The sequence below is a fragment of the Leopardus geoffroyi genome, chromosome B4 (genome assembly GCF_018350155.1).
Source record: "Leopardus geoffroyi isolate Oge1 chromosome B4, O.geoffroyi_Oge1_pat1.0, whole genome shotgun sequence".
NCBI lineage: Eukaryota > Metazoa > Chordata > Mammalia > Carnivora > Felidae > Leopardus > Leopardus geoffroyi.
In genome coordinates, this window is record NC_059341.1 from 131678026 (window position 1) to 131816560 (window position 138535).

At 58.4% G+C, this 138535-nt stretch overlaps 4 protein-coding genes across 11 annotated transcripts; 1 reads left to right on the forward strand and 3 right to left on the reverse strand.

Annotated features, from left to right (window-relative positions):
• Positions 1 to 10457: 10457 nt before the first annotated feature.
• C1QTNF6 (C1q and TNF related 6) lies at positions 10458 to 17822 on the reverse strand. Its single transcript, XM_045462879.1, is given in 5 exon segments — positions 10458 to 11681; positions 11683 to 11792; positions 11795 to 12154; positions 14549 to 14807; positions 17522 to 17822. Coding segments are annotated over 4 exon segments (801 nt in total). The 5' UTR covers positions 14802 to 14807; positions 17522 to 17822; the 3' UTR covers positions 10458 to 11603.
• Positions 17823 to 25584: 7762 nt separating this feature from the next.
• On the reverse strand, positions 25585 to 34635 carry SSTR3 (somatostatin receptor 3). Of its 4 annotated transcripts, XM_045463468.1 has the most exons (4): positions 33983 to 34635; positions 33614 to 33778; positions 31974 to 32053; positions 25585 to 29035 (listed from the first exon to the last, which is right to left on the reverse strand). In XM_045463468.1, exon 4 carries the CDS (start codon positions 28983 to 28985, stop codon positions 27726 to 27728), a length of 1260 nt encoding a protein of 419 aa, XP_045319424.1. In that variant the 5' UTR covers positions 28986 to 29035; positions 31974 to 32053; positions 33614 to 33778; positions 33983 to 34635; the 3' UTR covers positions 25585 to 27725. The 4 variants fall into 4 exon arrangements, with proteins under 4 accessions (XP_045319424.1, XP_045319422.1, XP_045319423.1 ...); XM_045463466.1 differs by lacking the exon at positions 31974 to 32053 and having other exon boundaries at positions 33983 to 34634; XM_045463467.1 differs by lacking the exons at positions 31974 to 32053; positions 33614 to 33778 and having other exon boundaries at positions 33983 to 34634.
• Positions 34636 to 42268: 7633 nt separating this feature from the next.
• RAC2 (Rac family small GTPase 2) lies at positions 42269 to 57714 on the reverse strand. Of its 3 annotated transcripts, XR_006708728.1 has the most exons (8): positions 57535 to 57713; positions 55600 to 55671; positions 49878 to 49995; positions 49210 to 49272; positions 48719 to 48878; positions 45279 to 45410; positions 43337 to 44612; positions 42269 to 43134 (listed from the first exon to the last, which is right to left on the reverse strand). XR_006708728.1 is itself a non-coding variant. In XM_045463471.1 (7 exons), exons 1-6 carry the CDS (start codon positions 57567 to 57569, stop codon positions 45280 to 45282), a joined length of 558 nt encoding a protein of 185 aa, XP_045319427.1. In that variant the 5' UTR covers positions 57570 to 57714; the 3' UTR covers positions 42269 to 43134; position 45279. The 3 variants fall into 3 exon arrangements, 2 of the variants coding, with proteins under 2 accessions (XP_045319427.1, XP_045319426.1); XM_045463471.1 differs by lacking the exon at positions 43337 to 44612 and having other exon boundaries at positions 57556 to 57714; XM_045463470.1 differs by lacking the exon at positions 43337 to 44612 and having other exon boundaries at positions 57535 to 57712.
• A 25784-nt stretch (positions 57715 to 83498) lies between these two features.
• CYTH4 (cytohesin 4) lies at positions 83499 to 111677 on the forward strand. Of its 3 annotated transcripts, none has more exons than XM_045463575.1 (13): positions 83499 to 83652; positions 91128 to 91210; positions 93853 to 93917; positions 95033 to 95099; positions 96623 to 96741; positions 98001 to 98081; positions 99517 to 99629; positions 101497 to 101645; positions 107400 to 107511; positions 108869 to 108945; positions 109355 to 109426; positions 109985 to 110139; positions 111347 to 111677. In XM_045463575.1, exons 1-13 carry the CDS (start codon positions 83634 to 83636, stop codon positions 111417 to 111419), a joined length of 1185 nt encoding a protein of 394 aa, XP_045319531.1. In that variant the 5' UTR covers positions 83499 to 83633; the 3' UTR covers positions 111420 to 111677. The 3 variants fall into 3 exon arrangements, with proteins under 3 accessions (XP_045319531.1, XP_045319532.1, XP_045319530.1); XM_045463574.1 differs by lacking the exon at positions 83499 to 83652 and adding an exon at positions 88910 to 89757; XM_045463576.1 differs by lacking the exons at positions 83499 to 83652; positions 109985 to 110139; positions 111347 to 111677 and adding exons at positions 88900 to 89757; positions 109612 to 109692.
• The last annotated feature ends 26858 nt before the right edge of the window (positions 111678 to 138535 follow it).

The window sequence follows — 138535 nt, forward strand, 5'->3', positions numbered from 1 at the left end:
TCCCTCCATCCCGCTCAGTCCTGGGACAGAGCAGGGAACTTAACCCAGGAGAGTCCTCATCTTTCTTTACTTGGTACAGATCAGAAACAGAGTCACCTCCTTCTCCAGGCCCTGACTGTCAGGGTTCCTGACACAGCTCTCTTCCTCTTGTATCTCTTTCCCTTAGCCCTGGTGATGGCGTCGCCCCCCACCTCTGGCCCTGACTGCCCCTGAGTGCCAAGGATTCACAGTTCTGCCCCTGCAGCCCTGACCCACATCCTCAGCCCTCCTTCCTCCTCCCTCCCTCCCAAGTACCACCGTCATGCCCCTCAGCCCCAGCTGCTTCTGAAGACAAAAATCTTAAGACTCTTTCTCGTCCTTACCACCACACCCCTGGGCGCCTGTCGTTCCTGGAAGGCTCAGAGCTCTTTCCTGCCTTGGGCTCTTACCACCTCGGGCTTCAGCCGGTGGTCACTCTCCAAGGGACGCCCTCCCTGGCCAGCCCCACCCCAGCTAAGGCAGACGCTGGCCTATTCTGTCCAGGCTCTTGCCCTCCTTTCCCAAGCATTTGCTCTCATTTAACTGTTGGGCATCGGTGGAAGATTTGCTTGGTGGCTGTCTTCCTGGCTGGACTGTGGCACCTCAAGGTCTCAGGGATTCTCTGGCCCCTAAAGCCATATGTGACTCAGGAAGACACTCAAACTGTATTTGTTGAAAGGATGGATGGATGGATGGATGGATGGAAGGATGGATGGATGGAAGGATGGATGGACAGATGGACAGATGGATGGATGGAAGGATGGATGGATGGATGGAAGGATGGATGGATGGAAGGATAGATGGATGGATGGATGGATGGATGAATGAATGGGTGGATGGATGGAAGGATGGATGGATGGAAGGATAGATGGATGGATGGATGGATGAATGAATGGGTGGATGGATGGAAGGATGGATGGATGGAAGGATAGATGGATGGATGGATGGATGGATGGATGGATGGATGGATGAATGAATGGGTGGATGGATGGAAGGATGGATGGATGGAAGGATAGATGGATGGATGGATGGATGGATGGATGGATGGATGGAAGGATGGATGGATGGAAGGATGGATGGACAGATGGACAGATGGATGGATGGAAGGATGGATGGATGGATGGATGGATGGATGGATGGAAGGATGGAAGGATAGATGGATGGATGGATGGATGGATGGATGAATGAATGGGTGGATGGATGGATGGATGGATGGATGGAAGGATAGATGGATGGATGGATGGATGGATGGATGGATGGAAGGATGGATGGATGGAAGGATGGATGGACAGATGGACAGATGGATGGATGGAAGGATGGATGGATGGATGGATGGATGGATGGATGGATGGATGGAAGGATGGATGGATGGATGGAAGGATGGATGGAAGGATAGATGGATGGATGGATGGATGGATGGATGAATGAATGGGTGGATGGATGGATGGATGGATGGAAGGATAGATGGATGGATGGATGGATGGATGGATGGATGGAAGGATGGATGGATGGAAGGATGGATGGATGGATGGATGGATGGATGGAAGGATGGAAGGATAGATGGATGGATGGATGGATGGATGGATGAATGAATGGGTGGATGGATGGATGGATGGATGGATGGAAGGATAGATGGATGGATGGATGGATGGATGGATGGATGGATGGAAGGATGGATGGATGGAAGGATGGATGGACAGATGGACAGATGGATGGATGGAAGGATGGATGGATGGATGGATGGATGGATGGATGGAAGGATGGATGGATGGAAGGATAGATGGATGGATGGATGGATGGATGGATGGATGAATGGGTGGATGGATGGATGGATGGATGGATGGAAGGATAGATGGATGGATGGATGGATGGATGGAAGGATAGATGCATGGATGGATGGATGGATGGATGGATGGATGGATGGGTGGATGGATGGACGGACAGATGGACAGATGGATGGATGGGAGGATGGATGGATGGAAGGATGGATGGATGGATGGATGGAAGGATGGATGGAAGGATAGATGGATGGATGGATGGATGGATGAATGAATGGGTGGATAGATGGATGGATGGATGGATGGAAGGATAGATGGATGGATGGATGGATGGATGGATGGATGGATGAATGGATGGATGGAAGGATAGATGGATGGATGGATGGATGGATGGATGGATGGATGAATGGATGGATGGAAGGATAGATGGATGGATGGATGGATGAATGAATGGGTGGATGGATGGATGGATGGATGGAAGGATAGATGGATGGATGGATGGATGGATGGATGAATGGGTGGATGGATGGATGGACGGACAGATGGATGGATGGAAGGGGAGTCTTGGTATCAGATTGAGGAGGTGTCTGTTCATGCTTTCTTTAATTCGACAGGGATTTACGGGGTTCCTGTTGACAGCCCCGTGCTGGCCACTACAGAGGTTACAAGAACACCTGGCACCTACCATCTGCATAATTCAAGGCACCTTCTCTCTGGATGGGGGCAGGACAATACACAAATAATTGTAACTAAGGGACCGTGTCAGTCCAATGACCACTGGCTTGAAATTTCAGGACAATCCCAGTATCGAGTGATAAGAATAAGCTCTTATTTGATTCTAAGCCTTTTAAGGTTTTATCTAAATCAGTTAGCAAGACAGAGAAAAGAACTGTTCAGTCTCGATAGGCAATTGTGCCTTTAAAAAGTGGTCCTGATGAGTGTGAGACACATAGAGTGTGCCCCGTTCTAACAAAACGCAGGCAGAAGACATTGGCTGGGGCAGACAGGGAGAGCTTCCCCACGCCCGCCCTTAACCTCGGCCAGTTCTAGAACTCATATTCATCCAGTAAACAAATATTTATCGAGTGCCTGCCATGTGCCAAGCTCTGTGCCACCAGCAGTGAACGAAACCGAGATCCCTGCTCTTACAGAAGTCACAGTCCAGCAATGGGGGAGGGGGAGACACCAACAATAAATAAAACAACAAAGCAAACGCCATAGGAATTCGAAGACAAGCGCTATGGGAAAAGAGAAAACAAGACACGGGGTGCAGGGGCACCATCTCAAATCAGGTGGTCAGAGGAGGTGATGTGAAAATCTGAAAGGAAAGGGGATCCGGGAGGAACTGGAGGAGGGATGACAAGCGGGGACTGTCTTCCGAATTTGCGGGACAACTGCCATGCTCCCCGAAATGTGCCCCGGGACCCCCGATCCGTGCCCTCGCCCCATGCCAGCCTGTAGGTCCTACATGGCATGAGGTGGCTTGACTCGCCCTCAAAAAGAATCTATGGGGTTTGTGGGCTGATTCGTACAGAATGGAATGCTCCCTGCAGCCTCCTTCTTTGCCTTCTTCCACGCGAACTCCTACTCATCCTTCAAGACCCAAACACAGAAGGATAGAGTTGGTTGCTCTCTCCTTGGAGCTACCCACCCTTATTCATGCAAGCTTTGCACCTTATACAAACTTCTTTCATAGCCCCCGATGCACTGTATTTCCCTTCTTTTCCTGAAGGTCCTTCCCTGCACTGGGAGCCCTCGAGGGGATCTGACTTCTGGACCCCTGGAACCTCCTGGAGATGCTTGGTTAATGGTGGCCGAGTTGAAATGACCTGCTGTCCCTTCAGCGCTCCCTCTCAGAGAAGTGGTTTGCATTTCTGGGGGCCTGGGGTGCCAGAGCTGAGCTCCTTTGGGATGTGAGCAAGATAATTCAACTTTTGCTAGTTTTAAATTGAAAAACAAACAAACAAAAAAAGTGATGTTGAAGATGAGGGCTCGAGCCCCAACCAAAGCTCAAGGTGGGAAAAACCCAGAGCCCCAGGACCTTGGCACGTGCCATGCCTGGGCTCCCTGACTGGAGCCCCGCCTGAATGTGCCCAGCTCCGTCAGCTCTGGCCGGGGCTTTGCTTCCCTCATCCCAGGAGCCGGACTCAGGCTGGCCCTGCTGGGGTGGAGGCCTCCCTTGGAGCCACCAACTACCCTGGCCACCAGGGGGCAGGGTGAAGTAGACAGCCTGGGCCCTGGGTGGGGTGGGGGCTGGTGGGGTGGTGAAGGGTCCCAGATAAAGAGCAGGTCACTGAGCCTGGGGACCAAACACCCAGAGAGCCTCCTTCCGGGGGCCCTGCCTCACTCAAGCCTGCCCTACGCTTCCTGTGTGAGAGGCCCGGGACTCTGGCCTTATTTGAAGGGTAGGGGTATTGGAGGCAAAAGCCCTGGGGACACCCTTTCCCTCCCAGGCGGCTGCATTTTTTTTTTTTTTAACAAAGGCTTTGTTTTCCCCAACTTACCATCGGAACATTTGCCAACTTCTGTCGCAAAAGGACTCCCACCGTGGCCAACTTCAAGCTAACATTGTGATGTCCCTGAACTCAGAGTTGGGAACAGATTCACACCATTGGCCCTGGCCAGCTGGTGCGAGCCGGCTCCAGCATGCCCCTGGCTGCGGGGGTCCAGGTTCAAGGGCACGAGCTCCCCCCAGAGACTCCCCGTGAGGAGCCCGGCCGGCCCTAGCTCGAGGAGGTGTTGCCCCGTCCAGACACCCTCTGAAAAATCCTAGCTCGGGTCCTAGATACTCATCAGCAAAGCCTGGGTTTGACTCCTTCAAGCTCCCCCTGGATAGGTTCAAAATCCCAGGACCCGCAAAGCCAGCTCCTTCCCTCCTCCTAGCTTTTTTCAGTTCCCGGGAAGGGCTGAGCAGTTTCCTACCCCCGGGGCCTTTGCTTATAGACTGTCAGCCACACGAGGGCAGGCCCCGTGTGGATTTTGTGTTCACGGCATCGTCCCCCGGGGCCTAGCACGGCGCAGAGCCTGGAAAAGGCAGTGACTCCGTAATTGTCGAACGGATGTGCACGTGGTACCCAAAGGCACTTGTCTGGTCTCTTTCTTCCTCCGTAAAAAAGTAGGGGCGCCCTGGTGGCTCAGCCAGTTAAGCCTCTGACTCTTGATCTCAGCTCAGGTCAAGATCGCACGGTTCGGGGGGCGCCTGGGTGGCGCAGTCGGTTAAGCGTCCGACTTCAGCCAGGTCACGATCTCGCGGTCCGTGAGTTCGAGCCCCGCGTCGGGCTCTGGGCTGATGGCTCAGAGCCTGGAGCCTGTTTCCGATTCTGTGTCTCCCTCTCTCTCTGCCCCTCCCCCGTTCATGCTCTGTCTCTCTCTGTCCCAAAAATAAATAAACGTTGAAAAAAAAAATTAAAAAAAAAAAAAAAAAAGATCGCACGGTTCGGGAGATCGAGCCCCGAGTCGTGCTCTGCGCTGACCGGGTGGAGCCTGCTTGAGATTCTCATAGTCTCCCTCTCTCTCTGCCCCTCCCCTGCTCACGCGTGCTCTCTCTCTCAAAATAAATAAATCAACTTAAAAAAAAAAAAAACACAGTATAACCCAACGTCCTACCTTACAATAATATTTAACATCTTGGGGCGCCTGGGTGAACCAGCAACCTCGACTGAGCTCAGGGAAGTGCGACTCTTCTTGGGAGGGTGGGGGCGGGGCTCCAAGACATGGTGACCTTGGTGCCCCGGGGATTTGAAGGCCAAGGGGCAGGGCTGACAACTGATAAGCGCTGGGGGACGCTCAGGGCCGATGCTGCCCCCCACCCAAGTCTGGGAAGGCTCCCTAGAACCAAGATACCTGGCTGAGTCAGATGGCCACATCTGACAATGTGGCCAGAGAGCTTTGGTGACGATGTGCCAGCTGTACTTTTGATCACGTCTCCCCCACAGCCCCTCTTATCCCGCTTGGGGGTTCGGCCCGGACTCTCAGGGCTCAGAGGTAAACCTTGCTTCCCACAGTTCTGTTCTTCCCAGAGGCTGGGTTGGGTGCGGTCATGTGACCGGCTCTGGCCAAGGAGAAGTAGGGAGAGGCTGCAGGAGGGAAGCCTGGTCATCTCACCCGCCCTCGTCATGCCCGATGTGACACGCCGGGGACCCGGGACAGCAAACGTGTGGCCACCAGCTTGTGGCTGCCGTCCTGTGGCCCTGAGGGAAGGTGGCCTGAGCACGAAGCTGTGGCGCTAAGAGCGCCCAGTGGCACCCTGGGACAACCCGTGATCCTTAGCGAAGCTGCTGGGCTGCTGAACGAACCAGCCCTGGGATTTTGGGTTATTTGTCCTTTCTGACGCCTTATGTTCTAGAAGCATTCTGTGCCCCCAAAAGCATCCTAACAGATACAGAAGGGGCATGCCACGAAAAGGAGAGGGAGGAAAGGATTCTTTTCTAGGTTCTTACGCGTTTTTTTTTTTTTTAATCTTTATTTTTAAGAGAGAGAGAGAGAGACACTCTGAGTGTGAGCAGGGAGGGGCAGAGAGAGAAGGAGACACAGAATCCAAAGCAGGCTCCAGGCTCTGAGCTGTCAGCCCAGAGCCCAACGCGGCGCTCGAACCCACGAACTGTGAGATCGTGACCTGAGCCGAAAGTCGGACGCTTAACCGCTGAGCCACCCAGGCGCCCCTAGGTTCTTATGTTTTAAAACGGGGAGGAAAGAGCCTGTCTGCCCCACCGAGAGCTTTGGGAGAGGGTGCCCTGAGCAGACACTGAGTAGATCTGAGCTCCCGGCTACCCCTGGGGGGAGGCGGGCAGAGGGGGAGGAAGGAACGTGTCGGTCTTGGGGTTCCTGGCTGAAGGGGACCGTCGCCCCTCCTCCCCAGCTGAGCCTGGACGTGGGGTACAGAGGAGATCCCCAACAGGTGTGGGGGCAGCTGAGACTCAGAGGGGCCATGGCGCCCTCCCAGGCCGAACCCTGGGGAGGCGGCTGAGAACCCGGACAAGAAACGGCCACGCGGTGTATTCAGGCACAGGATCCCGGGCTCAGACAGCTCCCGGAGCGATGCAGAATCTGTGAGACAAGCCCCCGTGCAGAGCGCCCCAAGAGGGACGAGAACCCAGGAGGGCTCTGCAGGCGTGAGCGCGCGGCTCAACGGGTATGTGGGGGGGACCCAGGAGCCCAGAGCGGTGGAAAGCAAGTTCTAGTTTCGCGCACCTCTGTGTTTGTGACACCAGTGCATCCCCCGCCCCCAGCGGGGAACAGCAGTTGGCCAGAGGAAGGACAGGGACGGCCGCCCACACTCACACTCTCACTGCGCTGCTGCCTTGCAGTGGGTCCCCTGTTTCCTCCGTGGGCCGGACCTCGGTTACTAGTTCCTCCCGCCCACACCCTCACCTCCAGGCAGCAACTTCACACCCCATTCACACCCCAGCCCGACCCTGCACGGCGCGCCCCCCCCCCCCACCTCCCTTCCTGCTGGGTGTGCAAGCCAGCTGCTCCCGGCCACAGGGGCTTAGCCTCGCACTCTTGACTCCTGTCCTGGAAATCCCTCCTTCCTTCCTCTCTGGCTCCCGCAGCCTGCCTTCTGGAAGCAGCTCTGCCCTGCCGGGCCCCACCCCGAGTGTTCTTGACATCTGTTTCTGGTCGTGTTGAGTCTCTGCCTATGTTTTTCCCTTCCTCCAGATGCACACGTGGCACCCTGTGGCTACCGGGCCCCGGGCCGCGGAGCGGGCGGGAGGAGGAAGAAACAGTGGAGGGCGCTGCACAGATTCCAACCCCCCACCCCCACCCCGCCACTCCCAGACCAGGACTCCTGGACCTTGCCGCCCGCAACTCCTCTCCCCTCCTGCTCAGTACACATCACCCATCCAGCAAAATGGCCTTGGAGCGCGGGCCGGGCGCCAACCCCCACGAATGCGCGAAACACCAGCACGTTCGGTCCTCATTTGAAACAGAACTGAGACTCACGGGGACGAGGTGACAGGCTCGGTTCGCGGGCACAGGAGAAACAGTGGTGTCGGCCCTGAGCCAGGAGCTGTTCTAAAGGAACAGGGACCCGGGATCAGAACCCCCCCTGGCCGGGCTCCAGAGCCCACACGCTCTGGAATGCGAGCGCTCACCGCTTCCCTGAAATTTCTCAAGCCCCGCCACTTGGCACTTTCTATTTTCTGGGACGATCAGCGCTGGTTTCACGTTCCTTCCCATCGTCAGTCCAGGGGTCCTGATCTGGAATTCTGAAAGTCACCCCGTATAGCCTTGGGCACCCGCAAAGGCCTCCGTGGGCCAAGAGAGGAGGGGCTTTGAACCCGACGTGACAGATAAGGACAATGGGGGGATCCAGAGAGACTAGATGCGTTACCCAGCGCCTTCTAGCCCTCAGCTGACTCAGGGGGCTCCCCCGGGGCAGAGCTGGCACGGGAGCCCAACTACTGCCACCCAGGCCTGCCCTCTTCTCGCTGTCATAGAAAAGTCTAGTAGGGGCAACAGAGCCTGGTGGACCCGTTGCCCAAGCCGAACCCGCCCCCCATCTGGCTGCCCTCCGCCCGCCCCCCTCTGCTGTTAAATCTCTTGCCTCCCTTGAAATCCAGTGGAATACGGCCCTCTCCCGCCGGATGGCGTCCTGGGTCCACACCGCGCCTTCCCGGGCCCATGGCACCGCTGACCGCCTCTGGTCCCACCCTGTACAATCCACACTCCACCCAGCCACGAGAGCGGTCTGCCCCTTTAGTTGGCTCTAACCAGTGACCACGCGGCTCAGAACCCTCCAGCAATGCCCCAGCATGTGGGGGGTCAAGTCCAGACAAAGGCAGACATTCGAGACCTCTTATGACTTGGCCCCTCCTCACCTTTCCAGCCTCCAATCTCATCCTGCCCTTGTCTCTTGCACTTTTCCAAACATTTCCATAGCGTGCTGCCCTCTCCAAGTGCCCAGAGCATAGACCGCACTGGCCCACGGCCACCCCTTGCACCCCACTGTCCCTCTTCCCCCAGATCATGGTGTCTTTCAAACTCCTATTCGTCCTCCGAGGCCCGGCTCGAATGCCCCCTCCACTAAGAAGCTTTCCTAGATCACCCTCTCGAGAATTCTCCACACTCTTCCCCATACTCCAGTGCAACAGAGGAAGGCCCTTCCTCCTGTGTGACTTCCGGGCACACCCTACCCAAGCCCATGGGATGGATCCAGCCCACCCGTCCGGGGAGCAGGCCCCCAGGGACACAGCTGGGCTCAGCTGCCTGCACCAGCTCTGTTCCTGGTTTCAACTCAGATCCCTGTCCGATCACCATTCTCCCCCGCCCCCCACACCACCCGACCAAGCAATGGCCAAGCTGAGGTGAGGTCCCCCGACTCCTCGTCCAGGCTGTTTTCCATTTCATGAGCCTCTTCGCCCCCTGGCCCTCCTCTCTCTTCCCTTCCTGGGTCACTAACTCTTCGGAGGGAAATATTCTTTTCAAAATATGTAACTGAAAGGGATTGCCCCCCGGGGTGGGGAGGTAACCACAGGCTCGCCAGAGTCACCAGGACTAAGCATTGCAGATCTCCGGGGGGACACTGCCCCCCCCCACATTCCTGGCAGCAGGTTTGGGGGCCTCCAGTTTTCCGGGCCCCTCACCCAGCCCCCGCCAAGACGTTGCCTTCCGGGAGAGCCCCCATCACAAAGATCCAGGGGCTCTTACCACCCATTGGAGAGAAGCCACCAAGCCAGGAACTGGGCTCCTGTGGGGACACCTGGCCCAGGCAGGTATCAGAGGCCACTCTGAACCACGGATAGAGGCGGCATCTGCCACAGGTCCGCTGAGACACTGGGGAGATGCTCTCTGGGAGCCCTGAGCTAACATGGCCCGGAAATGCCTGGGGACCTTTGACCTCAGTTTGCAAAGGACAAGCTTCAATCCTCCTGCGGTGCTTGGTGAGAAGTTTCAAAAGCTTTGCTGCCAGAAAAAAGAAAAAGGAAAAAATAAAGCTTTGCTGCCTTATCAATCAGCAAACCGGCTTGTCCTTGTGACGTGACCGTGACAAAAGGCTCCTGGTGGGGGGGGGGGGGTGGGGGGGAGCAACCTTTACCGCCGGGGGTGGGGAGATGCTGAGAGGGAGTGCTGGTGAGGCCAATGGCGGGGCGCATGAACAGAGCCTGGACGGAAAGCAGGCCCTGGGATCGCCTCCCCCTGAGTAGCCCCTGACCCGTTAGGAGCCCCTTGGGTGAGAGCCGCAGGAGTTCAGGTCCAGTGGGAAAACTTCCGTGGCCGTATAGGTTCCAAAGACTCGAAGACTTGTGTCTACCCCCTGCCTGGGTGGGCCACCAGGCTGGGTTAGGCTGAGTCCGGGGGGCCATTCCTCCTGCACAGCTCGTTCTCGCACACAGTACCCAGGAAGCCATCTCACACAGCAACAGGGAGGCCCAGGGGTGCAGGATGTCCCGTCGAGTCTGAGAGGGGAGCCTGCGCGGGTTACGTCAACTGTAACTACATTTACGTGAGTGGCCACCGCGCGCTAGCTTGGCCGCCCCCGGGGGCCCTGGCGGATGAGTGACAGAGGGGGCCGGTGTCTTGGTGGGGTGGGAAGCACATCGAGAGGAGCCCTGGGCTGCCTCCGTCTCTCGAGCCTTCCCCGGGGGGCACCGGCAGCACCGGGATGGGCCGCCCTCCCAAGGTGGGCAGAGGAAGCCGAGCGGAAAGAACCAGCCCGCATTGCCAAAGAGACACACGAACTTTAATCACTCTGGACAAGCAGGGCAGGGGCGGAAGTCAGGCTGGGGGGGGCGGCTGGGAGAGCGCCAGCCTCGACGGCACCTGCTCAGGTCCCGCTGCCAGCCCCCAGCCACGTAGCCATGGGTCCGTTGGCTATGAGTGAGCACCAGAAACCACCACTGGGGCCACCTCTGCCCCGGGGTCTGTGTAAGCACCAATGGGCGGAGGCCATCTCCCTCTGGAGAGAGGTTCAGGCCACCCGGGATGGGGGGAGGGGAAGGCTGGACGCGGCCATGCCGGCCCACCCTGGGAGGGGGAGAAAGGACAGAAGGCCTGATGTCCCCTTACTTGACCTTGGCCTCTCCCGGTGCCTGTCTTGGCTTCATGGCTCAGAGGAGCCGCCCCCTGATTGACCCGGAATGTTGGCCGCTTCAGTTCCCTAGACCTGCTGAGGGGTCCAAAGCCCGGCCCACTCCCCGGTGGCATTTGTAAAGGCGGCATCGGGCCAGAGGAGGCGCTGCTGGGCAGGAGACGCCCACCAGGGCTTTAGCACCTTAACCAAGCCTGGAAAGCCAGGGACGCTGGGCTGGCGAGAGGCCAAGGAGGGTCAGCGAGCACCTGGGAGCCAGGCACCTTCGGGAGGGTGGGCTGGGAGGGGCAAGAGAACAGAGGAGGGGGAGCCCCAGAGGGATGCGAGAATGGGAGGATGTTGGGAAGAGAATGTTCTAGAGGCTTCCAGAATGTTCCGAAAGTAGAAGCGTGTGAAAGTTCTAGAATCTGGTGGCTCAAGTGGGGTCCACGGCCCAGCCCCATCAGCACCACCCAGGAACATCTTAGAAATGCAGAATCACGGGCCCCCTCCAGAATCCGAATCGGAATCTGCATTTTGGCACAGCCCCCAAAGTCATTCAGATGCACGTTCAAGTCCGGGACATGCCGGTTTAAAAGGCTGGGAAAATTCTAGAACGTTTAGGTCAGAGGGCTTCTTAAGATAGGTCCAAGAGAGGAGAGAAAGGGGTGATGGAGGGGAGAAAAGAAGAGGAAGACCATCCAGAACGCCAGGTCCCGGGGGCCCACTTTACAGAGGTGCAAACTGAGGCCTTGCAGGGGACCGCCCTGCCCCCAGCCCACCCCCCGCTGGAGGCGCTAGTCCTCCTCGGGCTTGATGAGGTGGCCGCTGAAGGTGATGTAGGTGTCGACATCGTCGCTGTAGACGGCGTTCTCTCCCGCTCTCGCGCTTGAAGAGCCGCACCCAGACGCGGTCCCCGGGCCCCAGGGCCAGCATCACGCTCTGACTCTGCATGATGCTGCGGTCGCTGGGCTGCGCGTACAGATGACGGCCGCCTCCTCGTTGTGCACGACGTGCACGTATGTCTCCTTGAAGTTCCAGCTGTGCACGTTGAGGCTGAAGAAATAGAGGCCGCGCAGGGGGGCGACAAAGTGGCCGGCGGCCAGGTCGAAGTGGCCGTCCGGGTTCACGAAGACGGTGTCGAAGAGCAGCGGCTGGAACCCCTCGCTGCTGTGCAGGGCCGTCTTGCGGCCCACGGAAAAGGCGGAGAAGCGCGTCCGGCACGGGCCCCCGGGGCTGCCCGCCTGCCCCTTGGCGCCCTTGGTGCCCTGCGGGCCGCGCTCCCCCCGGGGACCCTCCCTGCCCAGCTTCCCGGGGGTGCCCAGCAGGCCTCGGTCCCCTTTGTCACCTGTGGGGACAAGAAGGGGAAAGTCAGGGCAGGCGCCCAGGCCTGCGCCAAGGGAGTCCCTCCGTGGGTTTGCGGAAGACGCGAGAAGGAGGCCAGAGGGGGGAGCCAGCGTTTACAGAGCCCCTTGGTGCGTGCCAGCCCTCACCTCCCTGAATGCCCGTCTAAGGAAGATACCACGACCGTCTCCAGTCCCAGGGAGGTTGAGGGAGTCACCCAGGGACACACAGCTCAGGGGAAGCAGGTAACACGAGACTCAGGAGGTCTGTCTTCCACCTGCCTGTTCCCCTCCCCCCTACAGCGAAGGCGTGGTGTGGCCCCTGGGAGGCCAGGCCCAAACCCCCAGCCAGACTGCAGTGGAGACGTGGGCTACGTGCACGATGCGCTTTGCGTTTCTGACCCAGAGAAGGAACCCAAGAAAAGTACCTCTGCCTCCCCGAAGGGAAAAGCCCTGGGTAGGAGCCAGGCGGCCCTGGGTGGGGATTATGTCCCACCGGGGCGTTTCCCGGTCAGGGTCTTGGTTACCTTGTCTATATCTTGAGAAGGATCGCGTCCACCTCGCAGGGGTGCTCCTGGGCCCTCAACAAAATGTCCTAGGGGACAGTGCGCCACAGCCCGCACTCGCGAGGTGGGATGGCCCACCCAGCGAGGCTCAGCCCGTCCCTGCCTGCCCTGGGGTCCCGCAGCGTCTAACCTGGTCCTCGGGCACGCACGCCTCTGCCCAGCCTTTGTTCCAGGCCGACCCTGAACTCAGGAGACGCAGGCGACCGCCTGTGTCTCCAGGTACCTGCTCCCACATATTTGATGACCGCACCATCAGCCCCTCCCCTTGGAGAGACCCGCAGGGCCCTGTGGTTTCCCAAGGTCTCCTAGGACCGTGGCCACACCCCTGGGAAGAGCAGAGGAGGGCCCAGCCCCTGGGAGGAGAGGCCTGGAGAGAAGCGGGGACAAAGGGGTCCGCAGCGCTCTGGCTCCACGGCCTCCACGGAGAACGGTCTCATCACGTGCCCAGCACTTTACAGTTTGCGGAGCACCTCTTTGCCCCGAGGGAGGAGGGGGTGAAGGGTGGTTTTAGGAGGGGGTCTCCTTCTCCGTTTTACAAGTGAGGCAGCAAGCCAGGGAGGGAGAGCCGAGCCTGACCCACAGGGCAGAGGTGCTCAGCAGCCGGGGCTGGGACCCGGGAGCCCTGACGCCAGCCAGGAGCCTTGCACCGCGGCCAAGGGTCCACCCCCCCCCCCATCCCCACCCCCTCCCGCAACTAAGTCTGGCCCGGGCGTGTCCTCCTCGACTCAGGGTTTTCGGAGGGCCGCGTGGAGGAAGGGAGGCGTCCTCACCCGTGAGATCTCAGGGCCGGAGGGTCTCAGAGGCCAGCCGAGCCCTGGCCCTCCGGAGACCTCGGGCCAGACCCTGGCTCTGCTCCTGACAGCTGTGTGCTCCTAGCACAGCTCCTCCCCTCTTGGGGGCTCAGTTTCCCCATCTGCAAAGTGGGGGGGGGGGGGAGGAATGACAAAATTCCGAGCTGTTGGGGTGGTTGTCAGCGCAGGCAGAGGTGACGGGGGTCTAGGGCCTGGCCCCAGCCCGGCTGCCCGCGGCCCCCGGCAGCAGAAGCCTCTTCCTGATTTTAGAGGACAGGGAGCCAGCTCCGACCTGGCCAGCCCCAGGGGCTGCCCACGGGTGTCCCTGCTTCCACCCTGGTCCCCTGCTGGCTATTCGCCGTGTGACACTAGAAGGATCCATTTGAAACCCAAGTGGGATCAGCTCCCTCCGCTTGAGCCCTCTCCTGCTCCCCATCTCACTCAGAGGGGAAGCCCAAGTCTGATCGGGTCCTTGCTTCGCCTCCAACTTCAGCTCCTCCTTTTGTCCCCTGCTCCTTAAACACACCAGACCCACTCCTGCCCCAGGGCCTTTGCACCTGCTGTTCACCTTGGACCACTCTTCCCCAGATATCCACATGGCTTCTCCCTCACCTTCTCATTGAAACTACACTGACCACCCCCATTTAATATGCAACCTTCCCCCCCTTTACCTGCACTCCTGATGCCCCTTGCCCTGCTCTACTCACCACTGCCATAGCATTTATCACCATCCAACGTTCTGTCTCCCTAACGCGGTAATATATTTATTGTTCACTGTCTGCCTCCCCGATTAGAACGGGAGCTCCGTGGCAGTGGGCTTCTCTGTCTGGTTTGTTCACGCTCTGTCCTCAGAATCCAGAACAGTCCTGGCACATAGCAGGTGCTCAATAAACGTGCGAATGAAAGAAAGGGTCTCGGACAGCCTTCCGTCCTGGTGTTTCCTGCTCCCTCCACCTCACTGACCCCAGCCCGGGAAGAGACCCCCAGGCCCTCCCCATCCCCAAGCGGACCCGTCTAGCCTGAGCCACGTGTGGGCACTCACCCTTCAGGATGGTGATGTTAATGTAGGGCCTGACCTCAGGCAGCACATACGGGAGGGCAGATGGGGAGGCTGAGGACACATCTGCTTCGTCGGCGGGGGTCAGGGAGTCCTCAGGGTCACAGCACCGGCGACAGTACCCAGGGGGACCGGAGGCCACAGCTTCCCCAGAGGTGGGCTCCTGGGTGGGGACCCCAAGCACCAAGAGAGGGAACAGAAGCACCGCGCAGAGGAGGCCCAGGGCAGCTATCCCCATGGCGACCTGGAGCAAGGAAGGAGGGGCAGGGACTATATTTAACTTAACATCTACACGGAGGCAATGCCCGGCCTGGAGGCTGCCAGCCCAGCGTCCGCCCACCTGACATAACTTGGGGAGGGAGGGATCGTGCCCCCATTTAACAGACGAGAAGACTGAGACCCACACAGAGAAGCAACTTCTCCAAGGTCACGAAGAGACTGGCGGCGATGCAGGGCCCGCAGGCCGAGGCCCCGGAAACCCAGGGCCTGGGAGGGAAACCCCTCTAGGGAGCCACGGGCCAGGAACAGACAAGGGTCCCTGGAGGCCTCTGCTGAGGAGGGTGAGGAAGATGTCCCAGCCACCCAAGAGTCATCACCCGGAAGACCGTGAAATGCTGTTTCTGCCCCCCCCCCCGACCCGCCTCCCCAGGGCTTGTTTTTCTTGTCACCCACTCCTCCGTGTCCAGCGAGCACATGCCCCCGGCAGCACGAGGGAGGTCGGTGGACCCTTGGGACAAACACAAAAGATTCTGCAGGCTTGTTCCCCGGGAGGGGGACGCGTGGCTGAGCCCACGGTCTGGCACAGGGGCTCCGTGGTCCGGCCAAAGGGGCCAGGAAAGTTCATTTACTCTAGCAGCCAGGCAGCGACATCCGTCAGAGAAAAACGCACGGGGCTGTGCCCCATGATGCTGCCCTTGTACCTTTGAGATACAATTGCCTGGGTGCCAGGCAAAAGGAGGTAACTCTCTGGCCGGACGCGTTAGAGACAAATACAGAGAAGACGTCATTTTGGGAGGAATGCGGCACTGAGGGCGCGTGGCTTGGCAAGGGCTGGCGTCAGCCCACCTTCCCTCTCAGCACCTTTGCACCGTCAACAACCCGCGCGACCTCACACAGAAGCCCTGCAGGGAGGGCTCCGGAGTGAATTCATTGGACGGCGGTTGCGTCAGTCATCACAGATCTGCCAATCCGCTGCCAAGGGGGTAAATTGGAATTAAGGAGCAGGCTGAGGAGGTCCGGAAAATTCAAAAGGCTCAGAGAAGCCCAAGGGGCTATGAAGACCGATCTCTGGCCTTGGCCAAGAGACGATCCAGGGTTCCAGGAGAGGGGCAGGAAGTGGCCGGGACAGCAGACACCGGGGACGGGCTGGCGCCGGGTGGGCAGGAAGCCAGGCAGAGAGCCTTTGAGGTGATAGCGGTGTTTGGGGGCTGGCACCTTATCGCAGGATCAGAAACTCAGCTCTTGAAACCAGATTGGCTTTGACACTTCTGGCGTTTCTTTGTTTATTTCCTCTTCGTTCTACTTTAACATTTAGTACGATTCAAAAATATTTTTTTGTGTGGTTAATACGTGTAGAGAAGGTAAAATTATTATTATTTTTAAATGCTACTCTGTCTCCACTGAGCACTGAGGTAAGAGAGAGGTTTTAAAAGAGCAGCTCTGGGGGCTGGGGGGGCAGCAGTGAGTGGGGGGGGGGGGCAGGCAGTCCCCGGAGACACCACCCCTCTCCTTAGAGGTGACCATTCCCAAGCTCCACCTGCTGTGGCTTCCTGGTTCTGCTCAATCAGGCAGATCAGTTTCTCAGAGATCAGCCTAATCTCTGTCCAAGATTATCACCCTCATCTTGTATTTGTAAATGTCACATCCCAGTGATTTTTGAGAAGAGCAAAAACCCCCTCCTTTCCCCCCGCCCCCCCCCCCCCCCCCCCCCCCCCGGTCATAGAGAGAGACGTGACTTTCTGGGGACAGGGGAGGCCTCGGGGTTGGACCTGAGATCCCGGGAGAGTTTACAAGTTGTGTGACCTCCGGGCTAGCGGCTTAACCTCTCTGGGCTTCCCACTCCTTGACACGTAAAAGCAGAAGAAACCACCACCCACCTCCCAGGTTGTTTGGAAGGATCCAAAGGCAGGGAAAGTGCCTGACTTGTAAAGGACTCCGACAAAAAGAAGGAAAAGAAGACAGCAGAGGGAAGACCGTTAATAACATTGCAATAACACCGAACGGTGACTATGCTAATCGCGGTGAGCACTGAGTAATGTACAGAATTGCCAAATGACTGGGATGTAGTCATCTACGCCTGAAACTAACACTGCATGTCAATTACCCTTCCATAATAAGCAAATAAAATAAAACAACGTGTTCCTTCTGCAACCGACAAGACGTCTTCCTAGGGCCTGCACAGGATGGGACGAGCAGAGTCTCTCCCAGAAGACTGGCACGATCAGGGATCTTTCTGTGGGCCCCGGGCCAGCCGGGAGTCAAAAGCTCCGAGACACAGAGAACTGTAACCTGGAAGCAGGAAGCAGGAAGCAAGGCAGCCTTGAACTAAAGTAATAATAACCACAGCGTGATCATTGACTGGCCCTGGGGGAGGGTGCCTGGCAGGGATCAAGGGTGAGGGACGTGTTGTGGTTGGGGGGGGGGGGCGGCGGGGGTGATCCGGGGGTCCCTGCTGCCTCCACTCAGGAGCTGGGAGCTCTCTGGGGAAGGAGGGAGCTGGGCCTGCGGAGTTGAGCCGGTGAGTGTCCAGGCAGGGGCAGCCCTTCTGGGGGTGAGGGGTGCTGAGATCTCAGTCAGCCGGAGAATGAGCATGAGCGAGAGGGGCTGGCCAGGGTCAGAGGGAGACAGCAGAACCCAAGATGTGCCTAGGAAGACAGGGGGGGAGGAAGGGAATTCTGGGCTCTGACCCCAGCCCCCTGGGCCCTGCTGGAGGGAGTTACAGGACCTTTCATCACTCACCCTGTGTCCAGCGGCCTCCACAGCGGCTCACAGACCCCCAGCCTCTGGGCAGCCTCTGGCTCCTTGGCCCATGTCTGCCTGTTGCTGGCCCGGACCCCCAGGCCAAGCAAGCAAGCAAGCTGAAGAGGGAGGGATGAAGGAAGGAGGAGGCGGAGGGAAGGCGGAGGGAGCGGGCTGAGCTGGCTTTCCACTTCCCCTCCTCCCTGCCTGCTCCTCTCCAGCTTCTGGGATCCGCATGGAGATAAAGGGAGCCTAGGGAGCTGGGGATTTCCTTCGCTTAACCCTTTGGTGATCCAGTGGGGTCTGGTTTGATTCAGAGGCCCGATAGAGCTTGAGCCGGAAGGGGCCTGAGTGAGGCCCCCTGATGTGCAGGCTGGAAAATCAAGGCCAGGGAAGGGACAGGGCAGGAGCCCCCCCCCCAAGTTGCTCAGGCAGGGGGAGGCAGCGCTAGAATCTGGGGTGGGCCTGGGCTTGGTGGGGGAGGGGGGCTGCGGAATATTTGCAAAGGCTGTAGCCTCTGGGGTCAGAGAACCCGCCAAAGGCAGCCTCAGATGTCCTCACCCTCCAGCACCCTCTGATTCTGCATTTGTTGAGGACTTACTGCCTGGGGCTGGACCTCATCTTTGCAGGGTGAACACCGAAAGGTGTTCCCATTTGTTATCTCAACAAGCCCCTCCCCCCCCCCCCCCCCCCCCGCCGCCAGCCTTGGGCTTTCCCAGGGTCACACGGCAAATGAAGAACCAGAACCCCACAGAAAGGAAGGGCTCCCCACCCCACTAGAGTTCCGTGAACACGCCTGGGCATCGCTGAGGGGCAAAGGCTGTCGTTCAGGGTCTGTGCCCCGGGAAGACAGAGGTGGTGACATTACTGCCCTCGGGAGGCACAGAAATGTAGAGACCCGAGGGTGACGGGATTTCAGTCTGGGGCTTCGGACCCCAAACCCCAGGCTCTGCTCAGCTGGGCAAGGTTGGAGGAGAGGATAGCCCCGGGGCTGTGTGTCCTTGACCGCCTCTCCTCTCTGGGCCTACCGTTTTGCTATCAGCTTGGGGGCTAATCAAACAGCAGAATATCAGGCCTGGGAGGACTCTTCGAGGTGACCTAACTCGATGACTTAATCTGACCAGCAGGGACTCTGTGACCCAGAATAGACCCAGGGCTTTGGCTCAAGGTCACAGCCAAACTGGAGTCCAAGCTGGAATGAGGTCAGACTCGCCCAGCTTCTAGCCTTGTGTTGCTTTCACCTCCCAAGCCCACGTGGAGCCCCCCCCCACCCCGCCAGGCCTATTTCGGGGTCCAAGGGGGCCCCATAGGAAGCAGACTGAAGGACTATGGCCGCTGAGAAAAACTCCAAGTCCACGTTGGCCATGCCCTCTCCGTGGCCCTGCCCCAGGCAGCATTCCCAGGGCACTGAGCCAAGGCTACAGAGGGAGGGAGCCAAGGGGAGCCACCCTCCCCACCCTCCCCCAGCTGCTGCCACCAGGAAAGGGCTGAGTCAGCAGCACCAGAGGGGGAGACAGCTCCTGGCTGTCTCTGAGCCCTCTGGCTTAGGAAAGGGGGAAGGAAGGGAAGACGGACCCGACGGATGGGAAGCTCAGCTCAGGGACACAGGAATAGTTTATCCTCTCGTGTGCCCGCAATGTACTCCGTGCAGCCCCCTGCCAAAGGCTGCTCATCCCCTTTAACAGATGAGAAGGCCGGGGCCAGGAAAGGGACTGGGCTTGCCAGGTTCTAAGGCCAGCTCCTTTGGCCCCCAGCCCGGCCAATGCCCCAGAAAAAAAAAAAGCCCCTCTTTTTATTCTGTCCAGAACAGCTGGAGGCAGGGCAGACAAGACGGCAAGACTCAGATGTATTATACTTCAATATTTTTCCTCTCGCTCTCTCCCACTGTGCCTAAAATGCCTTCATCTATGCAGCATCCCCGGGTCTCCCAGCCATTCGGAGGATCTCCCCAGCTGGCCAGATAGCTTAGGGACAGAGTTCCAGCTCTGGGGCAGAGAAAAGTGTTAGGTCTCCGCTCCTCCTAGCTGCGTGACCTTGGGCACGCTTCCCTACATCTGAGCCCGGGAGTCCCTGGGCCAGAGGGACACGACGAGGCCGAGGGCGTCTGAACAGCTTGTGGGACACCCAGTGGGTACCCTGTGTGGGCCACCCATCAGTGCTTCTCCATGGTTACACCGTGAATATGGCAAGGGCATGAGCCCATTCTCATGCACACCCAGGTCAGAAGCCCTGGGACCCAAGAGACCGCATGTCCAGAGAAGCTGGCTTGGGATACCTCTCGTCACTCTGCGACAACCCCCATCAGCAAGGGTGTGACCCCAAGGCAGAAAGCCAAAACCTTCGTCGCCAAGGCCAGAAACCCAGGACAGAGCTGTGTGTTCCCCAACCACCCTCTTTTCCCCCTGCTTACAAAAGATGGCTTTTATTCCCTACCTGGCTCTGTCCTAAGGTTTTTTTTTTTTTTTACGCGTATTAACTCATCGAATCCCTCGCAAATCTCTGAATATTATCCCCATTTTACAGATGAGGAAAATGAGGCACAGACTCACTCTCAGAACCAAGCTCCTAGCCACGCCTAGGTTATTGCCCAGGATTGGGGAACAGGTATAAAAATAGTGACATCTGGTCAGTGCTTACAAAGCGCCAGGAACCGTCTTGTAATTTAAAAAATAAGATGTGTGCCTCTCAAAAATGAGATCGAAGAGAACACATGATTCCTGGAGTCAGCTTTGCAAATTGCGAATGACAAGTCACCGATCTGACCGCTCAAGGTCAGTATAACCAATTAAGAAACTAAACAAAAGGAACCGGGAGCGCCGCCTGCCGAGCAGGGCCGGCGCGCCGGGTAGCTTGTGTGTGTCCCATCCCACCCGCGGCTTGTGACGCTCCCCACGCGTCCCGCCCCCTTCTTCAGGAGATAATGGGGTAGAGGAGGGGACGAGGAAGATGAAGGGCCCACTGCGACGCGCTAAGGGGTGGCCCTGGAGCCCATGCACTTTTCCCAAACCCCATTCTCCACAAAGTGGACGGAGGGTCCAACGGGACCCTCCCTCTCCCCAGCAGTTCGTCCAGCTTCCCCCCTGCGCGGAGACCCCAGACTTGGTTGTACCGAGCCCTTCCACTGGCTGGTCCTGGGGGAACGTCCACCTCTGGACTTAGTTTCCGTCCTGGACTCGCTGATCCCAAGGGTGTTAATCCGAGTTGGGCGCGTTCAATCCCATTTTAACCGAAGGGGAAACTGAACGCCCAAGAGGCCCAGCGAAGGAAAGGGCCCGCAGGTCTCAGGACGCCTGCCCGTCGCCCGCCCCCCTGCCCCGCCACACAAGAACCCCGTTCGTTAAGTGTTAGAGGGGGAAACTGAGGCTAAAGGAAACAGGTGCAGCAACGGTTCCCTCCCCACGGGGCGGCTGGCGGCAGAACGGGGATGAGGAGCCCGCCAAGGCCCGTGGGAGGGAATCCAGCAGCCAACCTTGGCCTCCTCTGGGTAGAAGTGGGGGTGGGGGCGACTCCCCGACCCAGGCCCACCCGCTTCGGCCTCGAGCACTGGGAAAAGCCTGCCACCGGCCGCGGGCACGCTTGCGGCACCCTCGGCACGGCCCAGGGCTCGGCCAAACCGGGCCCCACCGCGCCACCGCGGACCGGCTGCGGAGCCTCAGGGCCACTCTGCAGTGGCCTCGGGGCCTCCACCCCGGAAGCCCAACCCCAGGCGGCAGGGAGGAGACACCGCGGCGCCAGGGAGGGGACTTGGCAGTCTAGGGCCCGGCGTCGAGCGGGCGCGAGCCAGGCCGGACATAGCCGACTCTTGCCGACCGCTGCCGAGGACAACCGAGCAAGAGCCGAGTCCGGCCGGGCCTTAGCGGGTGCGGCCGAACACAGCCGAGTCTGAAAAAGCGGGTCCGAGCCGAAGAGAGCCGAGTCCAGCCGAGCGGAGCCGCGACCAGGCGGAGGTGCCGCGGCGCCCCCTGCCGGACACAGCGCACAGCGCTGGCCTGGACCGGAGCCCGTGGCGCAGCCCTCGGGTCCTGCGACAGTCCTGTGAGATGCGGGTAGGAGCCCGTTTTACGGATGAGGACACCGAGGCTCGAAGCCAGCCCGGAGTCCCTCAGCGCTAAGACGCGGTGGCGGCTGGGGTCGGAGCCCGATGGTGTGGCTGACCGCTCAGCTGACTGCCACCCGCATGAACAGGCATTGACGGTTCGCTTCGTTCTCTGTGTAACCGCTGCCATTTGATGGCCCGAGAGGAGAAACCCGCCCTGTCTGAGAAGCAGAGGGAAGGCGACGACCCCTCCTTACAGATGGAGAAACCGAGTCTGGGCCGTGTTGACCAAGTGCGGCAGCCGGCCACCAGTTCCCATGTGCAAATATTGACACATTTTCTGGCAATTAAAGCAGACAGCAGGCCCGAGAGGCCGCATCCCACCCTGGGCCTCTTCCCCCCTCCCCCCATCCTCCCCAGTCCTGCTGTCCTCCCCCCTCCCCCATCGTCCCCACTCCCCCCTGGTCCTCCCCACTTCCACGGTCGTCCCCACTTCCTCATCCTCCCCACTCCCCCCGCCTCGTCCTCCCCACTCCATCGTCCTCCCCACTCCCCCCCACCCTCCCCACTCCATCGTCCTCCCCACTCCCCCCCCCGTCCTCCCCACTTCCCCCAGGTCCCCCTCACTCCCCCCATCCTCCCTACTCCCCTGTCTTCCCCACTCCCCCCAGGTCCTCCCCACTACCCCTGTCCTCCCCACTCCCCCCATCCTTCCCACTCCCCCTGTCCTCCCCACTCCCCCCAGGTCCCTCTCCCCTCCCCCATCCTCCCCATTCCCCCCAGGTCCCCTTCACTCCTCCCCTTCGTCCTCCCCACTCCCCTCCAGCCTCCCCACTCCCTTCGTCCTCCCCACTCCCCCCATCCTCTCCACTCTCCCGTCCTCCCCACTCCCCCCATCCTCCCCACTCTCCCGTCCTCCCCACTCCCCTCCAGTCCTCCCCACTCCCCCCCATCCTCCCCACTCCCCTCCAGTCCTCCCCACTCCCCCCCACCCTCCCTACTCCCCTCCAGCCTCCTCACTCCCCCTAGGTCCTCCCCACTCCCCCTGGTCCCCCCCAACTCCCCTCCCTCGGTCCTCCCCACTCCCTTTCGTCCTCCCCACCCCTCTGCAGTCCTCCCCACTCCCCCCAGGTCCTCCCCACTACCCCTGTCCTCCCCACTCCCCCCCATCCTTCCCACTCCCCCTGTCCTCCCCACTCCCCCCACCCACCCCCGGTAGCAAGCCGACCATAGAGGACACGGGCTCCTGGCTGCCTACTGACCATGTTCCCGGGGTTGTGTGACCCAGGACTATGTTCCCGGGATGTGTGAACCGGGAGGTGTCCGGAACCCTGGAGATGCCAGCTGTGGCCTGGGCATTTTCTTTGAGCTTGTGAAAAAGTGAGGGCTGGCTTTGCCCTCCGCGCACACGCGCGCGCACACACACACACACACACACACACGCACAAGTGCATTCCCTTCACTCACCCTTGTGTGCACACCCCCCCCCCCCCCCCCCCCCCCCCCCCCCCCGTGACCTGCCAGCCAGGCCTGTGCTGAGGCCGCAGGGCTCACCGGAGGGGGGGCTGAGACTCTAGGAGGCGACGGAGGTCCCCTGTGGGGCCCCAGCTGGCCTCTTGCCTGTCGGGTCTTCCCTGAGGGCATCACCTGACTACCCAGGGGCCACCCGCGGCCTCAGGGCCCTCTCTCGACCGCCAGCGTTGCTCCTGCCACCCTGTCCCCCGTTTTCACAATTGTTAAAAACTAGAGACACTGGACTGGGGGACTGGGGACTCAGAAAACAGGGCTCTTGGTCCCTGCTTCTGGAGCTGTGACCCTGAGCAAGTTGCATGAGCATCCCAGGCCTCACCGTCCTCAGCTGGGAATGGGTATCGGAGCCCCGTTCTGGGTACCTGGGCCTCCTTCCCTGTGCCATAGACTCCAGTTTCCTCTTTCGGCTCAGCTGGGCCCTAACGCCTCCCGGGGAGAAGACATCCACCCTCCACCGGCAGAGGGACTCTTGCTTCTGTTAAAGCACTTCCCATGTCAACACAGCACCTAACGCATCAGGCACGAGGCTAAACTGTGTACAAATATTAACTCATTTAAACCTCCTAACGGTAGAGAAATCTGCCCTCCCTCCCCCGATCTCAGAGCGGAGGAAACAGAGGCACAGGAAGGTTAAGTTAAGCGGTTCAGGGCCCAACAGCTAGGGAAGGGAGGAGCCGGGACTCGAACCCAGGCAGCTCCAGAGTCCGCGTGCTTAAGAACTGGCTTATTTCTCTCTCATCTCTGCTGTGACTTCCTTTGCTCCTGAAAGACGGACCTTGCACTTCTCTGCCTTCAGCCTTTTGCAGCTGACAGTTGCCTAATAAACGCTCACTGAATGAAAGAGTGAACGGGTCGGTCCCACGGTTCCACACACACACACACACACACACACACACGCTCCCGGAGATCCCGGAGAAGAGGGACGATTATCTCTGTCTCGCGGGTGGGGATCTATTAGCCCATGCGCTGGGGCTGCCGTAACCGAGGGCCCCAAACTAGGTGGCTTCCAACAGAAATTAATTTTCTCCCGGTTCGGGAGTCTGGAAGTCTGAAATCAAAGAGCCAGCATGGTTGTTTCCTTCTGAGGGCTCTGAGAAGGGCCTCTCGCCCAGCTTCTGGCAGCGGGCTGGCAACCTTTGCTATTCCGTGGCTTGTAGAAGCATCACCGGGCATTCTTCCTGTGCCCCTGTCCGTCCAGATCTCCCCTTCCATTAAGAACACCAGTCACTGTAGGACTGGGGGGAGGGGCCGCCCCCCACCCGGCATGACCTCATCTTAACTCCTTGCATCTGAAAGGAGCTTACTTCCAAATAAGGTCGCATCCAGAGGCCCCTGACACCACTTCTGTCCCTCAGTTGGGCCTGACCCCCCCCCCCCCCCCCTTCCACCTCTCTTCCTTTTATTCCCTGCAGCTCTCCAGCCTCAGGGCCTTAGCACACCAGGTTCCCTCTGCTCCAGGCTCAGCCCCCACCCGCGGCCGGCCCCGCCCCCCCACGCTCCCCCCTCCCCCTCCCCCACCAGGTAGTGATTCGTGTGCTTCGGTGGTTCCGACAAAGAGCATGGAGACTGTGCGTCTTCCTCCCCTGTGCCTTCAGGCCAGCCTGCCAGCGGTGTCACTGAGAACGTCACCAGGGCCCGCCAGTGACACGGGGCACTGCAAGGCGTTGGCAGGACAGCGACCTCGCGCTACTCCGGGGAATGCCCCTCACACCCCAGCCTGGGGTTCTTGCCACCTTTAGAGTATTTCCTTCTGTGTTTAGAGTCCTGTGGAGCCCAGCTGTCACCTCCCCATGGGACAGTGACCTCCATCTTCCCCACCCCTTGTAGGCGAGGACACCTGCAGCCTTGGGCCCTCGGCTCCCCCTACTCCAGGCCCTGCAGACTCCCAGATCCTCACTGCCGATGCCGATGCCGATGGCGATGCTAATGCATGAAGTCCGGGTCCAGAGCCTGATGGCCATGGGCTGTTGCCTGGCAACCGCCTCTGAGAGAGAAGTTGAAGGTAAGGCCCTGGCTCTGAGCAACTTGACCGCCTGGAGAGGAGGAATCAGGCAGGGAGGGTCATCACCACTCTTTCCTTCCTGCTCAGGCTCACAACCCCAGGTCTCTCCTCACCCTGTGGCCCCCGCCTTTCCAATAACCCACAGATTCCAGGCCCAAACCCCTACACAAGCTCCTTCCAGCACCCCCCCCCCCCCCCCGCCCCGGCCCTCCCACATTTATTCAGGGACCCTTCGTGGCACAAATGCAAAAGAGGCTAGAGTCCCGGTGTGAAAATTGCCCCCCTGCAGCTTGGGAAATGGGATCTCCCTATTCATTCATTTATTCCAAGCATTCATATGTACGCGACCCCGGGAACACAGCCCATGCCCAGAGAGACACGGCTGGTGTGGCACACACACACGCACGCACACACACACACACACACACCCATCCATGCACACCAGTCTAGACGCACAGCATCTGGCAGAGGAATTGGCCCAGGTCACGGCTCTTGTCGGGGGTCACTGTCTTTATTGACAAGAACTAGGGGGAGGAGTCGCACAGGATTTCCCTAAAGGGCCTTCCAGCTGCCCTTGGAGAACAGGCGCACCTGTCCCAGGGCTCAGGAAGGCGGGGCCGGCCAGGGAATGCCGAGATGCCGGGCCCTTCTTCCCTCAGACCCCCAGATCCTCATCAGGGGAATCCCAGACTGGGGGCCGGGCCTCCAGCGCCAACACGCGTACGAAGTCTGTTTCGGTGACCTGAGGGGGCCGCGTTCCCCAAGCCCTGCCTGTCTTTGGCCTCTGACTCTCCAGAGCCTTCCTCCTGTCTTGGGCCCCGCAGTATTCTTACCTCCGAGAGCCAGAGCCAGAGAGGCCGCTGGCGGAAGGAGCAGGTGTCGGCCAAGCCTGGCATGGCCTGGGGGTCGCTTCCACTTTATAACGTGACACGCCCACCCCCACCGCCACCCATCGCGCTGTGCTTGGCGGCTTTTGCCCAGCATGACTCATTTTCTTCCCCAGATCTGAGCAGGTAGGCAAGCCGGGACAACCTCCATTTTATGCTGGAGACACTGAGGCCCAGAGAGGTCAAGGCTAGGCAGGATCCTGAGGTGGGGTGGAGACCTAGGTCTCCCCACATTGTGGTTTCGCGTACTTTCCCTGAGGAGCCCCCTGCCCTCCGTGGGGGGCGGGGGAGGGAGGATTGAGGGATTTAGCCTGAGTACCACCCTCCCCAGGGCCAGCCTCACTGTGGCTCTAAACGGTTATCTCCGGATAGAGAGTCCTTGCATGGCGGCCCCTCCCTGTGGTCCCTGTCCAGGCCCCGCTGGCTTGTCTTCCCTGGGCCTCCTCAAACTGTAGCCCCAGAGAATGAGGGGCTTCCATCAAGACACGGCCCCTCCTAACCAGCACAGACAGCCCCTCCGGGCAGCCAGCTCTGGGCCTTCCCGACCATTTGCTTTCCCGTCCTCACTGCATCGTTTTCTTGAGATTGATCAGGCCGGGCATCCACAGCCTGCCTTCGGGGACGCTGCACCTGAGCCCGGCCCAGAGGGGCCAAGGATCGCTCCGAGGTCACGGAGCAGATCTGTCTGTCCTCCACCCACCTCCTCCTCCTTCCCTCCCTTCTCTCTCCTCCTCTCCCTCCTTCTCTCCACCACGCTGTTGAGGCACTGTGCTTCCCTGCCAGTCTGCCTGGCCTGGATCCTGCCTTGGTCTCGGCGAGGGGAGGAACGCCAGGGGGTAGCTGCTAAGGGGAGGCTCCTGGAGCCTGCAGACGCCCAGAGACACCCCCACTCCAGCCACGGGACGCAGAGTGAGCCGCTTTGGGGATTGGTCAGCTGCCCTCAACGGGAGCTGAGCCAGGCTTTAGGTGGCCTAAATGTATGCAGTGTGGGGTCCCTCTTTATGAAAAAGAATACAAAATTACAAGTACAAAATAAGATACAGGGCCTTGGAAGGGCCCAAGCGGTAAGGGGCCCTGACGCTGAACTGCCTGACTGTCCTGGAAAATCCCGGACAATTCTCCTGTCCAGGAGCACGGGAGCCCCAGCACTGGCCGCCCGGGCCGAGAGGGCCTGGAGGTTCCTGGGTTGTGCAGCAAGGGAGGCCTGAGGCCCAGAGAGAAGAGCCCGCCCAGGCCTTGCAGCGAGTGGGGGAGAGCTGATGTGGGGCCTAAGCAGTGTGTACCCCTCCCTGCACTGGGTAAGACTTTCTTCTATTTGGGGTCCCAGGCCCTCTCCTGGGAGCCTAACTCTGAGCCCCAGGCGATCCAGACCTCGGTCCGTCCTTCCGAGGGCCAAGATCCGGGCCCATCTGCCAGGATGCTCTGCCTTTGAGGGGGAAGGCCGGTGCGCAGCTCTCTGGGCCCCACGCAGGCAGGTTGGCCCGCGGCAACGCCCCTCCGGACTTCTCGTCCAGCAGAGCCGGGCCAGGCTCAGTCCTCCCACCCCTGAGTCACAAAAGAGAACACCAGGCTCAGGGAAGGAAAGTGACCTACGCGAGGGTCACACCGCGAGTCTCAGCAGCCACAGGATGGGAGCCCAGGCCTCCACACATCCCGTCACGGGAACCCCGGGCACCGTGGGTGGCCCGCCCGAGGCGTCCCCACAGCTTCGGCCCCGTGCTTGGACCACGCCGGCCTCCCCGTGGGCCCCTACAGACAGCTGGCGTGCAGTGCGCCCGGCTTGCCCCCGGCTGTGGGCTCTCGGGGCAGGAACTGCCTCTGCTTGCTGGCCGTGCCGCTGGGCGGCCGCTCCTGCCCGCCGGTGCCAGGCCGCGCGATGAGGCTGACCCGGCCGCTCATCTCCTTCCCCCGCCCCCGCCCCCCTGCCGCCTCCTCGCCGTCCTCCTCCCCCTCGTCCTCCCCGGTCTTCTCCGGAGGCCCGGCAGAAGGCTCCTGACTGCGCACGCGGCGGGAAGGCCGCCGCAGGACCCTGCGGAAGCCCTGCTTGAAGCGGTAGGAGAGGAAGCCGTAGAGGATGGGGTTGGCACAGCTGTTGGCATAGGGCAGCGCCACCACCAGGAAGTAGAGGCCGAAGAAGGCGGGCTCCTCGGGCAGCGGGCGCACCACGTTGACGATGTTGAGCACGTAGAAGGGCATCCAGCAGAGGACGAAGAGCGCCACGACGGCCACCACCATGCGCGTGACCCTGCGCTCCGAGTGCCGCCGCCGCCGGCACGAGGGCGCCCGCACCCGCCGCCCGGCCGAGCGCACCTTGACCACGATGAGCAGGTAACAGAGGCAGATGACCAGCAGCGGCCCGAAGAAGCCGAGCGCGGCCGTGTAGATGATGAAGCCCGCGCGCCAGGCGGCCGCCGGCTCGGGCCACTGCATGTGGCAGGTGCTCATGCCGTGGGGCACACCCGAGAAGACCACCACGGGCAGCACCACCACGGCCGAGGCCACCCAGACGGCCACGCTCACCGTGCGGGCCACGGGCGCCGTGCGCCAGCGGGCGGAGCAGGCGGGACGGACCACGGCGAGGTAGCGATCGACGCTCATGACCGTGAGGCAGAAGATGCTGGTGAACTGGTTGACGGCGTCCACGGCCATGACCAGGCGGCACATGAGGGAGCCGAAGGGCCAGTAGGACAGGGCGTTCTGGGCCGCCAGGAAGGGCAGCCCCAGCATGAAGAGCTCGTCGGCCAGCGCCAGGTTGAGGATGTAGACGTTGGTGACCGACGGGCTGGCCGTGTGCCGCAGGACCACGTAGATGACCAGCGAGTTGCCCAGCAGGCCCACCACGCACACCACCAGGTAGACCAGAGGGATCAGAACACCGCTGACGGCCAGCCCCGCCACGCTCGGGGCCGCGGACACGTTCCCCAGGGCGACCTCCGGGGGCCAGGCCGAGGAGGCGTTCCCAGGCTCCCAGGCGGTGGGGGCCGATGAAGGAAAACCAGGGGTGTCCATGGCCGAGGAGGAGGGGGGGGGGTGGCGGTGGTCAGCGGGCAGCTATTGGCCTGGAGGGGGAAGGACACGGCCGGGTCACGATGGGTGATGGCGGTCCCTCCACCGCCCCGCCCCCCATCACTCCCATCACGCGGAGAGCGCCCGCCCGGCCAGAGCCGGACAGGCCCCAGCCATTTTACTGTGCACGGGCCGCCAAGGCATCCCCGCTTGTCAGACGAGGACACTGAGTCTCAGAGAGGTGACGTCTGTCACATGGCCAGGGTGTGGCCGGGGACGCGGGCTTGCCTGGCTGCAAAGGGCGGGGGCCTGCGCTGGCCTGTGCCTCGCAGGGTCCCCTTCCCCTTGGCACCCGTGCCCCTGTGGGTCCTCCACAGGTGTCTAACGGAGGAGTGAACGGATCAGTCCACTGGCCCATGACAACACAGGCCCTTCCTTCTAGACCAGAGTTTATCGGCCGTCTTTGACGCCAGTCTATTTTACATTGTGACTCAGCGAGGTCATACTGTTTCAGAAAGCAACACTTGCCCTTTCTACACAGGATGCCTCGGCTGGCAGAAGCCCAAGCCCAAGGGCATCACCCCCTGCGATAGACCGAACGTGTCCCCCTCTCCCAAATTCACGTGTTGAAACCCTCACCCCCCAGTAACGGTCTTAGGAGGTGTGGCCTTTGGGGCGTGAGTAGGTCTTCGGGGTGGAGCCCTCATGAATGGGGTCTGGGCCATAAAAGACCCCAGAGGGCCCCTCACTCCTTCTGCCATGTGAGGACACGGCAAGGAGAGGACTAACCACGAACCAGGAAGCAGGGGTCGCCAGACACGGAATTTGCCAGCACCTTGATCTTGCTTTTCCAGCCTCCAGAACTGGGAGAAGTAAATGTGGTTCGTAAGCCCGTTGTAGTCTGTTATGGACCGAGACAGCAACCCACAGGTCTCAGCCCTCACATTGGAAAAACAGTGCTGGGGGGGGTGGGGGGTGCCTGGGTGGCTCCGTCGTTGAGCGTCCGACATTCGGCTCAGGTCATGATCTCGCGGTTCGTGAGTTCGAGCCCCGCGTCGGGCTCGGTGCCGGCAGCTGGGAGCCCGGAACCTGCTTTGGATTCTGTGCCCCCCCCCTCTGCCCTTCTCTCTCTCTCCCTCTCTTTCTCCAAAATAAATAAACATTAAACAAAATGAAAAAAAAAAAACAGTGCCGTGTATCCCGGGTCTTTAACCTTGAACCCGAGTCTCTCTATGAACTTCAGAGGATCCGTGAGCCCCCCAAAACTCTGGCGAAAGTTCATGCGTCTATGTCTTGTCTGGGCAGAGCCCAGAGCTTGTATCAGATTCCTCAGATTCTGAGCGGAGTTAGGAACCACAGGCACAGTGATGTCCCCTGTCCTGGAACCAGAGTGCTCGGGGGCCCCCCCCAAGCCTAGCCCGTCCCGCTGCACTCCCACAGAGGCCCTGCCTGGGATGGCCAGCTGTGAACCTGGACAGGGGGGGTGGGCGTGTGGGGCCCCTTCTCCCCCCACGGTGAGAAATTCACACCGGAAAGGAGGTACAAGAACAGCCACACCTCTCTGCACCGGTGGGGCAGGTTTCCCAGGGAAGAGAAGGTTCCAGACGGGTCCTGAATCATGAATGAGAGTCTGCCCAGCGACACGGTGGGCTCCATGCCGCATGCCCGTTCACTAAGGTTAGTACCTTTCTTATCGTGCCTCCCGTGTGTTGCAAGGAGCTAGACTCTTCCCGGCTTCCCCGCTAGACTGACTCTCCCTAAGTGTGGAGACCCTCTCACTCCGCTTTGAAGCGTCTCCTCGTCCCTCATACAGCACAGGCTCTGCATCGGTGTTGGAGGCATCGGATGAATCAGAGGAACCCGGAGCGGACAATTCTTAATGCAAAGGGGGTGGGAATTGCCGACAGTGGAAATTCAAGACCCGCTAGGAAAGGCCGCCCACCTCGGAACTTGCTAGCCTACCTCTGGCTCCCAGGAGGCCCAGGTGGAGGCCAAGGCTCCCCACCCCTTCTTCCTAATGACCTCCCCCCGCCATCCCTTGGCTCCTGCCTGTCACTACAGAAAACCCTGAGAGAGAAGGAAAGCCTCTGATATCCCCCTTCTGACCCAACGCTGTGCCCGGATCCTTCCAGTGGAACCTGACACCTGCATTGCCCTATCTGGACACTATTTTTAAGATGCAAAGCTTCTGGGGGCGCCTGGGTGGCTCAGTCGGTTGAGCGTCCGACTTCGGCTCTGGCCATGATCCGACGGTTCGTGAATTCGAACCCTGCGTCGGGCTCTGTGCGGACGGCTCGGAGCCTGGAGCCTGCTTCTGGCTCTGTGTCTCCCTCTCTCTCTGCCCTTCCCCCACTCGCACTCTGTCTCTCTCTCTCTCTCTCTCAAAAATAAATAAACATTAAAAAAAAAAAAAAAGATGCAAAGCTTCTGGAAAAGGGAAGCACCCTAACTAGGAACAAACGTGTCGGTTTCTAAATTCTCTCTGAGCACCAGGCCGGGCACTGCCTAGAATAGCAAAGAACCCCTTGATCTTGGTTGCTCCTGATGATGCCCCAGGCTGGTTGGGCTCAGAGCACCCCTCCCTGCTCCTCCAACCCCAGGGGGTGCCCCATCATCACCCCGGGACCCCATCAACTCTCCTGACTCTGGGACGGCGGCATTAAGGGAGGGGCTATCTGGACACTGGGCTCATAGGATCCTAACAGCTCTTCTGGCTCCTTGTCACTGACCCCAGCTGCCAGGTTCCAGGCGAAGCTAGCGAAATGCAGCATCCTAGGGGTCTGATGGGGGAAGGACGAGTGTTGTCCCCACCATTGGACACATTAGCCCTGGTCACACAGCTAAGAAGGGGCAGACCTGGGAGGACCCTTAAGATCATCCTCCCCCCCCCCACCCCCAACACACACACGCAGGCGTGTCCATTTCACAGGCTGGCAGACTGAGGCTGGGCCTTGGGGAGGCACCCAGCCTGCATCCCACTCTCCCACCAACCTATTTAGAGCTTCCCTCGCTGTTCTTCGGGCTCTTGAACTCTTAGGCTCGTGGGCTCAAACCCCTGGAATCGTAAGATCCTAAAACCAGAATTTTAGATTCTTAGGCCTGAGTTGTAGAGTCACAGATTTTTAGATTCCACGTCCTTGAGTCCGAATGTCAGAATTCCTGAATGCCAGAATCGGCCCTTGTTCAACCTGGAAACATGGAATCTGAGACCTTGGAGTTCTGGCTTCCTCAGCCCCGGAGCCCTGCGTCACCCATCCATCCACCTTGCCGCCCTGCGCACATTCTCTTTACAGCATCCCCAGGGGGCAGCCAATCACGGCCCGGGGCTGCAGGAGGCAGGAAAGCGCCAGGCTCCTGAGACAGCCTGGGAGCTGGGCAAACCTAATTTCCAGGCTGCAGGGACAGATGCCCCCAGGGAAGCCTGGAGGTGAGCCCTGAGGACACCCCCCTCCCACCTCCTTCTCGGGAGCGCGCGCACACACACACACACACACACACACACACACATGCACACACGGGCGCGCGCGGCCGGCCAGGCCCTGTCTTTGTACCCGGGGGTGCAATAGCCCCTCCCGGAGCCCCTGCCCTCCCTGGAAGGCTCCCTGCCTCCACCCCCCATCTGGGCCCATCTTCCCTGTCAAAGTTTAAGCGGCTGGGTGCCAGGAGCAGGAAAATTACAGCTTTCTGCCCCTACAATTTAGGTGCCTCCTTTTCTTTAAGGAGCTGGGATCCTGTGCATGATCTGGTTCATCCTCAGGGAGGAGGGACTTTTCCTCCCTGTCTGGTTTATCTTTGGCACAAGCTCGCCTGAAAGCCGGGGGCGGACTCCTCACAGGACTGCTCTGGGAGGGCGGGGACAGAGGCCCAGAGAGGGCGAGGGGCTGCTCCGAGCCACACAGCAATTCAGGAGAGCCCCTCAGAGATGCCAGATACCCCCATCACCTTCCATTCGTCTGCCCCCATCCGCTTACCCGCAGGCTCTGGGTCGCAGGGACCTTGAGTTATTTGTTTCTTCAGCCCCAGCCCCTGACACAGCACCGAGCCCTGGGAAACGTGAACAGACCGAGCAGTTGAGCAACCAGAGCTCCGAGCAAAGTGGGGGCATTGCTCCTGGGCACAGACCCACATCGTGAAATCCTCACCAAGCCCAGGAGGGAGGATTTTTAAAGGGGAGCACGTTGAGGCTCAGAGAAGGTCAGTAATTTGCACAAGTTCGCCTAGCCGGTGAGCGGAAGACGGGAATTAAAACCCAGTTTGGTCTACTCCTGAATCACCAGTGCCTTCTGGCCCTGCTGGCTTCCCTGAAGGCCCCGGGCTGAGAGGAACCAAGAGCCAGGACGGCCTTGAATGCCGCAGGCTGATGCCCTTGGCCGACTGCCTCCTGCCCGCCCTCTGCAACACTGGGCCTTCCCTCAAAAGACCCGGACTGTGCTAATCACTGCCGACTCACTCACTCATCCCATTCCGGGCCCGGGGCCCGGCCCCCAGGAATACGCCCCGCAGGCCCCGGGTTGGGGGCTTGGTCTCTGCCACAGAATGATGGCACCAAGCTACTGTGTGAACTTGGGCAGGTCACTGCCTAGCTCCGGGCCTCAGTTTCCTCCCGTTCAAATGAAGACAGGTAGACGTACCTCCCGGGCTGGTTGTAAAGATTAAATGGGAGCGTGCCGTGAGCACAGCGCCCGGCGTGGAGGGGGAGCTCAGAGAAGCTGGCACGTGAGCCAAGGAGGCCAACCGACATGATGCATCTGCTTTCTTCCAGCTCTGACACTCTGCTGTTGTGCGATCCCAGTATTCTAGAACCATGGCACGAGAGTCCGAGATTAACCTGCCCCCACCCTCTGCAGCCCACCAGGAGGGCACAGGAAGGCCTCCTTCCTCCCTGGGCCTTCCCACCGTCTCCCAGCCCCCAGCCCCCAGCCTCTCAAGTTCACCCTGGGCAGAGGGTGGGCCCCGGCACCCCACCCTCTGGGACCCCACCCATGCCCCAGCCTCCTTACCTGCCCATGGGGTGAGGGCTCCCCTGCTTGCCGCCAGGCTGGTTATCATCCTGCTGCCCCCCTCCCTGCCCAGTCCCCAAGCTCCCAGAGCACCCTTAGCTGGGGTCCCCACGCGGTGCCCACTTCTACAGGGCTTACGGCCCGATCCCCCTCCTAGGCCCGCGGCGGCCACAGCTGCCCACAGAGCCTCTCCCATCTGGTCTGCGGCCCTGACTTCCCACGGGTCCCTTGTGCGTCACCCCCCCATCTCCAGGACACGTCCTGGAGGAGGGGGCGGGTAGGGGCACAGGGGGGGTTCTGCGGGCAGGAGCGCAGAGTGGGGGTGGACGGAGAAGCAAAGGGGAGCAGGGACTGTGGGAAGCCAATAGGAATAGAGGGGAAAGGGGGGTCGGTCGGAGGTGGAGAGAGAGGGAGAGGGAGAAGACAGTGAGTGGGTGGAAAGCCAGAATGAGGGAGAGTGATGTGAAATGCGTGGCAGGGAGGAGAGAAGGGGCGAGAGGAGATGCGGAGAGAGGCAGGGATGGAGAGCAAGGAAGGAGGAAGGAGAAGGAGGGGGTGGCAGGCAGAGCGACAGAGAAGGATTGTGCCACAGATGGTGACACGGAGAGCCGGGGAAGGAGGGGGCAGGAGTGGGGGGTGCGGGAGGGGCGGGAGAGCAGGTGCAGGAGAGGGGAGGGGCGGCAGGTTAGGAGAGGAGGCTGGGGCGGCGGTGGGGGGGGGGGCACAGACCCTGTTACCGGGGAGATTTGGCCACCCACGCTGGCCTTGGCTCCCGCAGAGGGGAGGAGAGAGGAGTGTGGTGCCCAGGGGAGCTGGACGTCCCCCGGGCCACTGTGGCACATGTCCCCCCGGGGACGACAGCTGGTTCCCGATCCCAGGCAGGTGAGGGGTTGGGCAGTGCTGCGAGGGCTGGCAGCTCGAGGGAGCACTGCGGTGGGAGTCCACAGTCCTGGCCACCGGCTGGACCCCAGCCAGAGGAAAGCCAGGTGGGGGCAGCCGTCCTGAGACCGACTGAGTCCGGAGGGCCCAGGGCAGGCTGACAGGGTTAAAGAATACATATTTCAGGCTTTGGTGGGGCGGGGGGGGGGGGGGGGGGGGGGTCAAGGGCAAAATCAAAGCTATTATACAGGAGAAAACAAATGCCCACGCCGGCTTCTGGAGCCCCCGGCCCCCTGATGCTGTCCTTGCACTTGCCGTGGGTCCTGGGCAAGCCCCTCCTTCCAGCCTCAGCCTCTCGTCTGTCTGGCCAAGTTCCTGAGGAGTAGATGGGCTCTAGGAAGCTCCCGGAGGTGAGGAAGGGGTCTCCCTGCCCTGCTCGGGGCCCTCGCCTGGCTTCTCATCACCCCCAGAATTAAGCCCACCCTCCGGAGCCCTCCAGACTTTACACCGCCCTAGTCTTTCCTCCCCCTGCCTCCCCCCTCCGGCTCTTCCGCTGCCGATTTCCTGCCTGCCTGTGCTCCAGACACACCCAGTCTCATCCATTCATTCATTCATTCATTCACTCATTCATTGGCTCTGACCAGCGAGCTCAGAAGGCCTCTGTGAGACAGTGAGAGGGATACAGCACCATCTAGGGAAGAAGCCTCCAGTGGGGAGCAGGGCCCTGCCGGGGTGCTCAGGTGGAGACAAGCTTGTGCGTTCGGGTGACCAGGAGGAGAGCAGGGTGGCTGGAGAGGAGGCAGGCAGGGGGAGGCCTCCGAGGCCAGACCACGCAGGGCCTCGGCTCAGTCTGGGTGGCTTGGGGGCTTCACAGGTGGGAGCAGAGGAGTCTCTTGACCTAATTTATGTTCTTCAAAGGCTCACCAGTCAGGCACCGGTGATGGCGCTGGTTTTCCTCAGGGCCTTTGCACAGGCTGTGCCTGCACCCTACCCGTACGTGTGAGAGGAAGTCCTCCCAGAGCCTTCCCTGGCCTGGATCGGTGAGGCCTCTCCTCTAGGCTTCCCGGAGACCCCAGCCTCACCGTGTCCCCAGGCCTGGAAGCGCCTAGCACGCAGTAAGTGTTTGCCACATGTTTACCGAAGACAAGAAGATAGATGGAGGGCGAGCGGGCGGCGGGGGGTGGTGAGGGGGGAGGATGGGAGACTATAATCTGCTGGAGGCCGAGTGGTGGTGACGGGTCCCGGGCGCCAGGCTGCGGGCAGGGGTGGCCTCAGTGGGACACCGAGGGGCCTTCCCCGAGCAGAAGTGACCCAGGGATCCCGGACCAGCCTCTCCCTCTGCCGGGAGGGCAGGGCAGAAAGAGGAAATGCAACTCCACCCCCACAAGCTCTGGGAAGCTAGGGATGCTGTGTCGGAGCCGTGAGGTGGCCCCGCCTTGCCTGGCACGGAGGTCCTGGGACATGAGAGCCTCTAGCCTCAGGCCCCCATCTGGTCCCTCGGTGCTGTCATACCCGCCTGGAATCCTGGCGGGGCTGCCCCGAGTGCCTGCCGAAAGAGGACAATGCTATGTGTCCCCCATCAGACCCTGACCTCCTCAGAACCAGGGCCGTGTCTCCACCCTCAGACTAGAGGGCTCCCTGAGACCAGGGGCTGTGCCTCTACCATCGGACCAGTGGTTTTCCAGAGAGGCTGGGGCCCAGGCTCCTCCCATTCCAGGCAGCCAGGAGCGTGCTGTCCCCTCCCTCCTCTCCCCCACAATGCCAACGCCAGAGCTGACCACAGTGTAGGGTGGAGGCCTCAGCTACTGACGCTGAGGTCCGTCCTTCAAACAAGATGAAGTGAGCCAAAATACCTCCCCAGCCTGGCCCCTGGGGCTGTCACGAGAGTGTGGACACCTATAAAGTGGCTCATCAGCCCTGCTGTTTGCTGCTGGGGTTGAACCTCAGCTTCTGTACTTACCGGCTGTGTGACCTCGGATATGTGACTTAGCCTCTCTGAGCCTCAGCCCCTCATCTTCAACACCTGCCGCGCTGGGTTGCCGCGACGATAGAATGCGTCAATCCCTGTACACATCTGCGGGTCCCAGGGACACCGAGAAGCTACACGTAGCGTGAGCCTCCCCTGTCCTCATCTGCGGCGGGGGCAGATGGCCCGGCAGCCTGGCTCTCTTTCTGCAGCGCTGAGGCCTTCAGTCTGAACCCCGTGCGGGCCCCAAGCCCTTTGCACAGGCTGTTCCCTGTCGCTCTCTTAATCCTTCAGCAGGTTGGGGTACCAGCCACCCTGAAGCCTTCCCATTCTCTGACGCTCCCTCTTCTGGCTTCTCTTTTATCCATCAGGCAATAATTTTATATTTGCTCTTTTTTTTTTTTTTTTTTTTTTTTATCAAAGCACTGCTTGCCGGTAAATTTTACAAACCAAAGTGATGAAAAGGACTTATAACAGCAGAAAATGGCAGTCCTCCCACAGCCCTGCCCCCACCCTTATGCCAGAGGCAATTTCTAGCTCTTTCTCCTTGTATTTGCCTCCGTCTTGCTAATTATCAGGTTTCTTTTTCCATCTTTTGAGCCTCCAATCTGACCCATTATCTACTGACTTCCTACTATGCTACGTGAGGATTCTAGATTTCTTACACACTCTGGCCCCTTCTCTCCACCCTCTCCACCGAACGGCATTTTCGGTTAAGTGCACGTTCAGTGTTTTCATTAGGAATGTACCATACATGTTATTTCCTGCCCAGCCTGGAGTTCATAACTGCTTCATTTTTTTTTTTTTCATTTGCTTGTTTTTTGTGTTTTTAATATCTGTTTTCTAGGACTCCGTATTTGCACAAGCTCCGACCTACAGCTCAGGAAAAACCTCACAGGGGAATGTAAGCCCGGTCAGGATTTCTATGTGGAGACGTCTCAACTCTGCCCATCTGTCCTGGCTGTCCTCTGTGCCTGCGCGTGGCTACCGCCCTGAGATGCTCTCTTCGCTGCTCTCTCAGCGATCCCTTTCAGCTTTTTCCCTGTTAGGTCCTGTTTCTTGAATCTCCCTCCATAATGGTTTACTCCCTTATTCTGCCGGTGCGAAACCTCTACTAACTCCCTGAGCCGGTGTGCACATGAGAAAATAGTTTATTCTCCTCTCATGCGCATGGATAGCCTGGCTGAGTATAGAATTCTAGGTTGAGAATTACTTTGACTCAGGGGTGGAAGGCATCTGTCCATGTCTCTAGCTCCCAGTACTGTTCTTATTCTCAGTCAATTGTGGGTAACCTTAGGTCATTTTTTTCTTTATAACGGAAGCTTCTAGGATGTTTGCTTTATCCCCAAATTTCAGAGATTTCCTGATGCGTGGGTCATGCCACCCACCCTACCCCAACAACAAGTGTTTGGGGCATTTAGCGCACTGTGGTAACCTAAAGATTTGTGTTCTTCAGTTCTGGGTAAGATTTCTCTATTATTTTCTTTTGGAACTCCCGTTATTTGACTATTGGCCTCCTGGATTAACCCTGTAATTTTCTTGTTGTTTACTTTTACCATCTTATTCTACCTTCTGAGAGTTGTTTCTATTATTGTTGTTGTTCCCTCTGCTTTTTCTTCCAAACCTTTTATTTAAAAACTATTTTATTTTATTTTTTTAAGTTTATTTATTTATTTTGAGAGACACAGTGATAGCACGAGTGGGGGAGGGACAGCGAGAGAGAGAGAGAGAGAGAAGGAGAGAGAGAACCCCAAGCCGGCTCTGAGCTGCCAGCACAGAGCCCCATGTGGGGCTCAAACCCACAAAACCTTGAGATCAGGACCTGAGCCGAAACCAAAAGCTGGACACTAAGCCACCCAGACACCGCCTAAAAAATGTATTTTTAAAGTTTATTTATTTATTTTGAGAAAGAGAGAGAGAGAGAGAGAACACAGGAGGGGCAGAGAGAGAGGGAGAGAGAGAGAGAATCTCAAGCAGGCTCCACACTGTCAGTGTAGATCCCGATGCAGGGCTTGAACAAACGAACTGTGAGATCACGACCTGAGCTGAAACCAAGAGTTGGACGCTTAACCGACTGGGCCACCCAGGTGCCCCGTACGTTTTTAAAATTTTAATAAACATAGTATTTTTCATTTCTAAGAGCGCCTCTTGATTTTCTGATTGTTCCTTTATTATGGTAATCTGGTTTTGTTTATGGCTATGCTATGTTTCCTTCTCTCTCCAAGGATAGCCGTGGTAGTTTCTTCAAAGTTTTCTTCTGATCTCTGCCTTGTCTCTATTTCTTGCTAATTCCTTTTTCTCTGTTTGTTTGATTGAGTTTTCTTCAATCGTCCATTCATCTTCTGTTACCCATTCATTTTTCAGAATGAAGCCTTAACACTCAGATTGGCAGCTCCATGTAGGAGGACAGGGCTTGCGAGGCAATGAACATCACTATAGGGACAGCTTGCTCTTTCGTCAAGCATACCTAGATGAGACCAGAGGTCAGCACCTGTGAGACTTCTCTCTGGGGTGGTCAGATCCTATCCACAGACTCCTATCTATATGCCTGGGTGCTAGCATTCCTGAACTAAGCCAGGGAGAGGAGGCGGGCTAGGATCGCCCTGTTCAGTATTCCGACTTCCACTGAATCCCCCTGTATCAGTCAGCTACTGCTGTGTAACAAACAACCACACACATGGCTTTGGTGCATGAGAATAAGCATTTATTGTACCTCACACCTGCAGGTCAGCTGGAGTGGGTTAATCTAGGCAGGTCGGCTCTGAGCTGCAGGCAGCTGGGTACCTCTGCCGTCCCATTCTTGGATCCACTGGGCTTACCAAGGCATGTTCTTTTGTCAGCACAAGAGAGCATGTCCAAGGGTGCAAGCACATCGAGTCTCTCCTTACGATGCATATGCTAACATCCCACTGGCAAAAGGCAAGGCCGAAGGCCAAAGCTAGTCAGTGGAGCAGGGAGGGGAAGTGTGCTCTTACCCTGGAGGGGGGCGTGGAGGGAGTAATCACCTGCCAAGCATAATCAGAGCTACTGCACCTCAAACAATCAGTCTGGGGGCTCACCCCCGCCTGCCCTGTAGCTGGTGTCCTTGGGTCCAGAAATGTCTGGTTGGATTTTCCTGCCCAGGCTAGGGAGGGATGGTTGCCTGGCTGCATCGTGCAGGGTGGGGGGGAGGGGGGAGGGGCTCTGGGGGTCTAATTGCCCCTTAAACAAACTTCTAAATAACCCGCCAGTTTTCAGCCTCCCTCCTGGCCATCTGCGGTGGCTGAATCCCCCACTTGGAAGCTGCCCTGGGATTCTGCAAGGCCCGGTGGGTTGCGTCTCTTCCACCTGTAAATCCTCCCTCCCGCGCCCCCCCTCCCTCCCCCCGCAGCACAGCAGGCGCTTGGGTTTGCCTTCCCCGGGCCTCTGTTAAATCATTTACCACCCCTCCATCTGCTCTCCGTACTTGTGTGCTGGGTGCTGGCTGGTCTGGGTTCACAGGTGTCTCCTGGTTTCCTTGAAGATGAGAGTTTGTGTTTCTGTTTCATGTTCTCCATATCGTCGTCGTCGTGGTGGCTGCTTTTCAGCAAGGGGGAGGGGCCAGAAGCAGCTGTGGCCCAGCACCCCGAGACAAGACCCTCCTCTTTGCTCTGTTGCAAACACTTCTGTGGTATGTGGATCGACCACACGGCAGGTGTTGTGTTGCTGGTCGGTCCGTCTCACCGGCCCCTGAGCCCCCTGGGGAGCGCGGGGCCGGGCGTCACCCTCGCGGCACCTCCAGCTCCCACGCAGCTTGGCATGGAGCCCCTGGCTCTACGTGAGAACTGAAGTGAACGAACTTCAAGTGACATGGATGACTGCTCATCGTTTCACCTAGCTTAGGGCCTTCAGAAGTCTTCTAGAACCATCCTAGATCTCCGTCGCCCTCCCCAGAGCCTAGCCTGCCCTGCCTCTTACATCCCATGAGGCCTGGATGGAGTCAGAGGTCCCCAGAGGCGACTCTTTCTCTGGTTGCCGGTTGGGGGCGGGGGGTGGGGGGGGGGTATTTAAGAGAGGAGGGCGGAGAGGCGAAAGAACAAAGGCAGAAACTTTTCTCGGCCCCAGAAAAGTCGCCGTTTTGGCATACCACGGTATTATTTCCCATGATTTTACGAGGTGGCCGGACTCAGTGGGATGCTCGTCTGCTCCACATGATTTTGGCCGGGGCTGCCGTCATCCGGGGACTCGACTGGGCTGGCACATCCAAGATGGCTGACCCACACGACTGGTGCCTTGGCCAGGATGGCTGGGAGGCTGGGCTCAGCTGGGTCACTGGAAGGGCTGGGTCTCTCTCTCTCTCCAGTAAAGTCTATTCTTCCGTCTGCTTGTTCGTCTACATCAACAACACGCACGTATCCAGCCTGGACTAGGTCCCAGACACCTGCTAAGGTCATGGTGAGCCATCCAAGCAGACGGGCCATTGCCCGGGGCTCCCTGCGGACTCAGCTGTCCCCACTGGGCTGCGAGCGAGCTCCTGAGAGCAGACCCACGCTTGACTCACCCTCAACCCCCGCGTTTGCCACACCGGCCCAATAAGCATTTGCTCAGTGATTGGGTGACTGAATGAATCAATAGCTGGGCGAGCATTTCTTTAGAGCAATGGGCGTATATCGTGCCATCTGGGTCGCACAGACCCCCTGAGGCTTCGCTCTCCTATCCAAGGACCTATCTGGTCCTCTGCCACTTTGCACAGCCATACAGGAGGAAGAGCACGGCCCTGGGAGACCCAAGACCTCAGTCACAAACGCGGTCAGCTAACATCAACAGAGGCCAGCCCAGCTGGGGCGTAACCAATAGGTGGTTTCATTTTCCTTTTGTTCCCCTAGCAAGGCAGCCGTTGGCGCCGGTTCTGCGGCCACCCGAAGTTGTCAAGGATCCGGCCTCTTTGCGTCCCTCTGCTCCTCCACTCTTAGCCTATCAGCTTGTGGCTGCGTGCTTGTGGTTTCATGTGTATAAGATGGCTGCTGCAGCTCCAGACATCTCATCATTATTCATCGGGGAAGAGGACAGGACACAGGGCAGTGGCCATTTTTGCGTTTTGTGGGGTTTTTTTTTGGGGGGGGGGGCGGAAGAAAACACAAACTTTCCCAGAAGCCACCTCTCCAGCTGACTTACACCTGCCTTGCTGGCCAGAACTGTGCCCCCCCCCCCCCGTGGGACCCCAGCGGCAAAGCAGGCCAAGAGAACAAGTATTTTGGTCTGGGGTGAGGGACCTCGCGGCTCTCCCCGAAAACTAGGTTTCTGTTAGCAGGAAGGATGCGAGCAGTGGGAGGAGATGGGAAAGGAGAGTGTCTGCTGTAGTGAGTTGAGCTCCAGCCCAACTCCCGTGCCCTCCTGTGCCCCTGTTTCCTTCTCCGCAAAACCAAGCTACTAACACCTACACCGGGCGACCCCGAGGGGGGATTAAATGAGATAATATCGGCTAGGTGAGAACGCACGGTGGTGAGAGAATTTATTTCCTGGCGTTGCTGTTGGCATAAAGCAAGGGCTGTGCCCACTGGGGCAGGCTCGGGGGAAGAGGCACGTGGCAGAGACACCCCCGCCCGCGCGCCCTTGGCATCTAGGGAAGTTAGAGGCGCAGAGGAAATTCTTCGAGGAAAGAGGGCCACACCAGGGTGTGCCAAAGGCTAAGACGAAAGAGAGGTCTTTGAGGAAATGAGAGTTCGGTCTGAGGCTGGAGGCGGGGTGTGGCCAGGCCTCGGGAGTCAAGGGAAGGGGTCCCAGATTTATCTGGAGGCCCCGGAAAAGCAGGGAGCAAATGAGGTTCGCTTCAGACTCTGGACGACTGGAGGGGGCGCCCCAGGGCTTCTAAACAACCAGCGTGTCCCATTATGGGGGGTGATGGGTCTGTGTTCGCCACATGCTAGCGAGAGCAGGCGTGGGGTTTTGGGGGAGGCGGCTTGTTTCCGTGGTGAAGTCACCTTAAAAACAGAAAGGCCTTGTCTGAGCGGAGGCTGAGAGGCGCCATGGGGTTTCCCCCCGCTAAACCCAGTTCCTTTCAAGGGGGTGGGGGTTCCTGGGAGGCCGGTGAGGTGGAGGGCCCTGCCTCTCCCAACATCAGGACTTATGGGGGCAGCTGGGGGGGGGGGGCGGGGGCGGTGAGCAGAGAATCGCAGAGAACAGAAACCCAAAGCATTTCGCGGGCTGGCAACCGGGGGGGACTTCTGTGCCGTGGGGGACGGGGTCTTAGACCTCTCTTTTTTTATTCCTGCCTTGTAGCTTCCTTGTAGCTTCTCCAGAGTGTCAGCCCCCGAGGGCAGGAGCTTCTGTGCAGCAGTGGACCCCGCACCTGAAACAGAGGGAGAAGGCGCGCCATAAACATGCATTGGATGCGTGCGTGAAGCTTGGACAGAGAGGAGCAACCATCCACAGGAGCGCAAAGGCTGGCACTTGTCAATTAGGAAACTCTAAGGTGGGAGCACAGTCCCCTCTCTCTCTTAAAGAAACTCACTCTTGTTTCGTGCCTCCAGGGACGGGCATTGCTTCCTTACCCCGTGGGGACCCTTTCGGTGACCCGCAATAAGGGTGGTTGGGGAGTTCTGGCTGCTCGACACCCATAATCCCGAACTCCAACAAGGTCTCAGTCCTCCTTGGGGAGATAACCCCTCCACCTTAAGTAGATAAGGTTCTAATCGGCTTGGAACCACCCCTCGCTCCAGCATGGGGTGTGGTCCAGGCCTGGCCAATCAGAGCTCAGCACCCTCCCCCCACCAAATAAGATTGGTTGAATATGACCCGCAAGTAAGTTGGTCCAATCAGAGTAAACCTTAATTAGAACTTGGCCTGGGGCAGATACTTGTTGTTGGTGTTTTTTGTTTTTTGTTTTTTGTTTTTTTTTTTGCCGAACTTGAACCCGGAAGAATGCTCTTGAGAGACACCTGCCAGAAAATGAACCAGACAGCAGAAGGCAGAGCAAAGAGGTACAGGAAAGCAAGCCCTGATGACATAATTTGAGCCCCCCCCCTCCTTGATCAAGCTGCACCTGAAGACACGATCTTTCCAAATTTGAATCAATAAATTTATTTTCTGCTTAAGCAGGTTGAATTAGGTTTTCCATTTGCAATAGCAAAAGTCCTGGCTGGCAGCGTCTGAAAGTTTTAAGACTCCTACGGGCAAATGTAGCTCAGGGTCCTGTGAGCGGTGGAGAAAGCCTCGAGGGGTGGCAGGAGTCCGCGGGACCCAGGGTTTTGACGGGCGGTTGCAGGTACCCGCCGACATTCAGAGAAGTTGGTTTATTTCATGTTGTCCCAAAGAAGAGCGCTCAGACCAGAGGAGCAAACTTCTGAGACACTCACTTTGGCTCAGGAGAAGGAGAACTTTCAGACAAGCAAGCCCACCAATATTGGAGTAGTAGCCGGCCTCAGGAGGGAGCGAGAGACCCGTCCTTGAAGGCATACTGGCAACAATCTGGCCCGAAATTTCCAGAGGGGATTCAGGCGTCCGGTGGGACTGGGGCAAAGGGGTAGACGCTGCCATTGTGTGGCAGCGGGCACGGACAGCACTAATGCAAAGGGGGCTCCCCTCTGGCCCCGGGGAGGGGCGGGGGAGGGCAGGAGCGGCAGGGGTTGGGAACAGAGCCTACGAATTCACACCCTTCCAGCCCCAGGGGGCCTCCGGCCCAGAGAAGCCCATCAACCAAGCTCTGCAGCCCTCTGCTAGGAAACACCACGGGCGGGGAGGGGACAGCGTGGCCAGCCGGGGTGCCATTGGGCTTTATGGGAGGGCCCTGGAGGTCAGAGCCATCTGGCTGGGAGGGCTGGGTGCAACCTGGAAGGCAGACATGCAGGGGGTGAGAATCTGATGGCAAGAAGAACCGCCTGCTCCCTCGCTGCTTTCCCAGCTCAAGGCTCACGGCCGCCTCCTGGCTTTGGCTCCAGGTTGGCCCTCCCACCAGTCCCCCGCCACCCCCCCCACCCCACCCCCCGCTTGCCCACCACACCAAGGCCTCTCCACCCTTCTAGTCCCACGTCTCCAGGCTGCCTCCAACCCACACTGGTCCCCCTTCTAACCCCACTGGAGTCTCAGCTCAGTCTGCCCTGCCTCCGCCCTTCTGTGCGGTGCTGGCTCCTCCCCGCTCTCCTGGGGGGTGGAGCCAACGCATCTTCCCATCCGGGTCCCCATCCCTGGCCTCCGGCAGGGTCGACGGCAGGGTGGGAGCCTAGCGACACCCATGCCTTGGCTCTGGCACCTTCCTGCTGGGAACTGGGCTCCACTGAGCTGGACCGGCTCAGGCAAATAGGGAAACTGAGGCCACTGCGATGCTCGCCCTTCTGTCTTGGCCTAAATGCCATTCCCGGTGAAACGCAAGGCCACTGAGCAGTGGCTAAACACCCCCCCCCCCACCCCACCACCACCACCCCGCCGCCCCCCAGCCGGAGCCTGCTGTGTTCAGGTGGAAGACGGGTCACGAAGCGGGGAAGGAGGCGCTCTTACCCTAAAGGATGCTGCAGGGGCGCTTCTGTGGCCGCGTGGGCTGGGGGCACAGGACGGCCCGGATCGCCTCATCGAAGACGGTTTTCAGGCCTCGCTGGGTGAGGGCTGAGCACTCCAGGTATTTGACCGAGTCTAGGGTGGGGTGGCAAGAGGGCAGGCCCAGGTCAGGGGCCGGCCCTGGGCAGAAACCTCTCCCAAGCCACACAACTGTGCCAGGCTGTGGGGGCCACCTGGGCTGTGCCGCTCAGAGGAGAGTATCCACAACCCTGTGCCTCGGTTTCCCCATGTCTGAAGTGGGGAGCTTGGTTTCCAAAAGAGAGGCTAAGACCCACAAGAGCGGGTCTGTATCTTCCTTAGACACGTAAGCCCTGAGGGAAGGCAGGCAGGAATTTTGACACATTCCGAAAGGAAACAAGGGCTCCAGCAACAGTGACTGAATCTCTCCACGTCTGTTTCTCCGAAAAACTAGCCGCACACCTGCCTCCACGCTTCCCCCCGGGAGGCTGAGGCGCTCACAGCCCGGTCACCAGGACCTTCCAAGTGCCATTTGACCATTCCTTAACATCGTCCCATTTGACAGATTCGGAAACTGAGGCTCGTAGGTGGGAAATCATTTGCCCAAAGTCACATGCTGGGTGTTTCTCGTCCACCTTGGGGCGACTGGGGACTGTCAGTGAGGGGAACGGGAGTAGAGAGTTTTCCCTCCCTGTTGAGGGGACCAGCCTTCTCCCACCTGACCGCTCAGGGCAGGAGCCCGGGGCACAGACAGTCAGGCCGAGCCCTTACTCCCAGGGGCCGCGTTCATGCCCTTCTGGAAGGAACCTACCTGAGTTCCCGCGTCTGCTACAACACAAATCGTTTCCCTGAAGTAAGGAACCACAAAACCCCTTCTTTGAGAGGGCTGGGGCTGACCTCAGGAACCAGAGGAAAGGCAGGGGCAGGAAGGGGAACTTTGTCCCCCTAGAGTCTGCCCTTCTAGGAGGAAGGAAGCAGACCAAGGCTGATAGCACTGAGCACTGAGCACTGAGCACCCCTGCCAAGCACTGAGCTGGGGGCTTCCAAAAACCCTGTGAAAAAATACTGTGATTCCCCACTTCCCAGATGAGGAAACAGGCCCAGAGAGGGGAAGCCTGGGGCCCAGAGACACACAGCTGGGGAGAGGAGAGCCAGGACCTCAAGAGGGACTGCCCCTGGAAGGAGGAAGCCCACAGATGCCCTGGGGTTGGGAAGAAAGAAAGGGCAGTGACAAGGAAACCGAGGTGCAGAGAGTATGTCACTTGCACCAAGTCACATGCTGGATGTGTCCCCTGTCCTCGGGAGCATATTCCCAGCAGGGAGCACACAGAGTGGTCCCAGCGCCTGGCTGGCAGAGGCCAGACTCCCTTGGTTCAGGTTCAGGTTCAGGTTCCGGAGCGTCATCATCTTATAACCCTTTTGTGCCTAGAAGGGTGTCGCCGGGCATTGGCCACTGTCTCCCTGCGAGGGACCACAGCCGGCGTCGACTTCTTCCGCGCCCACCAACTGCCTCCTCCCTGGCACCTGCCACCCCCTTGCTTCCTCTCGGCTCAGTGGCATCCAGAGCAACGGCCCTGAGTGGAGGTAGAGGGGGGTGGGGGGAGGGTGCTGGGCTCCCTTCAGCTCTGCCTCTGATCACCCTAGGACTCTGGCCAGTCCCCCTCTCTGTGCCTCAGTTTCCCATCTGTCTAGGACATGGTGACTCGGGACGCGCATCAAGCGGAGGCAGGCGGGGTAGAGGAGCGCCGAGGGCGTGGGGGCAGGTCAGGGGGGCCGCAGATGCCCTTGATCTCCATGACTAATGGAGCCAAGTTGCCAGCTTTGGATCTGAGCTCTGCCCTAGCCTGGCTGGGTGGCCTTGAGCCGGCGACTTCTCCCCAAGCTTCACTCTCCTCTTCTGTAAAGTGGGGTCAACAATAGAGCCTCCTTCATGGTCGCCGGGGGAACAAGGAGGGGAGGTATATGGCCCAGCGCCCAGGAGGTGCTCAGTCTCCATCAGCCAGCCACGATTATACCAGCCGGGACCTCAGCTGCCTCCCCAACTCGCCACCACAGGCTGGGGGCCGAGGCGGCCGCCGCCCTTCTCATCACACCAGCAAGTCCCCCTCTCCGGCCTCCCCTCTGGCCTAGGCTGGTCTGAGTCAAGTTCAAAGTCACTGCCCCTGCCCCTGCCCCACCCCCCACTGGGGATCAGCTCCAGGAGGGAGAGGCTAGAGACCAAGGCAGGATCCGGAGCCATCTCCCTATAGAGGAGGAAGGACCTTTGGGGCGTGTGCAGGCCGGCCCATGTGGACGGAGAGACTGAGGCCCAGAGAGGGGGGGCCGCTCTCCCGAGGTCACGCACACAGTCAGCGTTGGAGCCAGGACCCGAATCCAGGCTTTTAGCCCCCTTCTCCTCGTCCCAAAGCACAGGCTTTAGAAGGGAAGGGCTCACAGGCAGGCTGGGGAGTCAGCCCCGGGCAGGAGGAGGTGGGGGACAGGCTGGTCAGAAAACAAGCGAGGGCAAGGGGGTAGGCCCGGTATTTGCGAGGAAAGCCAGCAGGCCTAGGAGCCAAAGACCCCAGGATGGGGCCTGGGACCCAGGCTTAAGAGGCAGCCACAGGCCCCCCGAGAAAGATGGCCATGTCAGTGGACTAGTCACAGGAAGGGGGTGGGGGTGGGGGGGCAGCTGCGGTTTCTCTTCCTGTAGAGATGTGAGTCCCCGGAGCCCTCCCAGTTCCGGCGGAAGGAAGAGTGTGGGGCTGAGGCAGGGCCGGGGCGGGGGGTGGCGGGGAGGGGGGCCCCAGCCTCCTCAGGGACCAAACCCTGGGCCTTCAGGACCCTGTGTCGAGGCAGAGCGCCCCGGGCAGCTGGGTCACTGCTCGTAGTGGCCTAACTCGGCTGGGCACGCTTGGCTCTCGGGCAAGAGCCCCACCCCCAGGCCGCAGGCAGGTCAGGCCTTGACCAGGGACAGCAGACCCAGGTGCCAGGGGAGAGGCTGGACCCATCGGTTCTGGCCTCCCCGGTGCAGGCAGCCCTGAGCCGCCACGAGGAGGCTGCCGAGCCAGCAACGTGCTCTCTCTCTTGCATTCCACTCCCATTCCCGTCACCTGCTGGCCGTGTGACCTTGAGAGGTGACTTTACTTCTCTGGGCCAGTAATTGGGAGGCAAAGAGGAGTTGGCCTGAGGAGGGGGCCTGGGGAAAGGGGAGTGAGAAGGAGGCAGAAGGGAAATCACCCCTTCAGACCTGAGGCAAAGCACCTCCTCCGGGAAGCCTTCCTGGAAAACTCAAGCTCGATTTGGCTGCTCGTCCCCAGACAGCCAGCCCCCCCCCCCCCCCCCCGGCACAGCCTGGCCCTGGAGCCCCTTTAATCCCGCATGAGGCTGAGGCGGGCTCCCCCCTGCAGCTGGCTCCCCTCTCTGAGCCCGAGCCCCGAGCCCCGTACCGATCTCCTTGGCCAGTGCCAGGCCCTGCGGGTAGGTAATAGGTGCCAGCTTCTTCTCCTTCAGCCTCTCGATGGTGTCCTTGTCGTCCCGCAGATCCAGCTTGGTGCCCACCAGGATGATGGGCGTGCTGGGGCAGTGGTGCCGCACCTCAGGGAACCACTGGGCGGGGCGGTGAGAGGCGGTGCGGGCAGGAGGGGGCACGGGAACGGGGAGAGGAGGGACACCGAATGTGAGGAGAGAAGAGGGGCGGCGAGGCGGGGAGGAGGGGGTGTAGGGAGGAGAGGGGACGAGGTTACGGAGGGTGGGGAGTAAAGCTAACCACCCCAGCCCCCTCGGAGCCCCCTCTGAGTCTCACCCCCAGAGACTCACAGCCCTGGTTGGCACTGGGGACCCTCCACTGCCCCTGCCCCTGCCCTAAAGTCATCAGCAACCCCGCTCCCCCCCGGGTCACCCGCCCCAAGCCCCCAAGGCCCCACTTTGTCCTGCTCACCTTAGCACGGACATTCTCGTAGGAGGCAGGGCTCACAAGGGAGAAGCAGATGAGAAAGACGTCCTGGGGACAGAGCAGGCAACGGTCACCCGTGAGAGGCCTGGAGGCATCACCTGGGCCCTTCCCACACCTGGGCAGCCACCGAGCTGTTTGTTGATCCAGGCTTTTCTAAGGGCCTAATCCTCACACGACAGGCTGCCCCATTCTACAGGTGGGGAGAGTGAGGCTCACGGAAGCCCCGGGTTTGTCACCCGGGATTCCAGAACCCGTACTCCTCACCGGGCACTCACTACCTACCCTCTGGTCACCAGCCCTTTCCCGGCCAGCCTGGAGGGAGAGCCTGTAGGCTCGCCCCCATCTCTCCTCCCCTCCCCAGCACCCCTGGGACTCACAGTCCTGGGCTCCCTATTTGGGCCCCGTCCGGGGTCTTCCTGCCCCACCCTTGGGCAGCCCCGGGGGGTGCCAGAGCCCATGAGGCAGGGGGGCCGGGGAGATGGGCACAGTGAGAGCAGGGTAGCTGAAGGCAGGCGGGGAGGGGAGGAGGCCCCGCTCTGGCCAGAAGGGTCATTACTGACAGGGGCAGGGTTGCCGGGCCCTGGCCCCAGGGCATCGCCCCCAGAGGGAGCGGGACGAGCTCAGGCTGGGGACAGGAGGACAGGGAAGCACACCGTCTGTGGGTAGGAGAGCGGCCGGAGGCGGTCATAGTCCTCCTGCCCCGCGGTGTCCCACAGCCCCAGGTTCACGGGCTTGCTGTCCACCATCACATTGGCTGAATAGTTGTCGAACCTGCGGGAAGCAGGCAACACAGGAGGGTCAGTCTCCACGCCCCGGACCCCGGGCCCTCCTTCCGGCCTCCCGTTGCTTGGTGCGGAGGCCCAGGGAGGGGCGGCCGCCGTCAGACTCGCACGGCCCTATGCAGTCGGCTTTCCCTCTGGGTTTTGCTGTTTTTTTCCCCATTACTGATTCATTACCTTAAAAAAAGTGTTAAATGCAGGTAAACCTCCAGAGAAAGACATGGTCTCTCCGTCCCTTTTCTGCCCTTGGCCTATCTTTTGAAGAAGTGACTTTGGGGGCGGGGGGGGGGGGTGGGGGTCGCAGAGCATCCCCCCTAAGGCTCGACCCGCATCAAATTTAGCCACTTCCTGTGCCGCACTGATGTGGGTCACCCTGTCGCGGGTGGGGTCCTCCCCTGAAACAAACCCTGAGCGGAGGAGGTGGCAGCCTCGGGAGGGGAGCGAGGAAGAGGCAAAGAAGGGACACCAGCTGTTCCGGGGGGCGCTATTGAGGGGTCCCAGCAGAGGCAGCTGGGAGACAGGGCGCCCCCCTGACCCCTGAGGGGCAGGAAGCGAGGTATTTGTCCAGCATCCTTATCTTGCATTGGCAGAAGGACCTCCAGGGGCGCTAAATTCCTGGACTCCCAGGCTGGTGGCAGGGGGCTTGGAGTGGGGGGGGGGGGGTGACACTTTTGAGAAATGCCACCAGCACATACAGGAAAGACATGTGCCAAAGGGTTGGGTGGGGGGGGGGGGAGGTTGTTGCTAGGGGGATGCCAATAGCGACAGCTAAAATCTCCCACCAGCACCAGGGAGGCCTCCAGGGCCATCACACAAGCTTCCAGACTTTTCTTTTTTCTTTTTTCTTTTTTTGTTTTAATCCAACCCAACACTATTTCTCACTACACATACCCCTGAAAGGAAAGTGCTGGTTTTTCAGCCTATAGAAAAGAAAACGGATCAGAGAGGTATAGCCGTCTGCCCAAGGTCCCACAGCCAGCGAGGGACCGAACTAAGTTGGAAGCCAGTTGCGTGGGGTCCCAGCGCTCACGTCTGACGCTCACTGCCCTGTGCCCCAGCTGGGTTACCACAGATGCCCTCACCTCCCGCCCACGAGGGCTAGGGATCATCACCTTGTCCCTCCCCACGAAAGCCACCCGCTCCTTGTCCCCTGGCCTGGCCCACTGAGACCTCAGGATCCTCCTCCTTCTCTCCTCATACACCAGCCAAGCTCTTTCCCGGGCAAGGCTCACGCTGCCCACCTCCCTGAGCTTGATCATGGCCGTGCCTCCCACCCAGACGCCACCTCCCGTTCAAGAGTCAAATTCCTGCCCAGGCAGTTCCTCCACTGCGGTGGGGAAGGGGAGGGGGCCACCCCCTTCCCCCAGCCTCCACCTGGAAAGAGCTCACTGTGCCCTCCCCTAGGCAACCGCTTTATCTTGACCTTGAAGAGGCAATCCGTGTGTCTTTATCTTGCTGGGGGTCAGGGCTCCACAGGGCCCTGGCTGCTTCCCAGGCCTGGCACCCAATACATGCAGGTAGATGGGAACTAAAGCCGACTGAACTGAAGCCCTTGGAACGCCACCTCCTCCAGGAAGCCGCCCCAGAATGCTGCTTGGTGACCGGCTGCAGAAGCCCCAGTGCTTCAGGGTGCCTCCCAAAACAACTGTTCTGAGAAAGACCCACACACACACCCCCAAAAGTGGGCAGCCTGCTATTTTTAGCACCCCATACTTATTCATCCATGGAGTGTTCCGGTCACTTCTCGGTTCCTCAGAGAGCCCCGCTCCCTACTGCCTGGAAGCTGCCACAAACACTTCTCTGACTCTCCACTCTGCTTCCTCCCTCGCTCCGCCTCCCCAGTGCCCAGCTGACTCTTACTCAGCCACCTCTAGGCCCGTGTCAAGGTCATCTCCCCTCTAGCCCCATGTCAAGGTCATCTCCCACAGGAAGCCTTTCCTGCCCCCCAGCCCGCCCATCCAGGCCCCAACCCAGCAATCTTTGCCCAAACAACAGACACCACGCCTGGCTTGTTCCTCACTGCACCCTGAGGCCCCTGAGGCATTTGTCACATAGTAGGGGCTCTGTGTACCAACTCTAGCTACCAGCCATGCCCCGTGGGATTTCAGGAAGAAGGCGCCGTCCAGGGAGACACTGCGGGGCATCACGGGAAAAGACGCACCTCTGGTGTCTTCGGCTTCGGTCGGAAACATTCCTTTGGGACACGCTGAGGAAGGAGGGACACTCTCCTCTCTAATGTCCAGCCTGAAATTCTGGTGCCAGAAAGCCTCCCAAGATTCCTTGCACCATCCACACACACACACACACACACACACACACTTGTCCCTCCCCAGAGGCCCAGCTGCCAGAGCCGGAGGGATTATTGTAAGGATGCACCAGCGGTCTACACCCCCCGGGGGGGCCCCCTTCCTTGAGATCCACAGGCAGCCAGCACCAGAGGAACCGCTCTGGCCAGCCCTCACCCCCTTACCCAGATGAGGACACTGAGGCCCACAGACAGGAAGGCACTTGCCCAAGATCTCACAGTCAGTCGGCGGCAGAGCCAGGACTAAATTCAGAAAATCCCCACCTGGGAAACATTGAGGCCACTTCAGAGCTTGAGGCTCGGAGGTTTGAGCCCGGGCCTGGGGCATCCCTGAGCTGAGGGGAAGGCAGGGAACTCACGTCTGCTGAGCACCCAGAGCCGTCAACGACTGTTCCAGGCCCTTCATACTTGGGCCACTTCAGTGGGCCCAGGAAGCAGCTGCTACCATTGTCCCCATTTCACACATGAGGGACACACACTCAGGGAGGCTCGGAGGGACCTGCCCCAGGTGACAGGGGGCTTTGGTCCCAGCCCTACACCTGCAACGGAGTGGAGGAGGGGGTTGGGGGCAGGAGGAAGGGGGCTCAGCCCCCAGCATCACCTGACCCCCACCCAAGCCCACCTTCAGAAAGGAACGCAGAGACCAGGGGGCATGCGTGGCTGGTGATGTGGGGACCAGGGAGGATCGGCCAGGTCAGGCAGGGTGTGGACCACCGTTAGGACTCAGGTCTTGGTCCTGAGGACAATGGGGCACCGCTGAGGGGCTTCACCAGGCGGGGTGGGGGGAGGGGGGGGTGGACGTGATCATCTTGGCTAAGAGGAGCCACAGGGTGGAGAAGTCTGGAGAAGGGTAGCTGGGGCCAGTGAGGGAACCACACCCTCGGCGGCAGGAGGGTGGGCGGGGGCAGCGAGAGCCCAGAAGGGGCTGGACGCCATGCTGTGCACAGAATTCCACACTTGGCTTGCCAGGAGGTGAAATGCAAACGAAAACCGAGTCCTGGCCAATCTGACCGAAATTAACCGGGTGTTTTCTCCCACCAGCTGAGCCGCCCGGCGGTGGCTGAGTTCTGACACCTTCTCGAAGTAGCCAGAGCGGCCAGTCACTACAGAGCGCCAGTCCCCATCTGTTGGACCCTGAGCTGTCAACCCCCCACGCCTGGCAATGACTGTGCTCAGCTCACCTGCTCCTCTGACCACGTGCTGGCCGCACACGTGTCCCAGCCTCAGCAAACCTGACTGTCCCCAGAGGAGGGGGATCCCCCCCCCCAGGAAAATAGGGATCTCCTGTCTTCCCTAACCCCACTCTCCCCAGCTGTCAAGGGCTCGGCGTGACTCATCTCCCCCTCCCCATCACAGAGGAACAGGTATGTAGTAGGAGCCTCTCGGAGGGCTTGTCCAGAGCTGAGCGACTCTTGTCCCGGACGACAAACGAGCGTGGCATGCAGGACTGGCCACGTACTTTGCAGCGTCCGATGCAAAATGAAAACGCAAGACTCCTGGTTCAAAAGTTAAGAATTTCAAGATGGCCCCAGGGTCTGACCCAAACTCCCCAGAGTCCTGGGAAGGTAGACCTTGCCTGGTTCGTTCTTATCTGTCGGTCTGCAAGGGGCGTCCGGTGTCCCGAGCCCACCAAGGGCCACCAGGAGCCCGGGTTCTCCAAGTCGTTGGCAACCACTGGCCCTAGCCTGGCCTCTGCTGGTCCCACCGTCTTGCAGCAGAGAACATGCCTTTCGTCTCCCTGCCCAGGAGAGGTGCCCCGGCGGTGAGCCTGGGATTTCCCAGCCCAGCTCTGACCTTATAAAAAAGGGAAACGGAGGCTCAGAGAGGAGAAATGATTGGTCTAAGGTCCTTCAGCGAATGGGCCCCCCCAGCTGGGACAGGCAGAGAGGCAGGAAGGCAGGCCGGGCCAGGGCACCGCCGGTGACAAGGGCCTTTTGCGGGAGCTGCGCCCTCTCAGGCTTAGAGCCAGTCCTGCCTCCGCATTAGGAGATGCCTGATAAACACTTGATGATCCATGGCAAACTGACGGATACGGCAGGTGCAGAGAGGGTTGGACACTGGCACCAGGCCATCTGGGGACTCGGAAGCCAAGCTGGTGCTGAAGCCCGTTTTCCAGGGTCCCTACCCAGGCTTCTCTGCCCTGGCCTGGCCGGCTGCTCGGTGGCCCCTTGGGCGCCGTGAGGCTCGCAGCTTCCCCCGTGCGTGGCCTGGGTATAACGGCCACCTCTGCTGAGGACCGAGGGAGGGCACACATGTGTGACATTTCATGCAGGACACGGTAGGCCCGTGTTCTGACGGATCCTCCGAGGGCCTCTCCATGGAGTTCAATTCAGGCCAACACGGAACACGTCTATCAGGTATAAGACGATGTGCATGAGATAACGGGGTGACCGTAGAGTACAAGGCTCCCTGCCCTCCAGAGACACAGTCACAGGAAGGATCAGATACAGTCACTTGAGGGAGTGAGAGGTCCCTTCAGGCTGGATGAGAAAGATTCCTGGAAGTGGGGGGTGGGGGGCACCGGAGCTGGCCTGAGGGTCTTAGACGCCTGGGAAGGAAAGGCACTCCGGGCAGAAGGAACGGCTTGAGCAAAGGCCCCGAGGCCAGAATGCCCAGGGAGCGTTTGGTGGGCACAAGCAGGCAGAACACGAAGCAAAGTGATGGGCCAGGATGCCGGAAGGCGAGGTGGGGAGAAGGCCCCGCAGAGCCTTGAATGCAGTGCTAAGGGTTGGGGAGTTGTCCTGCGAGGGAGGGACCCGCTGAGGGTTGGTGGGGGCGGGGCAGGCGCTTTCCCACTTACCCTCCCCTCCCGAGGCTGCCACCCACGAACTCCTACATACCCGCCTCCACGTCCCACAACAGGGTAGGGCTCCCCACTGGCCTCCAGAGGGCACTGCCCTCCCCCCTAACAGCGTGCGTGCGTGCGTGCGTGTGTGCGTCTGCTGTCTGCTCCCCCGTGTCAAGGCCCCCGACTGCCCCTTCCTCCAACCACCCCATCCCAGCCCCTCTTCTGGGACCCAGCCCCACATCCCACCTCCTGCCGAAGCCCGGCTGGACAGCGGCCTGCTCCCCGGTCTCTCCCACCCTGGGGGCCCCGGCCCCCGCCCTCAATGCCCATCTCGACGCCGATCGCTGCTTCCTGGCTGGATCATGAGGCACCTCTGCCAGGCAGAGACCCCCAGGTGCCCACACGGGCCGCCACACAGGAAGTGCCTGAAAAGGGGGTGGGCTCGAGGATGCCACTGTCCCCAGCCTCCCAGCGCCCCGGCCCTCCCCGCCCCGGGGACTCACACGGTGGGGATGTACTCTCCAGGGAAGGCGTTGGTGGTATAGCTGATAAGAAGGCAGGTCTTGCCCACGGCTCTGAAAGGCAGAAAGTTCAAGAGGACAGCGGTCACGGGCCCTGCCCGAGACACGGAGGTTTCTGAGCACCTGCGCTATCCCCTGGCCCAGCCCTTGGTAGGGGGGGGGGGGGGGGAGACTGGGGCCCACCTCTCTGGGCCTCAGTCTCCCCGTCTAGAAAACGGCAATGCGTCCATCCTCCCAGGAGTGTGCTGAGGAGTAAATTAGGATGAAGCTTGTAAAAGAGGCCAGCACCGTGTGTGACACAGCGTAGCAGCTTGTCCGTGTTAGGGAAAGCCTGTCCCTCCCAACCTCACCGGAGAGAGTAACAGTTAAGAACACAGACGTGGGGGGTCAGAGAGGCCTGGCCTCAAACCCCATGAGGTCTGGGCCAAATTGCTTAACTTCTCTGAGCTTCAGCTTCCCCACCTGTAAAATGGGCCTAATGTTAGGTGGGTGGGAAGATTGGAGAGAGGGGAGAACCCGGCGCCTGACCCACAGTGAGCGGTGAAGAGTGATGGCCACGATTCGGGCCCTCTTCCCCGGGTCTGCGAGTCGGCTGGGCCGGGGGGGGGGGTACAGGTGGCGCCATGGAAAGCCCGGGGCCAAGGGGGCGGCCCCCGGGCCCTCGTTTCGTCACTTCCTGTTCTGAGAAGGCTGGCCGCCTTCTCCTCCCCCACCGCCGCCCTCCCCAGGGCCTGCCACCAAGGTAACTTTGAACGCCTGGAACGTTGCCCTTGGCTGCCCTCCCCGCCTCAGATTAGGTACAAAGCAGAAGTGAGCAGGGCTGGGCAGAGAGGCGGGCAGATAAGGCCGGCCAGCGCATCCGAATCAGCCGAGGGCCGTCTGATAAACCGACCCGCTCCCAGGAGACCCATCGGAGCCAAAGTCGGTCCGTCGTGTCAGGGCCACTGCGACCCAGGGCAGGAAAGAGCTGAGCCTCCCAAAGCCTCAGGCTGCCCCTCTGCAGAATGGGAGGGTGGGAACGGAGGGCTGCCCAGCCGGAAATGCTGGGGTAGGCTGGACTGCACCCAGGATGCCCCTGTGGGCTGGACCCTGAGACGCTGTTACGGCTGGCATCAGAGATCGGCATCTCGGACCAGTCGTTGTACAGATGAGGAGACTGAGGCCCACGGCTGAGAAGGCCCCTCGGCCCAGCCTACCTGGCACGGGCCCTTCCAATCACCCCCCCACCCCTCCTGTCCTCTCCCTTCCCTTCATGTTCCCCTCCCCCTTCTGCTCTTTGCCCACATCCCCCACGCGCGTCCTCCCCCACCAGGCAGGCTGAGGGGGAGGGGAGAGTCAGGGAGGGAGGAGGGAAAGGAGGGTAATATTTATTGAGCACCCTGAGCACAGGACAGCCCCTCGAAATATGTCAGGTGACCCCCCCCCCACATCAACCCCAGGGGCGTGGCCTCTCCCCGGATGGGCAAGCTGAGGTTCAGAGAGGCTCTGCAGCTTGCCTGAGGACACACAGCAGAGCAAGCCAGTGACCAGAGCCCAGGGCAGCCTGCGGACGAAAGGCCAGGTTCTTGGTTCTCCACCCCCACCCCATCTGCCTCCACAGAGTGGAAGACAGGTCCCATAAGAGACCTGTCCCAGCTCTCAGGGTGTAGGTGAGGGGCCCCGGGCACATCTACCCCCAGCCCCGCACCCTCCACCACCTCCCCCCAGGCAGCTTCCGGAGGGAAGTGGGCAAAGAGAGTGGAGCTGTCCTCTGCCCACCTGGGGGGGTGGGGGGCTCTCTCTGGGCCCCGGGGACAAGAAGGGAGCAGCCCCTCCCAGCTGCTTCCCAGGGACTCCTACATCTGCAGGGCGGGAGGGTCTCCGGGGTAACCCAGTCGGGCGGCTCCGGCCAGGTGAGACGTTCAGCCAGGTACCTACCCATCTCCCACCACCACGCACTTGATGGCCTGCATCGCGTCCGGGGCCTGGGAGGCGGCGCTGGTGACAGCTCGGGGCACGGAGCGTTTCTGCGGGCTCCAAGGGTTTGGAGAGCCTGGCGAGGTCCCCCCTGACGGAAGAGCAGCTCAGTAGGACGGGAGGCAGGAGGAAGCGGAAGGGGAACTTACCCAAGCTGCTGCCCCAACAGCCGATTGCAGAGGGCGGAGCATGCGGTCTGGCAGATCAGCCCGGGGCCCCTCAGGTGCCGGCTGGGGCACCGACAAGAGACCCGGGTACCCTCTGGGCTGGGGCCTGACTTGTTGCGCACGGCGCCGGGCTGGAGCAGTTCTCCAAAGGCTTAGGGCTTCCTGAGGAGCTCAGTCCACCTTGGGTCTAAGTGGTAAACACTCAATGAGCTGAAAGTGTGTGCCCTGCACGGTATTCAGGTGCGGTGAGTCCAGGGTGCAAAAGATATAGCCCATCCCTGGGGAAGATAAGACCTCGCACGTGTGTCTATAAAACAAGGCAGGAAGTGATGGGGCCAAGAGGGATCTCCAGGGAGGGGACCTCGGGGCTACACGAAGGGAGAACCGGGGCCGGGGAGGTGACATGTGAGGCAGCACTTGAAAGGCGGTGCCGGAGAGAGGACACTCCAGGCCGGGGGATTGCATGAGCGATACACAAGGCTCCCCCAAGCACGGGGATCCCAGAGTGTGGAAGGAGGGGAAGGGCGCGGGGGGTGGGCAGGAAGGGAGGTGGGGGGCCACTGATGGAGAAGGAGAAATAAAAAGGAAGTTACGGGCAGTGCTCCACACGAGCCAGTCCTGTGCTCGAGGCCACCCTGGGGGACCAGGCACCCTGGAACAAGGATCCGTGACCCGTTGTAACGAGGGGGAAAGGGAGGGTCTGAGAAGGCAGCGGACTCGCTAGGACCGCCCAGCCTGAAATCATACCCAGCGCCAGGCAACTCCAAGTTCACCTGGCTCTAACTGTTCATGGCCACTGCCCCCCCCCACCACCTGGCTCTAACTGTTCATGGCCACTGCGCCCCCCCCCCACCCGGCTCTAACTATTCATGGCCACTGCCCTCCCCCCCCCACACCTGGGGGAAGAAAGAGGCAGAGCCGCCAGTCACCCACCCTGGACTGTCACTTAGGACGAACGAGGAGACCCCAGGACAGTGGCCTGCTCCAAAACTTGGCCCGTCAGGGATTCAAACCAGCCAACAAACTTTGATTCTTTCCTCTGTCCTCGGCATTAGCTGAGCTGAGACGGTGGAAAATACTTCGCGGGGCTCAGACGGAGTCAGGAAGGCCCCCCGTGACCCACCCTGGGCTTCCTGCCTCACAAACCACCTAAGGCCTTTATTCTACACGCTCCCCCTGGACCCAGGTTCTTTTCCCACCCACCGCTAGCCCCTAGGGCAACCTCTGTGAATCTAAACAACAAACAAAAACCTAAATGCACTGCGGGGTCCTGGATTGGATCCTAGAACCGAAAAACAACGTTAGTGGGAAACGTAGGAAAATCCAAATCAAGTCTGAAACCGAGCGGACGGTATTGTGCCGATGTTAATTTCTTAGTTTTGACAAGCGTGTCCTGGTTATGATGTTCACGTAAGGCGAAACCGGGTGACGGGTATAGGTGAATTCTCTATGTTTGGAACTTTTCTGTAAAGCTAAACTCTGTTCCAGAATAAAAATGTTTATTTATTTATTTATTTATTTATTTTTAATTTTTTTTTTCAAGGTTTATTTATTTTTGGGACAGAGAGAGACAGAGCACGAACGGGGGAGGGGCAGAGAGAGAGGGAGACACAGAATCGGAAACAGGCTCCAGGCTCTGAGCCATCAGCCCAGAGCCTGACGCGGGGCTCGAACTCCCGGACCGCGAGATCGTGACCTGGCTGAAGTCGGACGCTTAACCGACTGCGCCACCCAGGCGCCCCAAAAATGTTTATTTAAAAAAAAAAAAAAAAAGAAAAGAAAAAGGAAGAATGCACTTCTCTGGGAAGACACAGCCAATGAGTGAGGCCACATGACTTGGAAAGGGTTATATGTACTGGATTTTATCTCCCATTTGCCCCTCTAGGGAGGAGCTTCCTTACACAGTGAACAGCCTACCCAACCATACATGGCCCGCACGGCCCTCAGATGGCCCCTGCCCTCCATCCTGAGAAAGCCACTTCTCCAAGACAATCCAAGCAAAAGTCACCCTGACTTAGGGCCACCCAACTCCCTCCTTCGTGCTGCATGTATTCGATTACACACCACCTGAATACCCAGCACTGGGCTCAGCTCTGCAAGGAATATAAAACACAGATTAGAACACTGGCCGCAAGGGGCACCTGGGTGGCTCAGTCATTTAAGCGTCCGACTCTTGATTTCGGCTCAGGTCACAATCTCACAGTTGGTGAGTTCGAGCCCCGCATCCGGCTCCCACGCTGACCTTGCAGAGCCTGCTTTGGGATTCTCTCTCTCTCCCTCTATCTCTGCCCCTCCCGCTCTCCCTCCCTCTGTCTCAAAACAAATAAATAAACTTCTAAAAAAAGAAAGAGAGGAAGCTGGCCCTGAATAACTTGTGATCTGTACTGAGAGGGACCCGGGGATCCTGAAACCCCTCTCTTGGGTTGTCCCGATCTGCAGGTGGCCCTGAGGCTATGTGGACAGGCCAGGGTTGGGAGAGAAACAAGATGGGAGGGGAGCAGCCCGGTGGACGCAGGGCTGGGAGGACAGTGGGAAGGGCTGTGTGCTTCCAACGTGAGTTCACTGCTCTGACACGACTGGCGGGGCCTCTCCTGCTCCCCCACTTTACAGATGAGAAAACCAAGGCACAGAGAGGCTCGCTGGCTTGCCAGGGATAATACACTTGTAGCCGCTACATTGGAAGCGAATTTAGGTTCTCCTTATAGGTTCTCCCTCCTTCCCTCTGTGAAGACACAGAGTCCGAAGCCGGCTCCAGGCTCCCAGCTGTCAGCACAGAGCCCGACGCGGGGCTCGAACTCACAGACCGCGAGATCATGACCTGAGCTGAAGTCGGACGCTCGACGGACTGAGCCACCCGGGCGCCCCTAAGAGGATCCACTTAAAGTGCGCCGTTCCGTTCATTTTGACAGATATATACACCCATGAGACCTTCCCCCAGATCAAGATACGGAACATTCCAGAATGCTCCCATCACTGCGGGACCTTCCTGCCCTCCCCCCACCACACGCAGAAGCTCCGATCTGCTTTCTGTCTTCCTAGATTACTTTGCCTTTCCTAGAATTCCACATAAATGGAATCACACAGTACGTGACCTTTTGCAAAAGGCTTCTCTCACTCGGCGTGTTTCGCAGAGACATCCGGGTCGCTGCGTGTGCTGTGGTCCGTCCCCTCTCATCAGCGAGCAGGTCCCTCACGGGGATGTGTCACCGTCTGGTTACTCATTCCGTCCTGTACTCTTTTAACCACACTTCGCAGACTCACTGAATCACAGATACGCGGGGCCTCCGGGCATGCGTAGAGGGATCGCCCCTGCTCACATACCTCCGATGACGGGGAACTCATTTCATTAGAAGACCGTCTCTTCCACCCTCGGGCAACCGGGCCTGTTACAAAAGCCTTCCTCATTTCAGCCCAATCCACCTCCCTAGATTGTCCCCACAGAGGTCCTAACTCTTATTCTGAGGCCACTCAGATCAGTTCCCAGCCTCCTTCTCACCACAAGCCTGAGGATTTGGGAATCGCAGCCTCCACCCAGCAATGTTCTGGTAAATGGTTGACTTCTTCCTCTAGTTCAGTTATTTGTGCTGGTATGCAATCTCCCATGATATGAATGTCTCAAAATGTATTTCTCCAATCTCCTGTTAGTGGATATATATGAGTTTGCAAAGCCTGCTTTACAAACAGCTCTGCTATGATCATGTGCGGACTCCTGGAGCTGGCGTGTGAGATTTCTCTAGAAGTGGGGCCGCAGAACTGGAGGCCATGTCCATATTTTCCCTCAATCGAGAGAGAAGTCATGCTTCAGGGGCACCCATGGTCCACACCCTTGCCTACACTTGCCCTTGTGGCCTTTATACTTTGGTCAACCTTGTGGATGTGAACTGACATCTCATTGCGGTTTTAATTTATATTAACTTACTTTTGGTGCCGTTGAGCATCTTTGCAAGCATTGATCGGGCATTCATGTTTCGTGTTCCCTAAATTGCCTCTTTGTATTTTTTTTTTTTTTTTTTTTTGTCCATTCCTCTATTCTTCTGTGTTTATTTGGAGAAGTTCTTTGTATAATCTGATTTCCAAACTTAAATTGCCTATCTTTTTTCAGACCTTTGGGTTTGGGTTGTCTTTTAATCGGTTGTGACTTTGAACAACCAGGTGTTATTTGAATGTAGTCTCCTGTAAACTTCTTCCCTGATGGCGTTGCTTTTGGAGTGAGTTTTAAGAAATCCTTCCCAAAGGAAGAAAGAAGGAAAGAAAGAAAAGAAAGAAAGAAAGAAAGAAAGAAAGAAAGAAAGAGAGAAGGAAAGGAAGAAAGAAAGAAAGAAAGTGAGAGAGAGGGAAAGAAAGAAAAAGAAAGAGGGGGAGAAAGAAAGAAAGAAAAAAAGAAGGAAGGAAGGAAGGAAGGAAGGAAGGAAGGAAGGAAGGAAGAAGAGAAGGAAGGAGGGAAGGGAAGGGAAGGAAGACAGACACTCAGGGGCACCCAGGTGGCTCAGTCGGTTGAATGTCCCACCCTTGATTTTGACTCAGGTTATGATCCCACAGTCATGGGATCCACGCTGAACGTAGAGCCTGCTTGGGGTTCTCTCTCTCCTTCTGCCCCTTCCCCCTACTCCCTCTCTTTTTCTCTAAAGTAATTTTTTTTTTTAAAAAGAAGAAAAAGAAAAAAGAAATCCTCTCCTATGCCCCATTTCATAAACGATGTTCTCCTACGTTTTCTTCTAAAGCTTTTAAGGTGTTGCTTTTATATTCAGGCCTTTATACAGCTGGGACGGGTTTTAGGGTATGATGACATACGGGTTTAATTTCATCCTTTCCATGACCAACTTCTCCGGCACAATTTGCTGAGGCGCCCTGCCTGCCTTTACCCCAGTGAGCTGCAGCCCAGCGTCCCCTGGCAGGTGTCTGTACTGCGCGAGTCTTCCCAGCCCCTCTGGCTGTTGGTCTGTCTGTCCCCCCCGAAACCAGCACAGCGCTGCCTTAAATGCCAAAACCCCATGCCAGCTTTTTATAGCTGGCAGGACAAATTCCCCCCTCTTGAATTTTTTTCAAAATGGTTAGCACTGACCTCGTATCAATTTGAGAATAAGCTTGTCAAGTTCCGAGAAAAACTGTGTCAGGATTCTAATTAGAATTCGGTTCAATTTATGGAAGAATTTGGGGAGAATGGACATCTTGGTAATATTCAGTCTTCCTACCCATTAACCTGTTATATTTCTCCTTTATAGCTTTCAATAAAGTTTTATAATTTCCCCCCAGAAAGGTCATGCATGTTTTTCCATCAGATTTGTTCCTTGATACGTTATTACTTTTAGTGCCCTCGGAACTAACACCTTTTAAAATTGCATTTTCTGTTTGTCGCTTATATGCAGGGAAAATGTCAAATTTTGCATATTGGACTTACATATATATATATATTATATTTATATATATGGCCACATGGATGGAAATTCTTATTATAATCTATCGAGAGATTTTGCTACTAACAAGTCTGTCTTTGTAGACAGCCTTCATTGGTGGCAAATGACAGTTTTACTTCCTCCTTCCCAATTTTTATAATATTAATTTCTTGGATAGTCTGGAGCGCTTCCCGCTGTATCGAATAGAATCGGTGATGGTGGGCACCTTTGTTTTATCTCCGATTTTATTTTTTTGAATGTCTATTTATTTTTGAAAGAGAGAAAGACAGAGCACAAGCAGAGAGAGGGAGACACGGAATCCGAAGCAGGCTCCAGGCCCGGAGCTGTCAGCACGGAGCCCGACGCGGGGCTCGAACTCACAAACCGCGAGATCATGACCTGAGCCCAAGTCAGACGCTTAACGGACTGGGCCATCCGGGTGCCCCTTACTTCTGAATTTTAAAAGGGTTCTTCTAGGGTTTCACCATTAAAGATGATGTAGGCTCTTGGCAGATACTCTTATCAGTTAAAGAAGGTTCCCTGTTATTGTTAGTAACGGCCCGTCTTGTTCTGTTTTTATCGTGTTTAATTTAATTGAATGCTTTTTTTTCCCCTGTGGCTGTGGAGACGTGAATAACACTAATACAGTTCCTAGTGCTCAGTCACCCATGCATTCCTGCATAAACCTAACCTAGTCACTCTGGGGAACGCAGCTGATGGTCCCTCAGTGGCTACTGTCCCCTTCTTCTTTTTAGTAACAAGCCTCCAGGACTTACAGCCAGCCACATGCTCGCCCCCGCTCAAGATCAAACTTTTCAGCGTCCCGCTGCAGCGAGGTGTGGCCTTGTGATTAAGTGGAGGGATAGGTTGGGGGTTGGGGAGGAAGGGTGTGCGTGGAATTCATGTGTGCAACTTATGAGTCATCATCTCCTTGAAGGCTTAAACCATTTGTCCTGTCCATCTTTTTTGCTCCTCTCCCCACCGCCTAGAAAATAGAAATGCTGGCACAATCCTGGACATGCAGGGGATGGTAAATCAGGATGAGTCACCCCGGAGGGACGTGAGAGAGAAATACACTGTGTCTTCTTTAAGGCACTGTGCTTTGCGGGGTTTCTGTTGTCACAACTTAAACTATACCCTATGGAATGTGGTCGCAATGATTGTCTTGTGTATATAGCGGGCTTCAAATCGTCAATATCAGGGGGGAGGTCCCTCCTTCACCAGTGCAATTGGCCAGTCGTGTTCCTTGCTCATGTTGCCTTTGGGGGGGCGGTAACCAAGGTTATGCTAATTTCACTAGCTGAGTGAGTGACATTATCTCTTTTTCTATTTTTAGAGACGTTTGGATTATACGAAATTATCTCTACCTTGAATACTCTGTAACATTTACAAAGCCATCTGGGCCTGGTTTTGCAATTCATGTGAGAGAAAAAAGTGGTAGCTCTTCAATGACTAATTCAGTTTATTTAGTGGATGGATATGGGACTCCTTGGAATTTCTACTACTCCTGGAACCATCTTTTCTATATGTTTCTAGAAACAGTTTAGATAGTTTTCTATTTTGTTTGGGTTCTCAAAGTTATTGATAGAAAGCTATTCATAGCATCATCTTATAAACGTTCAACGTCTCCTTTTCAATCTGCTACATCCCTTCTTTTCATCCTATATTATTTCGTTTCCATCCGTTGTTCTGAATTGCTCCCCAAATTAGTTAGTTTTATTATGCTTTCCAAAGAACCAACTTTTGGCCTTTTTAATCCTTTCTATTATGCAATTTTTTTTCCACCTAACTAATATCTGGTCTTTTCTTTATTTTTTCCTTTATTTTTTCTTTGGGTTTATTGCATTATTCTTTTTTTACTTCCCAGTTTTGAATGCTTCGTTCATGAATTTTCAGCCTTGTTTTGTTCAGAATAGAAGCTTTAAAGGCTATAAATTTTCCTCAAATACTACGTTAGCTGCAACCTACAATTCTTTCTTAATCACGGTAAAATAGACATAAAATTTGTCACAACCTATGACTTTGGTATACAAAACTTTCTTATGTTTTAGTTCTACATATCTGAAGATTTTCATTATGATTTTCTTTTTTGATCAATGAGTTATTTGACACTGTTAATTTTCAGATGCTAGGGGAAAGGATCATTCTCTTTTTGGCTACTGTGTTCTTAGTGGTCTTGTGGTCAAAGAACGTGGACTGCATCACACTGGTTCTTTTAAATTAGTTGAGGCTTGCTTTATGTATGAGCTAATATGAGGCTCATTTTTCCATAAATGTGCAGGTAGTCAGCGTTCTGTATGTGTCTAATAAAACAAAGGTGTTAACTGTACTGCTCAAATCTTTTCTATTATTACAAGTTGTTTTCATTTGTTTTGCTTGATCTATCAGCTACTAGAAAGGTATGTCAACTCTTCCACCATGACGGTCAATTTGTCAATTCTCCTTGTAATCCTGTCACCTTTTACTTTTGCTTTATAAATGTTTAGGCTGTGTCATCAAATGCATACAACTTTCGAATTATTTTATCTGACAAAAATTTTGTTAACCTTTTATTAAAATAGCAGCCAGCATTTTCAAAGTCTTCATTATATTTATTATGCTGTATTTTAAGCCAGTACTTACAAATTATTATAGAAATAAAAGCCCCATTTGGGGCACCTGGGTGGCTCAGTCTGTTGGGCATCCAGCTTCGGCTCAGCTCACAGTCTTGCGGTCCGTGGGTTCAAGCCCTGCGTCGGGCTCTGTGCTGACAGCTCGGAGCCTGTTGCCCGCTTCAGATTGTGTGTCTCCCTCTCTCTCTCTCTCTCTGCCCCTCCCCTGCTCGTTCTCTCTGTCTCTCTCTCTCAAAAATAAATAACACATTAAAATAATAAATAAATAAATAAATAAATAAATAAATAAATAAATAAAAGCTTCAAAAAAAAAAACAAGGAAATTCCTGAGGGGTGGGGGTGCCCTGAGTGTCCCTGGCACGCCCCTTGGAGGGGTGTTGGGAGCCCATTTGGATGGAGGTCTGCTCTACCTTGGATCAGCTGCATGTTCAGTGTCACAACCAAAAGAGGTGGCAGAAGAGGGGGGGGCAGTTCTAACAGCCCCCAGTGGCTGGAGTCTGGTCCCCAGCCTGGCAGGGTCCTCCCAGAGTCCCTGGGCTCTGGGATCAAATTACTAGAAGGTGGATTCAGACAGAAGCAGATGATCGTTTCCCATCCCCTCTTTCCCTCCATGCCCACCCCCAACCCAGCTTCCCGGACTGACCACCTCGGGCCACTCCCCGTTTCCGGTCATCTCTCTCCTTCCTGGTGGAGGAGCCATATTTGGGCCCAAGGGCTCCGTGGGACAAATTTGGGGTCTGAGAAGGGGATTTTCTCCTCGGAGATGCTCACCAAGCCCTAGATGCAGGGTGCAGCCCCCTCTCTTCATCAGGGGCTTTCCTTCTGCCCCCAGTTCAGGTTCTGTGCCCCGGACACACCCAGAGACAGCCAGGCTCCCACGGCCCCCTGCCCCAGACCTCAGGGAGCACCCCTAGGCCACCCTCCTGCAACTCCTAGGTAGACAGTGCAGCTCCTTCTGGTGCCTTGCAGGTCCCTTCTGGTCTACTTCATACACCTGCACCTAGGACGCTGTCTTGGCCTTTCTCTTCACACCCTCGGGGGCATCCCAGACCCTCCATGGCTCCCATCGCCATCCCGGAGATCTGCTGGAGACGCCCTCACCCGACCTCGGAAGCCCACTGACCCCTCCAACTCCACGTCTCCCCCCCGGTCCCCCTCCCAGGACAACACAACCATCCCACTCTCCTAACCTGGGACCTGGACACAAACATTTGTTTAAGTTGTTTTGTTGTTGTGGTGGTGGTTGTGGTTATTGTCACGTTTTAGTGTTTTCACATTACCTTTGAATGAGTAATACATTCACAAACCAGAATTCACAAATTCAAAAGATATGAAAGATCGGACTATGAGAAGTCAGCCTTCTGGCCCACCACCCGGCCACCCCGTCCCTCCTAGGGAGCCACCTCCGTTGCCGGTTTCTTGCGTGTCCTTCCGGGGATCTTCCAGGGGAAACAAGCATTCCCCCCCCCAAAAAAAGGACCCCACGATTGCTGGCGGGTTGCCCCTTGCTGGTTTGCATTCACTACTTCCCTTGAAGCTTGTTCCATATTCGTGGAGAAAGAGCTGCCTCCTTCATTTTTGCAGATGAACAGAATTCCGTTGTGCAGGCGTCCCAGAACTCATCTGATCAGTTCTCATTAAAGGACTGTTCGGTCCCCACCCACCGCAACTTTTGCGTCCCCCCCCCCCCTCCAAACCACGTACAACAGTGCGCATGCGCAGCTTCGCCAGGGTTCAGTATCCGAAGGACCCTCTGGGGGGGGGGGGGGTTGGTGTAGGATCAGCGGGTTGTTTGTGTCAAATCCCGTCCCTGGGGGCTGTGCCCAGTCACCCTCCCACCAGCATCGCGGGAAAGCTCATCCCCCACGGTCTCCCCCCCCCCCCCCCAGCAGACTTGCAGACTCTCTTATCTCTGACCCTCCAGGAGGCAAAAAATGATACTTCAGGGGAGCGTTCATTTGCATTTCTTTTCCATTTGCATTTCTCTTCGTGTGAATGAGCCTAGGAGGGTTAAAAGCCCTTCGTACTTCCCTTTTCTGTGAACTGAGTTTCCAGAACCCTTTGCCCAGGTTCTTAGCCGGTGCTGGTGTCTTTCATCCATTTCCATAGTAGGGAAATGAGCTGTTGGTCACACAAGGGACCACGTTTTCCCAGTTTGTCGCCGGCGTTCCCAACGGCGGCTTGAGACCCGAAGTTTTTTTTTTGTTTTTTGTGGTTTTTTTTTTTTTTTTTTTTTTTTTTTTTCAGATTTATCCCGTTCGGCCCATCAGCCTTTTCTCTTACGGCTCCCCCGTTCTTTGTGAGTCTTAGAAAGGCCTCGGCCACTCTGAAATCACATTTTTTTTCATTTTTTAATTTTTTTTTTTAAGTTGCTTTAATGGTTATTTATTTTGAGAGAGAGAGAGAGAGAGGAGGGGAGAGAGAACACTAGCAGGGGAGGGGCAGAGAGAGGGAGAGAGAGAATCCTGAGCAGGCTCCCCAGCTGTCAGCGCAGAGCCCGATGTGGGGCCCGATGAGCCGGACCCACCCAGGCACCTCCGAAATCCCATTTTTCGAACATTCTTCTATGGCTTCTGCTTGGAGTGTTATGGTTTAGCTTCTTACATGTGGTTTTTGGCTGCATCTCACATGGCAGATGCTACTTTATTTATTTTTTTTTTTCCAGGTTCGAGCCCCGCATCGTGCTCTGCATTGCCGGTGCGGAGCCTGCTCGGGGTTGATTTCAGCTCGGGTCGTGATGGCACCATTCATGAGTTCGAGTCCCCCATCGGTCTCTGTGCTGGCGGCACAGAGCTGCTGGGGATTCTCTCTCTCCCTCTCGCTCCCTGTCTCTGCCCCGCCCCTGCTCACATTTTCTCTCTCTCTCTCTGAAAATAAATAAATAAAGTTAAAAAAAAAATGCAGATAGGTGAGTGTAGGCGCTGCGGGCCAGGAGACCTCCCAACTGTTAATGGGATCCTGTTTGCCCTCAGTGAGGCTCGCTGTCATTCAGGGAGGGAGGGTCCCATGCTTGTCCCCACCCCCACTCTTGTCCCTCTCCCACGCCCAAGCCTGACCCCTGGGAGGTCTCCATAGCCACACTCAGGGTGGCCCTGCCCCCGCCATCCCCCCCTTCCCACCCCAAATCCCCGCCCTCCCTCTTCTGCCCAGCCAGGTCCCATCTCTTCTCCAAGACTGGGTCTCCTAGCGCCCTCTGCTCCCCTCCCCAACTCCTTAGCCTTCTCAGGGAAGGGAAGTAGCAGGGACCCCACCTCCACCCCGCCTGGCAGCCTTCAGGCAAGCACAAGCCAAGGTCTGGCCACACCTCTGCTCTGACCAGACAGAGACAAGGGGTCTTGGGGCAACCTCACTCCATGCGATGCCTCCTCCGCATCTTGTCCAATGGGCACATCTTGGGTTTTGACCCTCAAAGTCCCCTTCCTCCTCCATGGACCCCCAGGCCATTTAACCCCTTCCCCCCTGCCTTTCTCCTTGTGTCCTGGCCTTGGGACGCCAACCCTCTGGGTCCACTGGCTCCACTGTTGGGGGGGGGGAGGGGAACCAGGGGATTCTGATGCTGAGCAGGGAGGGGAGACACCTTCAACCCCAGGGTGGGTGGGGAGGACGGCCTCCTGCCTGCACGTCCCCTGGGGCCGTGTTAGGTTGAGTCACATCATGCTCATCATGCAACGCCTATTTAACAAGCTCGTCCTGGGTGCTAGGCCCTGGGGAAACAGCAGTGGGCAAAGCAAACGTCCCTGCCCCGCCCCCCACGGGGGGGTTCACATGCTGGTAGGGACATAGTGTAATGATAATAAAGGTGGCGAAAAGTGTCACAAAGAGAAGAGAAAGACAGAGAGGGGAAGAAGACAGCTTCATTAGAAGCCAGACTGAGCTGGGCAAAGATGAGGGGCAGGGCCCTGGGGGCAGGAGGGCCAGCCAAGGGCAAAGGTGGGAAGGAGCACGGAACATTCCAGAAGGCCAGAAGGCCGGTGGGGCTCAGTGACGCCTACGAGCACAGCGGGCGGGAGGCCAGGCCTCCAGACCGCTTTGCCTTCCGTCCTCAAGCAGGGAAACCCCATCTACATCGAGAAGTCGTCCCCTGGCGGCCGTGTGAGGAAGAGACCCAAGGGGGACTTCAGTTCAGAGGCTGGGACACCCGCCCTCACTGAGGTGTCCAGGCCAGAGCGACAGAGGCTGGGACCAGGGAGATGATGGTGGAGGATGGGAGAAGGGGCCGGACCCAGGACCTATGCTGCGGGGTCCACAGGATTTGCTGACGCAGTCAAGGATGGGACCAGCTTCGTTCTTAGCGATCTCGCAGACCGAAGTGCCATTTAACCAGGAGGGGTGACCTGGAGGGGAGGGTTTGCCGGACCAGGAATCCAGGCTTCCGTTCTGGACCTTTCGGTCGAGAAGCCTGTCAGACAGGGGCATGCCAAGTGTGCGGTTGCACGATGAGTCTGGAACGAGGGGAAAGATCCAGGGCAGACACAGTGAGCAGGCCCCGTTCTCCCTGTATCTCTGGCCTGGTGGCTTCTGGTCCCCTTTTAAGTACTTTTCAAACCCTCAGCCTGCATTGCCTTGGGCTCCTTTTCCTGGCTCTGTGTCTCAGGGGACCCTCTCCATTGCGGGCGACGGCAAGATGTCAGGAAGAGGCAGCCCAGGCCTGGAGCCACACCCCTGCGGCGTCCGGGCTCCGGGCAGTGGCGGATCCAGAAGCTCAAAGCGTATCATCCAGACTTCATCTCTTGCCCTCCGTCTGCGCGCTCGCTTCCCGCCAGGGTCCTTCTGGTGGCACCAACAGCTCCAGATCGGCGTCATCCTCCCGGCTAGAACTCACAGCTGAAAGCGGGTTTCGTTCTCCTGGTTGTCCTGGCAAAAATCCCACGGCTGAACCCCGTTGGCCCTACTTTGGTCACAGGCTCACTCTTGAACCAGTCACCGCGGCCGGGAGACGGAATGTCGTGAGCCGGTCGTCGGTCTTGCCTTCTCCACCCCCTTCCTGGATCTGGGGATGGCGTCGACCTCGTAAATCACACGGTGGGGGTATCCCCAGAAGTTGGAGGAGCCGTTTTCCACGGCTGTTTTCCACGGCCGCCCCACCATGTTCACCTTCCCCCCAACAGTGCCCGTGGGTTCCGATCGCTCCACGTCCTCGCCAACGTTTATTTTTTGGTTTTTTGTGTGTGAGAGAAAAGTTATCCTGACGGGTGTGAGGTGCTGTCTCATTGCAGTTCGGACTGGCCTCTCCCCAGTGGCGAGGGAGGCTGAGCGTCCCCGCGTGTGCCCATCGGCCTTTAGTACGTCTTCCCTGGAGAGGTGTCTGTTCAAGTCCTTTGCCCGTTTTTGAATCAGGTTGTTTGCTTTTTTTTTTTTTTTTTTTGGTGTCTGTTTATTTATTTGTCTGTTTGTTTATTTATTTATTTAGAGAACACGAGCAGGGGAGGGGCAGAGAGAGGGAGAGACAGAATCCCAAGCGGCTCTGGGCTGTCAGCACAGACCTTGAACTCACGAACCGTGAGCTCATGACCTGAGCCGAAATCAAGAGTCAGACCCTCAGCCGGCTGAGCCATGCAGGCCCCCCTGCTTTTTTATTGAGGCCGTTCGGGGAGTTCTCTGTAGGTTCTGGGCGTTCATTCCTTATCAGATATAAAGACTTAAAGTAAATATTTCCTCCCATTCTGTGGGGTTTTTACTGTGTTGATGGTGGGGTTTGACGCACATTTTTAATTGTCATGGCTCGCCCAGGATGGGCGGCGAGGAGGCGAACTCGGACCATCTAGACGCAAATGCTGGTTCTTAGCTACAGACAGCCGGACAGATGGACAGGTGATGAAGGGATGGATGGAAAGTGGATGGCGGGAGGTGGAGGGAGGCCGAGGGGGGGACAAATGAACAGTCGGGGGGGGATTCCATGGGAGGGCAGCCCAGCCCCTCCCCACCTGTCCCCCCAACAGGGCCGGGCTAGGGGGAGGCAAGTAGGACATCACCTCGGGCACAGAATCTGACGGAACCCAAAAATTCACCAATCGGCGTAAATACTACTTTGTGCCATCTTCCTAAATCAAAATCCGGGCAATAAATCATGGTGAACAAAACATCAACAACTCACATAAAGATAGGACCTGGGCCAGCCCTTGTACGACCCCAGCCCCCTCACCTTGGTCCAGGCCCTACCTACCTGTCCTCCTGGCACCTCCTGGCACCTCCTCGTCCCCCTCCGCCACCTGAGGCCAGCAATGGAGGGTCAGGAGCGACAGAGCCGGGAGGGAACGGGAGGACAGAGTTTCCAAGTTTCCAGGCCCGGCTCAGCCTGCAGTCAATGCCCAAGACCCCTGGGAAGCCCCAGGCTGTGGCTTCTCTGAGTGGCATCCCTGCGGCCACCACAGGGCGGAGCCCGCGGGCCGGCTTTGGTCTCCGGGGAAACCCAGGAAGAGGGAACCAAGGGGCCAGACCCTCCAGTGCCCCCCTGTCTGGTTCCTCCTCGCAACCCAGGCTCCCAGGAGCTGATGACCCCGGCCGGGCCCTCTCACTGCCCCAAGGCCGCAGTGCCCAGCGCTAGCTGCCTTTTGTGGCCCCTTCCAGGCAAACCCCCACGCCTTCCTTCATGGGAGGTGCTGTCATTATCCCTGCTTTTATGGAAAAGGAAACCGAGGCCCAGAGAGGGAGGATATATGCCTTCTGGGCATGTCTAAGGGTGAAGTGAGCACACAGTCCCATCTTGTGGAGTTGGAGACCAAGGCTGAGCACGGCTGAGTGACTCAGCTCCCGTCGCACGGCCAGGAGGGACAGAGCCAGCAGGCGAAGCCCGGGTTGGCCTCGGTGCGGGCCCCGTGCTGTTTCTGTGCCCTCCTGTACCCTCGCGCCACCCCGTGTGACCCCCACCTGTCGGGGGTCCCGGCCTGCAGACTCGGGTCCAGATAGAAAGTTCTAGAAGGTGGGAGTCAGGAGCCCTTTGTCCCTCCCACCCTGGTGCTGACTTCGGCCAAGACGCATCCCCCATCTGTGCCAGGGTTGTCTCAGGACCCCGTGGATCCAAGGCCACGCGGAGAATCCAGACGCGGCCCTCTCCCCGGCACACTCCCCGGTGTGGGCTGAGCCACAGAGCCTGGGCGGCAGCTGAGGGAACAGAAAAGACAGTAGGGAAAGAGAATGGAAACGAGACCCAGGGCGCTTGGGCCCCAGCCTCCCGCCCCTGCCACGGCCGTTCTCTTCCTTAAGGGGAGAGACCCCAGACAGCCCCGAGGATCCTTCCAGCAGAAGCTTCAGGGATCACACGTTCACTGCAGTCACGGGCCGGTCACCTGGGGCAGGAGAGAACACGGACTGCTCAAGACAAAGAAGGATCGCCCTTCGTGCTGTAGCCTAGGGCAGAGGGAAGAGTGACAGGCGGTGGCCAGCTTCCAGAGGGTCTCCCGGGTCATGTTATGGAGTCTCCATGCCATCTGGAGGTCCAGCCCCTGATGGTTTTTAAGGGAAGAATGATGTGACCAATTGGCTTTCAAAGCAGGAGGTCACGGCCGTGGGGCGGGAGTGATTCTGTCAACCCACAAGGAGCAGCTGGGTCGCCCCAGCCATCCCCCCCCACCGTTGCGCCCATGAACCCAAGAGCTGAAGACAAGAGACCAAAACGGCAGAAAGGAGACCCATGAGGCCATGTGTAAACAGATCATTCCGTTAACGTCTATAAATTACACTTTCGAGCAAAAACAAAAACAGAAAAGGCAGAGACCCCAGGATAGACTGCACCTGATACAAGTTTAAGGCCTCCGGTATCAGGTTTCAATCTTTTGAAGAACCGACAAAAACTCTAGAGGAGTGGCCTCCAAAATAACTAGAACTGATGTCCCAGAAATATGACTCAGTCTCAACCACAAGATCACAAAAGTCAGAACCAAACTCTGGGCCGGAATCCCTGCATATTGGCAACGGCACGCCCTGAGCCTCTGGTTCCTGCTCTGTAAAGCAGCGAGGGCAGACGGGACGCCCCTGGGCCAGGGGAATCCTCTGGCCTTTCCCCCTCCAGCTGCCTTCCTCTCTGGGCCCTCCTCCCCTCCTGGGGTGTGGGGGGGGGGGGGTGTGGGGGAGGGTATGGGTCCCTTCCTGCCACAAATGCCCATGTCCTGACTCAGGTAGAGTCGCTCCTTCTTAAAAACACCCTGCCCACCCCCACCCCAGCCCCGGGGGGGGACCCCCACCTCTTGATCTGTTCTGGGCACCCCACCTCACTGCCTCCACTTCCTCGGCTCCCCCTGCCTGCGGCCCCCCCCCCCGACCCCGCCTCACCACCTCCCACCCCGAGCCGCTAACCCACTGGGCGCTCAGAGACCTTCACTTCCCCAACACCCACCAGAGACACAGCGGGCCACGTCTTCAAAGGCCCTCATCTCAGGGTCTCTGACTATGCCTGGGTTTCCTCCGGGTCTCACCTGCTCCCTCCTCCCCACCCCCATCGCTGTAGTAGCATCCTCCCCCTCCCCTGCAGGGCCCCCCCAGGCTAACACCTTGGCTCCCACCTGCAGCCCCCTCCCACCCCCGTCCCACCCAGAAGCTGCAAATGCCTGGTGCTCTTTCCCAGGATCCAGTGTGAGCACGGGCCCGCCTGGGCCAAAAGGGGTGAGCAGAGCCCTGGCGCGTGTGGTCATACAGGTACAAGCACCCGAGACGGCCGAGGCCATCTAGCGACCACCGCAGGGAGACACGGCCTCTGGCTCCCGCCAGACCTCAGCCCCAGCCCACCCCACAGCACAGCCACCCAGGCTCCCTGGAGGCTTCTGCTCCTTCCAGGCCCCACTCCGGTGAGCTTTCCAGAAGGGACAGAGCCCCCTGCGTGCACACGATCTGCCTGCATATGCTTGATGGGCAAATGTGTGTTCCTGTCCCCAGCAGAAGCTGCTGTCCCCAAACTCCTACCACCTGTGTCGGAAAGCGGAAGTGGAAGTCCGGGAGCAGCTGAGTGGAGGGTGGAGGCCTGGGAGGAGGCGTGGGGGGAGGGAGAGACCTGAGACAGAACTAATCCCACCCTCCGCCCCATCACAGCCTCTGAGCTTTCGTTCGCGCTGTTCCGCGAACCTGGAACAGCTCCACCACCACCTTCTCTGAAGCACAAACTCCTGCCTGACCTTCCGTAGCGTTCTCTCCTTTCTCGTGCAAATAGCCAAGGCTCTGGCCGGGCATCCCTGCCCTGGGAAGCCCCCACTGAGTGGGCTAAGAGCCCCCCCCCCCAGCCCCAGGCTTATCACTGAGCGTTGGTGGTGGCTTTCGGGTTTGCACTCAGGAGCTCCCGGCCAGCCACTCGGTGTGGAATGACAACCCTCACCTCGCGTCTCCCCTCCCCTCGACCTTCCACCTTGCGAGTCCTAGGCTCGGATCAAAACACTTGGGGACCCTGGAAACACCCACATCTCCAGCACCGAAGGGCCACGTTCTCGGACGTCTGAGCTGGGCGGCACCCTTAGGTACCGGCTGCATGCACCATATACAACTGTGTCCTCAATACTGAACGACGACCGGGGCGCCTGGGTGGCTCAGTCAGGCAAGTGGCCGACTTCAGCTCAGGTCATGATCTCGCGGTCTGTGAGTTCAAGCCCCGCATCGGGCTCTGTGCTGGCAGCTCAGAGCCTGGAGCCTGCTTCCGACTCTGTATCTCCCTCTGTCTCTGCCCCTTCCCTGCTTGCTCTCTGGCTCTCGCTCTCTCAAAAATAATAAACGTTTAAAAAAAAATTTTTTTTTTGTTTTTAAATACTGAACCACGACCTTCGCGTGTTTTGCTTTGGCGATCTCCTCCTCCCCCCAGGAGCGAAGGAGGCTTTCTTATCTGCCCTTTGGCAACAAGGAAACCGACTCACAGGGTCGGGTCATGCGCCCCAGGCCACGTGGGTAGAGATGGGATGTGAGCCCAAGGCTCAGACTAACATAGAAAATGCAAAGGAGGCTGCCTGGGTGGCTCAGTCGGGTAAGCATCCAGCTCTTGGTTTTGGCTCAGGTCATGATCTCGTGAGACTGAGTCCCACATCGGGCTCCGTGCTGACGGCGTGGAGCCTGCTTGGGATTCTCTCCCTCCCTCTCTCTCTCTGCCCCTCCCCTGCTCGTGCTCGCTCGTTGTCTCTCTCTCTCTCTCTCTCTCTCTCTCTCAAAATAAACATTTTAAAAAACGCAGAGAGGGGCACCTGGGTGGCTCTGTCATTAAGCCTCTGACTTTGGCTCAGCTCACGATCTCACAGTTCGTGAGTTCGAGTCCCACATCGGGTGAGCATGAGCCCTGCTTCGAGTAAAACACAAGCTCTGGGTGAGCCCCGTTTCTCTCTCTCTCTCTCCCTCTCCCTCTCTCTCTGCCCCTCACTCACTTGTGCCTCCCCCCGCTTCAAATAAATAAATAAATATTTAAAAAAATAAAAATAAAGATAAATTTGGGGCACCTGAGTGGCTCAGTCGGTTAAGTGTCCAACTTCGGCTCAGGTTTGTGAGTTCGAGCCCCGCGTCGGGCTCTGTGCTGACAGCTCAGAGCCCGGAACCTGCTTCAGATTCTGTGTCTCCCTCTCTCTCCGCCCCTCCCCGACTCCCGCTCTGTCTCTCCCTCTCTCTCAAAGATAAACAAACATTTAAAAAAATTTTTTTAACAAAAATAAATTTTAAAATACAAAGAACGTTCAAATGACCTTAAATCCCACAAGCCAGAGACAATATCTGTTAACATTTTGGTGAACATCCTGCCAACGTGTGTTTCCCTCCGAGGCTTCAAATGGATGAGCCATGAGCCGGATCCACCCGTTTTTGTTGGCTTTCGTGTTGTTCTCCAGCCCACCATTTTGCAGGTTTTGAAAAAGCGAATTGCTCGTTACTATCACACACAAATTTATAAATCCAGAAATCCTTGAAAAACAGAGATCTGGCCTTCCTGGGCTCTTGTCATTTCGAGGCAATCGTCGGCTGGAGCTGAGGACCACTTCGCACGGGACAGACCCCTCTATTTTGCCACAGTCCCCACCTTTCCCTATTTTGCCCCCAAGTAGGTCCACTGGCCTCACTCACTTACCTCCCTGACCCCTGTCAGGCTGACAACCTCTGCTCTAGGCATCTACAAGAGCCAACATCTGTCGAAAAGCTACAGCACACAACCACCACTCAAACGTGCCGGACGTGGGTTAACTTCCTTCATTCTCAAAGTAGTGATATGGGATAAGCACTGTTGTTAGGCCCATTTTACAGATGGAGAAACTGGGGCTCACGGAGGCTATATCAACTGCCCAAGACCACAGTCAGAAAGCGGCAAAGTTGGCCTTGGAACCCCGGGCAGTCTGGCTCCAGAGTCTGTCTCCTTCCTGTATGCAAAGACGCACCCCACACTCAGCTCCGGATTGAAGGTAATGTTCCACACCAATCAATATAGTCTAGGATCATCTAAATAATAAAAATAAAAACAAGAGAAATGAAAACATAACAAAACAAAACAAAAAACAAAGCAAGAGTAGACATTTCTTGCTTTTACCCACCCAGTGTTCCTTCCTTTAAGGAACAGCCCTTCTCCTGGCGGTTCTGGTGTGGCTGTCCCCCAGCCCCTCCCCCCTCCCTCCTCCTTGACCAGGAGGCTGGACATGTGACCCGGTCCTGACCAATCATGGCATTCCTCCTGTGATGTTGCAGGGGATTGGTCCAGAGGTGGGCACATGACCCAGGCCTAGCCAATCAGAGTCTTTCCCTGAGAATTTTTTTTGGTAGGCTGTCTTTCCAAGGTCAAAGGTGATCTGATGTGAGCCTGTCCCTGTCTGTGTGGCCAGGCTGGCTGTCCTATGGAGAAAACCCATCTAAGCCAGAGAAAGAAACAGCTCAGACAGACTGAGAAAATGAGAAAGAGAGAGAAGGAGGAAGATTTTGAGCCTCTGCTATCCACGTCCCCAAGGCCAACCACATCTCTGACTCTCCAGGAACTGAGCCGGTAAATTCCAGCTTGAGCTAGACTGAGTTATATTTACTTAAAACCAAAAGATGCTTGAATTCAACATCCTCATTATTCTCTTTAATGACTCACACTGACCCATCATATGGGCTCAGCATAATTTATTAACCATTCAGTCCCCGATGAGCATTCAACTGCCACCAAGTTCCCAAATTCCCCCGCCACCAACGACGTGGAGAAGATCCTTTGTGTACCCATCCTTTTCCACATGTGTGCAATTATCTCATTAGGGGCAATTTCTAGACATGAACTTTAACGTCAAAGGGTGCTCTGCTGCCCTTGACCCCCATCCCTGCCTTTGGCTTACTAAGTCATGGACCATCCCCCAGGCCCAGCTTCCTCCTGTCCCTCTGTGCTACAGGCTCCCAGTAAGTGGCCAAACCTGGACAAGGAATGACAGGTCTGAGGGATACTGGGCACATTTGGAAGACTCACTTGCAGCAGGGGTCTCACAGGCCAGAGCCTCAGCAGTCCCAAGATTCAGGGGTGGCCCATCTGCCAGACAGAGCCTGCCTCCAGTTCCAAGCCATGAGAAATCAGAGAAAATTATGAAAGGGAGGGACCTCAGAGAGGACTAATCCCAGACACACACCCTACCCACCACCTGCCATGTCCCACTTGGCCCAGCGGACTCAACCACGTGCCCTGCATGGACCAGGATTTTTGTCTGCCTTGTGCCAATGCCAAGAAGAGTGCATGGCACATAGTAGGCCTTCAGTCATCTACTGAATGGATGCGAATGGATGGATGGATGAGTGGATGGACAGATGGATGGATGGACGGACAGATGGATGGATGGGTGAATGGACAGACAGATGGACAGATGGATGGACGGACATGTGGATGGATGGATGGATGGATGGATGGATGGACATATGGATGGGTGGATGGATGGATGGATGGACAGACAGACATACAGGCGGATGGATGGATGGACAGATGTACAGGAGGATGGATGGATGGATGGATGGATGGATGGATGGATGGATGTACAGGCGGATGGATGGATGGATGGATAGATGGGTGGATGGATGAATAGATGGATGGATGGATGGACAGACAGACGTACAGACAGATGGATGGATGGATAGATGGGTGGATGGATGAGTGGATGGATGGATGGATGGATGGACGGACAGACAGACAGACAGAAGGGTGGATGGATAGATGGATGGATGGATGGATGGATGGGTGAATGGACAGACAGATGGACAGACAGACAGATGGATGGATGGATGGACATATGGATGGATGGATGGATGGATGGATGGATGGATGGACATACAGGCGGATGGATGGATGGATGGATGGATGGACAGACATACAGACAGATGGATGGATGGATAGATGGGTGGATGGATGGATGGATGGATGGATGGATGGATGGATGGACAGACGGACAGACAGACGGATAGATGGATAGATGGATGGATGGATGGATAGATGGATGGATGGATGGGTGAATGGACAGACAGATGGACAGACAGACAGACGGATGGATGGATGGATGGATGGACATATGGATGGATGGATGGATGGATGGATAGATGGACAGACATACAGACAGATGGATGGATGGGTGAATGGACAGACAGATGGACAGATGGACAGACGGATGGATGGATGGACAGACATATGGATGGAGGGATGGAGGGATGGATGGATGGATGGATGGATGGATGGACATATGGATGGGTGGATGGATGGATGGATGGATGGATGGACGGACAGACATACAGGCAGATGGATGGATGGATGGATGGATGGATGGACGGACAGACGGGCAGGAGGATGGATGGATGGATGGATGGATGGACGTACAGGCAGATGGATGGATGGATGGATGGATGGGTGGATGGATGAATAGATGGATGGATGGATGGACTGACAGACGTACAGACAGATGGATGGATGGATAGATGGGTGGATGGATGAGTGGATGGATGGATGGATGGATGGATGGATGGATGGATGGACAGACGTACAGGCGGATGGATGGATGGATGGATGGATGGACAGATGGATGGATGGGTGAATGGACAGACAGATGGACAGACAGACGGATGGATGGATGGACGGACATATGGATGGATGGATGGATGGATGGATGGATGGATGGATGGACAGACATACAGACAGATGGATGGATGGATAGATGGGTGGATGGATGGATGGGTGGATGGATGGATGGATGGACATATGGATGGGTGGATGGATGGATGGATGGATGGATGAATGGATGGATTACTCTAACTGTGCAGCCCAAATGGGCTCAAGGGCAAGTTCTGCCCCTTACTCACTCATTAACCCCGCCTCCTCCAGGTCTCAGTGACCCCACATGTAAATGAGGTCATTGAATTAGACCATCTCTAGGCTCCTTCCAGCTCTCTCGCCTTCAAACCAGCTGTGCCCAACAGGTGAGGAATTCTGAGCTTTGGAGCCACAGAAAGCGTCACCTACATGGTTTTGCTACAATTGGATGCAAGGGCTGGACCTTTCCTATCTCTCCCCCGAGGGGAGGGCAGGCCACTAAACTTCTTTCTAAATGTTCGAAGGGATGCTTGGGTAAGTTCAGAGTGGGAATGAGGTCAGCACAGGGCTTGAATCCGAACTTGCCTCTTTCTGGCTGTGTGACCTTGAGCAAGTAACTTAACTCAGTTTTCACCCCTATAAAACAGGGATAGTAATACGCTTTGTTGGGTTGTGGAAAAGCTTAAATGGGAGGATATACAAGCACTTGGCACAGTTCCTGGCTTGAGGTGAGCACTCCGTAAATGGTAGTGGTGGCCATCTGAAGACTTCCCAAACTCCGTGTTTGGAGACTGCTGTGAGGTGTCCCATCACCAACTAGGGACCAGCTATGGACGGCCACATCGTTCACATGGAGGAAGCAGAGCCCCGTTTTGGGAAAAAGCGCTGACCTCAGGCCGCACAGAACCTCAGGAATAGGCCTTTAAGGGGAGCCCTTCCCATCTGTGTTCTTCTCCCTACCTGAAATTCAGGCACAATGGCTGGAGATCAGGCAGCCATTTGGGGCCATGAGACCTTCGGAGTAGAAGCAAGTTACCAGGCTTCTCTGAGAACAGTCCTACATTACCTCCTTCAGGCTTCTTTCTCATAAGGGAGGAATAGGCCTCTAATTTCTTTAAACCATTGTTATTTGGGTTTTCTGTTTCATATAAACAGACCCAATTTTATCTGTCCCCATTTTGCAGACGACAAAAAGCAAAGCTTGGTTAGGAGAAGGTGACACAGCTGGCAAGTGTTGAGTCGGACTGACTCGAGGTCTCTACGGTTTACCTACTATGGATTCTACCAAACGCGTTGCCCCCCCACAATGAGAGGGTCCCTCCCTCCCAGGCTACCTGCCTCTATGGGATTAGACGTGACCAGGGCTGTCGGGACAGAGGGAAGGAAGGTGTAATCACGAGAAGGCTTCACAGAGAAAGTGGTGTTTGAGCTGAATCTTCAGAGAATGAGAGACTATCAATCACGCGAGGTGCTGTTAACCAGGAATGCACAAGAAAAGATTCTGCTCAGGGCTTTTACTGGGGGCTGGTCACGTAGGCAGCCCCTGCCCAGCATACATCAAACTTCTAGACCCCCGGAAGGAAAGCAGGTGGTCAGCATAACCCACGTTGTTTGCACGGTTTAGGCTCGGCGAGCCACTCTTCTCAGGGAACGGCAGGAACCCACCGGAAGCCCAAGTTGCCAGGAGCCAGCCCAAAGCCAGACTTGCAAGCATGCTTTGTAAAGGATGGCAGTCCCAGACCTGCCGTGTTCATTTCTCTACGCAGGGTATGACGCCTTCCTCCGCATTTCTGGTTTTGAGGTGACCCAGGAAATGGTGTTTTGTGCCTCAGACCCAGATTTGCAGAGAAAAAAAGGCTAGTTTACTACGCAGATCACTTCGACGAGTTTTCCCAGAGAATCACGTTGCGTCGCCGAAGAGCCAAAGGCGGGAAGGGGGCCGGTTCCAGGAGTCTTGAGAGCACAAGGCTGGCAGGGGGTGGGCCTGGCCCCTGGCCCTGAGCTGGCCACTGACTCAAGTTCCAACTCCGTCAAGCATGTCCCAGAGATGAGCCTCATGCAAGTGTTCGCTTCCATGAAATGAAGGCGTTGGATTGCACCTGTATCAGTGAGCTTTCACTGCATAACAAGCCCCCCCACACACACACACCGAAAGCCGGTGGCTGAAAACAGCAGACATTTGTCACATCTCACAGTGCTGTGAGACAGCCATGTGGGTTGGGCTCCGCTTAGGGGTCCTTCTTCCGGTGTCGCCCGGGCTCACTCAGGAGGCTGCAACCGGGTGGCGGTCAGGGCAGCTGGGCCTTTCTCCGCACGGCCTCCCGTCCTCCAGCAGGCGAGCCCGCAGGCTGGTTCTCATGGCAGGTGGCCAGATCCGAGGGGAAGTGACAGACTCTCCCTCCAGATGGGAGGAGAGGCAGCGTAGCCGTGCAGAGGGGTGTGCACACGGGGAAGGGTGGAAGGTGCAGCCAACTTTGGCAGCAACCAAGCTATCCCCCCCATGTTCCTTTCATTCATTCACTCATTCATTCATTCATTGCTTTTACCAGACACAGAGACACAGAGGTGACCCTGTCCTCATGGAGCCTCCAGACTAGTGGGGAAACAGATGAATAAATCGAGGTGGGCTGCACAGTTTCACCGAGGAAGCATTTCTATTTATTTTTATAGATTTTTTTTTAACTTTCTTTATTTATTTTGAGAGAAAGAGAGAGCGCAAGCGGAGGAGGGGCAGAGAGAGAGGCAGAGAGAGAATTCTGAACAGGCTTCACGCTGTCAGCACAGAGCCCGACGCGGGGCTCGATCTCACAAACCATGAGATCATAAGCTGAGCCTAAATCAAGGGTGGGGCGCTTAACCCACGGAGCCACCCGGGCGGCCCTAGAAATTTCTTCACACGATACTTTTTTCCCCACGAAGACGTTGGCTCGATCGGCCAGAAAAGGCACAAGCAATGAAATTGGGAATTTTAACCAGAAAGAAAATTAAAAACAAAAGGGGAAAGAAGGTAGGGTTTATCGAGTACCCACTATGTCCCAAGCATCTTACGGACACTCTCCCCCCTCGTCTTTTCTATAACCGGAGGTGAGTAGTATTATCCCCCTTTTATAGGTAAGCGCACTGAGGCTCCTTGCAGAGAAGCGGCTTGTCCAACCTCTCACGGGTCCCGAGTGGCAGAGCTGAGAGTCCCACGGCCGCATCTGGCCCCCAAGTCGATATGCGACAATAGAACAGCTGCAAAGGAGCTTCACATTTGACGAGGAGTTTCCTAGCAGCCTGAGGGAAAAGGGACACTAAACATATGGCCGAGTGGTCACTAGACAGGAAAAAGCCAGACACGTCACGCAGGGGAAGCAAAGCCTTTCCTGGCACTGAATGCATTTTCCTTTTCCCCAAGTAGATGGAAGAGAGCTTGTGGGTAAGGTGGACTCTTTGGGGCCCCGCTGTCCAAAGGTTTTATCCGGGGAGGTTGTTACGTAAATGGCCCATCATCCCACATTATCCCCTAGGGAAGACTGTGCCCTCCAGCAGCCATCATCCTCTGTGTGTGCACGGGTGCAGGTGCGGGTGTGTGTGTGTGTGCACGCGCATGTACGTGTTTCTCGCTCTCACTTTCTCTTTTTACCCCCAACCCCTCCCTCTGTTTGTCTCTTTTGCCTCTAAATCTCCCCAGCCCACACCCAAAAATGCAAAGAGTCCCTGCCACACGAAACTCTGCTGGTTTTAGGAAGTGTTGCTGCTTCAAGAGCCTGCATACCAGGTCCCGGCAGACAGGACTTCCTCCCCACGCGGGGCTGGGAGGGGCCACCCGGAAGGGGCCTGGTGTAGCCTCGGTGACACATCTCTGCCTGGTCAGCTTGAGCAGCAGCTGGGTCAGCAGGCGACGGGAGCGGAGGCCACCCTTCCCCGGGGCTTCAGGATGGACTTGTGCCACCCAGGTAAGCACCCGGGGCCGACCTCTCTGGGCCTCAGTTTCCTCCTCTGTAAAACGGGGACAATAGTGCCTGCCTCACAGGATCCTGGACGGAATCCACATGTAAATAGATGTAAGACAGGGTGGAAATGCAGAAGCATGCCACAAATGTTTACAAGCTCAGGCTAAGTGCCAAGCTGCGCCCCAGGTGCTGGGAGAACAGGGAACAAAGCAGGCCCTGTCCCTGCCCTCCTGAGCTCACGCTCTAGAGGGGGAGACAGACATAAAGGTATTACTGTAATATGTCAGGGGGTGACAGGCAGGACGAAGGACAGTCAAGTAGGATAAGGGACATGGGAGGGGGTGGTCGAGGAGACCTCAGAAAGAGACACCATTTGGGCAGAGACCTGAAGGAAGGAGGGAATGATCCCTGTCGGTTTCTGGGGAAGGAATATTTGGGGGGGGGGGTGCAGGGGAAGGAATGACCAGTGCAAGGAAGGTTGCTTGAGTTGAAGATGATGATGTTGGTGATAATGGCCGTCTGGGTGGCACAGGGGCCCTGAAGCTCCTGTTTGGACTTTAAGGGTGGGGGGATGAGGGTGGCCTTTGGGGAGGCTGAGGACACCACCTAGAGTGCCAGTGGAGGGGGCCAGAGAGGAGCAGCAGAGAACCATGGCTGAGCCCCTCCCCAGTGAGCAGGACGGCGTGTCTAGGGGAAAGAGGAGAGACATGTGTACGGTTGGTAGGGAAGAGAACTGCATTTCTGCAAGGCAGAGGGAAGAAGAGGGACAAAGTCTCTGTGCCCTGCAATCGGAATGTCCCAGCATCAGGGCGCCTGGGTGGCTTAGTCGGTTAAGCGTCCAACTTCTGCTCAGGTCATGATCTCACAGTTTGTGGGTTCGAGCTCCGCATCGGGCTCTGTGCGGACAGCTCGGAGCCCTGGAGCCTGCTTCGGATTCTGTGTCTCCCCCACCGCCCCCTCTCTGCCCCTCCTACACTTGTACTCTGTCTCTCTCTAACAAATAAATAAACATTTAAAAAAAAAAAAAAAAGAATGTCCCAGCATTGCCTGGAAATCCAGAAGACGAGGGTTTCCAGGAGCTGTCCAGTTCCCCAAGTTCAGATGACGTCAAGCCCGTTAGCAACAGAACCCTTTCTTCAAACAAAACCTAACACCGAGCAGTCTGACCCCGCCCACCGCGCCTCCCCTGACCCCACGGGCTCGGGGGAACATGGTTAGAGAACCACCCTTCCCTTTCAACAGCTTTTGGGCTTTGGACGGCAGGTGGCTCCCAGACCATACAGGCTCCGTGAATAGGTCTTCGGTGGAGACTAGATGACAAGGTGGGGACCCAGCGGGGAACAGCACCTGGCTTAAGATTACCCGGCAGATACGAAGTGATGGGTCCTTAAGAAGAGGGATGGTTGTCCCCATCACGAGGACACTGAGGCTCACGGAGGTTTACTGAGGGAGAGGACTGACTTACTTGAAGTCAGGGGGCCAGTAAGTGGCAGGGCAGGGACAAGAACCTGAGAGGAGAGAGAGCCACGGGTTAGCCCGGGCTGCGGAAGGTGCGGCCCAGAAGGCGGGCTGCTGCTTTGCTTTGGGCTGGCCCTGGGAGGGAAGGGATTGAGTGAAGTCAACGCAGGCGGTCTGTTGGGAGATTTCAGATCTCCACGGATTGGTTCATTCATTCATTCGTTCATTCGTGCTATAAGCAGTCCTCCGGCGTGCAGGATCTGTGCTGGGCAGTGCTGGGGACAGCAGGCCCAGCCCTGGGGGAGGCTGCTGGTCCAGGACATGGGGGAGTGGGAGACAGACCCTCAGATCCTGCAGGACGATGACCCAGAGCAAACGAGGAAGCGACTCCTTCCACGTGGGAGAGGGGGGAGATCTCGGAAAACTTCCTGGAGGAGTCGGGTCCCCCAGGGCGGCCTCCCCGCCTGCCTCCCGTGTGTTCAGGCCTCCTCCCCCCAGGGCCTGCCGGGAAGGTGAGCGGTCCAGGCAACAAAGCCTCTGTGTGACCAAAGACAGCACCTTTGGGCTGGTGCAGGGAGGCCGGGGAGTAGTTAAAAATAGAGGCAGCTTGGCTCTGGGGGCGGGGAGGAAGCCACACGTCGCCCACAGAGCCTCGGGGGCGGGGGCGAGGAACAGCTCGGCCAGATACCCCCTCCTGCCCCAGGCCCCCCCACCAGACTCTGAGGAGCCTCTGCCCTCGGGCCCCCAGGATAGCGCCCTCCTCCTGCCCTGGAAAGGGGAAGCTGGGCCAGCTGTCCTGGAAACGGGCCTGCGAGCAGAAAGATTTCTAAAAATATGATGGGAAAGAGGAAGGACAAAGGGGAAGTAAGGAGGAGCTGGGGAGGTAGATGGCCGGGGTGGGCACCAGGGCACTGACAGCTGGCCTGGGCACCGTGCAGAGGGCAGCCGCAGCCTACAGCGTGGGGCGGGGGGGAGGGGGAGCGTCCAAAAGCAGCCTTCGTGAGGCGGGAAAATCACCGAGCCCAGGGCGGGGTCAACAGAGTTCACGGTGGCAGCTATCATTATCGTGTTGTTATTTTGCGTGTTTCATGAGCACGGTTACTAAAACCCGGCTCCACGGGGCGGGCGCCTGGGTGGCTCCGTTGGTGGAGCCCCTGACTTCAGCTCAGGTCAGGATCTCGCGGTCCGTGAGTTCGAGCCCCGCGTCGGGCTCTGGGCTGATGGCTCAGAGCCTGGAGCCTGTTTCAGATTCTGTGTCTCCCTCTCTCTGACCCTCCCCCGTTCATGCTCTGTCTCTCTCTGTCTCAAAAATAAATAAACATTAAAACAAAAAAAAAAGAAACAGACAGGTGAAGGGGTGGAAAGCCCTGGGCTTCACGTGACAGGGGCCACCTGTTGGGGGGGGTCAGAATCCCTCCAGAAGGGGACAGGGGATCCAGGGGGTCCATGAACATGCCTGCCAAACCACAAAAGAAGCTCTGTGAAGAAAAACTGCAGACAGCCCCCTCCCCACGCCCTCCCACTGTCCTGAGAAAACTCGCCACGCACGCCTATGCCTCAGTTTCCCCAGCTCTGGAGAGTTGGCTTTGTTTTCTCTCTTCCCCCCACCTCCCGCCAAAAAAAACAAGGCATCATTCTGCATCTGGCCTTCATTCTCAAACAGGAGCCACGGTCAGCACTTCCGGTCAGAACAACCAGGGACTAGTAGCTGGTGGGGTTTGGATGATTTGCGCGAAGATATCTGCCGTCGGAAGACCAACATCAGGGCTGTGGCCTCGGGAGTCCTGGATGGGCCTGGGTGTGACCCCCAGCTCCAGCACCTTCCAGCCGTGTCACCTCGGACACAGGACAGGAGGGCACCTGAGAGGGGAGACGCTGAGTGGGGGGGGGGGGGCGGCGAGGCAGAGGGCGGAAGGAAAGGCATTCGAGACACGGGGAACAGCCTGTGCGTGTGCAAGCCTGTGGAGAGGGCGCACGTGGGAGCAAGTGGAGGACGTCCAGGAGGCCTCAAGCGGGGGGCGGGGGGGGGGCGCAACGTCAGTGGAAGATGGGGCCCTGCCTGCCCAACCGGGGGGCCCGGAAGACTCGGGGTGTCATCCCCAGGGCAACGGGACGCCGCGGGAGACTGGATGGGAGGTGCCGAGTGGAGGCCGGGAGACACGGGGTCCAGGGACACGCCGAGGTCGGGGTGGGGGTGGGGGTGGGGCCGTGGAAACGGAAAGGAGATGGACGGGGTGTGGCGCGGGGGAGACACAAGGGTGAGAGAGGGGTGCATGTCAGTGTGCCTCAAAGAGCAGTGAGATCGAATGACATAATTTACACCGAGCCGCTGGCACAAAGCAGGTGTTTTTGAGCCGAAGGTCAATGGGAGACTCTTCCTTCGCCACCCCCCACCTCCTCCCTGGAAACGGGGCTCTCTGGGCCTGCGGAGCCCAGTGACGCAGGGACAGAAAGCAAGACTCCCAAGAGGGCCACCAGGAGGAGGGCCCATGGCGCCACTCCTCGTCCCTCCTGGGTCCGTGTCAGTGACCTGCGGGGGCCAGATCACCACCTGATGGCTGCTGGGTTAGGTTGCATCCTGCATCCTGGAGGACGGTGCCCCATCCAAGCAGGACATCAGCTCCAAGCTGACGCTTTGTTCCACCAGGCTGGCAGCTTCCGGGGGGCGAAGTGGTCCCAGAGGACCAGCGGATCCCCTGGCCGGATGCTCCTCCCACGCCTGCCTTCCTGTGAAGAGAGCCCCTTGGTCCAGCGTGATGTTGTGCAGTACTCGACGTCTGACGACCCCTGGACAGTGGCGCTGGCCGAGGCTCTGTGGGAAGGAAGGGCCCCCCGCACGTCCGGACCACGTGAGGCTTCCGGTCAAGATGGATCGCTGGCCTTTAGGAGTAGAAGGGATCCTTTGCAATCCCATTGCCTCCCGAGTTGGCTGATGGGTCTTCGAGGGGAAACAGTGGGTCTCTGTTGCCGGCAGCTCAGAGATTCAGAGGTGGCGATAGCTCGGGAAGCTCGGGTGGGTGGATTCTCGTGTAGCCTCCACCCGGGCCACGTGGCTACTGCACTCGTGGACAGTTGTACCAGCACTGGGCTGCCGGTCAGAGCCTGGCTGAGGTCACCGGCCGACTCGTTCCGTCTGCCTGGCGGTGCAGTTTCTCTCCTGTGCTGGATGGTTGCTGGGCAGCACCGGTGGGCGTCACAAAAATCTTCATCCCCCGGGTCCACTCCTAGGGGACCACCCACTTGCCTCCTCCCCAGACCCCCCTACTCCCGACCTTCCGATCTTCCTCCTTCCCAGCCTCCGAGAAGTCAAGCCACCCTCTCCTGTTCACTGTTAACCTTAAAAAAACAAACTGCCAGCTGTTTTCCCAGCCAAGGAGGGGTTTATTCCAGAAGAGTATTAGAACCACCATCCAGGACAAGCAAGCTGTGGCAAAACCCTTGGCAAGTCCAAAGGACAGAGAGAGGAGTCGCTGTTAGGAAAGGGGAGTCGGAAAGGCTGCGCGATAAACAAGTCCATCGGAGTTAACTGGGGCCTCCAGGCGTAGTGGCTTTTCACGGGCTGAGTTGTGACTTTCTCATTGGCTGGGCTGTTGCGGAGGGAGGAGGAAAGCTTCCTTCCGGCTGCAGGGAGAGTAACTTAGTAGCTACAATCTTTGCCACTTGCAAGGTGTGTCTGCTCCTGTAGGGTCTGCAATTGAGGAGGAGTGGTCGGTGTGAGAGCCCCCCTGCTTAAAGGAGATTTCCTTTCCTCAATTTGCACACCATAAGTGCAGGCGTGTTCTTGCTGGGGGCCGCTGCTCTTTGCACATGAAATGGGTGGCCAGGCACCCTCCCCAGAGTCCTGCTCACTGGGAGCCTTTCTCACCCCTGTCTCTCCAGGACACCTTTGGGCAGAGGTCAACAGCTACTCAGCGTTTACATGTCCCCAAACACGAAGCCACCCATTCTGGAACCAGGTTGGGGCGCTTTGCTCCTTTGCCAGAGAGATCACAAGGGACCTACCCACGCAGACATAGTGGGAGCCAAGGGACGTGGTGCGACAGCCGTGGATGGCATAGGGGCCTGGGTGATGTGTTCACGGAGCTTACTGGAACCTTCTGGTTTTATTCGCACTCGTTCCTCCTCAGTGAGCCACTTGTGAAGGACTGTCGTGCTCACTTGACCTTATGACCTGGTGGGTCACCCAGAGCCATCTTGACTGCTTGACCAAGGGAATCATCGTATACAGTTGTCATCGCATTTCAGGACCCTTCTTTCTGGGCACCCAGCTTCTCCTTCAGTCAACAGAGCCTGGGTGTGAGGACTGGCTCAGGTCCAGAAACTGGGCGAAAGGTCTTGGCTTTTGATGCAGTGGCTGTCCTTGGGGAGGGCCATGTCCTCGGGTGAGGCAGTTCCATTTGGCTGAGTTAAGTTCCTGGGGAGGAGGAAATTCAGCTGTGCCATCAGCAGGCTACCCCCAACCCTACCCCCAGCCACTGAAAGAAATGGGTGCCTTGGTCATGAAGGGGAGAGCTGATGGCACAACGCAGCATCCATTATACGTGCATTGGACCCTTCCCACGTGTAGAATACTTGCTTGGTGCCTCGCCGTCTCAACACCCAGTTTCCATCTCCAATCCAAGATGGCAGCTCGGTCAGTGGGAGGGAAGGGTAGGGACAGGGAGCCTTTAATTTTCTCTCTGCTTTCATTTGGGAGACATAAGGGCTGTCCTTGCAAAACCTTAAAGAAAGGTGACCAGGTATTCCCTAAAGCTAGGACTTAAAGAGTTGGGGAGAGTAGGGACAGACAGACGGGAGAAGGCATCCCAGGGTCGAGGAACAGCATGGGCAAGAGTGGGAAAGTGAGACAGAGACAGTGTGGGGGGAGTGAGGAGCCGGCAGGCTAGACTCCCAGGCTCTTACTGACAATAGTGGAAGACAAGGCCGGCTAGAGAGGCCGGGACTGTGGAGGACCAGGAGGAGAACTCTTCCCCTCTAAGCAACAGGGAGCCCGTGGAGATTTTGGCCAAGCAAGTGTTGTGGATGCAACAGGAAGCGCGAGGGGTTAGAGGTGAGCCAGCCGACCCCAGTGCGGGAATTGTCACAGCACCTTGCACAGAATGCCAGCACACACGCGTCTCCTTTCATTCCGGGTAACGAGAAAAGAGCCCAGGCTTCGTAGCCAGCCCAATCCAAGCCCCACCCGGGCTGAGTAGCTTGTCCCTGTGGAGCCCTGGCCGGGTCACCTCATCTCTCTGAGCCTCAGTGTCTGGAGCAGGAGCTGCGAATTGTCCCCCCACCCCCAAAGCCAGTCTCCCCATCTTATACGGTCGCAATGGTATCAGGACCGCCATGCTAAAGGCTCACTTCCCGGCCTCCCTTGCAGCTAGGTGTGGTCATGTGACTCTGTCTGACCAATGGCCTGGGAGGCAAAATGATACCCCACTCCCTGGTTGTGCAAATAAATAGGCGGCCAAGTGAGCTAACCAAGCAATCTGGGGAAAGAGCAGATGAAAATGCCCAGGGGGCCGCCTGGGTGGCTCAGTCGGTTAAGCGTCCGACTTCAGCTCAGGTCACGATCTCACGGTCTGTGAGTTCGAGCCCCGCGTCGGGCTCTGGGCTGATGGCTCGGAGCCTGGAGCCTGCTTCCGGTTCTGTGTCTCCCTCTCTCTCTGCCCCTCCCCCGTTCATGCTCTGTCTCTCTCTGTTTCAAAAATAAATAAAACGTTAAAAAAATAATAATACATGAATAAATGAAAATGCCCGGGAAGGATGAATGCCGTCCGCAAGTATTTTGAGTACCTGCTACGTGTCAGCTCTTTCTAGGGGGCGGAGGATGCAGCGGTGAGCAAAATTCTTGAAGTTTCTGCTGTCACGGTGCTGAGAGTATAACGAGTAGAGCAGGAAAGGCGCAAATAAACAAGATGGTGGGGGTGGGGGGAGGGGAATGTCCCCAGAGGGTACAAAGCTGGGCGGGAAGGGGAGGGGAGAGGAAGGGAGCAAGCCAGGGACCCCCCCCATCCCCGTTCTTCTCTCTCCAGACCCAGCGGAGCTGAGCAGTGGGGAGACAGAGGAACTACAGCAGATCAAATGGCACCGGAGGCAGCTTCTGGAAGACATCCAGGTGCGTGCACACTCACAAACGCACAGGCTCCTGTCCACACGCGTGTTCGAGCCGACACGCCCTCCCACGAGCAAACCCCCATACGCGCTCACGCAGCCCCGCACTCACTCCTGCCCCCCGGGGCCTGGTCAGAGGGCAGGGCCAGACTCCATCCAGCGCCCCTCCCCCACCCCCGGAGTGGGGAGAATGGAATTCCGGGGGGGGCTCTCCCCCTTGCCGGGCTCAGCTGCCAGGGCCCAGAGAGAGCTAGGAGGGTGGGGGATGATCGGTTAAGCACCTACTGTGTGCCAAGCCCTGCCTGGTGCTGTCTGCACTTGATGGCTTGGCGGGTTCCAGTCCTGCCTGTGTGGCCCCAATCCGGTCGCATTTCCACCCCGGGCCCCAGTTTCAGCCCCTCAAAAATGTCACCCATTTCGTCAAGATAACACCAACGTGTGCCTGGCCCTTGCCAACACAGTTTCTCAGACGTTCACCCATTTGACTCTTAGCAGCCTTCGAAGGCGGGTCCTCGTTCTGTTCCTGGAGTGTGCGGAGCTCAGTCCTGCCCCCGGGCCTTTGCACTCACCGTTCCCGTGGTCCCCGGGACCCTCCACAGCTCTCCTCGGGGCACCTCCTTCTCACTATTTCGTTCTTGGCTCGAATGTTGCCCTGACCGCTCTGGCTGTGGTTGCTGGGGCCCGACCCCACGCCAACACACATGTACCTAAGAAAATTGAAGATACAAAATCACTCACTCAGCAAGTGCTTTGTTGAGACCTACTAGGTGGCCAGGCTCTTCCTGTAGCATGACACGACATTAATGATCAGAGATCGTTCTCTCTTTATTGGAGTACGGGTGACACCCCACGTTCCATTGGCTTCAGGTGCTCCCCCCCCCCCCCACCCCGTGGTGCCTGGACAAGGCTATCCCTTACGCTGCGCCCACAACAGGGTAGCTACTCTCGTCATTTCATTTGCCCATGACCACCGTGATCCCACCCCCACTGGGCTGTGAGCCCCGTGAAAGCGTGGGTCTGTCTTGCCCATCACCATAGCCCCAGCTCCAGAGTCGAAGCATACAGGAGGCGCTCAATTAATATTTGCAAGTGGATCCCCATTTTTTTTTTTATTTTTTTTTGTTTTCAACGTTTATTTATTTTTGGGACAGAGAGAGACAGAGCATGAACGGGGGAGGGGCAGAGAGAGAGAGGGAGACACAGAATTGGAAGCAGGCTCCAGGCTCTGAGCCACCAGCCCAGAGCCCGACGCGGGGCTCCAACTCACGGACCGCGAGATCGCGAGATCCCGCAAGCTCGCGAGATCCCGCAAGATCGCGAGATCGTGACCTGAGCTGAAGTCGGACGCTTAACCGACTGCGCCACCCAGGCGCCCCAGTGGATCCCCATTTTATGTGGGGGGAAGCCACTCAGTGACTTGGCCGAGATCAGGTACAGGTACGGTCTCCAGGCCCCTGCGACCCCCCGGGTTCCTGGAACCCAGGTTCCTTTGGGACCGCTCTCATCCCTCAGATTCCAGGGGAAGGCGAGGAGGCGCTAGGGTGCATGTTAGGGGCTCTTGCCAGGTCCCCATGCTGCTGCCCTGCAGGGGTCTGCTGGACCAGCTGCCACTCTCCTGTCCGCCCAGCGGTCGAGGCTGGCATAATTAGGGGGTCCTCTGCCCCTGGGCGCCTCCTGCAGGGTCAGGACAAAAGTAAAAATAAAAAAGGCTTGAGGGGAGTGGCGAAAGCGCAGACTTGGAATCGGGCCTCGGACACGTCCCCTTACCTCTCTGCACCTCAGCGACCTCTTCTGTACATTCCACTGGGGTGGCAAGGTCCCTGAAAAGACAGCCTGCGCGATCTTGTACCCAGGGGGTCCCCATAATACTGGGCGCGTAGTAGGCCCTGAGTGAAGGGTGAGCGACAGAGTAAATGGATGGGGGAGGGAAGCCAGAGAGGAGTTGGGGCCCGGTCCTAGGGTGGGAACTCATTCCTCGTGGCTGGGGAGGCAGTAGGGAGCCACGGAAGGAGGTGGGGAAGGGCAGGCACCAAGCTGTGCTTCAGGAAGCTGGCAGCTGGGCGCAGGAGGGCTTGGCGGGTAGGCTTGGCTAAAGGGCAGGAGACTCCACAGCTGCAGAGGGGAGGTGGGAGGGCTGGAGGTAGAGTGGGGCGAAGGGTGGGGACTTGAGGACCGCGTCCCCCGAGACAGGAGCCCATGGAGAATCGCGTATCAACAGGCAATAGGCTGGCTTGGGATTTTGAGGATAAGAAACATCTGGGAAAGGGAGGGGGGCGCCGGGGGGGGGGGGGGGGGCGGGTTAAGCGTCTGACTCTCGGCTCGGGTCATGATCTCGCGGTTTGTGAGTTCGAGCCCCGCGTCGGGGTCTGCGCTGATGGTGCGGAGCCTGCTCGGGATTCTTCTGGCTCTCCTTCTCTCGACCCCTCCCCGACTTGTGCCCGCTAAATAACATGAAAAAATTAAAATAAAAAAAGAGAGAGAGGGAGGGAGGGAGAAACATCCGGGAAAGGGATCTCTCAAAGGTAGGCGGGCGGTGACAGCTCACTGGAGGTCTGGGGTCATGCCCAGGGGTGGAAGTGGTTGTTGAAGTCTGTCCCTGACTCTCCCTCCCTGTCGCACCACCCCCCACCCCCCACCGCCCCGCAGAAGCTGAAGGATGAGATCGCAGATGTGTTTGCCCAGATTGATTGCTTCGAGATCGCGGAGGAGAGGTGAGGAGGGGCCAGGCCAGGGGCCCCTGGGAAGCTGCCATGGTGGCTTCCCGAGGATGTCCCACACCAGGAATGAGCAGGAGGGAGCAGGGGCCCTGCCTGGGCCTGGGGCCCTGGTGAAATCAGGGATCGGCCTAGAAGAAGAGGCAGCAGGGAGGGCCTGAGAGTCCATCTCGTGGTCTGGTCTGGTCCTTACTGCCAACAGCCCCCTCGTTTGAGAGACACTCCCCATCCCCACCCCCTCCACCCAAAGTCTCTCCTAACCCGCACTGACCCAGGCCCTGATCAATCGCCGGCCAGGAGCATCACGGGATGGGCTAGGAAAAGGAGCGCTCAGCTCTGTGACCTGGGGCTTGTCCCCGCCCCTCCCTGGGGCTCAGTTTCCCCCCTTGTGGGGAATAAGAAGGTTGGTCCCTACATAATCCCCTGAGGCCCCAGGTACCGACAGCTACACATTCGTCTCAGGAAGTCGCCACCCGGCCCCTGCCGTCCCTTGATCTCCCATCACCTTTCTAGCCCCACCACAAATGCACATGGGCCCACACGTGGTTGCCCTGTGTCTCCAGGTGTCCTGTCCCAGCCCCGACACCAGCATGACATTTACAGAGCGCCTACCACCAAGCTGCTTTAAACTCTTTAGACTCTCAACCATGCTGGGGAAACTGAGTCCCAGAGAGGTGAAGTGATTCCCCTCGTGTGGCTCAGCCAGCAAAGCAACAGAGCGGGATTTGCACCAGGAGTCGGGCCCCGGGGGCCGTGCCCTCACCCCCGGCCTCCCTGTCATCCTGCCCCCACTTCGAGCACAGGGCCCCCCTAAATGCTCTCCCTAGAGCGACTTTGGGCTTCCAGGCCCACGGCTGCAGAACCGGCTAGAATGCTGGAGCTGGGCCCACTGGAACAGTCCCATCTGGTAGTCTGGGAGGGGCCCAGACCCTGCATTTCTGGGGTCTGTCCGAGGCGATTCCAATGCAGGATGTGAGGACCCCCCTTGGAGGCCCTTGGGGGCCCTTGGGGAATATTGGCTGTAGCTGCGGAAAAAGCATCCTTGGGGACTGGTGGGGGGGGGGGGTCCTGGGGTTCTGGGGCGGTCCAGGCTGACATCTCCTTGTCTGCAGCCGGATGGCCCAGAAAGAGAAGGAGCTATGCATTGGGCGTAAGAAGTTCAACATGGACCCCATGAAGGTAGGGCGGTCGTGGGGGGCTCGGGTGGTCGTGGGGTCGGGGGTTCCGCATGCTGGACACCTTCACGATGTCCTCTCGTTCCCCTCGACTGACGATGGCCCACCTTAGAGGTGAGAAAACTGAGGCCCAGCGGAGCTCAGGACTTTGTCCGGTGGCCCACAGCCTGCCATGGCTTCAGTGCCCTGTCACCCCATAGCAGAGCATGAGGTAGGAGCCGGGAGGAGGTGGTGACATTTTATGAAGTCCACAGACTTGGAGTCCGCTGGCCGAGTCTCTGCTTCCTCATTTTTAGTAGGTCTTTGGACACTGCGGCCTTTAGATTCTGGGGCTCAGTCTCCAGAAGTTTCTCCCAGCCTCTCTGCTGGGGGAGGGCCAGTCTGGGGGTGCTGGCATGGAGCACTGGGGGCTCAGGCTGCTACGACTCTTGTCCCTCCCCCCACCCACACACACCACCTCCCCACCCCCCACCTCCACCCCACCCTCCCCTCCCCTGGCCTCAGAGCAACCTCTCACCTAGCTAGGTGGCAGCCGGGTCCCTTCCTGCTTGAACAAAGACAGGAGGAAGCCACAAGCTGACATACGGGGGTAGGGTCAGGGCAGTCAAGGGGTCCCTGGAAATTTACTGCTCTGGCTGAGAGAGTTGCCTCCCATCACAGTGACACAGGCTCACCCATTTGTCACACACCCATTTGCCTTGCCACGGGAATCGGACCCCTGCCCCAACCGCACAGAACACACACACAGACACGCACACACTCAGGCATGCAGACACGTGCTCACACACAGGTGCACATACACACAGAGCACCTGGGAGGGGCCACTGAGGGGCCCCCAGGACCCTCTGCCTGTCACTGAGAGCCCCTCACAACGGCCCCCCCACCACCACCTTCCAGCAACCTCTTCCCCGAACTCCCAAAGTTAGAAGGACAGATTCTGAGCGCCTGGGTCATGAGGTGTGCGTGATAGTGTCACATCGGAAGCAGGTTTCATGTAGAAAGGGAAGGAAAGTCGCCACGATGGAAACTCTCTCCCTCTGAATGCTGGGACGTGGCCATCTCCTCTCCTTTGGATTTAGCCGGATTTTTTTCTAATGTTTTACACAATGGACATAGATTGCTTGTGAGGAAAAAAACATGAAACGCTATTTTTAAATGTATGAATATGAAGGGGACAAAAGAAAGGGCTGAATCGTTGAATCTTAAAATTATAAATTCATAGACTCACTGAAGCATGTAATCAGTGTGAGCCTGAAGGGGACCCGCGGAGCCCCTGGCATGAGCCTGGCCCGCCGCAGGATGCTCTCTCTCTTCGCATGCCTCCATTGATGGGGACCTCACCACCTTCCAATGGCAGCTTCTGTTAAGGAGGGACACAACTTCCCAGAAAAGTCTGTGCCAATGTCAGAATGCCAGGTCCCCCCACAGCCTGCCCCACAGTCTGGCCACGGGGGGCCCCTCCCTTCCTCCACTGAGGCCAGCTGCTGGGGGGGGGTGCTGATCATGGGCTCCGTGTACCCCCTCCAGGGCGTCCAGTATCTCATTGAGCACAAACTGCTGACCCCCGACGTCCAGGACATCGCGCAGTTCCTGTACAAGGGCGAGGGCCTCAACAAGACGGCCATCGGCACGTACTTGGGGGAGAGGTAAGGCGGTGTGTGGCCTCAGGGAGATAGGGAACGAGGGTTGCGCAGGTGTGTGTGTGTGTGTGTGCGTGTGCATGTGCGTGCGTGTGCAGGTAAGTGAGTGAGCGAATTATGTTAGGGAAGTCCTAACTCTTGGGGCTCGAGACAGCTAACTGATCACTCCCCTCCACCTTCTGAACCAATGCCTGCCTTCCTGCCTGCCTTCATTCACTTATTTGGTCAACAGATAGATATTTTTTAGTCTCCACTGTGTGCCAAGCAGTGTCAAGTCCCCGGACTTATACTAGTGACCAAGATAAACAAAACAAAACCCCTGCCCTCGGAGAGGTACGTTCTAGTGGGAAAGACAGATCCCCAAATATGCAAAATGTTAAGTTCTTTGGACCGCAAAGAAAGCAGGGAAGGGAGATGAGAAGCGTTGGGAATCATGGGTCAAGGGCCGTGACTTTAAATACTGTGAGTAGGAAGGGTCTCGTCGAGAGAGTGATGTTTGACACGTAAAGGAGGTGAGCAGTGAGGACATCTGGGGGAAGAGCATGCCAACGGGAACAGCCTGTGCAAAGGCCCTGGGGCAGAAGCATGCTCAAGGAATGGCAGGCTGGTGAGATCAGAAGAGACCAAGGGAGGGAAGAAGTGGCAGGTGATGAGGTGGGGCTCCATGGGAGGGTCTGGGCACAGGAGGGGTGAGAAAGGACCCCTCTGGGCTGTTGGGAGAGGCAGGCGGGCTGTAAGGGACGAGGCGGCAGCCAGACCAGCAGCCCTTCTCCCGGGCTCCCCAGTGGACACGTTCCTTCCCCCGAGAGGGCAGGGGATGCTGGTGCAAGAAAAACAGAGCTTCCCGATTTGAGCTGGGAAGAAGGGAGAAATAGGGGCAGGCCCGGCTCTCTTCATTTCACAGAGGAGGACACTGGGGCTCCGGGAGGTCCAGTGGCTTGAGTAGGGTCACCCAGGCAGGAAGTGACAGAGAGCGCCCCCTCCCCTCCCGGGTGAGAATAGCGCCGGTGAGCCGTGGGGGAGTTGCAGGGGTGGAGGGGGGGGGGCGTCTGCTCCAGTGTGAGGACTACGTGTGCACGTTCGGGGGGAGGGGCTCAGACGTGGCTCAGCGGACCGGAAGGTGGCTGGATCCGGAAGGAGGACACGCGGCTCCCCTCCTCTCCCTCCCCGACCTCAACCCTTCCCCCCCCACCCCCCCACCCAGGAGGCGGGTGCCAGCAAGCGTGTGTGCCAAGCGCGTGTGCCCTCCTCCCTGTCCCCTGCAGGGATTCCTTCAACCTGCAGGTCCTCCAGGCCTTCGTGGACTGCCATGAGTTTGCCAACCTCAACCTCGTGCAGGCCCTCAGGTGAGGAGGGGGGGACAGCCCTCAGGGGTGGCAGAGCCTGGGCGGGGACCGGGAGCCACATAGCTAACGGCACAGACACAGCAAAGGGGAGCGACGAGGAGGACGGGAGGACCTAAGGAGCCGAAATGAATTACTGACGGTTACCACCTCCTGGAGCAGAGGTCAGGTGGGGTCATCAGCTTGCCCCCCCCTCCGGGGACAGCGGGGACAAGCGTCTGGCTTATCACAGCGAGCGCTCCCGGTATTAACTCCACGATTAGAGCGATAGTTAATCACGGCACCCATGGTTGCCATTCCCACTACTTTTGAGATTAGGGTTTTATTCATTTGATTAGTGCAGCATAGTGGGCAGTCCCTTTGTTATGACATATTGAACTGTGGAGCCAAGCTGCCCAAGTCATAGCCCAGCTCTGCTACACACACACACACACACACACACACACACACTCAAAACTCCCCGTGCCTCAGTTTCTTCATCTGTAAAAAGGAACAATAACCGTACCAAAGTCATAAGGTTGTGACGAGTTAAAGAAGGAGGTACTTACAATCGGCTTAGTAAGTCTCGCTGCCTGAACAATCGGCTCCCCATGAGGGTATTTGATCCGGGCCTTGGAGGATGATCGGGAGTTTGTGTGTAAGGCAGAAAAGGAAGCAGCCAGCACCCTCCAAGCAGTGTGGCCTTCCCTCCAGTTCCCCTGTTCTTTAAGGGAGAAGGGTCGGTGGTCGGGAGGCTCCCATATTCATTCATTTGTTCATTCATTCACTCTTTCACTCCTTACGGGGCAGTCCTGGGGTTCCCCGAGCCTGCGTGAGGCCGAGCAGGAGAGGTGAGGGGACCAGCCGCAGACGGTCCTCCCCCTGGAGGAACGCAGTCTTTTTTTTTTTTTAATTTTCTTCTCATGTTTATTTATTTTTGAGAGCGAGAGAGAGAGTACAAGCAGGGGAGGAGTAGAGGGAGGGAGACCCAGAATCGGAAGCAGGCTCCAGGCTCTGAGCTGTCAGCACGGAGCCCGACGCGGGGCTCCAACTCGTGGACCATGACCTGAGCCAAAGTCGGACGCTTAACCCACTGAGCCACCCAGGCGCCCCTCGAGGAACTAAGTCCCAAGAGCAGGAAGCCCAGCCAGGGGAAGCCACTTGCAGAAGGGTCCCCAGCCAGACCCCAGGGCAGACAGAGCCCCCCCCCCCCGGGCTGAGGCGGAGGGGCCACAGATGGTTCTGGACCCCAGACGGGCCGAGGGGAGCGCCCACCGAGCTCTGATACTTTGAAAGAAAAGGCACCTTCCCGTGACCCTACGTGATGGGGACAGACTCCCACCGACAGGATGAAGACTCTAAGGATTAGACAGACAGAGCAGCCTGTCCGGGGTACCCCCGACACCTGCCCCCGAGATCCCCGCCCACTCCATCACCCACAGCCCCATTCCTCCCCCAGACAGTTCCTGTGGAGCTTCCGGCTGCCGGGCGAGGCCCAGAAGATCGACCGGATGATGGAGACTTTTGCCACCCGCTACTGCCTCTGCAACCCAGGCGTCTTCCAGTCCACAGGTGCCGGTGTGGGATGGGACCCGGGGCTCCAGGACCCCTTCGGAGCTGCAGGCCCAGATCGTCCTCCCGAGGCGCCAGGGTCGCCCCACCCCTTCCGGTTTCCCACGGTGTCTGAACAGGGCTTTAAAGGATGAAGAGGAGTTCTGCCCGAGGTCAAGGGGAGAGAGGACCTTTTGGGGCAGGAGTTTTCATCTGAGTAAAGGCCAGAAGCATGAAACACCCTGTGCGGGGACATAGGGAGCACAGGTGTATGGAAAGATCTCCACGGAGATCAGAACTCCGTACCCCCACCGCCACCCTTCCCCCCACCGCGGGCTGGGCAAGAAATCATCAGGGCAAGCTTGTCCTGCCCTCCTTCTCTGTTCCTGAAGTTACCATAACAACAAGGACCAATTCCGTTAGTTGAGGACCACCCGTGCAAAGTCATCTGGTCCTTGCATCCACTGTCTGAGGCCAGGAACATCCCCCCTCTCTGCATATAACAGAGACACTGAGAAGTGATGTGACTTGTCCACGGACACAACGCTTCTTGGCCGTGTGACCATAGTCAGGTCCTACCAGTCACTTGTCCTACCTTGTAGTTATACAGAACTGGGGGGGAGGGGGTGCTGGTTTATCTGCCCCCCCCCCCACTAGTCTAAACATCCCGCAGGGCGGGAACCGTATTGAATGTATTCGCCGATAAATTCCCCAGTCCGCAGCACTCTGTGGGTACGCAGTAAAGATTTCTGGAAAGGAAGGGATTTTATTTTTATTTTAAAAATTTTTTTTCAACGTTTATTTATTTTTGGGGGGACAGAGAGAGACAGAGCATGAACGGGGGAGGGGCAGAGAGAGAGGGAGACACAGAATCAGAAACAGGCTCCAGGCTCTGAGCCTTCAGCCCAGAGCCTGATGCGGGGCTCGAACTCACGGACTGCGAGATCGTGACCTGGCTGAAGTCGGACGCTTAACCGACTGCGCCACCCAGGCGCCCCTGGAAAGGAAGGGATTTTAAAGCACCAGATCTGAGTCCCAGTCTAAGTACGCAATTTTGTGACCTTGGGCCTGTAACTTAACTCCCTTGTGCCTCAGTGTCTCGCTCTGTAAAATGGGGTTACTCGCCTCGCAGGGTTGTTATAGGGATGTAGAGCTTAGCACAGGGCAAGCACCGGCAACTACCAGGTTGTTCTATTAGGTGCCGCTGTTTTCGGAGGTAGAATCGCCAGTGTTCTAGAACATGAGGATACTTCAGGTTAGACCTCCTCACGTCACCAGTGGGGGGAGCTGAGGCTCCAGGAGGTCAGGTGCCTTCCCAAGGTCCACCAGACCAGCCGCGGACACACAGCTGGACTTCCCTGACTCTGGAACCCGGGGCCCAAAAACGCCCCAGAGGAGCATCACCTCCCTCCCCAGTGCCCAGCCCAGCCTCTCCCCCAAGCCCATGAAAGTCTGAATAACAGAACAGGAACTCGGGCTCCCAGGAGCCCCGCAATGCCAACAAGATTGCAGAGCAGAACGTGACTAAGCCCTGAACAGTGTGGCCAACAATAGGTGTTCCGCGGAGGCAGGGAACAGAGTGGGCAGGGAGGCTGGAAGGGGTCCGGGAGAGGCTGGAGCTGGAGCTGAGAGATGAGGATTGAAATACGCAGCAAAGGGAAGGGGAAAGGCAGGCGGCCCAGCGGGAGCAGAAGTGCAGAGGTGGGAAGGCAGCTAAAGGGAGCGGGGAGGCCAGAAGAGTGGGGAGGGGGCGGGGCCTCGAATGCCAAGCCAGGACAGCTGGACCTTCGGGGACTGAGACGGGTGATGATGGGCCCCTCGAAGGGGTCGGGGTAGAGGAGGCGAGAGTGACCAGCGCCAGGCCTGTGACCCCTGTCCCATCTCGCAGATACCTGCTACGTCCTGTCCTTCTCCATCATCATGCTCAACACCAGCCTCCACAACCCCAATGTCCGGGACAGGCCACCCTTCGAGCGCTTTGTGTCCATGAACCGTGGCATCAATGGCGGCGGTGACCTGCCTGAGGAGCAGCTGCGGGTAAGAGGGGCACGGCCCGACCCACCTGGTCCCCAGGCATCTGGGAGGGGTTTGTCCTTAGGTGGACAGCCCCAGGGGGGCTCCTCTGAGACAGACCTCTGCAGGGGGATTCTCTGCTGGGAGGGACCCCCCCCCCGGTTGGTGGCTGTCGTGAGATGGGCATTCCTGAGTGGTCCCCATCTTAAGGGCGATGTCTGAGAGAGACCACCCAGGAGATCCCCCCAGACTTCATCGTTTGGAGGATTCTGGGCACCCATCATTCGCACCTTCCAGCAAGGGTGCCTCGCGCAACTCAGGCGTATTGCCTGGAATCCCAGATTCTTAGACTCTCAGCGTGTCAGAGCTGAAAATCCTCAGACTCCGCTAAGACCCTTCCCTCCTTCAGAGAGGAGGAAACCGAGGTCTTCCGCAAGGCAACTTGAGAGCCAAGCAGAACCCAGGCCTCCCGTCTCTCCATCAAGCAGCCCCCCATTCCTGCCGTATGGCACCGGGCCCTGTGCTCGGCATGGGGCACCCACGGATGCGTCAACCACAGGCCCTGCCAGGCCAAGTTCAGGGTCTGGTGGGAAGACGATACATAAGTGAATTGTAGCCCTGTGTGATTCGTGCCGTCCTAACTGTGGGAACATAGCCACAGAAACACAGAGGACGCTCCTGTCAGTCTCCTGGGGGCAGGGGAAGGAAGGGTGCCATCTTGGAAGACTTCACAGAGGAGATGACTTTTGAACTGGGCCTTGACGGTTGAATAGGAGTTTTCGCGGAGGGGAGCAGAGAAAGGACATTGCACGAAGGGGAAGCAGCCACAACCCAAGCCCGGCCTAGCTGGGAAAGGCAGAAATGTCCAGAGTGGCTGGGTGGGGTCAGAGCATCCAAGGCTTTGCATGACAACCTGTTTGCTGTGGGTAACACGGAGCTAGGAACAGTTTTGTAAACACGGGAGTGGGATTCAGAGCCTGGTGCAGCAAAAATGAGTTGGCAGTTCATTTCCAGGACTCAAGATGCCCCAGAGCTCAATAAAGCCTCCGTCACCTCCCTGTGAGAGGCTGGCAGGAGGGGAGGAAAGGGTGTGAACCCCACCCTCCCAGCTCAGCACCCTGCAAACCTCCAGCCGCAGAAGTCTGGAGGGAAGCCTGGGTCTGGAAGGACCCTGGTGCCCCTCCGTGTTCGAGAACTGCCACGCCCTTAGCCCACCACCCTCCTTGGTCCCCAGAGGAGAAAGTTTATCGCGAGGAAAGGGAGAGCCGCGACACAGAATGAGGGCTCCGCGAGCTGGTTGGAGCTCAAGTCGATTCCCATCTCCCGTTTGCCTGCCGGTGACCTTGGGGAATGACTCACCCTCTCCAAGCCACCATTCTCTCAACCAGGAGAACAGGGATAATGACGCCTGCGTCACAGAGCTGCTGTGAGTAGCAATTTATAAAAACGTAAAGGGCATAGCCCATGCCAGGTACGCAGCACAGGCTCTAAATGGTGGTTTATGTCACTATTAAGAATAATTAACCATAATTTAAAAAAAAAAAAAAAAAACCCACCACTTAGTAGAATGCCCGGAATGTGAAATGCGTTTGGAAATCGGTAACTTATCTCATTGCGGCACTCGTGTGGCAGGAAGCTGAGCACGCCTTGTCTGGCAGGTGATGAGTTAATGACACGCAGGCACCCGCTCCCCGATCTCCCAGGCAGCCCCCCGCTACTGCGGAGCCCCCAGTGAGCCCAGCGCAGCACCTTGCTCTTTAAGTATTTCCCCCCCAACTCAAGCCTTTTGTTAATAACAATGCGCTACATTTGCATAAAGCTTGTAACTTTCTTCTCTTAGGGCTTTAGGGGTCTATTATGCCAATTTAGCTTACACTCTGCCTGGGAGGTTGGGGAAGGGTTTATTATCCTCCTTGGCAGCCAAGAGAGGCAGGCACAGAGGAGGGGTGGAGGTGGGGGGGCCTGGAGGGGGGGAAACAGAGCGTTAGAGTCACAGCCACATCCAAGTGCTGACTCCCCCACTCTCTGGTTGTGTGACATTTGAGAAGCCGCTTGACCTCTCTGAGCAACCAGCTCATAGGATTAGTGTAGACATGTAAGGTATTTAGCAAAGTGCCTGTGTAGTTAGAGTGGCTGACTAATCCAGAAGCTTCCCGGGGTGCAACGAGAGCCACGAGGGCCTTGGTCCTTGCTGTTCGGGGCTTTTAGGGCAGAAGTTGAGGGTGCTGTGTGGATTGGGGGGGGGGGTGCATTTGCCTTCTCTCTGGGCCTCCACTTCCCCGTATGTAAAGCAAGAGCTCAGCTTTAAGCACCTTTCAGATAGTCAAAGTTTACCACTTTGAGGAAGGATCCCCCACGACGGTACTGGAGCTTGGGCCCTGCTGAGGACACCGTCACGTCACGCTTTTAAGTGACCCGATCTGTGAAATTAAATTAACACAGACACATTACCTGACGCGAGGGCACACAGACCACGAGGGTGCGCAGCTGGACAAGGCTTTGGAGAGGTGCACCGCGGGAGGCCGGGGACGGGCGGGTTGAGCCCATCTTGTCCTGGCCATCCTGATAGGAATGGGGGACAATGCCCGAGAGACTCAGAGCAAAGGTACAGGGTGTGGAGTCGGGATAGGAGATCAAATCCCAGCTCTGCCCTATGGCTGTGTGACCTGGCCGGTGAGCCTCAGTTTCTTCATCTGCGAAGTGGGCAGATGCTGCTGCCGACCCAGGTTGTTCTCCCGAGAAGCAGAGTTAATGCACTCCAAGCTCCTGGCACTTGAAAGGCATCCAAGAAATGCCGAGAAGGGAACCACTCACCTCCAGGGAAAGCTGCCCCGAGCAGGAGTTCAGGTGGAAGAGGGGAAGGAGAGAGGCCAAGAAGGGGTGCTCGCTAGCCTCCAGCCCTCCAGGGTTACAGGTGGAGAAACTGAGGCTCAGGCAGGGGAATAGTCTCCCAGTTCAGGGTATCTTTTGCTGTGGGCAGGCCTGGACCTCGTGGGTCCTTGTCCAAACATCTCCATCAGAACTGACCATCTCCTGGGCCCAGTCCTCGCCACTCTACGTTCTCAGTAAGGTCTCCTGACGGCCTTAAGCAGTGGGTGCCAATCCCACTTTATGGCAAAGGAATCTGACACCCAAGAGAGGTAGCTGGCCAAGGGTCTCCTAGTTTGTGAGGAGACCGGATTTGAACCCATGTCTGTCTGGCTCCAGGGTCCTTCCTTCTGCAGAGACCAGAAAGCCAGATTTGGGGACCAGGTGCTTCCTGGCTAAAGGAATCTCTCAACTCATGTGATAGAAAAGATCCGGGATTGATTTGGCTTCAGATAGGTCAGCTTCAGGTTCAGCTAGATCCAGGTACTTAGTGAGGTCAGGACTGGTCTGTCCATCTCTCAGCAACCTTCTCCCCTCCCCCGTCAGCTACCCTCTTAAAAAGAATCTCTTCAAGTTGCAGCAGAGATGGCCCAGGCGGCTTCGGCAGGGCTCATTCTCACTCAGCAGTTAAAACTAAAGTCCCAGAGCGAAGTCTTATTGGCTGGCATGGGTCACGTGTCCTCCCTGACCCAGTCACTCTGGCCAGCAGGAGGAAGTGTCCTGATTGGCCAGAGGGGAGTCGCTTCCTCCCTCCTGGAGCCTGGGGCGGTGGGGGCAGTGGGCGTCAACCCCTCCCGACAACCTGGACAGAAAGTGTATGGGCATGTGGGTCCCCAGAGGAAAACAGGGGTGGAGAGGGACGGACGCAAGACCAGCGAAACCACTGGAAGGTGGCCGTTGTCCTTCTAATCACGTCCACCCAGCCAGGTTCGGTGGTCACCAGCTCAGGCACAGGGGTGTCTACTTAAGGGGGAGGGCTGGTTGTTTACAAGGTACAGGAAATGTGGGTGAGCCGAGCGGTTTCCTTTATGGGGGCAGCATGTGCAAGCTGATATGCCACCCGCAGAAGCTTCCAGGGGCCCCCCCTTATGGGCATCACGGAGGGGGGCGGGGGCCACCCGCCTCCCTGCCTGCCTCCTGGACCTCCCAAATGCTTGTTTGTGCTGACAGCTTTGCTGACAGGGTCTTTCTGCCACTGGCCTTTGTTCAATCAGTCAACACCCCTTGGGAATTCTCACGGGGCCCGGCTGAGCCCGGGCAGGAGGGACAACAGGGCTTCCCAGCTGTGCTAGGGGTGCAGGGGCTCCAAAAAAGAGACCCACACCCACCCGGCCACAGCCAGGCCGAGCCAGAGACCCTGGAGTCAGTCAGAAGACATCTCCCCTAAACCCAGGAAAACCTGCTGCACGTGGGGTTGTAACGCCCCACGCCCCGCCCCTTGAGCTGTCAGGTCAGAAAAGACCTTTAAAACCCAGCAGACACTATTCTAGATTCTAAAACTTCGGGGGAAGCAAAGAGGACTGGGGAAATGTTTCATTTGAAAATCTCAAGGAAGCCTTCTGGACGGCAGTGTCTAGAAATGTGACAGAAGGAAATGACTTCATCATCTTTGAGATGGAGATCCAGCATGGGGTCTGGTTTTAATCAGCAGAAACGGTTTAGAATGTTTTCCCCAACACTTGGGAATATGGGATGGCTGATCCTGGAACACAGTGGCCCACGGCAGGGGTTTCGGCACACGCAGGGACGACCCACTGTGGGCCTCCACGGCTCAGCCACAGCGAGGTCGCAGCCCTGGCTTGCATACCTCCAGTGACGGGGGACTCGTTACCACACAAGGCCGCTTCATCCGTATTTCAGCAGCTCTAACTGCTAGAAGGTCCTGCATGGAGATGATTGTAATCTGTGTTCTGAGAAACCTCACCCCCGTGGTCACCGCCCACCCAGAACAGGTCTCTGCCCTCGAGAGCCGAGTTCGGCATCCCGCCTTGAGTCTCTCCTTGGGCCAGGCCTCTTGACATTGGCGGTCAATCCCTAACTCCCCGGTGGCTCCTCTGTGTCCCCCTACCCAGGGTACACCTGGAAGTCTCTGTCACTGCAACTAAGCAAAAGGGGAGCCCCCTCCCCTCGTGGATGTTGCCCAATACGGCCCTGACCCTGGCCGCTGTGCCCTAGCCGGCATCTGTATATATCTGGGTGCGTGTGTGTATGTGTGTGTGTGTGTGTGTGTTCACACAGGTGAACACGTGTGCGGGCGTACAGGTCCCAGGTGAGGGTCCTTGTATCCCCCACCTTCAGGAGGGAGTCCCTGACTCTCTCATCTGACCCATAAGAGCAGCTCTGGGTGGTTGGGTGAAGGCAGGGGCTATACTCTCCCTTCCCCTTCCCCTTCACCTTCCCCTGGACTTGGGGGGGGGGGGGGGAGCTCTGAGCCCTGCGCAGTCCATTTACTGGGAGTTAGCATCTCTCTCGCCATTTTTGCGGATGAGGCCCGGCAGCTCAGAGAGGTTAAGGAACATGCCCAGGGTCACACAGCCATCGATTCAAGCTGAGATTTTAACCCAGACAGCCTTCCACCAAAGCCAGTGCTCTTACTGAAATGCTGCTGGGTAGAATTCCAGGAAAGGTGGGGGGGGGGGGGGGGTCGGGGGGGGGTGAGGACCATCACCCGCCTGGTCAGTAAGGGGTTGCCAACCTGCCTTAGGCAAGGGCCGTGGGCGGGGCCGCCACACGGTCCTCGCCGGCTCTGTTCCACCTACAGAGGGGAGGCCTGACGCGCGGGTGGGGTTCGCGCCAGCGGCCTGGGGGAAGCGGGGAGGGTGTCGAGGCCACACGGGCCAGGCAGGGGCCCGAGCCCTGGAGCAGGATGGACCTCACAGCCGGGTCTCTCCCTCCCTTCTCCGGGGACAGAACCTCTTCGACAGCATCAAGAGCGAGCCCTTCTCCATCCCCGAGGATGATGGCAATGACCTCACTCATACCTTCTTCAACCCCGACCGCGAGGGCTGGCTGCTCAAACTGGGTGAGGCGCGCACTCGGGCACCCAGGGCACACGCGTGACACCCGCACGTTGACATACGGCCTCGGGGGTGGAGTCGGGCAACCCCAGGTCCCGTGACCCCCAGGGCGGTGGGCTGCCTGCCCCAGCCCTCCCTCCGTGTGTCCTGGGAGTGAAGGGGACAGTGGGGGAGGGGAAGGACGAGCAGGAAGGGGGGATGAGAGGCCGACAGGTCCATAGACCCTTCAGCGGCAGGTCTGTCTGTCTTCCTGGAGGGCTTCTGAGGAAGCCCAGCCCAGAGAGGTGAGGGTACCCGTCTGAGGCCACACAGCCAACAAAGTGGCAGCTTTGGGTGGGCAGAGGGTTGGGTGTCCCTGAAGGATGTGGGAGGGAGTCGGCAGGATGTGGCTCAGGGGAGCTTCCCTTCGACATGACTAGGGGCAGGGAGGCCCTTCTGCCTGCAGAGAGGAGCCGTGGGTGGGTGCAGGGGTGCAGGGACCACAGCAGCAGGTGCAGAATCTGGCAGGGGAACCACGGGGGGCAGCCCAGCCGGGGACAGTGGCGTTCTGAGCCAGGTAGGGACAGACATCTCGCGCTGGAGCAGAGGCCTCGGCCGGGGGTGCCCGTCCGAGCCCTCCACCTCTGTGTGCCCACATGCCAAGCTGCCCTTCTGCAGACCACTTGGTCCTTTCTCGTCCCGCTGGCTGTCCTCAGCCCCAAGGAGGCTCTAAGTTACAAATCCCAGCTCCTCCACACGTGTGCCGGCGGTCAGGTTCCCTCAGCCTCAGCTTCCACAGCCGTGAAATGGGGATCACAGTCACTGGGCGGGTTCACCGCGCAGCAAAATGGCCAAGCCGTCGGGGTGGGGAGCGGGGACACCGGGTTCGAATCTCAGCTCGGCTGCAGGACCTTGAGCTGCCAGCTTCGCCTTGGTCTCTTCATCTGTAAAATGGGGTTAATGATGGGCCTCCCCTCATAGGTCGTTCTAGGGGTGGATTAGCAAATATGTTCTAAACACATCTAGAACGTTGCCTGGCAAATGAAAGATGAAATGCTTAGCACGGTGCCAGGCGGCGAGCAGGCCAAGGGATGAACTGAGGGGGGGGAAGGGTGGCCAAAAAGCACGGGGAATGTCCAGCCACTGTTCCCGGGATGGTGTCACGGGCGAGCGGCTCAGGGCAAGCTGGGGGGGGGGGGGGTGACTGGAGCCACTACGGTTTGGGGGTGAGACAGCGACGGGTCTGGGGGAAAGTGTGGTGGGCGAGGGGCTGGGAGGCTGGAGGGGAGGGGACAGAGGAATGCACTCGAGGCCCCGCTCTTCCAGGGAAGGAAGTGTCTGTGGCCCAGGGAGAAGTCTGACCTGGCTCTTGGCCTTTTGCAGGGGGCCGCGTGAAGACGTGGAAACGACGCTGGTTCATCCTGACGGACAACTGTCTCTACTATTTCGAGTTCACCACTGTGAGCAGGGGGCTCCCGAGCCTGCCTCTGCCCCAGCCCCTCCCCACCCCCTCCCAGAGTCCAGCTATCAGAGCTGGGGGCCCCTTTGAGATCATCCAGCACCCCCCCGCCCCCCGCCGAACCTGTTTCCCCGGGGGGAGGGGGCAGGCACTGAGTTGCAAAGGGGAGGAGGGGCCGGGCCAAGGTCTAAGGCAGGGCCCAGGTTATAGCCTAGCTGCCGAACTCCCAGCCCCACCCCTCCCCTGCCCTCTCCACCTGCCACGCCCTCCCCCTCCCGGACCGGACAGACTCTGGGAAGATGGGTGCACGCCTCTTTGGGTTTAGGGAGCCCCACGAGTTCACTCCCTGGCCTGGGGCTCAAGGCTCCATTTGCCGAACCCGTGGCCTTTCCCTCCTGTTCAACTTGCAGGACAAGGAGCCACGGGGAATCATCCCCCTTGAGAACCTCTCAGTGCAGGAGGTGGACGATCCCAAGAAGCCAGTAGGTGTTCTGGGGTGGCGGGGCGGGGGGGGGGGGGGGAGGGGGCGCCCGAGACCTGAGCGGCTGGGGGAATTTCTGAAATGGGGTGCAGGGAGAGGGCGGCTGGGCTGGTCCTTCCAGGGCGCCCTGTGCGGGGCTCAGGGTTGCCACGGTCTCCCTCCTGAGACTGTGGATCCTGGGGGCAGGTCCGTAACATCCAAAAGGGCACGGTCTCATCATCTCTCAGAGCCTGCCTCTCTGACGCTGGCTGATGACCTCGAGTAAGTCTGTGCCTTTTCTGAGCCTCAGTTTCCCCAGCTGCCAACTGGGGGTTTTCGGGGAAATGGTGGGTTTATTGGGTCAGTCCTGGCCCATGGTCAGTTCTCGATGTGAGGAAGAACCACTCCTGCCCGTCCTCCCGCCACAGGAGGCGGGCCCAGGGCGGGTGTGGCCTGCTGCTGGTCCGAACCCCACATGCCGAGTCCTGGAAGGACCCCCAGGAAAGCCCAGCCCAACCGCCCTCTCCTCCCACCCCTGCCCGGCCCCCTGCCCAGCCCTCACCCGGCCACCTCCCCACAGTTCTGCCTGGAGCTTTACAACCCCAGCTGCCGCGGCCAGAAGATCAAGGCCTGCAAGACCGATGGCGAGGGCAAGGTGGTGGAGGGCAAGCACGAGTCTTATCGAATCTCCGCCTCCAGCGCCGAGGAGCGCGACCAGTGGATCAAGGCCATACGGTAAGGGAGGGCCGTTCCTGTCGCTTCCGGAAGCCCCTGCTCCTCTCCGAGCCTTGTCTGTACGAGGGGCTAAATCCAGAATCTCCCTCTCGTTTCCGGCTTGCAAATCCCTTCCGCCCCTATTCTGTGAACACCCCCTCCGTCACGGGCACAGTGCCAGGCCCCGGGACTCAGGGAAGGGAGGCCCCAACTTCACGGGCTGGTGGGAGGATCCCGTGCGTTATTGCACGAAAAGATCTTGGCCCGGCACCCGGCACGTGGCAAGTGCTCTTGAACGGCGCTCTCGTTAGCGTCAGGATCCAAAAGGGGCCCTGGAAAGAGCCGGTAGAGACGGAGGGCAGGCCTTTCCAGGCAGAAGGACCAGTCCCGGCAAGGACCGGGGGGGCCAGTCAGGGTGTGGCCTGCCTGGACAAGCACCCTGGAGTCCCGGGGTGGCCAGTGCCGGGCAGTTGCAGGAGCCTGGCTCTGCAGGGACCCACCAGGAGGTGACCAGGCTGCACAGGATAGCAAGGCCTTGGTCCCCCTGGCGACTAGCTTCTCCTGGGGGCACTGGGGAGCCGCAGACTGGTAAACAGAGTAGGGGGGTGGCCAGGTAAGAAAACCCATGGTGTAGGAGCTGACTTTGAGGTGGGCGGTGGAGGGACAGGTGGAAGGCAGGCAGGGGAGGGGCGGTAGCCAATGGGGCGACACGGGTGAGGCTGGGTGGCGTTAGCCAGAGGAAGACACAGGAGTGGTCGCTCGGCCAGGGGCTGTGTCCCAGGCACTGGCGGGGTCTTTCCCCTCAAGCCTTGGTAGCGGTCCCGTGAAGCTGCCAGGCCAGACCGGCTCTTAGCCCCATTTCACAGATGAGGCCCTGAGGCCCTGACAGGGGAGGGGCTCACCCGGCCACACAGCCAGCGCGGGGCAGAGCCAGACCGGCAAGCAGGTCCGAAGAGGGGTCCAGAGCCCTTTGGGGGCAGAATTCCCAAGGCTGGTCAGCTCTCGGCCTCACCCTCTCCCGCCCTGCCCCCAGGGGGGACTCCGGGGCAGGCCAGCACGGCTGACCCACCGTAGCTTGGCCCTTGTTGGGGTCATCTGGCCTTTGTCCCGCAGCAGGGCTGGCCGTCCCCTCCCTGGGAGACCCACAGCCCTGTTCCAAGCCCCGGGAGCCGAGGCCCCCGGGGGAGCCGGCCCAGCCCTGACATCTTGTCACCTGCTCTCGTTTCAGAGCCAGCATCACCCGCGTCCCCTTCTACGACCTGGTGTCTGCTCGGAAGAAGAAGATTGCCAACAGGCACTGAACTTCCTGGGAGGCGGTACCGGGGGACCCCACGACTTGTGGTACCTAGAGACGTACCTCCCCCCGCCCAGGACATGCTTTCCTGGCCCACGGACATCCCTCCGGCCCCCGTTACTTTGGGTGAACAGGAGTGGGGGCGGCCGGGCTCGGGAGGGTGGCTGGAAAAGTCCGAGGGCTCAGAGGTGGCACTGAGGCACCCCAGCCCCGGCCACGAAAGACCCCCCGCCCTCCACCCCAGGTCACTGCAGCAGGGAACGAGGAAAGCAGCCAAAGAGAAAAACCAGCCCCAGCACCAGCTACCCTGTCCTCCCCGTGGGCCTCAGTTTCCGCTTCTGTTAAACATCTCCTGTCCTTGAAATGCCCTCGGCCCTCGAAGGAGGAGGAGCGGTATGATTCCTGAGTGCCCCCTGCCCTTGGCCATGGCAGCGCCTCTTCCTCCTCAGGGGCTTCTCAGCCAGCCCCCTCCCCTGACTCCGGCTGTGGCTTGGCCGTCCCTGCCGGAGGGACACACACACACACACCGCTCAGATCCACAGACAGGAGACGCCAGGAACACTGCACTAGGAGACCAGCACCCGAAGTCACGGTCCCAGCTCCGTCTCCAGCCTGCTCCGTGCCGTCTGCCAAGTCCTCCGGTTCTTGGAAAACTGCAGGGTTTGGATAGAAACACGTTGCCCCCTTCTGTCTCTGTGCTGACCGCCCCCCCCCCCCAGCAATGACAACAGCCCCGGGGGGCCGACTGTAGCCGTGCACAAGCTCCCACCTTCCTCCTCACGGACTCCTTGGCAGAAGGGCCGGATTGTACTGGATCCGCCTAAGGAGCTTCTGGCCCGAGATGTCTGCGCCTGCGTGCGGACTGAGCGGGAGGGGCTCGGACCGGAGGCTAGCCGGAAGCCAAGAGCCGCGTGCGCTCCGACCTCGAGGGTGTCCGTTTTGGAGGCGGGGCAGGTGGGACTCCCCAAGAAAGTGGCAGAGAGCATCCCAGGCGGGTGTATCCAAGCAGGGCCGGTGGTACAGCCACAAGAAGCCAAGAAGAGAGAGCTTTGTGAACCGTGGTGACCAGGAGGGCTGCCTGGAGGAGGAGTCCTCAAACCGGCTCCTTCTCAGAAGCTCTTCTCACCCCCTCGCATGGGCCCCGGGGGAGCCCCCGGAGGGAAGGTCCCTGGCAGGAAAGCAGGAGATAAGAGGGACTCTCTCTGCCCTAGCGCCCGCCTGAGCGGGCGAGCCCGAGCAAAGTGGAGTCCGCAGGGGAGGGGAGGCAACCTCTCCTGCCCCCGCCCCCACTGACGCGCGCCCGCCTTTCATGGAGTCGGGATAGACGAGCTGCCTTGTGAGTGGTGAGATGCTCGTCTCTGGAGGTGTGTAAGTGCCTGCTAACGACATGCTCCTGAAGTGGGTGTGGATCGGGCCCCTGCGGGGGCGGGGGGGGGGGTGTATCTTGGAGGACATTCGAGGACTTCCGCAGACCCCGGGTCAGTCCGGGAGCTGAATGCCACCTCGGCCGCCCCATGCGGGGGGCCAGGGGTCCTGGAAAGAGCACTGGGCCCAGGGTCCTGGGCTCCAAGGTCCTCTCCCACCACCGGCATTCGCTGGCTGTGTGACCCTGGCCCCCTAGTTCCCTCTCTGGTCCTCAGCCCCCCTCTCTCATCGTTGATTTTCCGGGCGTGAGTGGCTGTTCTGGGAATCACGCAGAAGACAGAATAAAGCTCACGATGCACTCTGTGAGTGGGGCCTGTCTTCTCGGTGGTCACCTGTCCTCGGAGGTCACCTGTCCTCTCAGAGGTGCCGCCTCTGACCCCACCCAGGCCCTTCCCTCTCATCCCTTCCCCGGCCGAAGGCAGGAGGGCCAGACAGAGAAGAGTGGGCCTTCAGAGGGCCTCAGACCCTCATCCTCAGGGCGCGAGGACTGCCACCCTGGACAGATGTCCCCAGAGGCGGGATTTGTGACACAGGTCCCTCAGAGCAGGGGCAGAACTGAGGTGCCACTGCCAGGGCCAGGAACGGGCAAAAGAACTCCCCCAAAGGCAGTGCTGTCTGAAGACCCAATGAGTGGCGGCCCCGGGAGGTAGGTAGCAAGCCTGTGTCTGGAAAAAAGGCAAGTACAGGCTGATAACCAGTAGTCACTTGGGGTGTTCCTGAGCTTGAACGTGGGAACCTTCATTTATTCCCACAATATTTGCTCAGTAGCCGCACTTGGGGGGGACGAGCCCACGGGGGGGCTTACGATCTGGCGATCCTGAATTCTAGGATGCGGGGCAGCCCCCTCTGGAGGTGTAGGGCCCCGAAGCGCCCCCCCGACACCCGAACCCAGCCCCCAGCCCGAAAGTCCACCACTGAGTTGCCCCTTGAAAACCTTAAGGTGCGGAACCGATCAGTGTCTCCATACGTTCCTTCCTGCGGCCCGCGCCCCTCCCAGGTACCAGGCTCCTCACTCAGGACCGGGCATCCAAAGATGATGGTGATAAGGCTGTGGCCTTCAAAAAGAGCTCGGTTCTGGTGGGGGAAAGGGCAGCGACAGCCTAGGCACAGGCTAGGCTATGTAGATGGCGGGGGGTGGGGGGTGTGTGGCATAGGGGCCAGTGGAGGGCTGGGCTGGGCAGAGAGGCTTCTCAGAGGAGCTGGGCATGAGTGTCTGTAGGCAGCCTGGTCGGGGAAAGGACACACACCTGATATTGCAGTGAGGTCACTTCATGCCTGCTGCCCCCTCCTCCACCCCCCTTCCCACACACACACACTGGCTGTGAACTCCTCCCAGGCCTGACGGTCACTGCTCAGTGCCTGGCCCACAGGAAGCGCAAAATAATCCTTGGTTGGACTCAAATCGATTGCAAAGGCCCTCTGGGCCTCAGCCTCAGCGGGCGCAGACGTGTGGGGGCTTGGGGACTGGGAGAAGGCTGGTGCTGCTCTGGGTGGGGGCAGGCAGGGCCACATCACAATCCAGGAAGGACTCGGTGACTTGCTGGCCCAGGCTCCTCCCCGGTTGGCCTCTGCCCACCTCCCCACCGTTCTGCTACTACTCGCTATGGGCAGCAGGGGGCTCCCACCACACACGAATGAGAGGTTCCAGGACCTAGCCAGACTGGAGGCGCCCCCGACGGCTGTCCCTTGCAGGCAGGGGAACTCTGCCTGGAGAAGAGCCTTGACCTGGGCATCCCGGAAGGGGAAGCAGCTGGTCAACTAGGATCTGCGGGCTCCAGCAGCCCGAGAGACACCCACAAACACAGATGAGCTCAGGTCTGTGCTCTCCGCATGCTGGGCACAGTGGCCTCTGCTCAGCCCAGGAGTCAGATACCCTGGCTCTCTCACTCTCTGGCTGTGGGACCCCCGAACTAGTGGCCTAGCCCCTCCAGATGTGATCTGCCGCCCCGACGGGCTGAGCCAAGTGCGTTCCAAGACACAAACCTTTAACGAGGCCTTCCCTGTGTAAGGAGGTCCTGGACATTGGGTATAAAAGAGGCCCTCACCCTAGAATGGGTTGAAACAGTTGGGGAGGGGAGGGGGGAGAAGAGAGGGTGCCAGAAAAGCCACTCACTGGGAAGGGTCACAGGGTGGCAATAGTGAGAGCCACCCTGAGGGGCTCGGTTCAAGGCTTCACGCTACCCTGGGTCTTAAGCGAGTTTCCTAAGCTCTCTCAGCCTCAGCTTTCCCATCTATAAAATGGGAATGATTTAATATATGCAAAACACTTAGAACCGTGTTGGGTACCTACTTGGTTATGTTAAGTGCTATCATTGTTATTTATTATTATTATTGCAAAGCAAACCATATACGTGCTTTCACGGTACAAAATGGGCTGGGGCCATTGGAGGAGGAAAGATTGATTCATGGGGGCAAGAGGGTTGAAGATCTGGAAGGCTTCTTGGAAGAGGTGCCCATGAAAGATAAGCCAAGTGGAGGCCTGGCTCTTCCAGCCAATGGAGCCAGGAGGAGCCAGGACAAGGAGCCGGCCTGGTACTTCCGGGACCCCCTTGGACGCCAAACACAAGCCCCAGCGGGCCAAGGCGGATACGAGGTTGAGGGAGGCTGGGCCCCGACAGGGGCTGAGCTGGGGGGGGACAATGCTGTAATCCCTCGAGTCTCCGAGCCCACAGTGCCCCTTGTCATGAAGCTCAGACTGGGGATCCAGTGTCATGGCTGCTGAACAGAGGCCATCACAGATCGAGGGAGGGCAGGCTTAGCACAGGATGCCCTGGGATGGAGTAGGAAAGAGCTGGGGAGCTCTGGGAAGCAAGGTGGGGGGGCCTGCCCTGCGCCTGAGGAGTGGGGGCACTTCTCGCCTGGTGGCCCGGAGCTGGCACTGGGGCCCTGCCCGCCGATGCCAGGAGGCAGGAGATGGGGGGCGGGCAGCCAGGAGTCCAGCGGTAGGTGTGAGAGACCTGGAGAAATTGATTTATTAGGGACAATGAAACAAGCTAAATCTGTTTGCCGGCTCAGCGATGACTCAGGCGTTCCCCAGGGGTCCACAAAGTGTGAGCATCAAAGAATCAAAGATAGGCCTCCTCCCACCCTGGCTGCCAGCCCGGAGCCCCTCCTTCTCCTCCCCCCCCCCACCCCCGCCCAGTGCCCTGAGGGCTTGGTCTCCCCCAGGGGCAGCAGAGACCCAGCCCTGCTACCCAGCAGGGCTGGCACCCCCCTCCACCCTGCCAGACCTCCCCAGAATGACTGAAGAAGTAAGACACATCTAGGCCAAAGTCCTGGCCTTGCCCCAAATTTCTGCGTGATCTTGGACAAGTGACCGACCCTCTCTGGACCCACATCCACCAGAGAGGACCCATCCCCAGCAACAGCCCCCCCCTCCTCCCCCACCCTGCCTGGCAGTGTCTTTCCCACCCCATTCGGCTTCTTCTAGGCAGCTGTGAGCACAGCCTCCCCTTCCTAAAATCCAACTTCCCTGCAGGAGAAAAGCCAGATTCCAGAGGGCCTCCTTGGGGGAGAATATGCTCTTCCGGTACCTGGTTCCAGGCCAGCGCTGGGCTGAGGGAGACACATAGAGGAGTCGGAGTCTGAGGCCAGAGGCAGGGAAGAGGGAAGAGGCACAAATGAGCTCCTTGAGGGGCAAAGCGCTGGGGGCTTGCAGGAGGGGCGTGGGAAAGAGGCCTGCAGGGAGGAGCAGGGGAGAAGGGCCTGTAGGGGAAGGGAGGGACGTCTGCCAGGCAGTGGGGAGGGGACAGTACTGAGGTGCGGGGCTGCTCAGGGAAATGCATAGAGCCCCAGCTCCAGCATGGCCCCTTTGGGGAGCAGCAAAGTGCTCAGTGGGCGTAGAGGGGAGCCGTACCTGGCAGGCGCAGGGCTGGAGCCCTGGAGCCAGGAAAGGGTGGTGGCTGGGGGCTATTTGTGGGCAGTCCCTCTGGCTGCTTGCGGGGATGGATTAAGGGGGCACAGGGCAGCAGGGGGCGGGAGGAAATGGGCAAAGGGACAGGTAGAGGCTGGACAGGTATGGGATGGTGGGGAGAGCGGAGGCGTTTGACAGGTTTCTCCTGTCCCGACCGACCCAGTGACACTGTCCCACTGTCACCTTTGCCCTCACGGGCAGTATTTAGGCGGGTCTCCCTTTATATTCCCCATCGAGTTCTTAGCTGACTCTCAAACCCAGCCCACAAAGACCCCAAGGTTCCAGATTCCACCCAGACACTCGGCCCCGCCCACCCCCACCAGGCCGGGCATCAGCAGGTCACGGCCAGGGCCGCCAATCACTAAATAGCATCAGGGCCTCTGCCAACACAGTGCCTCCCAGCCTCCCCACACCCTCCAACGTGAGCGCTATCACCCCCACTTTACAGATCCCCACTTCCCAGGGGCACCGCGGCCCAGCCAGAAGGACCTGAGCCAGCGTGGAACCAAGGCCACCTGACTTGAGACCTATATGGATTCGGAGTGGCCACAAAAGCATCGCCCAAAATGGGACCCTACGAGAATGCTGGGTTAGAGGTGATCCCGGAGCAAACCGGTTGCCCCGGGTACCCCGAGACACATGCTTTACCCAAGAGACTGGTCGTATCCACGAGGGCCCACCTGGGGACGTCCAGATTGCCACCTGGGGGCCAGAAGGGATGTGACCTATGGCTGCTAAATCCCAGAGAAGCAAAGGGCAGCAGTGGTTTTATCCAGAAGGGATGGCGCCCCAGGCCCCTACCGCAACCCAGTTCCAGTGAACTCTTCCCCTTTGTAAGTTTCCTCCAGTCCTGCCTCCAGGCTAGTGTGTGGGCTGATCACAAGGACCGTGAGCCAAGTCTACCATAGGCCCTCCGCAGATGTCAGCTGTCACTATTCCATTCTTGACGGGGGGGGGGGGGGGGGGGGGGGGGGGGGGGATTCCTTGCAGGGCCGAGAGCAAGGATACTCCTACAGGTCCCAGGAGCTGCCCATGCCATCCTTCCAAGACCAGCTGAAGTCCTCCTCCTCCAGGAAGCCCTTCCTGACCACCCCAGCCCCCCGAAGACCCCAGAGACATCAGAAAACAGGCGTGCTGTCTCCAAACCTCCAAAGGACGCCCCACACCCGCTGTCGGCCTGATCTTCAGTGTTTACTTTTGGAGAGCTGGCCTCGCGGTCAGGGGTGGGGTATGGGCTTTGCTTCTGCTCCTGGACTCCGAAGTCCCCAAGCCCCCTCCTGCTCCGCATCTCTTGGCATCCGCACAGCGACCTCCAGTCTCATCCAGGGAGGCCTGGGCCCGTAAAACCGTCCTTCTCCTTCCTCGCGAGGACACGGAGGCTCGCTGAGGTTAAGAGACGCGTCCGAGGGGTGCCCTGCCACGGAGGCGCCAGATGAGGAAGACCGAGGCGGAAGCCACCGGCATTCACTGAGCACGCCTCCTCGTAGCCCGCAAGATAGACAGGGTTATTCCCATGCAACCGACGAGGGTGTGGGAGGCCCAGCGCGGTTGTGACTTGCCCAGGGTCACAAGGCCGGAAAGTGGCATCTGCTCACCTCGTCTCCACTGGGCTGTTGAGGCCGGGAGGACCCGGGAACCAGCAGGAAGTTTGTTACAGCCCCTCTGATCCTTTGAAGCGAAACCTTAATTCCCTTCTCTTCCTCCTCCCAGGGATTTTCATGTAATCGATAAGCGCCCAGAGAGGACCCAGCTTTGACCCAAAGGAAATATTTTTTGAATGAAATGTGCCCTGTGGAAAAAAAAAATAATAAAACATGCTCATTATAGAAAACCGGACGATGCAGCGATCAGGAGGGAAAACCTGAGATCAAGAAGGCCTCTACCTGTCCATGATAAAAATTTCAGATGATTATTCTGGGCCATTTTTCGGGCTCGCAATACCTGCTGTCCGCTCGGATTTCAAAAGGGTTGGGCCAGGGTAACTTCCATAACGTGAGCAAATGCCCACTTTCGCCCACTCACCTGGAGTCTGGAGCCCAGAGTCGGGAGTTGTAATTCTGGAAGCTTAGCAGCGGAGGCACCCAGAGGGCTTGTTAAAACACAGAGAGCTGGGTCCCACTGCCAGAGTTTAATTCAGCAAGGAGGCCCGAGGTGAGGCCCGCCATCAGCATCTGTAACAAGTCCCCAGGCGGTACCGATGCCCCTGCTGTGGGGCCACACTGTCAGCACCACTGGCCTCGTAGTTAAAACAGCCCCTGCGTTGCAACATTGCAAAGGTGATTCCGCTCACATACTCCGCAGAGTGGAACCTCGGGCAAATTACATCCTTAACCTCCCGTAGCCTCAGTTTCCTCATCTGTGCGTTGGAGCCATTGTGGGGATCCGCGCCGCTAACAGCTGCAGAGCTCCGAAAGGCGTGTCCCGGGAGGTTCAGTCAGAGACAGTTTTTTCATTCAGCAGTAGATTAAATAACTTCATGTTTTAAAATACTTGTTAATTTGATTGGAACTGCGTGTATTCCAGTCTTCGCGCCTTTTACGGCTCTGAGTGGGAATGGATTTCGTTTGCCACGAGATGGTTAAGCATCTGTGTTCCCTTTCTAGTGTGAATTGTCTGTGTTTGCCCTTTGCCCGCGTACCTGCCGGTTTCTCTGGCTCGTTATAGAGCAAAGACAGCAGACGCCATAGCCGGTCTTGTTTGCTACAACAATTTTTCCAGGGCTGCCGCGTGCCTTTCTACTGGGGTCATTTTTCTGGCTTCCAGAGTGGCCACATCCATCTGACGTTCCCAATTTCATTTCCTCCATCACTTTTAAGCCGAGATTGTCTCCCTTCTGCAGCATGTGAAACATATAAAGGAATTGGATTTTGAATGATAGGATTTTGTGTGCCTAAGGTTGGCAGAGTGGGAGGAGGGAGTCCTTCTGGCTCACCCCAAACCCTCTGGTCATGGGCGTAGCCAGGAACCCGGGGGCCTCAGCACTACCGGAGGCCCCTCACTCTCAGCTGTGCCCCAGACGTGGGCAGATTGTGTGTCTCCCCATCTGCAGGGGCCCCCTCCAGAGAGGCATGGGATGTTCGGAATTGGCGAGGGGTCCCTGGAAGTTCAAGCGGCCCCTCCTCCAACGGGAGACAGGAAGACCAGGGGTGTAAGAACCGGCCGCAGCTGTTAGCAGCCTCGGGTTCAGATCTCTCTGCCCTGCAGGCTCTGCCTCTCTGAGTCTCGCTTTGCCCATCTCTAAAATGGGAGTGGTAACGCCCACATCCATGGAAACTTCGAAACAGACCAACAGCCACAGTGGGCTTGGCAGAGTGCTGGGTGCAAAGTGCACACTCAGTAAAAGGGACTTGGGGTTATACCCCATTCTGTTCCCATGGCCAGGGTAGGCCCCACAGCCTTGTTCCTCCTTTTGGACTGAAAATAACCGGCACCAGGACCTCTAGTCGCAGCGGCTCAAAGCCCAGACCCTCCAGCTGCCCCTCAGCCCATCAGCCCTGCGGGAACAGCTCCGGGCTAGGATAGGGTAGGCTTGTGGCAGGAGCCCGGAGGGGGGCTGGACATCCCCCTCCCCCCACCTCCTCCTCCCGCCCCCCCCCCCCCCCCAGGCCGCAGGACTCGGCCACCAGCAGGCGCTTACCTCCCACCCCCACCCCCACCCCCGACTCCCGCGCCTGGGGGCAAGCCGCTCGGGCCCGATTTCCATAATAATAAGCCACCGATCTTCCCAAAGGCCGGCAGCCACCACCGCCCGGGAAGCTCCCGCGGGCGGCGCCCCCCTCCCGACCACCCCCGCCGCCCCGGAGGGAGCCTCATTTTTAAAAGCTATCAAGAAACCGTCGGCGCTGGCGGCAGCTGGGAGACACCCGGCGTGAAGGAGGGGGGACTGCGACGGGGCTGCGGGGAGGCGGGGGCCCGGAGAGGCGCGGAGCCATCCGTGGAAACGAGGCTCGGAGACCAGGCGCGGAGGAGGGAAACTGAGGCCGCCGAGGGAGGAGGCACGTTTCCACGCCTGCACCCACTGTGGCCTCAGAGCGGCCCCGACAGTGTGGGTTCTCGGCTAAGCCCCACTTTACAGATGGGGAAACTGAGACCCGGAGAGGTTTCACGTCTTCCCAGCTGCTGAGTGGGCGGCCAGGGATTCCCCGCCCGTCCAGGATGGCCTACCCACCCCGCCTCTTCCCCAAGACTGGCCTCCTGGGAGCAGGGTGCCCCGTGAGCATCCCAGATGACCGGGCCACGGGACAAACTGCACAGAGACTGCAGGAGGGAGGACGGGGTTTGCGCAGCACTTGGGAGCTGATCTGGCCGGAAGTCCGTGGGCTCGCGGAGGAGGCGGGTTGGAAACCCAGCTGTACCCGGACAAACATAACCCGGAACTCGGCATGGTTTTCACATTTTTGAACATTAAAAAAAAGAAATCAAAAGAAGAATGTTTCCTGACACGAGCAAATTATAGGAAATTCAAATCCCACTGCTCATGCGGTTTTATTAGCACACAGCCACATTCATTCATTTTCGGTGCTGGGTACGGCTGCCTTTCTCACGACAGTGGCAGACGGGAGGCTGTTTGACAAAGAGGTATGGCCCCCAAAGCCGGAAGTATTTCCTACCTATCACTTTCCGGAAAAAGTCCCACCACCCCCTGAACCACCACACTAATGGGACAAGGGGGTGAAGTGTCCCGGGCTCCGTTTTCTGATCCGGACAAATGGGAACAATATTAAATGGGGGCTGAATTAAAAGACCAGCAAAGCACCACGCAATTAGCTCCTTTCTACTCCCCCATGGGAAATACCTTTGATTTTCTCCCCTCCCTGCCCCTCGCTGTCTCCCCTATCCTGGAATCAGCTCCTTGACCCCAAAGTGTCCATCACCTACCCCTCCTAACTGTCCTCACTCCACTGCTCACCAGCTGAGCCCCCAGCCGCCTACCCAGTCAGTGACCAAGTCTGGCTGGTTCCTCCTCCAGCGCCCAGCACAGTCCGTGGGACAGAGTAGATGCTCAGCAAACATCTCCTAGATGGATGGAGGGGTGGCTACTTTGCAGTCTTTTCCTTTTATCCATTCCCTCTGCTCTGACCTTCATCATCGCCTGCCGGGTCTCTCCCCACCCCCACCCCCACCCCGCCCCCCCCCCTCCCGGAGCTGTCTCCATTTTAGCTCCTACCCTGCAGACGGGGTGCTGTGCCCCCACCCGAGCCCCTCACTGCCCTCTCCATCCAGGCCGTGCTCCCCAGTGCAGCACACAAGGGGCTGAGCTCCTATACCCTCCCTCAGTCTCACCAAACACCCAAACCACTCGCAACGGCCTGAATCCAAGAGGATGGATCAAGCCTCCAGAGAGCTGCTCATGCTGTTGCCTCTGGCCCCGAATCTTCTTTTTTATCTCCAGTCCAATGGGCCTGGTATCTTCTACTGGACCCACCCACCCCACCCAAGACTCAGTTCAGGCCCTGACCCCATGAAACCCTTCCAGATCTCTCTCCCACGTCCACTGCCCCCAGTATACCAAAGCTATCCGGGACACCAGTGGGACTTGAGCGCGTTATGAATATGCATGAAGATAAATGCAAGAATATGCATTCTGCTGGTGAGCCTGTGAGCCCCTTGAGGGCCAAGAGTGTGTGTGACTGGTATTTCTGTCTCACCAGTCCCAGCAAAGGCTTGGGCACTTAGTGCATGTTTTATAAATGAACCAAGGAAGGAAGGAAGGAATCGATACAGACGGGGGTTGAGCAAGGTGTCCCTTGCTCAACAACTTCCGGTGGCTCTCCAGTTCTCCTCTGTGAGGGCCAGCCCCCCCCCCCCCCCCCCCCCCCCCCCCCACCCCCCCCCCCCCCCCAGCCTGGTCTCCAAGTCCTCAAGCCCTATATAAGGTGGCTCCGGTCCACTGCCCGGCCTTGTCCCAAGACGCAGGCCCCAGGCCTATCTTCTCCCAAGTATCTGCTCATGCAGCTCGCCTCCCCTGCCCCAGCCATCTGTCTTCCCCACTCACCCTTTTTGTGCCTATGGGAACCCTGCCCATCCTTGGAGATCTCACGGGGCTTCAGGGATCCAGGGGCGCCTAAAAGAGGGGGCCAACTGCTCTCGCATTCCCCAAAGCCCACACACAGCAGGGGCTCTGACCGGGAGGACTTGGGTCCAGGGTGAATCCTGTCACTGTCCACCCCGGGGGCCATCGGGTCACCTCCACCTCTTGAAATGGAACGGAGAATAGTACCTGCCACGTAGGGCTGCCGGGAGTCAGGGCTGCTGTTGTCTGAAGTTTCTGGCACATAGTAGGTGTTCAACAAAGAGCGGCTATTTCCAATCCTGCTTGGAGCCCCCACCCCCCGCCCAGAGAGGACGCCCAGGGAGTGGACCTAGACCTCCCCGCAACCAGCAGCCCCGACCTCTCTCTTTCTCGTTCTGTCCCTCACCCCGACAGCGCCTGCAGCCAGCGACTGATGCTGCTGTGGATAGAATGACAATGAGGCTGGTACCTCGGCGAGCCCATCCGGGAAGCTGAGGCTGGGACAGGGCTGGGAATGAAGACAGGGCTGGACAGGGGCAGGGGCAGGCAGAAAACGCAGGATGGGGGCCAGCACTTGGGGGCGGGGGAGAGCCAGAGTGGGGCAGGAATCGGAGGGCTGGGTTTAGGATGCAGGTAGGACTGTGGCGGGGATCAGGACAAAATCATCCCAAGGGGCAGGAGAAGACTGTGACAGAGTAAGGGGGCCTCCCGGGCCAGGGAACAGAAGGAAGCAGCTTGAGGAGGAGGGGGAGAGGAAGGAGTACAAGAGGGAAGCGTGAGCAGGGAGCACAGAGGCAGGAGCCACCTACCCCTGAGTCCTGGGGGCAACCCCACCTGCGCCAGCCCCCTCCTCCGGCAGGTGGCACCAGTGCGGCCCCAGAGGAACAAGGGCTCACCCAGACCCCAGCAAAGGGGGTTCAGAGTTCAAGCAGCCTATGTCCAGACCTAGAGAGGAGGCAGGAGGGAGGGGAGCGGGAAAGAGAAAGAGAGGGGTGGGGCTAACGAAGCAGAGAGCCCCCTGCCATCCCTCTGAGGTTATTCAGCAACACACCCCCCCCCCCACCAGGGACGCCTTTCTTCCCCCCTGCTCCGAACACCGTCCTTCGTCCCAACTCATCGCCCATCCATTCACTGACTCTTGCAGTGGCCTCCAGCCCCGACCTCCTCCTCAGCAGTGGCCGCTCTCTCCCTCACCCTCAGGGCTTGAGGCTGCCGGTTCCATCCCGGTGGTCCAAGGGTGCATGCTGGGGTGCACGCACCCCCCCCCCCCACCAATGAGCTTGAGCCTCGCAAACATCCAGCCTAGTCGGGAAGCCCATGAGCTTGGCACTCTGTTGGGCCAGTAGGTTCATGTTCATACAGCAGGTGCTTCGTGACTGCCAGCTGCCCCCCCCCCGGCGCCCCCTCCCCCATCGCATCGTAGCTCAGGACACAGAGATTCCAAACCACGGCTCCCGGGCTGAGCCGAGGTGCCCTCCGGTTCCCCGCTGACCCCCTCAAGCCCTGAGAGGAGTCAGAGGTGTCTCCCCTGCCTGGGCCTCGCAGCCTGAACCTGAGCTGTCCAGCTTGGGAGAAAGGCCCATTGCTCATTCCCCTTGAGTCTCCGCAACTCGGGCAATCAATCGGTCGCCATGGAAACCAGCTCTCCAATCAGAGGCAGGCACTTCTCGGCAATGCCAGCGTCACCCACCCACCCACCCACCCATGCAGGCCAGGCTGTGTGGGTCTCTCACCTAGGACTGCTGCCGGGTGGGGGGTGGTGAAAGGGGTGGGAAAGGGGGAGACCTGGCAGAATCTGGGGGCACCTGCCTGCATGCCCAAGATTTCTGGGGTCCCAAGGAAAGAACGTTTTCTTGGGGCTGGGGAGAGCGACCAGCTGGCCTCCTGATTTTTACAAGTTTCATCCCTGTACCTTACTGCCCTCAGTGCTCAGAACAGACCTGAGAGGTGGGGATCGTTAGCCCACTGGGCAGAAGGGAAAACTGAGGGAAGCTGAGAAGGGAGGCTGGGCACAGACCCCCCTTCCCCGAGCCCCCACCCCTTCCTCCCTGGCTAGAGGAGTGGGAGCAGGAAAGGGGTGGGCGGAGCTCTTGGCCCCATGCCCCGCCCCCAGCACCCACTTTCCCACTAGGTCTGCGTTCGACACTCACAGTGCCCATTAGCGTCGGGCCCACTTGGAACCGTTAGGCAAGATCTACGGGCCTCCCCACCCACGCCGGCTGCAGCCTCGAGCCCCAGTCCCCGTCTTCCTGCAGGGCCGGCCAGATTGGACAGAGCCCAGACTCTGAGTCAGAGAGCCCCAAGTTCAACAACGGGCTCCTCACGGGTGTGCCTGGGCAAGCCAGGGAAACTCTCTGAGCCTCAGTTTCTGTTTGGGAAGTGGGGACAATTATCCCTCTCTTGGAGGGGAGTGACAGAATCAAAGGACATAAAAACCTTAGCACAGAGCCTGGCCAGTAAACAGACAGAGGCCCCTCTCTCCATCCCTGTTGTCCCCTCTCAGTGCCCCCAAACCGTCCCTTGGAGCTGAGCTAAGGCTTCTCTAGGGCACCCTTGCTGGGAGGGAGGGAGGGAAAGAGGAGGCAAATGTTCCGATCATGAATAACCAGCCCAGGAAAATGTTAAGTTATAGGTGAGATTTCAAGGAGGCAGCAGCTTGTCCCCAGACACAGCGAGGAGAGGCAGGATTTGAACCCAGGTCTGTCTGGTTCAGACCCGAGCCCTCTCAGCTGCAGCACAGCCTCTCCTGGCCAGTGCAGCTGCAGCCAGAGCCTGTCACCCCGTGTCACCCTGTGTCACCTCTCTTAGAGGTGAGGACAGAGAGGCACAGAGAGGCTAAGCAGGTTTCTCGAGGTCACACACACCTGATCGACGCCAGAACCAGGATTTGAACTCAGGTTTTCGAGTCTTCCAAGGCCACTATACCTGAAGGAAGACATTGGAGCCTCCTTTACTGGACCTGCCTCTTTTCCTTGCCACCCAGCCCCCCCACCCGTGACTCCGTAGCACAGGACAGAACAACTTGATTCCAGCTATTATCATATTTCTGCTTCCCTTTTCCCTCTTCCCTCCTCCAGAAAACAAATTGATTCATCAAATTATACCTTTAATCTGTCCTGGGGAAGGGGAGGGATGAACCTCAGCCCCCTCCCCCCCCAGGAGGAAGCAAGGCTGGTAATCAGCCCACCCATCCATGCACTGGGAACGTTTCCCCACGCTCTCCCCTCCCATGATTAAACACTAATTGCCGCCATGCTCTCAAACTGAGGACTTTAATTTCCCGAAACGTAAAGTACATTTCAATCAGTTCCTCTCCCAAACCATCCCTCCTAACAGGGACCAGAACACAGGCTCTTCAAGATGGAAGACGGATGAGCCTACTTCCTGCGTGGCTGCTCCCCCTCCCCCCTCCTCCCTCCCCCCACCTCCTCTTCTGTCCTTCCCAGATGCCCCTGCAGGAGGGGGCCTGTTGGCACCTGAGGTGTTCAGGGAGCACCCAAGAGATTCTTACGACTGTGGACTCAGAAAAGGGAGGCAGGGCCCCTGGCGCTGGGGTCAGAATCAGATGACAAGGGCACAAAGATGGTCAGCCATAGGCAGGGTGGCAGCTACCCTCCCCCGCCCCCCTCCCGGACTCTCCCAAGTCAGTCTGGTCCCTGACGCTTCGTCTCAGCCCAAGAGAATCAGTGGAGGTTGGGCAGGAGCCCAGTGAGAGAAGACAGGGAGAGGGGCAGATGACCTCCCCTCTCTGGGTCTCAGGGTCCTTACCTGTCCCAAAGGGGGCTGCAGAGGGGTTCGGGGTCCAGAGCTAAAAGGCCGTTTGGCCTGGGCCTCCCAGGGACAGGTCTGGGACCAGGACTCAGCTGGGTGCGGATTCCCCAGTTCAGATCCCAGAGGAGCTGGCTCACCAGGTCTACAAAGGTGTCTAGCCGGTTGTTTTTTGTTTTTGTTTTTTTTTTAAGCTCTGTAAATGACTCTCACACGTGGCTGGGGTTTGGGAACTGCCAGGCTAGCCTAAACCCGTCAGTTGACAGGTGTGAATATGGGCCCAGAGAAGGTGAGTGTCTAGTTCAGGGACACACAGGGAGCCAGAGGGTTAGGCCGGATGATCTAACAGCCTTTTGCAGTTTAGCTATTTCAAAGAAGGGAGTAACGACAGAGAGTGAAGGGGGGCTCGGGTGAGGCAGGACACTGTGGGGGAGATTAAGTGTCGCAGGGCAGGGGAGGGCCAAGAGTCCTCAAATTGCCACTTGGGAACCACACTCCCTCCCAGAGTGTCAGTTGTAGAGAGGAAAAAGTTACTCCTTTATTCTCGAATGTAGAGGTGGCTGGGGATTTGCATGGGGGCCTCTCTAAGGTCCATTCGGGTTCCAGAATCCTCCAGCCAGGCCCCCTGGGATCACTCTCATCACCATCACCATCACCATCGTCAACCTGGCAGACGCTTACCGGGCATTCACTGAGTCAGGCACTGAACGAAGCAATCGCCACGGATGGCTCTTTTCCACCCTCTCAAACACCCTGAGATCTTACTCTCCCTCCGCACCGCACCCCCAGCCCTTCCAGAGGAGCCAAGCGAGGCTCAGGGAGGTCGCTCTCCGAGATCAAGCAGAGAGACGCGGGATTCGAACCCCGTGGTGGGTCAGCGGAGGCCACGCTCCAGGACCGGGCGGTGCACCGGCGACCCGATGGGGCGGCGCGCGCCAAGGGGGGGGGGGGGGGGCTCAGCGCTCAGCAGCCGGCGCCGCGGGGGGCCTTCCCCAAAGCTCAGCGACGCGGAGGCTGCCTGCCGGCGGTGGCGACCCCGCCTGGGCGCCCCCTGCGTCAGGCGGAGAAACGCTGGGCAGGGGGGCCGGCTGCAGGGCCCCCTACGCCCGGGGACCGCCTCTCCTCCGAGTCTGGGAAGTGGGGGGTGGGGGGGGGGGACACTAAATAGGGGAGGGACGGTGCCAACGAGGAGAGTAGAGCCCCAGAACCTCCCGGGGCGGAAAACCTCGTCCCCTTCCCGTCTTCCTTTCAGCGCGACCCTGCACACACACACACACACACACACACACACACTTCGCAGGTGGCTTGCCCTAGGTCGGACGGCGGCCGGCCGGGGCGGGACTAGAACCAAGTTGCCCTCGCCGGGGAGGGCGGGGACCCGACCGCGGAATTGGGAAGGGGGCAGAGGAGGACATCCAGGACGGCGCCCCCACCCGCACCAGCCGCCGCCACCACCACCCGCTCCCGCCCAAGCGGAGGCGGCAGGAGACGGAGCCTCGCCCGCCCCAGCGCCTCCGCCCTCTTCCCCGCGCCCGCCCCGGCCGGCGCCTCCGCGCTCCGCTGTCCGCCCCCACCCCCCCGCTTCTCCCGTGGCGCCTCCTCCGGCTGCCCCCTCCTGGAGAGCTCCTCCCCTCCTCCCCCCACCCCAAACTGATCCTCTCCCCTCTCCCACTGGTCGCTGTCCGCCTCTCCAACCCTGCTGCGCGACCCTAGACGACTGTCTCCACCTCCTGCTGCGCGACCCTAGACCAACGTCTCAAGCACTTCCCCTCCCCCTCCTCCACCTGCCCAGCTTCAGTACCGGCCTTCGGCATAAAATAGATTGAAGTGGGGGGGGGGGAATCAGAAGAGCCTAGGGATGGAATGCCACCCTTCAATGGGTTAAAAAAAAGGGCGGGGGGGGGGGGGAAACGTCTGTGTACATATTTGTTTTCCTACGCATGTGTTTCCATGTTTCTGCGCAGATAACCCTAGCCGAGAAAGGAAGTCGCTGGCGAAGCTGCGCGTCTCCCGGGAGGGGTGCCTGGTCCCTGGAGGAAGGGACCAGGAGACGCAGAGACCTGGTGTTGCACCCTTGGCTTTGTAAATATTGAAATATGTAAGTGCATTAGCAATTCCGATGAATAGATTAAATAAAACGCACACATTTACAGAAGGAAACTTTAGAAATAATAACCAGTACCTGGGGGTGTTGAGAAGATTAAATGAGATAATGTGTGTGAAGCAGTCAGACCCACACGCAAGGTTCAGTAAACCGCCCCTGTTTTGTCACCCCTGGCTGGCTAGCTGTCTCTTGCCGGCTGTCAATTTCGGTCCCCTTCCCCGCCCCCCCCCCCATCTCCCAGCCTCTTCTGAGCTCCCTGCCTCTTCAGTCGCCCTCCTCCTCCTCTTCCTCTCCCTGCAGCCCCTCCCCGTGCTGAAGCACCTTGCCACCCATCCCTAGCCTATCTCCAGGCAGGCTGGTGAGGGTGTGTGACAAAGGAGCAGGGCTACAGTGTCGCCAAGGGGAAGGAAGAGGGGTGGCTGTGCCTCCCACCAGCCCACAGGGTTTCCCTTGGCTTGGGATTCCCAGCCTGACTTCAGGGCTAACCGTCTCTTGGAGCTTGGAGGCTGGTGTGGGGGGAGGGGGGGTCCCTATTTAACCTTTGATGGGTGAAGAAAGGGTGGGGGGGGGGGGGAAACAGCAGGCACAGCTGGACGGATAGAATTCCCTGTGAACTCCTTTCCAAGACAGAAGTCCCCAGTGCGCACACACAGCCTGTCCCAGCGTCAGGAAGACCCCACCGCAAGGCACGCTGCCCTCCCTCTTCTCCTCCGCAGGCTCCTCCTCCCTCCCCTCCCCTCCCCTCCCCTCCCCAGCCTCCTCCAGCTCTCCTCTTCCGGATCTAGGCAACAGGTGATCCAGTCTCCACTCTGGCCCCAATGCAGGGCACATGGTGGGGCGGGCCCAGGAACTGGGGACCGTTTTAGAATCCAGGCAGTGACATCTGCCAGGGCTCCAGGGCAGGGGTGAGGCATCACCCTGGCAGCCCCAGAAAGCCAGTCCAAGGGGGTGGGGCTGGCCGGGAACCCAGGGGACTGTCTTGGGACCCTCTAGAAAGACCCTCCTCGCCAGTCTCCCTGTCTCCGGCCTCACTCCCTCCAGGCCACCACCCACAAATGCAGGTGTTAAGGGACCCGATTCTGGGCTGGAGCTTTACAGGTCTTTCCCGGTGCATATCTGCCTAGTCTGTCTGTCTCTGTGTCTCTCTGTCTCTCTGTCATCGTCGGTGACTCCCACAGCCTCGAGGAGCAAGTCAAACAACTCCACTGGGGGTTCAAGGCCCTTCAGACCCGGCCCCACTGGGCTCCCTTCCACCATCTCTAGTCCTATCTGGAAGGTCCCTGTTACCACACAAACAAGCTTCTTCCCGGTTCCTGGAATGTGCCCTATGCTTCATCTGCTTGAGATACGCTCCCTGGCCTTCAAGGCACAGCCTCTACCCCGAGGAGGTCTTTCCGAAAGGGTAAGTGCTCACTTGTGCCCATGAGACCAGTCTGCTCTCTGCCACCATCACCCAGCCCTGAGCTGAGGGCGTAGAGGCTGCGGCGTGACCCATCTCTGAGTCTCCGGGACCCCTGGGACAGAGTGACCACTGAAATATCAGAGGAACGACAGACAGCGGGGCCAAGCAGGGTCGTGGCCATCCTCGTGCCACTCGAGCCCGGCAGAGAAACGGTCCCCTTGCCTTTACCTCCAGCCTTTACCGAAGACCTGCAAGGTCAGTGGGATTGGTCCCTTTAACAGATGAAGAAACTGAGGCTCAAGGCCACACCGACCACCTTTCCTGAGCTTCCGTATCATGTCTTTTGGCTCGAGTCAGCCGAGGGGAGGCCCTACTGGGGGCCTGCAGGGCGACAGGAGGGAGAAGCCAGGCGATTCTCCCTCTCTGAGGGTGGTACCCACAGCTCCCGCTCCTCCAAGGCTCCAGCTCCCAGCCTGGTTCCACGGTCCTTGGACTCTGGCAAGCACCACCCCCCCCACTCTGTCCCCCTGGCTTAGGAGACCTCTCCTCATTATCCCTCGCTAATCACCCTGTGGTGAGTCCTTGATGTCCCGGTTCAAGCCCCATTACCCCCACTCTACTCTCACTCTCCGAGGCCGCTGTTCTCGCGCTCCCTTGAAGTTACTCAATCTCGCCGAGCTCTATTGCACCCCTGGGCCATTCCCTCTGCCCCGGATGCTCCTCCCGAAGCTCTTTGCCTGGCTGGCCCATCCCTTCCTCGAGCTCCCAGTCTGAATCCAGCTTGCTCACAAGGCCCCGGGTCCCGCTCAAAGCCCTGGGCGCTGTCTGCGCTTATACCTCGTCTGATGGTTTGCTTAACGTTGGGCGTCACGATTGGACCACAGGCTTCAGGAACTCGAGGCCAGCAGGGTGTGTTTGTCTTCTGCCTAGCCACGGCCACGGCCACGGCGTCTGACGCCGTGTGCCTGGGGCCTCGCCATCCTCAGCCGATACTCGCTGAATGAATGAATGAATGAATCTATGGAATTTGCAGACGGCCACATGGGCTGGGCCAGATCACAAAAGGCCTTACGTGTTAGACTAAGAAGGTGAGTGGGGCATGTGGGAAATCTTTCTAGCTTCTTTTCCCTCATCAGACACCTGACTTGCTTTATGTCCCGCCCCCCCCCCGCCCCCACATCCACCCACACTGAGAGCATAATAGAGTGTTCCCCAATAACTCTGAGCTTCCCAGCCACTCTGGCCCTCTTCAGACACACACACAGTGAGCCTAGAAGGCCTAGGAGGAAGCCATGGAGGCTGTTAGGCCGCGTGAGTCACCCAGAGGCCAGAGCCCTGGCTCAGGCTCTTTGCCTCTGGCGGCCCCTCAGGCCATGTTGCTAGCTGCTAGCCTGTCCCCTCCCTTACCCAGAGAGCCCTGGGGAGGGGTGATGTCAGCACAGCCAGAGGCAATCTGCAAGATCTGTCTGGTCACCAGGTCAGCATCAGAAGAGAGCCACCGGGACCCCAAGGGCACAGCAGTCTTCGGCATGTTCCCCATCAAGCCTTGGAACTGCCAGGACCTCTTCCAGGGAGAGCCGGGAGACTCCCCTGAAGGGGAATACAGGGGCTCCTCTATTCTTTCAACCTAGGGGCCCTTAGCTCCCTCTCTCTTCCTCCCTGAAATGGGAGCCTACAGGTGTGACAGGTGAACTGGGACGCTCACGGGTGTATGGAGAACAGAAGAGGCAAGATAGAAAGGATGTGGGGTGGGGCACACAGCCTGGGCAAGCCCTGTGGTCTCTCTGCGCCTCAGTTGCCTCATCTGTCGAAAGAGGCCACCCGATTTTGCTAAGTGAAATGAGCCAGATCCAAAAGGACACGTATTATTTTATGCCACTTTTGTGAGGTGCCCAGAGTGGGCAAATTCATAGAGACAGAGCGTAGAAGGAGTTCCTAGGGGCCAGAGGGAGGGAGAAGGGGACGGGAGCTCCGGTCTAATGGGCAGAGTTTCTGTCTGGGAGCCGAGAAAGCTCTGGACTTTGGTGGACCGTACTGAGGGCTGTGCAACACTGTGGATGTGTTTAGTGCCACAGAATTGTTCGCTTAAAACGGGTTAAGATAGTAAATGTTATGTTACCACAGTTTTTGAAGCGCACACACACACACACACACACACAGCGGTCAGCCCCTACCCCACAGGGCTGGCTGGGCCTCATACTGGGAAGGGTGTGGGAGCAGGAGGAACCCAAGGCTCGAGTGATGAGCCAGGGAGACCCCGGGCGTTCTGCCCGCCACCCCCATCCCGCAGCATTTCGTCTGGTCTTCCCATCCGTCTGTGGCTCCGCAGACCTCTTTCTCTTCCGTGGATCACCAGGTCCATTTCGAGCCCCAACGGGCCCAAGGTCCTGCCCGGACCAGGCCCCCCTCCCATCCCTAGGCGCCCCCTTAACTGCCACATGCCTCCCCTCCTTCCCTTCTCACCCTGAGAATGTCCTCATAGAGAAGAAAGAGGCAGAGGAGACTGGGGAAGAAGCCAACTATCCCGGTGAGAAGCTGCTGTTAACCTCCCGGGAGGCTTCAGAGGAGAAAGCAGGGAGTGGGGAGCTTTCCCGGCCTCCCCCGCAGCGACGACGGAGAGCCGGAAGGCGGCTGTCAGGTGGCGAGTGGGTGGTGAGGCGCTTGGAGTCCAATGATTTCTACCACAAATCCCCATCACTGTCTGGCGGCTACCGCAAAGCACCTGCTGGAGGCCCGGGGGCCTCGGCCGACGCCTAAACCTCGAGAAGCTGGCGCCGTGATACTAAGCCCATTGTACAGATGAGAAAAGTGAGGCCCGGGGAAGGCAATGGATAAATGGATATGGCTCCACAAAGGTCACAACAGCCAAGAAATACCTGCCTCTGAGACTACGTCTGTCTGAGGCTGAAGTCTGAGAGACATCAGGACAGATGGTGAGAGAGAGAGAGAGAGAGAGAGAGAGAGGTCAAGATGAAAGAGATCCATTGTTCTCACCAGCAGCCGCTGGCCCGTGGCAATGATATAAATGCAAATTAGGGGCTGAGTAGGTCAAAGGGGCTGCAAAGAGGCTGAGACAGAGGGCTGAGGGCTCTGGCTGCCACTCAAGGAGGCCACCCTGGAGTTGAAGGAGACTCGATCCCTCTCACTGCCCTGCCATCCGCTCTGCAGCCTGCTACCCCATCACCGTGCCTGGTGGCCATGACCCTTGCCCTCTCTTCCCGTCCATCCTGGGCTCAGCTTTGGAAGTGCCCACACTTCCTGCCCAGCTCGGGGCTATACGTCCACAGTGCCCACCAGCCTGGCCTCAGCGTTGGGGGCCGAGTCTGAGCGCCTGGGTTCCGATCCTTGCTCTGCCACCGTGTGGCCTCGGACAAATCACTTTCCCTCTCTGGGCTGTGTTTCCGAGATGGTTGAACGGTTCCCAGATGGTTGTGTTTCTGGGGCTTTCATGCCCTCTGACGGTGGCACCAGCTCAGAGAAGGACCTCTGGTGCCAACTGGGGTTCTCCTGCTCCCAAACCTTCCATGGCCCCTAGTGTCCTCCAAATGAGCCCAACTTCCCCTGGGCCGTCAGGCCCTATCAGAGCAGGACCCCCTACCTTCCTCTGTATTCCCTTCCCATCTTCCTCTGCTGCCCCCAAAGTCTGTCCTGTGTCCTTCCGGGAGCTGGGGACAGGGAAGGTCTGCCTGGGCAGAGGCTCCCCGATGTGATGAGAAGGGCAGCCCCTCCCTTCGCGGTGTCAGTGTGGCCCTGGCCACACACACTGTTGAGTGTGGCTGTCCCTCCCCGTTCTGCACCCCCTCCCCTCCCAGATCCCACAGCTGCCCCTGGGTTTTTTCCACCCTGCTCCTCCGGAAATCCACTCAAATTTCTCCGGGGGGCCTGGGAGCCGCTGGGCTTCACTGTTGATTTTTCACAAGTGATTATTGGCGGCAGAATTTGTCACCTGCACAATGAAAGGAAAATGAACCTTTCATCAGAGCCAGCCTGCGGAGGCTTCCAGAGCGAGCTGAGCCGGAGCTAGGTGTGGGGAGGGGGAGGGGGACCAGGAGGCATCCCTCCAGCTCGTCTGTGCCAGGCCCCGGGCAGACAGATCCGTTTCGAGCCCCAATACCCTATCAGAGCAGGGGGAGACTGAGGCACAGAGAGCTTGAGACAGTGGCCCAAGGTCCCCAGCAGCTGAGGAACAGTCCTGGGTCGGGAGCTTAGCAAGAACCGCACAATGAGGTCTCACAAGGTGGAGACTAGAGCTAAGCGCTCCTGCCCGCGGGCCAGCCTCCTCCTCCATCCAGAAATCCCCAGGCGGGAAGAAGCCCCAGCGCCCCGAAGGTCTGGACCACACATCCCCCCTCCCCCCTCCCCCTCCCCCCTCCCCCTCCGACTCCCGCCCCCCACAGAGCCGTGGGCTCTGTAATCCATGGCATACATGACCAGCTGAGCCTCAGTTTCCCCAGGGAGACTGGGCATCACACCAGCCCATGTTTGGGTCTGCCTTGAAGACGAGCCCCCCCCCCCCCCCCCCCCCCGCCCCACCAGGCTGCCTCCAGTCTGAGGTTTCTGTCTGTCTCTCAGCCCCCGCAGCTCGCTGCCTGTGTTTCCTGCCTCCTCCACCTCCGCGCTGGCCAGCTTCCCTCGCGGCTGCTATGCCATCTTGCTCGCTCCTCAGTGCTCCCGCCACTCAGGCCTGGAAAAAGGTGACCAAACCCAGGCCGCCAGCCAGGGAGGGAGGGGGCGCGGGAGACGCGGGGGGGGGGGGGGGGCGAAGGCGAAGTGGGGCTCGCTGGTGCTTCTCTTGGGGGAGGGGCGGGGCAAGTTGCCCCGCCCCCCACTGACCTCCAGGCCCCACCTTCTGCTGACCCCAGGCCCCTCCGGCTCTCCCAGCCCTCCTCCTCCAGACACCCCCAGGGTCCCCCAGCTCTTTCCAGCCTCGGCCTCCCTCTCAGGCCTGTCAGCGACAGGGTGGGCGGAGCAACGTGGGGACGGGCCAGGGTCTCTGAGAGCTCCCACACTGCGGTGGCCTGGCAGCTCGGCCACCAGGTCCCATCACCCTCTCCTCATCACCCTCTACCCGGTTCCTGGAAGATTCCACAGGCCCTCAGCTTTCAGGGGAAGCCCCAGCTCCTTAGCACGGCCTTCAAGGCTGCTCAAGAGCAGGCCTCCGCTGCCCTCCTTCTCCTTGGGGCCACCACCCAGCGGCTCGGCGGTGCCCAGCCGCCTCCCCGCTCCTCCCCCTGCTCTCTCCAGCAGAGCAACAGGGGTCAGGGGCACCTGCTCTGGGACCAGGGTCGGCCTGGGAGTCCCAGCTTCACCACTTCTTCTTCTCCTTTTTTAATTTTAAAACATTTTTTAGTGTTTTGTTTTTTTTTTTAATTTTTTTTTTCCAACGTTTTTATTTTATTTTTTGGGGGACAGAGAGAGACAGAGCATGAACGGGGGAGGGGCAGAGAGAGAGGGAGACACAGAATCGGAAACAGGCTCCAGGCTCTGAGCCATCAGCCCAGAGCCTGATGCGGGGCTCGAACCCACGGACCGCGAGATCGTGACCTGGCTGAAGTCGGACGCTTAACCGACTGCGCCACCCAGGCGCCCCTGTTTGTTTCTTTTTGAGACAGAGCGTAAGCAGGGGAGGAGCAGAGAGAGAGGGAAACACAGCATCCAAAGCAGGCTCCAGGGCTCCGAGCCGTCAGCACAGAGCCCGACGCGGGGCTCGAACTCATGAACCGTGAGATCGGGACCTGAGCCGAGGTTGGACGCTTAACCCACCGAGCCACCCAGGCGCCCTCCGGCCTGACCGCTTCTAAGCTCCGGCTTAACCTCTGTGAAGCTCAGTTGTCACATCTGTCAGGTGGGACGGTCATGGTACCTGCCTCACTGGACTGTTGGATCCGTTCATATGAGGCCCTTAGAACAGTGCCTAGCGCCTGGTAAGCGCTCAGTGTGAGCCATCATCACCGTCCCCACCCCCCACCTCTGTACCCTCGGCCGGGCAGCCCTCCCCATTCACCTTCTCAGCCTGTGGAGCCCTGGCAGCCCCTCCCCCTGCCCCCTCAAGGGGTTGAGTTGACCCCCTTATCCGTCCCCACCCCCCTCTCTGCCCCACCAGTCAGTGAGCCGCTTCCCAGCCATCCCCACTCTTTCCACCCTCTTTGCCTGTCTCTGTGCGGTCTCCTCTGCCAGAAATACCCTCTCTGCTCTGTTCCCACTCCGTCTTCTTCACTAGCCTCGTCCTCCAGGAAGCCCTCCCCAGAGGCTCTTTGTGGTGACCCCAGCTGGTGTATGGGCTTTAGACCCAGGATGATCTGGGTTCTCTCCCGTCTGTGTGACCTCAGGCAAGACCTCTCCCCATCTGTGTGACCTCCTCAGGTGACCTCCCCACCTCTCTGAGCCTTAGTTCCTTATGTATAGAACATATTAATAAATACCAGAGTCCCTGGCACTCAACAAACCCTGAGGCACACTGACTTCTTCCCCCACGAAGGGCCATCCGGTCCTTTCTTCAATCCTGGACCTGCCTGTGGCTCTTCTGTGGCACGTGGGTGTCCCTGCCATCGACACCAGACTGACCCCAGGTGCAGTGCTGAGCGTTTCACATCTACCCTCACCGGAGTCCGGCACAGACACGATAGCCCAACCTTCCCGGGTTTATTGTGGAGACCCGTCTCTGTCCCGGAAGGGCCCAGGCCTGTGCGGGAGGTGGGCACTTCTCGGAGTGTCCCCTTCCAGGCCACCAGGTCCCCGGTGAAGGGTCAGAGCCGAGGGCCGGCGGACTGAGGGCCGGCGGGGGCCGGAGGCAGGGGCAGTGAGATTGTCCAGGCGGGGGCGGGGGTGCGGGGTGGGGGGCAGAGGGCCGCCACCGGCCCAGCCAGGGCACCCCCCTCGGGTCCTGGGAGGCCCTGGCAGGGGCTGCGTCCCCGCCCCTCTCCCCTCCCACCTTCTTCCTCCTATTTCTCTTTGGAATCGCTTCTCCAAAAGTTCATTTGGAAAGCAATCGATTTCCAAGCTGCTTGGAGATGTAATTTGATTTTTCATTTTGAAGAAATGATGGTTAAGGAAAAGTTTGGAGACTTAATCACCGTGGAAGGCCACGGAAATAAAGAATTCCTCGGCCCTTGGCCAGAGACTGCGGGGTCTGCGTGCAGCTCTCCCCGAACCAGGAGAAAACGGGTGTGCGCGGGGAGGCACGCGTCCCCAACACGCATGTGTGCCCCGCGTGCACACACAATAGACACACGCACTTGACCCGCATACGTGTGTGCACGCTGCATACAGACACCCGGCCCCCACTTGGAGAACAGCCCCTACCCACCCCTCCGGGGTCCTCAGCCACCTCTCAGCTGTGCAGGAGGGGGTGCTGCGAACAGCCTTGCCCCCAGCGCTCTCTTGTCTCTACTCCCAAACCCCCAGGCATCCTGCTCTGGGACCAGGCTCACCTTCATGATTTCTGGAAGGGGTTGACTTCCACGCTTGTTCCAAAGGTCTATCCCTTTGACGCAAAGGTGCAGATGTTCACAATCAGACATCTCTGCTTCATTCATTAGCTTTCATGGACGTCCTGTGGCCTGGCCGGACAGAGATCGCAAGCAAAACCACGGACATAATAGCAACCCTTACTTCCTGCCACTGAGGCATGTCCGTACTCAAGATCACTTCTGCCCCCGCAGCCCCTGACGGACGACTGGGCGGGCCATTCCCGGGAACGGGGCCTGGGACGGCGGCGGCCTCCATGACATCAGTGAGCACACTGAGCTCAGAGAGGTTGAGGAACTCACCCAGTGTTGCCCAGCTGGTGGACATCAGCACACACACACACACACACACACACACACACAGAGGCTAGTCGCTGGGCCTCCGACCTACCATTATCAATCCGTTCTTTTGCATCTTTAAGATTTCCCTCTGACGATGCAGGTTCGATACTGTAAGGCAGAGAACCCCTAAACTCCTTTAGTCCGGGGCCAGAACAATCCCTCAATCCAAGCTCTCGCATTTTCAAACCTCCTTTATGACATCCTTGCCTGGGGTTACCGGGCTTATACTTGCACACCTCCCGGACGAGAGAGCTCACTCCCACCTGCTCTCTCCCCTCCCCTGTGAACATCACAGCAGTGTGATGGCCTAGAAAAGGCTAAGCCCTACCATCCGGGAAGCCGGGGTACAGACCCCAGCCCTGCCACGTAGCTGTCCTGGGGTTGGAGACGGGCTACTTCGCTTCTTGGGGCCTTGGTTACTTAGGATGGAACCGGGGTCAGCAGAAGCCTCCGCACTTGTGAGGGCCAGGGACGGACCAGTGAGCGGACAGACGGCCCTGCCCTGGGCTGCCCCGGCAGCGGCGGGCAGCAGAAAGGTGCCAGCGCACGAGGCAGAGCCCTGGGGACAAACCCGGCCCTCGGCCCAGATTCCCTGCTCCTGCCCCAGTTTCACAGACCGGCCTACTTCTGCTCAAGGATGCCTGGAGGTTCCAGAGAAGCTCCCCAGGGGCCCTGCCCACCTCCACCTCC

Coding starts and splice junctions, on each gene's coding strand:
- SSTR3 (XM_045463468.1), bottom strand. CDS start 28,985: ATGGACACCCCTGGTTTTCCTTCATCGGCCCCCACCGCCTGGGAGCCT.
- CYTH4 (XM_045463574.1), top strand. CDS start 89,592: ATGGGTGCCTTGGTCATGAAGGGGAGAGCTGATGGCACAACGCAGCAT. Junction 101,646..107,399: donor TGCCTGAGGAGCAGCTGCGG/GTAAGAGGGGCA, acceptor CTCCGGGGACAG/AACCTCTTCGACAGCATCAA. Junction 108,946..109,354: donor ACTATTTCGAGTTCACCACT/GTGAGCAGGGGG, acceptor TTCAACTTGCAG/GACAAGGAGCCACGGGGAAT.
- RAC2 (XM_045463470.1), bottom strand. CDS start 57,569: ATGCAGGCCATCAAGTGCGTGGTGGTGGGAGATGG. Junction 49,273..49,877: donor CGCTCTCCTACCCACAGACG/GTGTGCTTCCCT, acceptor CTCTGTCCCCAG/GACGTCTTTCTCATCTGCTT. Junction 45,411..48,718: donor GGCACTGGCCAAGGAGATCG/GTACGGGGCTCG, acceptor ACCCCACCCTAG/ACTCGGTCAAATACCTGGAG.